This window comes from Bubalus kerabau, chromosome 13, assembly GCF_029407905.1.
Source record: "Bubalus kerabau isolate K-KA32 ecotype Philippines breed swamp buffalo chromosome 13, PCC_UOA_SB_1v2, whole genome shotgun sequence".
Lineage (NCBI taxonomy): Eukaryota > Metazoa > Chordata > Mammalia > Artiodactyla > Bovidae > Bubalus > Bubalus kerabau.
In genome coordinates, this window is record NC_073636.1 from 761,210 (window position 1) to 885,007 (window position 123,798).

The 123,798-nt window shown below is 42.4% G+C and overlaps 2 long non-coding RNA genes across 5 annotated transcripts; one reads left to right on the forward strand and one right to left on the reverse strand.

Annotated features, from left to right (window-relative positions):
- The first annotated feature begins 58,666 nt into the window (after positions 1 to 58,666).
- Positions 58,667 to 100,451, forward strand: LOC129625258 (uncharacterized). 4 transcript variants are annotated; one of them, XR_008701295.1, is made up of 4 exons: positions 58,667 to 58,906; positions 84,450 to 84,561; positions 85,815 to 85,877; positions 100,318 to 100,451. It is a non-coding gene; the product is annotated as an uncharacterized LOC129625258 (long non-coding RNA). The 4 variants fall into 4 exon arrangements; XR_008701297.1 differs by having other exon boundaries at positions 100,321 to 100,398; XR_008701294.1 differs by lacking the exon at positions 100,318 to 100,451 and adding an exon at positions 96,082 to 96,258.
- Positions 76,414 to 91,038, reverse strand: LOC129625259 (uncharacterized). The gene is made up of 3 exons (XR_008701298.1): positions 86,817 to 91,038; positions 85,580 to 85,823; positions 76,414 to 77,279 (listed from the first exon to the last, which is right to left on the reverse strand). It is a non-coding gene; the product is annotated as an uncharacterized LOC129625259 (long non-coding RNA).
- Positions 100,452 to 123,798: the final 23,347 nt, after the last annotated feature.

Genomic DNA, 123,798 nt, shown 5'->3' on the forward strand with positions numbered 1-123,798 from the left:
ATAGATGTTTTTGTGGTTCAGTCACCAAATCATGTCTGACTCTTGTGATCCCATGGACTACAGCTAACCAGGCCTTTCTGTCCATGGGATTTCCCAGGCAAGAGTATAGGAGTGCATTGCCATTTTCTTCTCCATGGGATCTTCCCGACACAGGGATCAAGCCATATCTCCTGCATTGGCGGGTGGATTCTTTACTACTGAGCCACCTGGGAAGAACCCTTTGATTAGACAGAGGTCTACTCAGTTAAAGGTATCCTTGGATACCCTGTATAATGTGCTAGATGCCACATCCAGTGGACCTAATGCTGTTTATGTTAATGCAAAGTATTTTTGTGCTTTTATTAGAACCTGCAGAGTCCCAAGTTGTTCTATTTGAATATCTATTATGATAATCTTTTAACTGATGGCAAGAGAACATCTTGTTCTTACAAAACTATACTCTCATGACAATTGGCCAACACACAAAAGAAAATATCCAATCCTAATAAAGTCAACCTATCTCACTCTCTCTGGATCTGTAAGGAATGAAGTTGGTAATCTAGACCTGCTTGGTACAATAGGCAAAATAACTGGTTCTCAACCAGGCATTGCTTTTCTGCCTTCTGTACAATTGGTAGGTATCTTTCAGAAATAATCTCTCACTACTATGCTGCACACTGCCTCAGCTTTGCAGTTATTGTTTATCATTTCTTATCCTACCAGGAAGGGATTATTCAAGTTCCCAGTTTTAATGATGCTAACTATTTTAGTGAGACTAATCACTACACAGTGAAAGTGAAGTCGCTCATTCCTGTCCACCTCTTTGTGACCCCATGGACTGTAGCCTACCAGACTCCTCTGTCCTTGGGATTTTCCAGGCAATAATACTGGAGTGGATTGCCATTTCCTTCTCCAGGGGATCTTTCCGAGCCAGGGATTGAACCAGGGTCTCCTGCATTGTAGACAGACGCTTTACCATCTGAGCCATCATTCACTAAATGCAAACCATTTCTAAAAATGAAAGTTCACTTTCATAAGACATCCAATCTGCTGTACTATGACTATAGATGAAATATACATCATAATCACTTAATTTTTTTTTCTGATTTACACAAAGATCTAATATAGGACTTCAGGGGCCATATTAAAGAGATGAATTTCTTTTCAAACAATACTGTCTTTGATGTTAAATCAATTACAATTAACTTGTTAAATAATTCTGAATACTAGAGTATAAAGAAATTAATTAAAAAATAATTCACATGCAATTTACACTACTTTTGTCATAGTTCTTTCATTAGTGAAACTTCCTCATTCCTACTTTATCTATGGTAGAATCACCGAGAGTAATTCGGTATCAGATGACGTACCTGGGTTGCTATTTTCAGAAGTTTTAGATCTCTTTTCTTTATATTCAGAAATCAGTCGGCAAAAGCTATGTATTAAAAATGTGATAAATAATATTTTAACACTGATACGAAAAACAGTTACCAAATTCTTAGATCATTTCAGACAATGTCAGAGATAATATCAAAACTTCAATTGTCATATACATTTCAAGTTTCTAAGTTCTATAAACTTATATTTAGCATGTAGTAAAGGAGAAAGTAAAGGTTTATTTTCACCCTGCTTATTTAACTTATACTCAGAGTGAATCATGAGAAACACTGGGCAGGATGAAGCACAAGCTGGAATCAAGATTGCCAGGAGAAATATCAATAACCTCAGATATGCAGATGACACCACTCTTATGTCAGAAAGTGAAGAACTAAAAAGCCTCTTGATGAAAGTGAAAGAAGAGAGTGAAAAAGTTGGCTTAAAGCTCAACATTCAGAAAACAAAGATCATGGCATCTGGTCCCATCACTTCATAGCAAATAGATGGGGAAACAGTGACTGACTTTGTTTTTTTGCAAAACAAAACAAAACTTTTGTTTTGCAGTGACTCCAAAATCACTGCAGATGATGACTGCAGCCAAGAAATTAAAAGACGCTTACTCCATGGAAAGCAAGTTAGACCAACTTAGCATATTCAAAAGCAGAGATATTACTTTCTCAACATAGGTCCATCTAATCAAGGTTATGGTTTTTCCAGTAGTCATGTATGGATGTGAGAGTTGGACTATACAGAAAGCTGAGCACAGGAGAATTGATGCTTCTGAACTGCAGTCTTGGAAAAGATTCTTAAGAGTCCCTTGGACTGCAAGGAGATCCAACCAGTCCATCCTAAAGGAAATGAGTCCTGGGTGTTCATTGGAAGGACTGATGTTGAAGCTGAAACTCCAATATTTTGGCCACCTGATGCAAAGAGAAGACTAATTTGAAAAGACCCTGATGCTGGAAAAGATTGAAGGCAGGAGGAGAATGGGACAACAGAGGATGAGATGGTTGGATGGCATCACCGACTCAATGGACATGATTTTGGGTAAACTCTGGGAGTTGGTGATGGACAGGGAGACTTGGTGTGCTGCAGTTCATGGGGTCCCAAAGAGTCAAACACGACTGAGCAACTGAACTGAACTGAAAGGAGAAAGAAAAGGAAAATGAAGTAGTCATGATCTCAGGGCAGTACAGCTCCAATAATTAACTAGATTTAGCTTGGCATACGAAAAATCTCTCGAGCTTGCAAATCCTACCTCTATAACCAACTGCTCTTTGTTCCTGGAGGAGTTGTTTCTCTTCAGTTCCTCTACACAACTGGGATATTACTACCTTATTTCAAAAGAGGATTAATAGGATGTAATGAGATAATATACCCCCAAAATGCTTGCAGAAACAAAGAGTGGAATAATTTCATCTTCAACTTTATTGCTGTAACTACTTTGGAATTCCAAGTAAATCCCAATGTGTGCTTTTTCATGCATCTAATATTCAAGTGTTGTATGAAACTGTTATTAATTCTGGTGATTAGCTGTTCTTTGTGGTTTGTTATTTAGGGAATCTCAGCTTTTAGATAATGTGTACCTAAATTTATTTATAACATATGAATTCACTGCATTGGAGAACATAATGAACCCCCATTATTGCAGCTAATTACACCAAGAGCAGAAAACTAATCACAATCAAGACCTGGCCTGGACCACTACTCTTCCTTCTCTACCTACTCAAACTCTGAACCAGCAGATCTTTCTGACAATGATGTTTAATCTCCATGTTCCTCTCCAATTCACTTGGAAGACATATCCCTACTCTTACAGTAGGTACTTGAAAGTTCTAGACAGGGCTTACCTCTCTGAATTTCAACTATCTTACTTGAGATTTAGGGATTTCTGCTGAATTGGTTCCTTAAGGGGCAGATTCTGAAAACATTTAAGTTGGAGGCAGACAGAAATCCGTTGGAAGATTTTCATTATTACAGAAACGGATCCCATGAGGGGCCAAGCATAATTAGGGAATCTCAGGCAAGCTGGCACCCACTACTCTGGGAAGGATGACAGGGAACCTGTGACCTAAGAAAAGGTGCCCCCACAGGACAGAAAGCCACCTTGAGGTTCAAGTCTAGATACAAAGGAGAAAGGGAAGTTTGCTCAATCCCTGCAGGAGCACTTGACCCTCTCTGACAGCCTAAAATGGTCCCCACTGACATCTGCTAGAAGAAAAGATAAATAAGAGCCTCAAGGGCACCTTATCGTGAAGATCTAGGCTTCCACGTGGGCTCTACATAAGGTCTCTGAGTGAGGGGGGAAGCTAGGCAGCCCAGCTGCCTGAACTGGGTGCTGAAGCTTTGTTTGCAGCAGTGACTGAGTGACAAGCATACATATGAGAAGAAAGGAGCTCTCACTCTGAAGTCGAGGTGTGCATCACCTTAAAGGCTGGGGAACCTGGACCCAGAGGGGCGGCCTGGGAGCAAAGGTTAATCATGAGCCCACTGCAGGATGAGGTTTTTTGTTTTTGCTTTTGTTTTTTTCCTTTTAAAATGATTTTATTAAAGGTCTTTATAGAGCCACATCCAGACTCCAGATCCAGCTGCCAAGCAGACCCTGTCAAGACCAGCTGTAGCAGCAGTGCTGCAGCAGTAGAATCAATGCAAGGAACAGAATGATAAGAAGGAACTATTTTCTCCCCTCCAAATGACTTGTGGAAGAGGACTGTTTTGTTGATCTTAGGGAATCCTCCAGGTTCTTAGAAAATTCAAGCAGAAGTGTATAGAGAGGCAAGCCCTCAAGGGAAAACAGGATTTGCTGCTGAAATAAATATTTCAAGACCCAAAGAACTAGTTAGAAACATCACAACTGTGATACTGTTCATATGCAATATCAAGGGGTCACACTTGGAATTAAATAGCTAATGTCAAGCTTTCTAAGGATCAAGGTCTACATGTCCTGAGATAAAGCACCCCAAGCCCACAGCCAAGAGTCACTAATTGGCCTTTGCTTGGCTTTCAGCTCTTGAGGGGGAACATCTCACCACCATTCTCCTAACTGCCTGCACCAAACTGGAACTCTCACTGGTCACATAGAAAGTTAACAGTTAAAATTATTTTTGGCTGCAGTTTAGTGAGAACTGGCATTTTCATGTGAATAGTTACATATTAAAACCACTAATAACAGCATATTCTTCTGCAGTCCACCCAAAAACATCTTGAGAAAAGATGTCAGCACGTTGTTGAAGAAGAAGTCTGAAGACATTTGTTGATTCATACTTGACAGCAAGCATGAGGGCTGTTCTAAAACAACAGAGAGATGACTTCAGCCTCAGGAAGTTGAGTTGACTTACTTAAACAGTTAATTTGATATGCTTTACCAAGTGAATGCCTTGCCCTTTCATGAAGAACTGACCATTTACAGGCTCAAGTGTTCATCTTTGCAAATTACCTCCAATGCTAAAATGAAGGGACAGAAAAGAAGCCTCCTGTCACACTGGGATGCCATGTAGCAGCACTTACTATTTCAAAAGTCCCTGATGGGGACTTCCCTGGTGGACCAGTGGATAAGACTCCAGGCTCCCAATGCAGGGGGCCTAGGTTCCATCCCTGGTCAGGGAACTTGATCCCATATGCTTCAACTAAGAGTTCCCACAACTAGGACCCCACACAGCCAAATAAATAAATGTTTTTAAAAAATAATAATAAAGTCCTTGATGGAAAAGAAATGATGCTGAGGTCACTTATCTGAGGCAGATGACTATTTAAGGGTTAAATTCCCTATTTCCTCCTTAGTCTGATATATTTGGCTTCAAAGTCAGCTAGAGGTTGGGTTAAGGAAAGGCTACTTGCAGGAGTAAATCAAAAATATTAATAATAATGGGAATAAAAATAGTCATGGTGCCAGTTAATGATGTGGACAAGCATGTGCTAGGCGCTAAAAATGAAATACTATATATAAAACCTTTCTTACACACAGGCACCTTTGAAAGATGCATTACTATTTGCCTTTTGTATCAGGAAACTTATTTGCTGATGATAATCCTAATCAGTAGGAAACCTAGGAATTGAACCTAGCCTGAATCTAAAGCCCATCATTTTCTTCTGTATCATTCACCTCTGACTTGTCTTGGTTAAAGGAACTGTTTATCCAATCAAAGCTATCTTTCTTGCTTCTACCTGCATTAAAAATGAAAATATCAAAATGTACTAAAATGAGAAAGCATAAAAACTGATGAGCCAACAGGATCAGATGACCGTGAGTAATAATCACATTTTTGTGGCTGTTGTTCTTTAGCTGCTATGTTTTATCTGACTCTTTTGTAACCTAGTAACATCAGCATTCTTCAAACAAAGTAATTTAAAACAAAGAGTTATCCAAAAGACACAATCAAGTCTTTTAGTTTTACTATGCATCTTATAAAAATATATACATACAAAGTAGAGGTTAAAGAATTCTTTTAAAAGAATTAAGAAACTCGATACTGTCATGAGGTAAACTCAAAAGCAGAATCCATATTTCACAAAGCTAATAAAACTAATTTGAAATACCTCAGCTATTACAAGATCAACCAACCAAACAAAAAGAGGCTGCATATGACATCGGTCAATATTATAAAGGAATATGAATCCTGGAGAAGGCAATGGCACCCCACTCTATTTCTCTTGCCTGGAAAATCCCATGGATGGTGAAGCCTGGTAGGCTGCAGTTCATGGGGTCGCTAAGAGTCGGACTCGACTGAGCAACTTCACTTTCACTTTCATGCATTGGAGAAGGATATGGCAACCTGCTCCAATGTTCTTGCCTGGAGAATCCCAGGGACAGCAGAGCCTGGTGGGCTGCCGTCTCTGGGGTCGCACAGAGTCGGACATGACTGAAGTGACTTAGCAGCAGCAGCAGCATACATTCCTGCTATATATTGTTCATGATTCCCAGTCAGAATAATTGATTTTCTACCTAAGTAGATCACAAATGAATCCTCTTATTCGTTAAAACTTGATATTACCATCCTAGAACAGCACTAAGGGTTTTAAAAAGAAAAACAACGGTACCTTTTCATCTTATCAACCGCATGTATATTTGCTTCTTTCTTAACTAAAAACTCCACCATTTGCCCTCTCCTTTCATGTATTGCAAGTAACAGTGGTGTCAGGTCATCCTGTAAAACAGGGAAAACCATTTCTAATGTACAGAGTTAACCTATTACTAAACTGAAATTAAAATCGTGCAATAGATTCTCTGAACTTAAAAATAAAAGTCAGAATGTAAATGAAAGAGAGCCCCCTCCTCATTGCCCTGTGCATCTTCTTTCTCTTTAATATGCTCCTCCTCTGGGCCTTCCCTGGTGGTCCAGTGGCTAAGTGTCAAGTTCCCAATGCAGGGGGTGAGGGTATCATTTAGCTACTGTATCAACTGCATATTTTAGGGACAATGCTGAGGCAGAAATATATAATACTATCTGTAGCATGCATAACCTATCCAAGGATGACCATGAGTAAACTCAAAAGTTTTACAGACATTCCAGTGGGAATATTATTCTCTACATGAACATGCAAAGAGAGAAACTTTTTTTTTTCTTTTTCAAAAACTCAACTGTGGGAACCCTGTTTTACTGCTTTCTCAGAAATGTCTCCTGGAATTTAATCTTACTCATTCTCTCTCCCTTGCTTGCTCTTTCTACCACACTTCCTTAAGTTAGACGTTCTGGCTGAGAGGTCAGCATTAGCTAGATGCTAAATGCATGGAGAATGAGCACCCTCCCCACCCTTTCTTCAAAGACTCTTCTTGATGACTCTTATGTGATTACCTCCAGACCATCAGAAGGAATCTTCCAAAATCCTAGAGTTCTGGTGTCTGTCTTGCTTTACTGCTTTTAGTTAAAGATTGCAACATAAAATTACCAATAAATACATGCTCAACATTTTCTTGGGGATTTGCTCTGCCACCAGCTATTCCTCCACTGTCTATTATAATCTTGTGTGTTTGTGAGAATTATTCAGTGCGAAACTGCCACAACCAACTTAAAAATTCTAATTTAAAAATTCAGTCCCATTCTTAAGAGATTTTTTAATTATGAAATCAATTATAGATTAATTAGACTGTTTTTAAAAACCTTCAAATATTTATCAAAATAAACTATAAACCAACAATTGGAAACTCAAATGCTTATGGATGGAAAGCTGGTGACCTGAGTAAGTGAAAAAGCCAGGTGAGACCAGTAACTCCGAAAACACATGTCCCACACAGAAGGGGTGGCCTCTGCACGCAGACCAAACAGTAGGATGGGCTCAAGGGGATCCAGATTTGGTCCCTCGAGAAGCCTGAATTTCTGCATGAGCCTCCTAAATTTGAAATGTTGACTCAATGTATGGAGGTAAACTAAGCATATCCAAGGACCATGTTTGGGTTATGGCCCACTTTTGGTTTTATGTTTGCTGTTTCAAAACAGGTGGGTATAAAGCAAATATTTGTATGTGAAACCTTTCCTTTTCACAAAAAACCTGGGTCCTAATATGTAATAAATATGGCTATTAAGACTCATAATTCAATTAAACATAAATTATTTTAAAAAGACTCATAATGCACAGTCAAGAATGTTTCCACTGCCTGTTGAAACTACAATCTATCTCTAGAATTCTTCTAGATTGTTAATAAAATGGATCATGAGTTTCCAAGCCTGCTGAAAATAAATGCTTAAAACAATTCCCCTCTGTACTGTTACTAACTTCATGGGTTTTAAAGCTCTCATCTGTTTATGCCAGGGATCAGCAATTCTAACAGACATACTGCAAGAGTCTGTCCTGAAGCTGACACCAAAAAAGGCTCATGAGTTACTACTACTGCAGTCAGGAAAACCCTATTGGTAACAAACATCTGTTGACCTAATGACATGGATGATAAGTGAAGGTGCAAAATCCTTAAAGGGTCAGACTCTGCAGACAAAGTGACTTCGCCATGAGCAAATCGCTAAAGACTCTCGGAGTGTCACTGAATGATGAGTGGTTGGAAGGAAAAGGAGTTATCGTTCAAGCCCATAGATATTGCCAAAGACACTCCTTTAATGTCTCAAGCACTGGGGCAGAGGAAAAGTCAGGCTAATATTTTTGGAAAGAAGAGAGCTGATGGAAGTAGCTAGCATTGTTCAAACTCCAATGCCTCAGGAGACCACTTTCTTTTGAGAAGGGTGCATTTAGAAATTACATGTATTCACTCCATAGTTATTCATCAGGATTAGATCAGAATCTCAAGGGAATAGTTCTAAATACACACGTCCAAGTGTTCCTCGATTTACTCAGTCAGAATCTACAGTGAACAGCCTAGGCTTATACATTTTTAAAATAAGTTTTCCCAAATAATTGTGGTTCACCAGCAGAATACAGCTGAGAATTAGTGCAGCAACCACTCCAGTCTCATCTCTTACTCACATGGCCAATTCCTTCTCTTACATGAAGGTTTGAATAAAAAAGAAAAGTAAGAAGCAAGAGTCATCAAAACTGCAATTTTTTACAATTTTCTTGGGTAAACAGTGGTAGAACAGGGACTAGTAAACCCAAAAGGCAACCTGATCTCATTATTTATAAACCCCTTACTTCCTTCCCATCAAGACATTCTAGATGGGAGAGCAGAATCTAGATTCTTATCTACGTGGACGGTTCTGCCAGAATAGGATAATATCAGGTAGTTATTTGTTCTTCTCTCTTAATTCCCACTTAATCACCACCTGTTCACTGTCAGTCTGTTTTGATCAGTCTTCTTAAAACTGGCACCTAGGCAAGTTTACAATTCACTCACACTCTTTTTCAAAATAACAACTATTATCCCTGAAAATGGAAAAGCATATAAGAAATATATAAACTGAAGGGAATAAAAATCACAAACCAAAATCTCAGGACTTCTGTGGTGGCCCTGTGGCTGGGTCTCAGTGCTCCCAGGAAAGAGGGCCTGGGTTCGACCCCTGGTCAGGAAATTAGATCCTACATGCTGAAACGAAGCCCAGCTCAGCCAAATAAATAAATATTAAAATAAATAAATCCTCTTCTGGGCATTTCCCAACTGCCAAAATTCCAGCTTGACTTGCACTTTTCACTTGCTTGCTCCTTTTCCTTTCCTTTTATCCTCTTAAGACTTGGGCAATGAGAGAAAAACTGTATTTATATAACCATTTTTCATAAAATGGGAATTTGTGAACAGCAGCAAGATTTCTAATATGTTGTAAAATGCTTTTGTTATGTTTTAAGACAAAGTCTACTGAGGCAAATTTTGCTTTACTGTGTTATTTTAGACTGATTACAAAAAAAAAAAAAAAACCCTTAAGTGGGGGAAAACATTTGGAAAATGTTTTACCTTTAACAAGTGCAGTGTTATCATGAATACCAGCCATAAACGCATAAAGGAATGCTTTACTCTCTAATGCTTGAGAAATATCATGAATTAAAATGAAATCTTAGACAATTTTGTTCCTTCAAAATACTTTCACTCAGGGTAGGCTGGAGCTTCCAAAGAAGGAAAGCAGCCCACCTGTGAGAGTCGAGGGAGTTCCTCGCAGGGCTGCAGCTGCAGGACGTCACATGTGTCCTGGAGAAAGCAGGAGGGGTGGCTTCGCCATCACCAGCTCGACACACACAGCTGCAACCCCACCAAGCAGCTCCCCAAGGCTGAGCACGGGAGACCCCGAGGTGTACATCGTGAACCAAGCGGTCACCAGCACAAGTGAACGCCCTTCCTGGGAGTCAAACATGACCTGACCCTCTTGGCCAGATCTCAGAACCTGGGTCCTGGAGGGCTCAGGGCTCCAGGCATGCTGCCTTCCAGGCCCACTTGCACTCACCCGGCTCCCCCTCATGGGCACTGGGTCTTCTTCCTCCTCCCACCCACCCCCAGGGTCACCCATTCTTTGAGCCCCTGGAAGCAGCCACTTCTCACATCACTTTACTCCCCCCAGGTCTTCATCATTTGTGGGCTCTGAGTCTACCACCCACTCCTGGGCATGTTCTGATGGGAAATCTTCCTTCTGGGGTAGACGGCTGGCTGGGAGACACAGCTTTGCCCTCTCTGTGGGCTCCAACATTTTTCTTCCTGCAGTGGCTTTGGAGTTGTTTCCATGGTAACAGGGCTTGATGGACACTATTCAGTTTACCTATTTACATAGTTAGAAATAAAACACTTCTACTCTTGCCTGGAAAATCCCATGGACAGAGGAGCCTGGTAGGCTGCAGTCCATGGGGTCCCAAAGAGTCGGACACGACTGAGCGACTTTACTTTCACTTTCCACTTTCATGCATTGGAGAAGGAAATGGCAACCCACTCCAGTGTTCTTGCCTGGAGAATCCCAGGGACGAGGGAGCCTGGTGGGCTGCCATCTATGGGGTCGCACAGAGTAAGACAGGACTGAAGTGACTTAGCAGCAGCAGCAGTTTAAAAAAATGCTTTGCAAATATTTTGAAAATAAAGTTAGTTGAGATATACCTTGTTCCTGGCTTCTATATTGGTGTCGCAGGAAAGCAACTTTGCTGCAAGTGATATATTCTGGCAAAAAACAGCGTAGTGGAGAGCGGTGTTCCCATAGACGTCCATGACATTTGGGTCAGCACCATGCTGCACACTCCTCTTCTTAACATTCTATGGCCTGTCAGTGATGTGCCAAGAAACAGAGTGTAAATTCTAGGAATTCCAAGTAAACAGTCCACAAGCTTCCCCGGTTTGCTATATCTAAATGAGATGAATTCACTTTTAGTCTTAGTAGTTAAATCACAACCACCTCATGTGGACATGGTTCACTGCCCCATACCTTCATCAGCACTGTCCTGTTTCCATTGTCACAGAGGTTAAGTAGGCATTTTCTCTCCAGGAGCAGAGTGACCACCGCTGAATGGCCATTGGCACAGGCCAAGTGGAGGACAGTCCAAAGAAAGCAAGAGGAGTTTTCAGGAAACTAGTGTTACTGTTTCAAAACAAATAATTACTTCTGTGATTGAAAACATTCAATAGCATGCTATTCCTATCCCTCTAACACAAATATTTTGTTTCCTTCTGGAGAAAGAACATTATATATTAGCATTAGCTCTTTTTAACACAGTAATGAAAGAACAATTTACTTGAATAGAATGCCATGACCTTGAGACTCAGCTCAACTTGGCTTTGAATTTGACTTTCACTCTGTCACTTAGCTGTCGCTCAGCCTCTCTGTGCCTAAATTTTCTAATCAGCAAAATGGAGAGAGAGAAGTAGTTCTCTCACAGGACAGCACTGCGATGCTGAAATGAGATCCATGCAAAGAGTTTAGAACTGTTCCTGGCACAGGTAACAGCTCAGTAACTGTTAGGTAATATAATCATACTTATTGCTGCTGCTGCTGCTGCTGCTGCTAAGTCTCGTCAGTCGTGTCTGACTCTGTGCGACCCCCTAGATGGCAGCCCTGTCCCTGGGATTCTCCAGGCAAGAGTACTGGAGTGGGGTGCCATTGCCTTCTCCTATTTAACAAGGACAACATCTCAGTGAAGTCAAAGGATATCATACCTCCTTTGCAGATACATTTTGAGGATTAGAGACAACACTGTGCTTCAATGATTCTAATACCTTCATTTTCTGACATTTTAACGTCTCTGACATTGGAATGAAATTTATAATTCACAATGCCTGTACAACTATAATTGGTAGCATTTTTGTTTGCTCATTTCTCATTTTTCCCGTTGATCTAATTACCATAAGGTCTTTTTTGCCTAAGGTTGCTTCTTTTTAATTAAAATATCAGATCAGATCAGATCAGTCACTCAGTCATGTCCGACTCTTTGTGACCCCATGAATCGCAGCACGCCAGGCCTCCCTGTCCAACACCAACTCCCGGAGTTCACTCAGACTCACGTCCATCAACTCAGTGATGCCATCCAGCCATCTCATCCTCTGTCATCCCCTTTTCCTCCTGCCCCCAATCCCTCCCAGCATCAGAGTCTTTTCCAATGAGTCAACTCTTCGCATGAGGTGGCCAAAGTACTGGAGTCTCAGCTTTAGCATCATTCCCTCCAAAGAAATCCCAGGGCTGATCTCCTTCAGAATGGACTGGTTGGATCTCCTTGCAGTCCAAGGAACTCTCAAGAGTCTTCTCCAACACCACAGTTCAAAAGCATCAGTTCTTCGGTGCTCAGCCTTCTTCACAGTCCAACTCTCACATCCATACATGACCACAGGAAAAACCATAGCCTTAACTATACAGACCTTTGTTGGCAAACTAATGTCTCTGCTTTTGAATATGCTATCTAGGTTGGTCATAACTTTCCTTCCAAGGAGTAAGCGTCTTTTCATTTCATGGCTGCAGTCACCATCTGCAGTGATTTTTGAGCCCAGAAAAATAAAGTCTGACACTGTTTCCACTGTTTCCCCATCTATTTCCCATGAAGTGATGGGACCAGATGCCATGATCTTCGTTTTCTGAATGTTGAGCTTTAAGCCAACTTTTTCACTCTCTACTTTCACTTTCATCAAGAGGCTTTTTAGTTCCTCTTCACTTTCTGCCATAAGGGTGATGTCATCTTCATATCTGAGGTTATTGGTATTTCTCCCGGCAATCTTGATTTCAGCTTGTGCTTCTTCCAGTCCAGCGTTTCTCATGATGTACTCTGCATATAAGTTAAATAAGCAGGGTGACAATATACAGCCTTGACGTACTCCTTTTCCTATTTGGAACCAGTCTGTTGTTCCATGTCCAGTTCTAACTGTTGCTTCCTGACCTGCATACAAATTTCTCAAGAGGCAGATCAGGTGGTCTTGAATTCCCATCTCTTTCAGAATTTTCCACAGTTTATTGTGATCCACACAGTCAAAGGCTTTGGCATAGTCAATTAAGCAAAAATAGATGTTTTTCATATTATTGTATATTACAGGTACACAACATAGTGATTCACAATTTTTATAGGTCATATTCCATTAAAAGTTATTATATGATATTTGCTATATCCCCATGTTGTACAATACATCCCAGTTGCTGGCAGGATTTTAGTTCCCCCACCAGGTATCGAACCCTGGGCCCACAGCAGTGAGTCTTAACCACTGGATGACCAAGGAACTCCCTAGACTCCCTTGACTTCTGAAAATTGTCAAAAATATCAATCCTCAAAAAAAATTCTAAAAAAAAATTGAAAGTGACAAATCACTTTTTTTTTCTGTGCCACATTCCTATTAGTGCCAAAAAGACAAGCCCTGTCTGCTAATTCGACTTGCCTATAGACAGCTTGATCTACAGAGAGTTTTAAATTTTTTGTGTTCTTAAAATGTTAAATCAACATCCAGATTTCTTTTCTCTTTTCTTTCTTTTGGGGTGTGTGTGTGTGTGTGTGTGTGTGTGTTTGTGTCAAAATCCAGGAAACTACAGAATTCTTACTTTTGAAATCATTCTTAGAAAGGTCTTTGGGGTGGGAGGGAGGCTCACAAGGAAGGGGATATATGTATACTTACAACTGATTTATGATGTTATACAACAGAAAACTACACAACATGGTAAAGCAATTATTCTCCAATTTAAAAAAAATTAAGGTTAAGAAATAGTAGAAATAGAAAAAACAGAAGGTTTTGTCAGCAGATAAAAAATGTATAAATAGGAATCTGATTTTTTTCTGGTACTTTTCTCACTGTGTATATTTGAAATGTTTGATCCATACTCTATCTGAAAGTTTTTGGTGAGATAAAAATCGAGTTACTTTTCTCTTTTACCAGGTTATTTCTCCACCCTACACACAGTTTATCATTTCTAACAGAAAAGGTCATCATTTTCAAGTTCTAAAGTTTTACATACATGTGGGTGTTTGGGCATTCTGTTCCATTCATTTATCTATCTTTTCAGTTGTTAGTAAATGAACACTTTGTGGGCACTTATAGCACATTTTGATATCTAGAAGGGCAAATCTTCCTCTACTATACAAAACTTTTAACTTCATCACAACAATTAAAGACAGCATATGTAACCCAAAATCTTTAAAGCCATGAAATGTTGATTTGGTTTAAATATAGAAAGACCATACATCCTAAGAAAATGTCTTCCTATTCAAGGACACAGCCAGCTTCCTACTTCAAAGCTGTCTTCTAAGGTCTTTCAGCAAAGAATACATATATATAAGTGTACACTGATATAAAATGGATATTGAGTTGTATCTGAAGAATTTTTAATCCAGAAGTTGATTTGGCATGGGAATTATTTTGCTCACTATGCACTTTTCTGTAATATATAACCTTACGGTATAAAAAATATATACATTAAAAATAAGATATTGACAACATCAGAAATCTGTCCACTGCCATGATCCACAATAGGCTATCCATGAAGAAGTGTTTTCATAAATCAAATGAGAAAAAATGTGAGAGCCAGAAGGTTCAGATGATTTCTTGAAGGCTATATAATTTGAGAGCTTTTACTCATGAGTACATCATGCTAACCCATGCAAATAAAAAGTAGGAGGAAGAAAGGAAAAACAGATGCTAATCATGTTTCATTACATTTCTGTGATTACCAACATTCAGTTAAATGACTTCAAAACTATCAGTAAAGCTCTATAAGGGGAATTATAAGTGGGTCCAAAACCAGCTAAGGCTTTTTGCTGCCTATAAAGTCTGTGGGGTGCTGGATCCCAGGAAGGTATCCAGGAGCCTTGGAGGGATGTCTGCCAGGCCCTTCCACCCCGCTTACCTGTTCATCTTGTCCCTGTCGTTCAGGCCATCTTTTCCAAATAACAGAACATGCTGCACTTTGGCTACGTTGCCCACAATGGCAGCTTTCTGGATCTTTCTGAGGTCTTTGTCTCAGGTGCGGTACCTGGGCTGGAAGTTGATTCCATGATTGCTGTCTCTCACTGGGTTGATGGAGGAGCCAAAGGGCGACACATCCTTCTTACTCCCAAAGCCAAAAATCTTCTTCATCGCAGAGCCTATGGACTCCAAATACACCTCACCTCTCCCTTGGCTCTTCACAGTCCCCTAAACCCAACACAAGCACTACAGGTAAGCCAGAGTCATCCCACCACAACCTCCCAGCTGGGAAGCTCAACGGTTTGGAATCTTTGATCCCAGAATGATCATTGCTAAGCAACACCTCTAAACACATTTCTCATGCACACAGAGGCCTGGTGTGCCAGCCCAGTGCTCATATGCAAGAACTGTAAGTTCATTTCCTGAAAGAAACAAACAATATTAATAAACCCTTACCTAAACTCAGAAGGAAAGAGAGGAAACTGAAATACAAAAATGAAAGTGACATTATAACTATATAACTGTCAAAATAACTATAGTATCCAAAGCAATCTACAGATTCAGTGTAATTTCTATCAAACTACCAATGGCATTTTTCACACAACTAGAACAAAAAATCTTACAGTGTGTATGGAAACAAAAGACCCCAAATAGACAAAGCAATTTTGAGGAAGAAAAGCAAGAGCCGACAGAATCAGGTACCCTGACTGCAGACTACTCTGCAAGTTTCAGTAATCAAAACACAGTACTAGCACAAAAAATGAAATATATTGAATGATCAACAGAACAAGACAGAAAGTCCAGAGAGAAACCTATGTACCTGTGGTCAATTATTCTAGGATAAAGGAGGCAAGACTATACAAAGGAGAAAAGACAGCCCCTTCAATAAGTGGTGCTGAGAAAACTCAACAGCTACATGTATAAGAAGGAAATTAGAACACTCCCTAACATCATACACAAAAATAAACTCAAAATGGATTAAGCACCTAAATATAAGACAGGTCCTGTAAGACTCAGAGAAGAATATAGGCATAACACACTCTGACATAAATTACAGCAGGATTTTTTTTCATCCACCTCTTAGAGTAATGAAAATAAAAACAGAAATAAGCAAATGGGATATAATTAAATGTAAAAGCTTTTGCACAGTGCAGGAAATCATAAACAAGACAGACGACAACCCACAGAATGGGAGACAATATTTGCAAATGATGTAATTGACAAGGGATTAATCTCCAACATATTCAAAGAGCTCAATATAAAAAAACAAACAACCTGATCAAAAAATGAGTATAAGATCTAAATACACATTTCTGTAAGGAACACCTACAGACAACCAAAAAGCACATGAGGGATTCTCAGAAAGGATGCTCTGCACCACTATTTATTATAGAAATTCAGAAATACTATAATAAGGTATCATTTCACACCAATCAGAATCAGATCAGATCAGTCGCTCACTCGTGTCCGACTCTTTGCGACCCCATGAATCGCAATACGCCAGGCCTCCCTGTCCATCACCAACTCCCAGAGTTCACTCAAACTCATGTCCATCGAGTCGGTGATGCCATCCAGCCATCTCATCCTCTGTCGTCCCCTTCTCCTCCTGCCCTCAATCTTTCCCAGCATCAGAGTCTTTTCCAATGAGTCAATTCTTCACATGAGGTGGCCAAAGTACTGGAGTTTGCAAACATAACTGCTTGAATACGGGTGTTCTAGCCTTAACCACTACCAGACACTTGAGACGTTGATGAACTCCATGCTTTTTGAGAATGGTGTCAGGGTGCAGATGGACAGTTCCACAGCAATGGCAGTAGTAGAGAAAGGATACAGCCAGAAATAAATAGAACTACATAGACCTTTTGAGATTTTTTTTTAAACTATGGAACATGATGAATAAATGAGGAAGAAGAATATTTTTCACTATGACTGCTCATGCTTTTACATTTTTCATTAGCTATGTATAAGAAAAAAATATTTAACATAGCATCTGTTATCCAAACAATGAAAAGAGATGCCATTTATTGTTTACAGTGTATTTCAGAAATCAATATCTAAATTTAATTCATACATTTTGGCAACATAACTTCTCTTAGTTCTCTAGTTATACTCCTGTCCAACTCCTGCCGCATCTGAAATAAGTCAAATATTATTTATCTTTAAGTTAAGCAAGAGATATTATCATAGGAATGTTGTACAGATTACTAAATGTGACATTTAAATAACACTTTTATGATTTGGGAGAATGGCATTGAACTACGTATAATATCATATATGGAACGAGTCGCCAGTCCAGGTTCGATGCACGATACTGGATGCTTGGGGCTGGTGCACTGGGACGACCCAGAGGGATGGTATGGGGAGGGAGGAGGGAGGAGGGCTCAGGATGGGGAACACATGTATACCTGTGGTGGATTCATTTTGATATTTGGCAAAACCAATACAATATTGTAAAGTTTAAAAATAAAATTAAAAATAAATAAATAAATAATACTTTTAGAGACTAGACCTAACTTGAAGATTACTTAAGTAGAAAAATAATCACATAAATAAAAGAAAATGCATTCCTACTTATTCTGCTTATAAATACAGAGAACATATATATGGAACGTTAATCTGATAAAAAGTACAATAAATACCAGTCTATCAAGTACACATAATTTCAAAGAATTAGAGAATGACCCATGATCCTAGGAATGATCCACAAGATTACTATCTTCTCCCCTTAACAGCTCCTGCCCTAAATACATACTTCTGAGACCTTTATCTTGATTTCTAGGTGAGGATCCTGTTCAAATGCAGGAAATAGTTTGAGATGAATGTTATTAAGGGAACACATCTGCAATTTTCTTTGAACTTTTCCATTTAACAAAAACACAGAAAGGTGAGAAAGTTATACACAATAGAACAATGAACCAGCAAGTTTTTATTCTAAAGGTGTTTAGTGAGAAGGATTAACACAGAACTGTTAGTTTCTGAACTATGTCCCATAGAAGGGAAAGGTCCCACAGGGGTCACTGCAGGGTTAAGGAACTGAGAAGTCACAAGTGCAGGACCTCTGGCCATTCCTTTGGCTAAAAGGCTTTATACTTGTCTCTGTTTTATATAATATGGTTCCACACAAAAGGTTTTTTTTTTTTTTTTTAAATAAAGGTTGTTTTCTTTGAAAAAAAAAAAAAACTTTTTTTAAGGTATGAGAGTCATGATTTAGGCACAGTTTGTAATTCTACAAAAGAAGTAAGAAAGGCAATGACTTTCTTACTGAGTCCAGAGTCCTATGCCAGCTACTTCCTCAGATTAAGAAAAAACACATAGATTTTTAACTATAATGCAGAGAAAATGAATATGTAAAACCTTCTTACATAGTTCAATAATGCTTGTGGCATGACATGACATAGTAGCTTTCTAACTAAATCATGTTTTAAAGGCAAGAACAAGAATAAATTATTGTCAAACTTCTCTAGGTAGCAGTCAGTTGATATAGTTAATTTATGAAACATAATTTTTTTAAAAAAAAACACACGACAGGGAACTTGAAGGAGAAAAGTTTCAAGGTGAGGACTTATACTCCTACACTCCTTATGAGAGGTGAGGAGATTTACCTAACTGGTGAGTTTGGGAGAAGGGCTTGCTTGGTTCCTTTACTTTGAAAAGATGTATGTGCCCACAGCACCGTGAACTTGGGTGTGCAGTAGGCAGCCTGTGTCTGGGACGGGGGTCAAGCATTTGCTTCCTCCTTTTAGGCCTGTGTGGGGAAGTGTCTAACTTGGGATGAAGTGTTCGGAGGCCCACTGTGACTGCACAACTAAAGCACATCCTCCAGTTTCACAGCTCTCAAGTACTAAGACCCAATGTAGATGCAGTGCTGTGAAAGAAACCTTAATTTTTCTCCTACGATGGCAAGAAATCAAATGAGAAAACAGGTTGAGACTGCATTTAACAAGGGCTACTTTTCCGTGTATCACAAACATCAGGAAAACACCATTAAAACTATAAACCTGTGTGCACTGACTGAAATAGATATTTTAATCACAATGATTCAACAGTGAAAACTGGTTGCAATTTAAAGGCTCCCCATCATTGCTATCTTAGATACAATTTATCCAGGTGATGTCAAGATAGAGATAAAGTGAGCTTCATTTATAATGTTTAAATGTTTGAATTAACTACAAATCTAGAAATACTCTAGAAATGCTCAGCAAGAGTTTTTTTTTTTAATTTTAAATTAAAATACTATAGGTAAAAAAGCAATTAAAGAAAATGACAAAAATGTCATTTTTGTAAGAAATGACATTAATGTAAGAAAATGACAAAAAATGTTAAGCTAAAACTAGAAATTAATGTTTTGCTTTAGTATTGTAAGTTTATTTAATTCATAAAAAGGATTTATCTAGGATTCCTTTAAACAAAAAGCATCCATATGTGGTTAGTGTTTAGATGCCAGTGATTCACTTATGCTTAGAGACAGAAAAACTTCGTTGGGTACAGCAGCTTGGAAATAATTATGAACCATTGCCAACTGAAATCAATTATAAAGGAAGTGAAACATCTGAAAGAATACTTTTGGATACTAGGCAATAAGATATCATTTCTAAAGTAGAATTTAAACACAGCTTTTCAAGAAATTTAATAATTTAGTAAGTATCTCTTAAAATCAAGAACTCTGGGACAAAAAAAACCATAACATTTCTGTCTCCTTTATTAGCACAGCTAATTATGACTTTTACTTAGTGTGCATTAAGTCAAATAAACAACTCAGAAGTTCACGAAATTAAAAACAAGGATCATTCATATCAGAAATCTGAAACCCAGTGGAAAAAAGATAATAGAACTAACCTTGGTCAAGTAAGTCTCCATGCTGTTATTCAAAGGGCGTGGAATTGAGGTAGAAAACCCTACCTTTGCTCTTGGAGTAAGATTTCCATTGAGCACTAAAGGATTACTGAAATTTCCAACACAAGGGGGCTCCAGGACTGGCCTCGTGCTAAGAGTGCCAAATAAAGATTTGTTCTGCTCTTTCTGCACCTCAAGTTTGCTGCTGATAACTGCCAGCCTCTCATGAGTCCTGAGGAAGATGGAAAACACCAACTTAATGATCTGCATTTTTAAAGTTGCCATATAGTAAATGGAATCCCCAATAAACTGTTTGAACACTGAAAACACAGAGCAGACCTCCTGCAAACAATGATAGCTGTAACCTTGTTCTAAAGAAGTACACATGTGTCTAGGGCTCCTCAAGTCACAGTTGGGAGAGGAGAGAAAGGGCATCAGAGAGAGAGGGAGGTGGCCTCACAGTACACCTGCTGCCCTCCAGGACACACCTGCCTCCAGGAAACAGTTCAGGGATGAAGAAACACCTCATCCCACAAAGCCACTTTCAAGCATTTGCTTTCACCACCCTTGTATACACATTTCACTCATGACCTCGGAGAAATTAAGCTTTTGCCTCTGAAGAATCATCTCGAGTCACAACCTAGAGGGGAGGACAAGAAAGTGAATGGGTGATTGAAAAGAGCTAAAACAGCCCCAGGAACAATTACAAGTATCCCCTGCTTTTCCAAAGTTCACTTTATGTTACTTTACTTCTAGGAAAGGCCTACATCAGCATCTTTTTTGATAATAAAAAAAAAAAACTTTTTTTTTGAAGAGACTTTTTGATTTCATATAAAAAGGTTCAGAGTATGTTTTACAGTGAGAGGCATCATGCTCCCCAAGCAGGGAGACTGGCCCCACTGAGCTCCTTCCCTGGAAGCCACACCCCACATCTCAGTGTCAAGTCACCATAACCCTGAACCCTGTCTGGGAGCACCTGTGCTTCACTTGTGCATATTTATTTTAGGCTTTAACTAGGAGAATGTGACCTCGGGTACCTGCTTCTTTGCTGTATGCTGTTTTGGCTTATGAAAGGCTTCCTAGGAGTGCTCTGCTTTCAGACAGTGGGAAAACCTGGACTAGGCACTGGGGGTGCCATCTGCCCTTTTCATTGTCCACACCCCTGCTCAGTCAGGTCATACTGACTATTATGACAGTATGACAGTATGTCATACTGACATACTATTTCTAGCCACTCTGTGAATTATCCTGCCTTTCACTCCAGTGTTAATTGCCCCCAATTTCACAAGCATGCCTTTATGCTGTGTGCTGCTGCTGCTAAGTCACTCCAGTCGTTTCCGACTCTGTGTGGAAAGGACACAGTGTTAATAGTTTGTCTTTGGGCGCCCTCTAGCACTGACCATCTAGTTAGCTTTCCATTTCTACTAATCTCATGAACTGCACTCTATAAAAATTAGGCTTTAGAGACAAACTAACGAACTAAATTTACTTTCTGCGATTCTGTGTTTTGACTTGTCTAGTTTACCTTCCAATGACTTTCTAACTTCTACTTCTACTAGGTAGAGTTGCTTATATTTTTCCAACTCTGCTTTATGAGAATCTTCTTGCAAAGTTCTCACCTTGGAGAGTTCAGATTCCAAGTCTTTAATTCTGAGTTCCATCTGACTTCTTATGGAAGCATTATTCTTCTCTTGTAACTGCTCTAAGTTATCCTGAGAGCTGCTTGTATCTAAGGCCAATTTAAAAAGATAACATTTTAAAAATAATCATTAACCTGAAAATGATATTTGCTTCCTTTAGTTTTGAGTCAGTGATTCAGAAAGCAATTTTAAAGGTTAAAAAAAAAAAGAGCAGAAGTTTAGAACAATTATCATCAATGTGAAGTGAATTAAATGTGAATCATAAAATTAAAGTGGAATTATTGTTATAGTGGTGCTTATGTAATCTGATAATTCAAAGAACAAGAGGATCAACTTAAAATTTTAAATAAATTAACAAGACAACTTAAAAATAATTCAAGAGGATGGTACCTGTTCTAAACCACAATATTTTCTTTTCCTCCTAGTAGTCTTGTTTTATACCAATTGGTCTTATAAATGAAAGAATTCTCTAGTGAGAATCATTCTGATAGGTCAATTTGGTGATAACTGTGATGGAAACAAATATTTAAAGGGAGAAACAAGTGTCCCCTTCCTTCCAGAAAACTACCAAACCAATTGCTTTAAGGGAAGTAGAGGAAACATATAAGCTGTATAGATCCAAAACATAATTTACAATGAGGTGAATTCAAGCACATGACAGATGAACATATTAACCTGCAAAAATAGGTTGACTCAGTTTAATTTCTCTACGAGATCCTGTTTTGCCCTTTCTTCAGTCTCCTGATTATACTGCTCTACTTGACTGTGTTCTATTATATACATTTCATATATATATATATATATATATATATAAAATATACATTTCTATATAACTTCTGAGGTTCACTACTTCTTGCTCCAAATTCTTTTTATTCTTCTCTAATTTTTCACATTTCTTTTACATTCCTTTCATAGATAATAACTCCTCTTGAAGAACTTGATTTTTTGCATCCAGGTGCAGACATTTTGAAGATGCAGTTTCCAGCTCTGCTGTAAGATCCTCAATCTGAAGAATAAAACAATACTGTTTGGTAATGAGGCAAGTAGACTGAGCACAGCCTAACTCAAACCCAGATCAAATAGATACGATGGTATCTGTATTGTAGAATGTAGGACCAGGGATTACTCAGAGAATCAAGAAAGAAGTTCAAACCACCAAGAGTCACAAAATATATTCTTCACTGTCATCATCTTTGTCACACAACATTTGCACTTGATTTTACACTCTTTTCTATTTTTTCTCCATAAAATGACTACAAGTCACCTCTTAGTAGAATGTCTCTTACTCCTTCCCCCATCTTAATGCCCCATGTTTTAAAGAAGTTTGAGGGATACTGTATTGAGTTATCTAGGACTGAGTAGATAATAAACGCTTCTCAAAAGAAGATTTTGAAAATAAGACTCTCATTAATAAATCTTGTAAATATGGATTCTAATCCCATAAGTCTTTTTCTGAACTAAATAGTTTTTGCTAATTTGAACTGCATTCCAAAGAAAAATAATTCAAAAGGTTAAAGAAATCCCATCTCTTAATAGCTTAGTGAGATGATCCATACATTTTTCTGAACAACAACAACAAAAATGCCTCATTTTTGTAACCATTTGTTACTCTTCATAGAACAGAACATATCAAACAAAACAACAAACAAAATTTGCGGGAATTTCAGTGACACTGAGTTGCAAAGAACTTTCCTTTAGACAGAATGATTACTCAGTAAGTCAAGGTGAGTGGAGGTGGTGGTATAGAAACTGTCTACAAATTCTTTGACACTTTTTTCTGCAATTCCCTCCCCTTAAATATGTGTTGGCCTCAGTAACTGATTTCTACTGGACAGAGTCTGGGGAAACTGACTTTTGCTCTGTGGGAAAGACCACCCTTAGCATCAGTCACTATGCTGTTAAGAAGCCAAGACCACATACTGAGCATCTTGTCAGTACCCTCACTGACCGCTCCCAACTAATGCCCCATCCAAAAGCCAGCTCCAACTGCCAGACATGTGCATGAGCTAATTTTCAGATGACTCTGGGCCCCACCTTCATGACATCCCAGCTGATGCCAACTGGAAAAGAAACGTGCTGGCCTCACTCACTAAGCCTTGCCCCAACACAACTTTTTGAACAAAGTAAATGCTGTTTTGAGCCACTAGGCTTTGACATGCTTTATTATACAATTTGCTGGCAATAAATACCTGGCACAGATACTGATATTAAAAATGCCATTAAAAAAGAACTAAAAGATGTGAGAATGTCTTTCAACCTGGAGGTAGGTGAGATCTGAATGGATGCATAGAAAGAAATGAAAACCCAAAGGGCTTCATGACATTGTAAACTAAATCCTGATGGCCCTTAAAGAGGCTGCTGGTGACAGCTTCTAGGCAAGAGAAGAAAATGACACTGAAACACAGGAGAAAGGAGACTCTTCCTACGAACCAGTTGAAAGTAACATCAATGAGAGGGATAAGCTATCAAAAAAAAGGGGGGGGTAGAACTATTAAATATAAAGGAACCAGACTCAATTATACTTGGGTTCAATATCTGTTATCTCCTTTACAGCATCTCCACATGTCCAGCGATCACATGATGCTAAAAGAGAAAAACAGCTTCTGGGCTAAGATCAAATCTAGGGTGCTGCCAGGAAAACACGGTCTAAAGGTGAAGCCTGTAGACTGTAAAACCCTTCATTAGGACCATGGGAAGACTTAAGGTGGTGCCTCAAATTCCTTTAAAGATCTTAAGGGCATAAGAATTTTAAAGGCATCATCCTACAAAGCTTCACAAGAAGCCCAAGGTGCAGAGCTTCTCTCAAAAAAGATTTGTGAGGGTAGCCTCTCCAATGACATGAACCCCAATCCAATTCACAGGACACTAAAAGCTTTAAAGAGAACCTTGGCAACAAAAAAACAATGCTTGACCTAACAGAGACCAAGACATACAAATGAGACTAGGCCTTTGGGATTTTCTTAGAAGATCAATGAAGAGGAAGCTGGCTTAAGAAACATGACTCAGCTACAGACAGAGGTCATTTCTTATGAAAAGGACAGCACACAGAGCTCAGAGGGTACAGCAAAGGAGACGCAGTCCTATGGGCAGGACTAAGTCCTCATCACAGAGCTGGCAGCACCAAACTGGACCTCAGAGCTGCTATGGACTACAGTGCCTCCCGTTTCCCGTTTCTGAACAGGAGAGTCTAGTCATTCAGCAGAATGGTGGGAGTGTGGGTAGAATATAACTTGTCCCTTTGGTTCTCAAGGCTTAGTACTGAGAGGGTTGTGCTCACAGGGTCACATTCTAGAAATCACACCTAGAAACCTCATCCCCATGTGTCATCTGTAGCTGATGAAGATGGCAAGACCTGACACTGTTAACAACTGAGACTTGTGAGGGAACGGGTAGGGAAAAGGGTACTTTTCATTGGAAGGAATATAAAAAATTGTGGCCAGTGAGTAACTGTTCTAGTTTTTAAATATACCCATTAGTTTTAAAAAAACTTTATTCTGTAAGAGAGGTAGAATATAGGCCAAGTATAAGTGACTTGCTCCTATTGAACAGAAGATGATGAAAGTGATGCTGTGTGAACTGCAAAGTGAGGTTAGACAAGGCAGCAGAGCTTCTGCCTGGCTCTCAACCTGGGAACCAGGCTCCATGTTGTGAGTAAGCCCAGGCTGCAAAGAGAGCCTAGGTGTTCAGGGTAGGTGTTTCACTTGTCTGCCTTCACCAAAGTCCAGCCAACCACAGACACCAACTATCAGACATGGGAATGAACACACCTTCACCCGATTCCAGCCCCCAGCCCTCGAGCTGCCCCACCTGAAGCCGAGGGGATGAGAAGCCAGCCATCCTGGCCACCTTTTCCTAAGTGTAGGTTTTGAATGAAACCAATGTTGTTTATTGAAGCCACTAAACTTAAAGCTGATTAGGAAAAAAACAGAAAAATGGATTTTTGAAAAAGAGAAAATAAAGAAACATAACTTAAATGCAGGTAGAAACTGGTCCCCTATAAACTGGAATATAATAAAGGGTGAGATTTTTAATGACAATGTTGATGAGAAGAAGCATATAACTAGAAGGAAGACTTAAGGACTATTCAGGAAGAAGTTTTTTCAGGGTTCCCTTCAATTACAATTTCTTACACATAGGCAGTTGTGACTCCTTAGAATTTCTGCTCAAGTTTGAAAACAATGAAGACTAGTAAGCAATGAGGCATATGATTTGAACTATAAGAAATAACTAGAAATAGTTTAATTACCAAAATCAGACTTTTGACCTCATCTCAATTTACTAAAATTCTAAAAGAGATGGGTAGCTTTGAGTAGTTACTAATCTAGAACTCAATTTTCATTGTTCTCTCCTCAGAGAGAGAAATAAAACACCACAAGATGCCACTTCATACTTGCTAGGATGGCTATACTCACAGAGACAGGTAATGACTAGTGTTGACAGGAATGTATAGAAATGGGAACGTTTCACATACTTTGGATAAAAATATAAAATGATGCAGCCATGCTGGAAAACAGTATGGCAGGTCCTCAAAAGGTTAAAAAGAGTTGCTGTTTAATACAGCAATTCTATTCATAACTGTTTTCCCAAAAGAAATGAAAAAACACATTCACACCAAAACTTAGATATAAATGTTCACAGTAACATTACTGACATTAGCCAAAAAGTAGAAACAACCCCAAAGGTCCATCAGATGATGAATGGATAAATACAATGTGGTACGTCCATACAATAGAATATTATTGAGCAATAAAATCAAGGAAATACTGATACATGTTAGAGGTACCTTGAAGATATTACACTAAATGAAAGAAGGCAGTCACAAAGGATCCCATATTGCGTGATTCCACTGACAAGAAATGTCCAGAAAAGGGACATCTACGCAGTCAGTGAGTGGAGTCATGGTTCCCTCAGGCTGGGAAGATCAGGAAGGGAAAACTGGCACCCTTCTTTGGAGGGTGATTAAAATGTTCTAACGCGGTAATGTCTGTATAACTCTTTAAACACAATAAAGTTACTGAACTGTACAGTTTAAATGAATGAACTGCATGGTATGCTCATTAGATTTCAACAAACCTGTCACCAAAAACAACGGATGCTTTGGGGTCATTAATGCTGTACTGCTTAGCTTCAGATCACCAGCCAGGGTTCAAGACAGAGAGAGTCAAGAGTGTGCCCTTTTAATCTCAAAATGATATAGGGAAAAGTTGTCTTTTTTACTGGTGTCCAACCTAAAAAATTAATAGACAAATCTGTGTTTCACTGCTCAAAGCATGGAATGATTTATATTTCCCCAAATTAAGTGATTTGGGGGTTCTAAAACTGATTAAAAATTACCTTATGTTTTAGCATATTAATTTGAATACCCATTTCAGTTTGACTGTTTTTTAAATCTCCATGGAAACTAAGCTCTCCATTTTCATATTCATTTAACTTCCTTGTCGTCATTTTTAAGACTTTCTTAAATCTGTAGAAATGTATAGAATGAGTAAGTTCTTTAAGAGCAGATATTTAATAATTAAACAGATATATGTTCTATCAGATAAAACAAACAAATCTATAAATTATAATCCTTTCTCATTGTTCAAATTTAATATTCCTTGAAAGCATAACAACTAAATTCTAATCTTAGATAAATAGTATGAAGAAAAATTTTATCACATTTAAATATACTGTGTGTGATATATGTAATATATGAGTTCTTATAAATAAGTTAACTTCATTTTTAGTATGCTAGTGTGAAATATTAATTTATTATTAAATATTAATTATAAACCAGAGATCAGGGTACCTGGCCTTGCTATACCTTAGTGTCCATGTCTTGCTGAATGGGGATAGCAGCAGACTGGACCTCACCTGGGGATGAGATGACAGACTCGGAAAGCACGTGCCTGGCGCACAGAGTCTCCTGCACACTGCTACCCACCATCATTAAATTGGCTTCCTGCAAATCGAACATCTATGGCTCTGATTCAGTCATTTCTTATAAGAAAACACTAAGCGGAAATTCCATGGTGGTCCAGAGGTTAAGACTTGGCACTTTCACTGCTGGGACACTGGTCTGATCCCTGGCTGGAGAACTAAGATCCCATAAGCTGTGCAGCATGGCCAAAAGCATAAGTAAAGAAAATTTTAAATATAATAAATAATACTATGTCTATTATAAACAAGCATGAGATGATCAGAAGGCAAACAAGTGGGAGAAAGGCAAACTGTTATAACTGTCCCAACGAATGACCAATTTCCAACACAACCATCAGCACATTTTAAGTGGTGGGTGAGTTTCATTACTTCTATTAAAACGTCAATTATTCACCAGTACACAACCACACAGTGTTCATTCATGTTAACGATAAGGACTCTTTAATACTTCACAGAGAAACAAAGGCATGCTAAATTACTAAACAGTTTACCTTTCGACGCTGCTTCCTTAAATTACTAGGCTGATAGATGCATGCAAAGAAATGAAGAGAAACTAGATTTATTGCGACTTTGAAGCTAAAAATTCAAGAATCAGTATAGGCAAATACAGTAAAGCAAATATGATGGCAAGCATATAAGCGAGATGAAGATTTAGAGAACATGTGACTGGAAACAGAATATTTTTTTTGACCACAGAAGTTAAATAAGCTATTCAAGATTTACTAGAGAAACACTATAAATTATTACTCAGGAAGATACAATTCTATTACAACATCATGATTTATTAAAGCACAGAATTCTGTACAACAAAGGGCCTTAGCAGTTGTCTATTCTTAGCCAAACTTCTCTATAAGTTAGTTTCTCTTAATAAAAAACATGTTATACTTTAAATTAGTAATTTAACTGATGAGGAAGTTACCATAATACCTATTTTAACATTGAACAAATCTAACCACCTATTGGACATTAATGTAAAATCCTGACATAGAATTTGATTTAAAACTTCTCAAAATAAATTCATTAAAGAGGTTCCCTGTGAAAATATGTAAGAATGAAAGCTAGCTTAATAGCAGGTGTAGTCTTTACATTTTATAAACCATAGAAGATACTTTTTAAGAGTCTAATAGAGACATTAACTGTGCAAAAGCTGATGAGATTTACAGTCTTAAATACAAGCACCAACACAGAAAGGATGTTGCGTCAGTTCAGTTCAGTTCAGTCGCTCAGTCATGTCCGACTCTTCACCACCCCAGGAATCGCAGCACGCCAGGCCTCCTTGTCCATCACGAACTCCCAGAGTTCACCCAAACTCATGTCCATCGAGTCGGTGATGCCACCCAGCCATCTCATCCTCTGTTGTCCCCTTCTTCTCCTGCCCCCAATCCCTCCCAGCATCAGAGTCTTTTCCAATGAGTCAGCTCTTCGCATTAGGTGGCCAAAGTATTGGAGTTTCAGCTTTAGTATCAGTCCTTCCAATGAACACCCAGGACTGATCTCCTTTAGAATGGACTGGTTGGATCTCCTTGCAGTCCAAGGGGCTCTCAAGAGTCTTCTCCAACACCACAGTTCAAATGCATCAATTCTTCGGCGCTCAGCTTTCTTCATAGTCCAACTTTCACATCCATACATGACCACAGGAAAAACCATAGCCTTGACTAGACGAACCTTTGTTGGCAAAATAATGTCTCTGCTTTTGAATATGCTGTCTAGGTTGGTCATAACTTTCCTTCCAAGGAGTAAGCATCTTTTAATTTCATGGCTGCAATTACCATCTGCAGTGACTTTGGAGCCCCCCAAAATAAAGTCTGACACTGTTTCCACTGTTTTCCATCTATTTCCCATGAAGGGATGGGACCAGATGCCATGATCTTCGTTTTCTGAATGTTGAGCTTTAAGCCAACTTTTTCACTCTCCACTTTCACTTTCATCAAGAGGCTTTTTAGTTCTTCACTTTCTGCCTTAAGGGTAGTGTCATCTGCATATCTAAAACTCCATTAATTCTACACTTAAGATGGTCATTTCTTTATGTAAGGATAATCTCATTTATGAATTACACATGATTTGTAGTTTAGGATCCATCTACATTATGCTTGTAACTGCATGCTGCTGCTGCTGCTGCTGCTGCTAAGTCGCTTCAGTCGTGTCTGACTCTGTGCGACCCCATGGACTGCAGTCTACCAGGCTCCTCCGTCCATGGGATTTTCCAGGCAAGAGTACTGCAGTGGGTTGCCATTGCCTTCTCCTGTAACTGCATAGTGATACACCAATTCAAACTTACTGCTATGGGGGAAAAACACCATTTAATGAGACATGAAGACAAAGCACAACCCGACTAAAGGGACACATGCTGTGGACCACAGCACGGCTATGACCAGAGCAAGTGGGGGGACAGGGGAGGGGAGATGGATGGGTAAACTACAGCCTTGGGGGTGGGGGTTCTGGATTGACGACGACTAAGCAGACAACAGGATGAGACAGGAAATCAAAACCAATGATGAAAGCAGACACACCGTCAGAGAACTCCAACAGCAAGGAAAACATACACAGAACTGTTCTTTTACAAATACTTGGAAAGAAATTAAGCATGAAACCACAAAGAAATCATCAAAGAATTTGAAATATCAACTAATTAGCCAATGATGCAAATTATAAAAACAGTGTGTCAAAAGACCACAAAATGGACTAGTTACCACTTCACATGCCTCTAAAAGATTCACGGTTAATTTACCGTTAATTTAATTATAAGCTGACTAACAATGCAGCTAACATGAAATGGGTGGTAACAGAAAAAAAGTGATAATACAAGTGCAGTTATAAAGCAGAGTATTGTATACATGATTTCATGGGGTAAATAGTAATGCACTCACAAAACCCAAGCTAAACATGGAAGAAAGCTGGAACATGTGCTTTAGAGCCGCACACTCTGTCACCAAAAGCCCTAGGTCATCATCCCGTTTTTAGACTCAGAAAAGTGAGGCAGCCCGACGTCTGCCCTGGGGCCCTGGGGCACCGGGCTTTTAACCTGGTTTCACATGCAGAGCTGGCCTGAGTGCGCAGCCAGGTCCATTAGCAAGCAGACCAGTTTAGATTCTTGGTTTTGTTCCCACCGCATACCCTGCAGCCAGGCATCCCCAATGGAAAATGTGCTGCATGGCTTTCACGCTCCATGAGAGCTGCCTATGGTTACTTTCATGAAGCTGTCTGCTCCCTGAGAACAGAAACTTCCCTGCAGCTGCTGTGCCCAGCACAGGCCAGGCCCAACGTTACAGAGGCAGGCTCTGGCTGAGTTCATGATGACATGCTAAGCCGGTGGTCCAAATATCAAGACTAATTTGTCACTGTGACATTGTGGAATGATTAAAGACTAGGCAGTTTAAAAAATTTTAGATCTCTGAGCGTAGCAAATGTACCTGATTTTCTTCTGGGTAAAAAGAGAAAAAACAAAAACAAACAAACAAAAAAGAAAATCAGTGTGCTGAGGGAGGGATATGGCAGGGAGGAGGCAGACACATACGAGTCATGATGCCCAGCCGGTCTCCCTCCTGCGCCAGGCTGTGCCTCCTTCGGGGCTTGGAGCACCCACTGCTGGGTGGGCAGGAGCGGCATGCAAGGAGGCGGGATGCCGGTTGAGGGAGCTCACTGATTTAAAACGACGGAGGTTGCCTAGGCTCCGCCTGCCCTCCATGCTCTCAGTCTTCTCGGCCTGCTGCTCTGTGTTCTCCTTCTCTTCTTTGATCAACCTAAAATAGAATAAAACCTGTAACCTGCCCCTGTTAGCAGAGGAACATGTCTGGACAAGAAATTTGGGCTGGAATTCTGTGTCACAATTAGCAAATTCCAGAAACAGTTGCTCAAGTAACATCTCAGCAAAAAGTTTGACTTTTCCTCTTTTGAATATTCTCAAACTTAGAATAACTTAGCATTGAGTCTTACAAACTGGCCCCTGATCATTCACCCTTGATTTTACTTCTTTACTTTAACATTCTGAAGGGGCCCTGGTGGCGACTCTCTTCCTGTGAGGACATACCTGAAATTGACAACCTTTACCTTCCCTGCTCTCAGGGCAGAGATGCACGTCAGTGCCTCAAGTCTTTTCCACTGGGAATCGGGAATTCTGTACAATCAAAACAGCAATTCATGAACAAGTTGGAGTTTATAAACACGAGTCTCCAGACCAGATGAAGTGCTGAGTTGATCTTGTTTTTTTTTTTTTTGTTTGTTTTTGTTTTTGTTTTTGTTTTTGTTTTTTTTTTAAGGTTGTATATGTACAAACGCATCACTCGATGAAGTTCTCCACCAGCTTTGTGTGAGTTTCTGGATTCATGTCAATGTGCTGCATTAACCTAGAATTCACGGTTTCTGCTCTTCTCCTCTAATGTGTCGTGGATGATTTTATATAGCAGTTTAAATACACGATTATGCAAATAAAATGATTTTCAAATTAAAATACAAGATTCTTACAGGAAGTAAACCCTCCAGTTTCACTTCTACTTATACATCTTGAAAGTTTTTCACTGTTGATAACAGGTTTATGGACAGAATTTACCATTTACATCAAGTCAACTTGTTGCATAAGGAAAAATCACTTTTACCTGACAACATGCTGTAAAAATAAAAATATTAATATATAACTGTTCCATATTTCCTGTGGGGACAGGGAAAGACAATCTTTCTGAGCTCATCTGTGCTCAAACATGGCCCACAAAGCCATCTGTCTCAGCGTCAAATGGGCAGGTGGCACCACCTGCATTTGCTGGTTGTCCTGTTCACCCCCTGCCTTTCCCCCAGGCCCCCCGCACTCGGCCGACAGGAACAGGCATCTTGGCCTGGGCCGACGTGATGAGAACAGTCTGAGCAGCAGCTCTGCCAGGTCCTGTGCAGGGTCACTGGCCTGCGGCCACTCTGAACATGGACTTGGGACACGGGCATAGCTGTGTGGGTGTGGCACCAGGCAGGCCTTGGGGCCCCCAGCCACCCGGCTACACCCAGACCCAAGGCCCCCTGCTCACCACGAGGCGGGCCTTTGGATTCTATCCATTTTGTAAATTGTTATAACTGCCAAGAGGGTGTCTAAAGAAAACATCTTAAATATACTGATGGGATGAGAAAAACTCAAACACATGTCCTTGGACCACTGTCTTACAACAAGCCAATCTTCACATTGTATTAAGTTAAAAAGGAAAATGCAGATCTGAGTGGGAATTTGCCAAGTCCAAAACCCCAACTTTTCTGTTCCAGGTGGCTTTTCACCAGAACATGGGAGGCTCCGAGGGAGGGTGCATGGGCCGCAGGGGACACCGCCTCAGCACCTCACCCACCTAGGGGCTCAGAGCTGGGGAGGACACCCCACAACACCCCCTCACAGAGTGCTGACACCACACCATGGACAGAACGCCCTGGCTGACTGAGCTCTATAATCAAGGGCAATCTCAAAACTGAAAATTCTTGAAGCAGACCTGAAGTCAGGTTTCTTACTATGGAACACTCAGACTTCCTAAGAGAAGACAGCTCCTCAGAGAAACCGAGTTTCCCGGGAGCTGAGTTCAGGCACACCCACCTAATCTCTTCGTTGATGGCATCCAGCTGCTCCTGCAGCATCACAGTCGGAGTCTTGGCATGGGCCTGCCTGCTGGGTGACAGCTGAGTGGCCGAGCTGAAAAGGGTGATCCTGTCGCCCTCGCCGTCAGACATGCCTTCGTCACTCTCGAACGCCTGGGCCACACTGGCCAGCACACTGGCTTGCTGCACCTGCTCCCAGTCCTGCTCCTTCAGGGTCTGCACCTGGGCATGAGAGGACCACGTCTCGTCAGCGACATTCAGGGCAGGAACTGAACACAATTTTACATGGAAGCCCTGACTGTGGATAAATGGGCCATGCTCATGAGACACTGCCATCTCTTAAGCGAGCAGTACTGAAGAAACGGGCAGGAGGAGAATCCAGTTCCTAGATGGTCTGGTGACACTCAGGTCTTAGCGTGGACAGAAGGCAATCCTGTGAGGTTATTCACAAGGGTAGGCTGATGGAGTCAGAGACAAAAACTGAAAATTAAAAAAAAAATACATTCATGCCTCCATCAGCCAGGCTGGAGGAAAATAAGAAAAAAGAATCCTTCAGCTCGGCAGCTGCTGGGTCTCCCTCAGTGGTCATCACTGGTCCTAGTTCACTGGGGAGTGCCGTCCTTGCAGGCCCCCAGCCCTCCGTTTCCAGGCTGGTCTGAATGCCCACACACAGGAGCGAGAAGGGACAGCCAGGGGATGGGAGGGCCAGCCCCCAGCGGCTCTCCTCAGGGCACAGGCCCTCGGGCTGTTCTGGGGGACAGCCCCTCGCACCGCAAGGGTGGCTTTGTCATCAGAGACACACAGGAGGGTGCCCACGGGGCCCCGCTTCACCCTCCTGCTCTCACACCTCACACTCTTCTCTCTGCAAACCTCCCCCTGCCACACTGTCACCCAGGTCCTGCCTGCTTTTCCAAGACATGATCTGAAAGCAACTGAGGGGCAGCCTCGAGGTGCTGGCTTACCAGCTCCCTGTCCCCGGTGGCCAGTGCCCTCGCCCCCTGTCTTCATCACGACCCCGCCCCAGGGCTGGGCCACCTCCTTCACTGGCTCCAAAACCACCTGCCATCATTCCTGCTCTGTTCCAGCAAACCAGCTGCCTATGGGTTCACCCCCATCAGCCCCGTCAGCAGGTCCTCTCCCTTCTCTTGCCTTCCAATCACACAACAGGAAACAGCGGATTCCTCCTCCAGGGCTCCCTGCAGCGCCCACTGTGGGTCTCTGAAAGCTCCCTGGGAGCAGCCTCTACTGTCCCCATCCCCGCCCGGTCTCCAGCTCTCTGCCAGCAGGCAGTGTGCCCCGCCCCACAGGGCAGCTCCCCGGGGGCTCGAGGAACCCATGTTACCAAGCCCCCTCGCTTCCTTGCCCTCCACCATGCCCCCCCAGCATGTCTCTCCCTGGGCTTCAGGCCCCGCCCTCCCTGGGGTTATTCCTCATTCCCTTGCGCCCCTTCTCAGCTTTGGAATGCAGGGTGCCCCACAGCTCTACCCTTGCACCCCATCTCTCTCCACTGGCACCCGCCTAGTGACTTTACCATTCTCGTGCCTTTAAACGCCATCTGTATGCCCACGACCCCAAGTTCACCCTGAGCTGAGTGAGTCCTCTCCTGGATGCAGGCCAGAACACTCAGCTGCTCTCCTGACACGTCCCCTGTATACCTCATGGGCTCGTCCACCTCAGCAGGGCTGAGGTCTGGCTCTTAGCTCCCCACCCCGGCAACCCTCCTCACCTCAAAAAACAGGATCTGGCCTCGAGCTGCTTAGGCCTGAGCCTGGGGTCCTCCCTGATATGGCCCGCTCTCTCCCTTGTCCCCACTGGCTGACACGACCCTTTTTCTATCTCCAAGTAGCTACTTCTCTTCCTGCCTCCGGGTCTCTGGTTCAAGGTCACCCTCCTAGTGTCACCTCCCTGGCCACCCTGTTCACACATGATCGTCCCCTCGTCCTCGGACAACTTGGGCACTCTGGTCTCCTTTCCCTGCTCATTACTGTCTGACAGGTTGTGCGGGTTTAAAACGGGGTCCACAAATTCTTCCATCCTCCTCCCTTCAAGAGGCAGAAGGGGCAACTCCTGCTCAGCCTCTGAGCGAGGCAGGACTTCGCAGCTCACTCTCGCAAACAGAAGTGAAGGTGTGCGGCTTTGAGACTGGGTGCAAAAGGCCCTGGCCTACACCCCACACTCGCGCTCTCAGAAGGTGTTCCAAGGAAAGCCAGGCCATGAAGAGGTCCACACAGCAGGGACCTGGGCCTGTCCCCAGAAGCCAGGTGAGTCTGGAAGCCTGCCATCCAGCCCTGTGGGGCCTTCCTGTGTCTGTGCCTTCAGGAGGCCCTGAACCAGGCCCGCCTGCTACAATGCACAGGAACTGTGGACTGTGAGCTGATCACTGGGAAGTCATTAAGCTTGGCAGTGATCCATTATGTAGCAGTGGATAAAGAATGCACACGGTTTTTAATTCACTGCTGGAGTCCTACTTCTGACGATGTCTGGCCCAAACTAACTGCTCACTGAATACAGAAGCTCAAAACACAGGCATGTATGAAAAAATACATGCCATGAATGAGGTGAAAATATAAAGGCACTTAAACGTCCAATGAGAATTCTTCTTACTATAAGCTGATGGATATGTGTATCCATTTACTCATAGGACGATTTCAAAACTGTGCTAATTAGTACCATGCTGGGCCTCACAGTAGGCCACAAGTTATAAAAATTGGTTATTTTAAGGGAAAAAAAAAAGCATGCCTTAAAAGTAAACTCTTAGCCAGAAAAAGGAAAATGGGAAGACGTAAGCGATCTATCAATGCTTTGTTAGAAACCCACCTCAGGACCACAGTGTGAGGGGGCAGGTGCCTCACAAGGTGCCCACCAGGGACGGGAAGGGGGCGGCGGGGGTCCTTGCCTTGGACGGCTTGTCGTGCAGCGCTGCCAGCCGGCCTTTCTGGGGGTGCCGCAGCACTGCCCCATTGCAGGAGGAGTCTGCCGGCCACTCCGCCACAGGGAACCTGAGGTCCGGGGCACTGCCCAAGTGGGGTTGGTTGAAACACACGGGAAAGAAGAGCGCTTTTAGAAGAAAAGAGAGCTCACTCTGTCAGTCAAGCCGGAGCCTGTCAATCTGGAAGATCGGCAATTTCACAGCAAAAGGGCCCCCGGGAGGGCACTGCCCTCCTGGCTCCAATAGCAACAGGCAGCCCACTGCTCCGCAAACACTCAGGGCTCATCCCCACCAGCTGGAAAACTCCCATATGTGGAGAAGGCACTGCTGACACGAGGGTGTGGAGCTGACTAGGACAGGATCGGCTGTCTGGGGTTGGGGAGTCCAGGGTCCCCCTGGAGCCCACCCTCAGGTCCAAGGGTGGAGACTGCACCTGCTCTGCTTTCTCCTTGGCATCCCACCTCCCCTCCGGCCCATGCCTGCTCAGACCTCCCTTTCCCAAGTAAAGTCTGTGGATCACAATCACCTGTCTGCCTGGAACACTATCTGCACCACTTTCCGTGCGGGTTGTCAACCCACAGCAGAAAGGCCTCAGACCCACAGCTCGGAGCTGAGCCGCATTGGTGTCTCCCATTAAAGCAGAGGTAGCGTGTCACCAGACCCTGGGCTGAACAAGGCCCAGCACAGATGCTCAGGCCCTGAGTACTAAGGTCTGGGCCTCCCAGTGCCAGGAACTCTGTCAGCAGGGGCCTGCTGAGAGGCAGGGCAGCCCTGCCTTGACTATGAGCGGCCTGCACTACAGGACCGCCCGGGCTCTGCTCAGTCTTCTCTCTGAGAAGAGGGTGGCGCCTTCATGTGCAGGAGTCCATAAACTCGGGAGACAGAGCCCTCCCAGGACACCCCATACGTCTGCAGAGTGGCCAGGGCCAACCACCAGTTCAGCCTGCTTGGAGATGGAGGTCTGTAATCTCCCCGAGCCACGCCTGTATCCCACCCGACTCCCCTCCCTCCTGCCGGAACCGATCCTTTCTCTGCTCCACTTCTACCCAAGGGCCTGGGGCCAGAGCACACTTGGGAACTAGGTCGGGGTACGACACAGTCCCGCCATGGACTGCAGACCCTTGCAGGTCCTCTGAGGGCCACAGAGGCCTCCTGGTTGGGTCGCCCCCCAACCATCACCTCCTAGTCCCCTCGCAGGGTGTAGCCTCCATCTCTCTCCCCCTCCTCACCTGAAGCTCTTTCCTCTGTGAGGTCTCAGAGACAAGGTGACCAATTCCTCTGGGAGATCCCACCAAATACACCTTGTCTGCCCTGCCTGTGAGCCAGGTTTTAAGTCCCCACTCCCTCCCTCCTGAGCCAGCATAGTGCCCCCACCCAGCCCACACTGCCCGCAAACCCCACTCTGAGGCCCCACCTGTGCTGCTAAGTCACTGCCATGACCCCTCAAGAGCTGCCTCCTGGAGACACCCCTCCCTCGCACCAGCTGCTGCAGCCCACTGTCTTCAGAGCACAGAGGCCCCTCCCGCCCTGTGGCTGCTTCCTCTTCTCATCCCTCACTCTCACTGACACACAGGGGACTGGTAACCAGGCCCCAGGCTTCTCCATATGAACCCCACAACCGAGCCAGGCCTCAGGTCTGGGCACCAGGGCCCTCCTCGTTACCAAAAACCCCCAAGAGCAGGAGGCTGTGTCCACCTCCTCTTCCTCCACTGTCTAAGCAGTCCTCCTCACACTCACCTTGTCCACCCCGGGAGTAGGGGTTCCCCACCTCTGACAGCTCCAGCCCCTCACCGTGGAGGAGCTCTGCCAGCAAGTTTGGCCATGTCCCCTATCCGTTCTGCAGGGCACGTGCTCTCCTTGAACTCCACCCATCATGGTTTCAGACACAGGGCCAGTTTCTGGCTCTGCCTTTGTCTCAAATGATACCCCCTTACTGTAGAAGAAGGCTGGGTGGGGGCCCTGGACTGCGGGGATGTCCTAAGCACACAAACGCAGAAATATGCGTATGGGCTCCAAACTGTCTCCTAACTCAGGATTCAAGCAATAGTCAATTTCCTACAGATGAATGAATGTCACCAGTTAAGCACTTAATACCCTTTGCTCAAGTTTATCTCTCACTTGTGACAATTTTCCGTAAAGAAGCCAAAGAAACATTTAAATGCTTAATAAGAATTACTTCCCCTATAACGAGTAAGAAAAAATCAGGATGCTCAGTAATCTGCTCGCCTCATTCACAAGCCAGGTGATTCCTCCCACCACAGTCAATGGCAAGTCATGTCTCAGTCTCCATTCACGTAAAAAAGACTACAGGTCATTAACCTTCTGCGAGTCCTCAGAAACATCAGTGTCACAGTCTGTCAGGCCCCTCAAATGAATACACCCAAATATCAACTGGTCGGCCCCCCACTTCCAAACCTCTGCCTGTTTTTGAGTGTTGTCAATACTGTGACTACCACTCCGCGGTACCAAGCTGGACCCTAAGGAACAATGCTTGTCTCTTCCCTTTCACTGGCCACGAAGCTACAGGCTCCTTGAGGTGCGATCATGAGTGACACCCAGTCATACTGTCCACACACAAGACAGGCCCTTGTCACACTCGACAGCGCTGAGGGGAACTACCTGGGGGAGCAGTCTACCCGTGGTGGAAGGGAGCCCCTCGCAGTCTCGTCTGGTACAGTTTGGCTCTCAGGGTTTCCAGGTTTAGAATCAGCTGGTCCTACAAAACAACAAATGACACAGCCTGCACCCCTTACTTTCCGGATGTAAAATGACTTGCACCAAAATGTGCATAACAGGTTACGTTAGTAGGTGTCAACTCCGAATATTTTAATTCTGAGAAAATATTCTCTAAGAGTCCCATAGCAAATATAAACACTCAGAACAATATTAACCCTTATAAACCATAATGAAGAGGAAGTTCCATCTCAGGTGTAGAAAAGGTTTCTCTGGAAGAAACATGGCAAGCCATTACCAATGATGAAGTCTGTAGAGAGAAGCCGGACTTGCGGCAGGGGTTCGGGTCAGGGGGACATGACTCACACTATTGCCCTCGCTCCTCTCATTGCTTTAAACTGTCTCCATGGAGCTCACCTGCATTCCTGGGCATTCCTCACATTCATTCCTCTACAGCCCACTTCACTTCCTCACGGGGTAAAACAAGTCAAATGGGCCAAGTTTCCGAGTCACTCAACTCAACCTGGCACCTCTGTGCTGTCAGCCATGGCAGTCACTCACCTCGTGCAGCCCCTGAGCACATGAGACAGGCTGGTGCAAAGCTTGATGTGGAAATCACACAGAAGATTTCAAGACTCGCAGTGAAAGAAGGACGTCAAGTAGCCCATTAGTTTTTAGGAAATTTTAGATTGTGTATGTGGCTAGTATTATCTTTCTGATGCACAGCACAGTCCACGTGAAAGGTTCACACTTTGTCTCAGCTTTCAGGTGAACCCAGAAAGGACTACTAAGAATTCTGAACCACACACAACAGCCACACATTCTAAATCCACCTATAATGCAAACACACTCAGTGTTCAAAACCAGAAATGCTATACATGTTACAGCAGTGGATTAGCCATAAGGAAAATGTAACTCGACTTCTGCTAAGCATCTGCTCAAACTCATGTCCATTGAGTTGGTGATGTTATCCAACCATCTCATCCTCTGTCATCCACTCTCTTCCTGCCTTCAATCTTTCCCAGCATCAGGGTCTTTTCCAATATGAAAATTCATATTAAAAAACTGGAAATAATTACCTTAAGGAATTTTTAAATGTAATAACAAAGGTGGCAAGTCTGTGTTTTATAAAATGAGCATCAATTTCAATGTTTAGAAAGCTGTTTTAGGACCTACTGTATAAAAAAAATGCAGAGAAGACAAAAGAATGATCTATTTGAGATTGGCTCTGTGTTAAGAAATTGCTGAGACTAATTGACAGTTATGGGTATTTATTATACTACTCCATCCACATTTGTCCATGTTTGAAATTTTCCATCATAATACATTTAAAAACAGTTTATATTTTGTTAAATATTTTCTGTTAAAACAGTCTTCTCCAGCAACACAATTTGAAAGCATCAATTCTTCAGTGCTCAGCCTTCTTTATGGTCCAACTCTCACACCCACACGTGACTACCGGAAAAGCCATAGCTTTGACTATATGGACTTATGTCGGCAAAGTGATGTCTCTACTTTTCAATATGCTATCTGTGTTTGTCATAGCTTTCCAAGGAGCAAGCATTTTTTAATCTCATGGCTGCAGTCACCATCTGCAGTGATTTTTGAGCCCAAGGAAACAAAATCTGTCACAGCTTCCACAATAAGGCATCGGCATTCAAATATTTTTAAAGCAAAACAAAAGTTTACTTTGAATTAGCTTAGTCATAAACAGCATCCCGATCTCAACAGCCTCTGAGCATCATGCACCCCTGATTGGGAGACATTGAGCTCTCTGCCTAAGTGGGGAGGGGGCCTCACTGCGGGTCTCATGATGGGAGTCAGAACCAATGCCCCCTGGAAGCCTGCCTGTGAGGCTCTGCAGTCCAGGCCCAAGAACACAGGCATGGTGGCGACAGTACTGACACATGAGGCTGGACCAGGGATCCGTACTCCATTTCCTGGATGGTCTGTATCGCCCTGTGGCCAACCTTTCCGGGAAACCTCTCTCAGGAGTCGGTGATGCGAGCCTCCACCATCATCCTTTCCTGACGCGCCTTCTGTCGCAGCACAACTACGGTTCTCCTTCTGCCTAGGAGCAGCCATCCTACACACACACCATGTCTGGGCCAGCAGTTTGGCATGTGGGACTCCAGGGCCACGTCCGAGGCAAGCAGGCTCCACACCTGGGTGTCATGCCTTCAGTTTCATGGGCCCAGGGCTGGCACCCTCAGATTTGTCTGAGGGGCAGTCATGAGGTCCACCTGTATCCCAAGCAGCTCCCCAGACTGGCTGGTCAGAGCAACAAGCAGCCTCTTTGAACGTGAGGACGCCCTGGCCCCTGCCCACCGCCTATGGGTGACCACCTCTGGCCCTGTTCCCAAGGAGGTGGGTGCCCGGATCAGCAGATGGGGCCACACATGCACACACTCGACAGCAGAGACGGGAGCCGCGGAGAAAGGCAGCACTGGCCCCCATCCAAGCTGCGTCTCCCACCCAGACGTGGCCTCCCCGTCAGCACACACACCTGCTGCAGCTCCTTGTTCTTCTCCTCCAGTTGGGCCTCCATCTTGCACAGCCTCCCCTCGATGCTTCCATGTCTCTCTCCCGCCTGTCAACCAAGAACAACATCAGCTCCTCTCGCAGTGACCCTGTCCTGACGGCATGCGGGCTGTGACCGCAGGGGCGGCAAGCAGGACATGCTTTGTGCGGACCATGAGCCCAGGGGCCCCTGCGCAGCTTCGTGTGTGCCAGGTGGCTCACAGAGGGTGCTGGTGACCAGCTTGTGAGAGGAGACGCGCTCCCCCCCGCCCCGGGCCTGCACCCGCGGCCGCTGCGCCCCCTCCTCGGACTGCTGTGGTGAGCCAGTGCAAGCAGCAGGCATCGGCAAGTGTGAGACATGCAAGGCACATGTTCTACCTTCCTAAGCTGGGAGGTAAGTTCGAACCATTTAGCCTCCTTAATGGCAGAGCTTCCGGAAGACAAAAGGTAGGACTACAAGGCCAACCGGTGACGGACAGCAGAGATGCCAGGGGAGAGGAGAAACCAAGCCTGGAGAGGAAGATCAGAGGCAGAAGGGCGTCCCCTGGTGGCTATTAGTGACCCTGCTCTGGGAGGGTCTGCGAGCACCTGACACTGCTGGCCGCCGGCGACCAGAGGTCCCTCAGCCACTCACTGACCTCCGGGCAATGCTCCTGACAGCTGTGCCAGCACAAGCCCGACCTGACTCTGCATGCCCAGCCAGTGCCCACAGGCAGCACAGGGCAACACCTTTCCCGCCAGAAGGACAGGATGGCTGGCTGGCTGGCAGTGGGGACGATGCCCCCAGCAGTGCCACATCCCCACGATGCGGCCTCTCACCCGCAGGCTCCGGGACAGTGAGCTGGGAGTGGGGCCCCGGGTCTGCACGTGCCCCACTGTGACTTCTTCAACAAGTGTACAGATAATGACTTAAAACTATGTTCACTACAGAGCTATTTTGGCCATCTCTTAAACGAGAATGGGATTTTTCTAGGTCTCTATCCTGCTAGGCTTTGAGTGGCTGACTGAACTCTGAGCAGCAGTGACTCGGAGCTGAAGCATCCTGGGGACACACAGAACACAGGACAAAACTGGAGGGAAATTAATGGAGGGATGATGCAGAAGTGGGGGCTGCCTGACACTCAAGGAGCACTCCCATCTCAGATAGGCAGCATGACCCCTGTGTCTGCGCTCCTGTGTGGACTAAGCAGCACGGGCAGGGGCGTGGTGGGACAGCAGGGGAACAGGCCTTCCCTGCGCTCACCCCCCCACCCCCCGCTGGGGACCCAGAGCAGCACCTTGGAGAGCGCAGCCACCCTCTGCGCCAGCTCGGCCTCCACCTCGGGCAGTGGAGTGGAATTCCGCAAAATGGTTAAACCAAGTCCCAAATAATTCAAACCTGCAAGTTATAGTCACCCCCATTTTTTAAAAAATGTATTTCCTTCCAGTACAGCTGATTTACCATTAGGTACATCCACCCTTTTGAACGCAATATTTTCGGGTCATAAGAACGTTACACTGGGACTTGATTTCCAACATGGGAGTCACATGAAAAGGTCTTTAACTTCCTTCCTCAGTTATTCACTACAATAAAAGTCAGACACAGTTCAGTAAAGGCCATTACCTGTCGATGCACAGAATCCTTATTTGCAATTTCATTTTCAAGTTTATCATTGAGGTCATCCTTAGTTTCAAATCAAACATAAAGTTAACGTCCTCAAAATTAAAGTCCTAGACATGGCAGTTTTCTCAGACGTGAGCAAAAACACGCCTACCTCAAAGGTCACATTTGCCACGCTTGGCACCCATCTGTCTTAACTTTCTGTCCAGCCACTCGGTTTACCAAGCTTCTTTTCTACAAAATAAACCCAAACAGCAAACAAAAAGTATACTAAACTACCCTGTTATTGCAAGAATTCCAGGAGGGAAGGTATCTGGCAGGAAGTCAGGACCTCTGTTTGCTACACCATACAGGCGGGCTTGATCCAGAACAGGGAGGGACCTTCAACAGATCCAACTGGGAGCTCTGATGCTTGTTTCTTCGGAATAAAGTTGGAAAAATCTCATGCAATTTCCTCAGAATTAAAGAATATTAACGAGTGGAAACAGAAGTCAAAGTGTAACACAACTGGGCACAGCCTTCTCAAGCCTAGTTCTTCTAAAGCAGTTACACCACATGTATGAAATGCTCAAACCAGGACTAGAACTTGCTGCTGGTGCAACTCCTGTCTGCCTGCTCAAAATCCATTTCAGGTCCCTCCCTGGTCACTAAGTAACCAATGTGGGCAAAGTCCTAACATTAAAAGTGAAAGGTCTTAAAAACGCTTTTTCCAGAATTCTATATGTATTAAACTCTGCCACCTAATCTCCTGTTGCCAAAGAGTAGCGTGAATAGGTTATACAACCATGTGTAAATATTTCTATTTTGAGTTCTCACACAGAATCACTCACACCAAGCTACTAAACAAGTACACCTGCTGTACCACATGTTGGAGGAGTTCTCTCTGAGATGGTCTCATGGCGGTGGGGGGGTGGGGGTGGGGAGAGGGTGGACGCTGTCTGTCTGTGCACAGAGGTGAGGCAAGGCTCATAGGAGGAGGCCCGAACCCCCAGCACTCTTCTGTTTTCACAGTGACCGCTAGGGAGTTTCTCATAAATCGTGACACCCGCAGACACGACTGCCAGAAACATTATGATTCCACATGGTTACACAGCTTGGGCCTGAGGATTTGAGAGTGAGCAAATGCCACTCAACTTGTCTGATGGCCGGTATCACTGTCACACATCCCTTCAAGGAGCAGAACCTCAGAAAACTAGAGAAGATGACCAGGAAAGCTGCCTCAGCAGAGCCCATACAGCATGCTCCCATCTCTCCAAGAGAACAGGCTCCACAGACATCACCAGACTCACCTGAGTGAATCAGAAGGAAACTTCAGCATCATCAGGAACACATTCGACAAGCAGGTGGCGGGGGGTGGGGGGTGGGGGATGAACCAGGAGACTGGGGTTGACATCTATACAGTACTGATACTACGCATAAAGTCAATGAGTAAGGACCTAGTGTACAGCACAGAGAAGTCTACTCAGTGCTCTGTGGTGAAGTAAATGGGCAGGAAATCTAAAAGAGAGGGAGATAACATAGACAGATAGATAGATGACTGATTCACTTTGCTGCACAGCAGAAATTGAAACAGCAGTGTAAAGCAACTATACACCAATAAATGAATGAATGGATGAATGATTTTTTTTTTAAAAAAAGGAGCACACTGGGTCCCCTAGAACTTGTAGAAATGAGGAGTCCACACCCAGGGTGCAGCACAGCACCAGGGCTGCCCTCATGTTGGTCCACTGCCAATGGACCGCCTGGACCAGGCCTCTTCTACCCCAAAGACCTCGACACAGAGGCGGGGAGGCAGCCAGTCACGGTCTTGCCAGAGCTCTGCTCTTGCTCACTCAGCCATCGCAAAGCTGAGACCACTGGGAGAAAAATGGACCCACATTCCACCTCAGAACAACAGACACGGCCACCGTCACTCACTTCACAGATGTCCCGCTGCAGTTTCGTGTTCACTTCCTCGGACTTGAGGAGGTCCTTCCTGGCTGTGTCCAGGTCCGCCTCCAGCTCTGTCATGTGGGCAGAGAGGGCTGCCAGGCGCTCCTTCATCTGGCTCTGCTCCCGCGACTGCCTGTCTATGACTTCCTGGAGCTTGATCACCTTAGCTAGGTCTTCCTCGTGGCTTAGAGAGCTGTCGGAGGGTCTCTAAGGGGGAAAGGAAGCCTTAGACAGCCTTGTTTTGGGAGGGAGGGAACACAGCACTTACGGGAAATCGGTGAGGTCAAAACTGCCTTCTGGGCTCTGGGAGCTCACACAACCCTCACGGACACTCAGACCTACATGGTGCATTGGTGAGAGGTCTCAACAGCCCCACACAGACTGGATGGTAAGACGAGAACCAGACAGAGAGCGAGATTGAGACTTGCCTTTCCATTAGCGCTTGGCATGTTTTCTGGCTCATGATTTACATCAAGCACCCTGTCCGTCAGTATCTTTTCCTGGTTATTCTGCTCTTTAAGAATCATCTGCTAAAACCAAAAAATTGAATCAGAGTAAAAAAAATAAGTAAAGACAGCAAAACTCCACCTGGAAAAATTCAACTCTAAACTGAAAACGCAACATAAAAAGAAAATACATGGCGATGCTATCCATCCCAAATACAACCAGGTGATTAGAGTCAGAATTTGTCTTCTACTGGACAAAGGGGTACTTAAGAGATCCTGCAGCTCTGAGCCACAAGTCTACTTTATTAGTCATTAAAATAACCCAGGTGGGCGGGTCCTCAATCAAATAGATAAATAACATCTGATGCCCACCACTACAGCCTTCAATCTTTTTTAAAATGAAAGGATACAAATGACAAACTCTTAACTGAAATTACACGATGACTTATCAAACTTACCTCTTTATGTGTGGCACCTAATTCTTCTTCTAACAAACTATACATTTCGAGTGCTACTCGTAATCGTGCTCTCAACTCAAATAAAAGGGGCCGAGTCACTGTGTGTTGATGTGTGTATACATGTTAGTACACTTCTTAGTGTATACTCACCCTAATACATGGATACTGTAACAGAATACCTTTAATGTCTCTCATTGATCTTAATGTCAAGAAAATCTGCTTGTTAACAGCTTTAAATTCTAAGTTTGAGAGGACAAAATTTTATCCTAAATTAATTCTATTACCTAGTTTTTAACTGCAAGTTGATATATAAGAGTGGACTTCCCCAGTGTCCCAGTAGTTAAGACTCCACACTTCTGCAGGGCTCATGGGTTTTAATCCCTGATCGGGGAACTAAGATCCCACACAAAGTGTAGCGTGGACAAAAATTTAAGTTAAGAGGACTCCCCCCTCAAATGTACTAAAATTACATTAGCTCTCATAAATTTGAAGCAAGGTATGAGAACCCCGAACTGATCCACCCTGGTCTGCTCAAGGGGAACATGTGAAAAATGACTTGAAAATCAGACAAAGTTTAAAGACAGCAACACGGAGGCCAGTGGTGACCCCCGTGGGGTAAATGTCAACACATGAGAATCCCCCTACTGACCCTGGTGTTGTTTCTTTCCACTTTCAGCTCAGCGATTTCTTCTTCTCTTTTAAGAAGCTGCTCCCTGCATATTTTTAGTTCTTCAGTAGGAGTCGGAAACTCTTAGAAAAATTAAATGAGAAACTAAATGCAAACATAAATCAAAAAGAGAGCAAGATTGTGAATAATGACCCTGTCAAGTCTCTCTAGGCTCCACACAAAGGATCTCCATGCCCCTCCAGTGAAGAGGGGGTCCACTGACCCCAAGACCACACAGACCACCACAACTGAGACTGGCCTTCAGCCTCCACCTTGACCTGGCAGGCATGCGGCAAGGGAGAACCCGGAATCCAAGCCTACCTTCTCAAGACCCAGGAACGTCTGAGAAGCTTTCCAAAACATAAGCCTAACAACAAAGTGGATAAAGAGATTCTTAAACGACACACAGACCAGTAACCTAGAGCCACTGTGGAGAGTGAAGAAAAAAGGGAAGGTCTACAAGGCCACCAAGCTTTGGAGTGTTCCTCTGGGAAAAAGGCTGATGGCACCCCAAGGCCATCTGTTAGCCTGACTCCACTGAAGTCACCCAGTCATTCAATCAACTGGTTAAAATGTTAAATTTATGTTATATGTATTTTACCACAATTTGTGGGCATGCGGGGCCATCCACGTGGTGAACTTCCTCAAACTGAACCACACGGAGTCTTTCGTTCTTCTATTTTTCTTTGCAGAAATAAAAAAATCCTGGGCTACATATCCCCTACTACATACTGAGTGTTCAGCACCCAGAAAAGTGCCCAGCACTTGTAAGAGGTATGTAGTAGACATGTGAAGCTATGAGGGTGTATGTCATACACGTAAGCAGTAGGTACCCGTCATTAAAATACTGGACACACTGGTCTGTGCTTTGTAAGATGGGAGACATTAAGGGCTTAGCCTTTCTACTTCAAGGACTGACTCTCTAGCTCGATCCTAATGCCCCAGAGATTCCTCCAGCCCACATATCCTTTCTTTGGAAGAAGGGAGACGTTAAGGGGCTTAGCCTTTCTGCTTCAACGACTGACTCTATAGCTCAGTCCACATGCCCCAGTGACTCCTCCAGCCAGTGTTCCCTTCTTGTGGGCCCCCCGCCCATCCTCCATGCAGCAACTGCACAACCTCTTACAAGGTAAACCTGCTGGGGTCGATCCTGCCCACTAAGGCCAAAATGCCCTGGCCGGCAGGGCCCACAACCATGCTAACAAAATGAAACACAACCCCAACGCTTCACCAGGTGAGGGGCAATCTGACGGGCCCAGCCCTAGGCTGCTCTCACCTCAGGCCACTCTGCTTCCATGACTTGGGCCGAGGCTAAGTCCTTCCTAGTCTTGGCCTTTGCCTTGGGGTTGCAGCACTGGAATAACGCCCACAGGCAGGCCCTTCTGCGACCCATCCTCGCAGATGCAGGCAGCCCCCAACTCGGGGGCAACCACTGTTTCACGGTAGGATACCTCGGCTACCGAGCTATCACCACCGATCTCACACTGCGACCACCGCTATTCACACTATGACCACCACTCTCACACACACTGCTCTCACACACCACTCTCACACACACCGCTCTCACACTATGACCACTGCTCTCATACTATGACCACCAAATGGCACGAAGGCTCTGCCTCCAGCATGTCTCCCAGGAGCCCAGAACCAGAACCTGCTCAGCCACAAGGGGTTCCGTGGTAACAGGGGGGCTGGGCTCAGGCCCACCGTCAAGGTTGCAGAGAGGGGGGAGGGGCTGCCAAAAAGACGACAGGTGAGTGTGAGGTGCTGGAGAAGGAAGGCCATGCCTACGGCTCAGGCCCCCTGTCAAACATGACCCTGCAAGGTATTGGGTCACAGTCGAGCCGACCAGTATAAACTGCTTCAGAAACTACCACCCCTGGGAATGAGCAAGTCTTTTAAGTGGGCTTCCGCCCCCTCTATCCCCCAAACAAGCCTCTAGTGAGGCTACTGAAAGGGCACCCCTGAACTCAAGGGCATCCCCAAAACCCACCCAGCTGAAGAGGACTCACCATGCTAGCTGCCCCTCACTCTCACCCTGAGCTCGGTCCTCCCTGACTAACTCCCTCACTTGAGCTCATCAAGGGCTTGACCAACCTTGCTCCAGGCACTTAAAATAAACCCACAGTGGGTACAGGGGTTCATTTAACCCACTGCGAATTCGCCCTCTTAACTTCGACACTGGGCTGCCAGACGACTCTGCTCCATGGGGGCTGCATGGTGGAGGTTTAGGGGTGTCCCTGCCTCGAGCCGTGACAGCAAGTGCCTCCCAGACCCCGCCAGGTACTGCCCCACCCTCCACCCCTGAGTCTCCCACCCTTCTCCTGGCCCCACTCCCACCCTTGCGGCTCTCCACTCGCCAGGGCACAGGCCACACTACTGGCTCAGCCCGGACCTCTGCTGTCACTTGAGGACCTCAGTCCCCAGGGTGCTTGGGGTCCTGTATCCACCCATCTCAGCAATTATAGACTCTGGGGGAGACAGAGTATAGTTTGGGGTCCCGCCCGCAGTTCACCCTGAACACGTTCTCTTTTTTTTTTGGCTTTATCTACTGGAGTTCTCTGAGATGTCTTTTTAAAACCTCAACTGTTGCTTTCAAAAAGACTGTAAAATCACTGTGCTCAACGTTAAGAATAAAATCTTCATTTTCAACCTTAAACTGAAACTGGAGGGAAGACTAAAAGCAGTCATTTTTTTCAAACTGAAAAAGAAAACCACATGTGACCATGTCACAGCATACAGGTCACGTAATCCCTCCCTCCTCAGCCTTCTCCTCCACCCCAGCATCCTGTCATCGCATGGCCTGCCCTGGGCTGGCAGGGGCAGGGGAAGAGGGAAGACTGGCTCCTCTGTCTCCAGGCCGCATGGGCCACTTGCTCCACCTCCTTCCCAAGTTTATGTGGCACTGAAACAGCCCAGGCAAGCCGGGGATTCTGATCAGAAACACAACCGTGGGTACCAAGCAAGGACCCCTGGTTCTTGGTTTCCCTGGTATCAAATAAAGATGATCAATACAATTACTGTGACTGTTACATGTGGCTTCAGATGACAGAAGACACCCAGGGCGTCCCCACTTCCAGTGACAGACACAAGCAGCTAGTAGGTCAGCCTACCAAGAGCTAGAAAAGCTAAATACAGTTTAAAAGAGGTCCTTGCTGCTGCTGCTGCTAGGTCACTTCAGTTGTGTCCAACTCTGTGCGACCCCACAGATGGCAGCCCTCGAGGCTCTGCCATCTCTGGCAGCCACAATCCAAGATTTCAAACAAAAGGGAAGCCCAGTGAGGGAGCTGGAGACTGAGAGGGCTGCTCCTTCCTTCGGGGCATCTGAACAAAGCTGACTCTGCGAAGAAAAGGCAGGGAAAAAGTCAAGCAGAGAGGACTGGCTAACACAGGTCTGGATGGTTCCTTGGGCTGGGAAGACAAAAATTTGAGCACAAGCCTGATGAGTCAGTCCAGATGTCAGAAAACGTACCCAACACTCTGCCCAAACCAGCTGAGTGCTGAGTATCAGTCACCTCGTGGTACTCAGGAGACAGATGGTGGGCTTCAGGACATGCTGAGAAGGGGGGTGGCCTGGGAGGCAGCCCAGGCTTCCAGAGTGAGACACTGCAAAGCTCTTCCCTGGGGTCGGGGGGGCGGGGGGGAAGGTGGGTGAAGGCTGCTGAGACTGAGCTTACAAGGACCCCCCAGCCTCAAGTCCCTCAGGCCCTGAGTGAACAGACAGCTCTGTCCCCACTGGAGGTCTACGTCAGATGAAACTCTGGAGAAGATATCATCACTCAGAACCTCTAGGGTTTTCCAAACATAGTGTCCAACATGCAACCAAAAAAGCAAAAAAAGGGTGTAACAACAAACAGGACCAAGAGAAAAAGAACTGAACCAGATCCAGAGGTATCAGATGTATATCAGCATATCAGAGGTATGCTAGAGGCATCAGATGCAAACGTCAGCTGTTCAAAAATATACTTGACAAAAGGAAAAATTTCTGAGAATCAAAACCAACTCTAGAACTTTACAATAACAGTGACTGAATTTAAGAACTCAGTCTCTGGGTTTAACATCAAATTGGATGTAGCTGAAGAGGATCAGTGAACTTAAGGATGGATCGGTTAAATAGGGAAAAAAGTAAAGAATATATTGAAGGAACCCTTTATTAAACTATGTTGTTAAAAACTATAAATGGGGACCCTCATTGTGGAGAAAAGACAGAAAGGGGAATAAGAAATGCCTCCAGGGGTTGAAACTAAAGAGCCTCTTAATGAAAGTGAAAGAGGAGAGTGAAAAAGCTGGCATAAAACTCAACATTCAAAAAATGAAGATCATGGCATCTGGCCCCATCACTTCATGGCAAATAAATAGGGAAACAATGGCAACAGTGACAGACTTTATTTTCTTGGGCTCCAAAATTACTGCAGACGGTGAAATTAAAAGATGCTTGCTCCTTGGAAGGAAAGCTATGACAAACCTAGACAGCATATTAAAAAGCAGAGACATTACTTTGCCAACAAAGTTCATTTAGTCAAAGCTATGGTTTTTCCAGTAGCCATGTATGGATGTGAGAGTTGGCCCATGAAGAAGGCTGAACTCTGAAGAATCAATGTTTCTGAACTATGGAGTTGCAGAAGACTCTTGAGAGCCCCGTGGACTGCTAAGAGATCCAATCAGTCAATCCTAGAGCAAATCAGTCCTGCATATTCATTGGAAAGACTGATGCTGAAGCTCCAATACTTTGGCCACCTGATGCAAAGAACTGACTCATTGGAAAAGAACCTGATGATGGGGAAGACTGAAGACAGGAGGAGAAGGGGACGACAGAGGATGAGCTGGTTGGATGGCATCACCGACTCGATGGACATGAGCTTGAGCAAGCTCCGGGAGTTGGTGATGGACAGGGAAGCCTGGCGTCCTGCAGTTCATGGGGTCGCAATGGGTCAGACACTGAACGACTGACTGACTGACAGGGACAGTGGCAAGAGTTGGTTCAAGAATCAGACCACTGACTCAAAAATGAAAACCACACATTGGTTTCAGCTCCTCTGTGGGTGCCTAAGGCAAGAAGAAAATGTTCAAGTGCTCAGAGGAAAAAAGGTGTGGCTTTTAATGTCACAACAACACTGAGAGCTGACTTTTCAAGAACAAGGAAGTCAGAAGATAATGGACTGGCAACTGTAAAATGCTGAAAAACAAATAACCACCAACCTGGAATTCTATAACCAAGAAAAACACTCTCTGAAAGTGAAAGCAAAATAAACACCTTTAGGGCAAATGGAAATGAGACAACTCATCACCCACAGACATGAGCTAAAAAAAATATTAAGGCAGTACTTTGGGAAAAATAAAAGTAGTCTCTGATGGAAATATAAAAAACAAGTAAAGACCAACAATGAGGTAACTCTGTGGGTAAATATTAACTCTACAAAACAATGATTTAATGCCAAAAATATACCTAACAATTTAAAGTGTAACAGTGACAGGAAGAAAACTGTCGTGTCAGGGAGGCAGTAAAAGTACTAAGTTAGACCTGAATGTAAAACACACGCTGTATCTGTGAATGTACACCCAACAACCTGACAGAGGAGCACAGAACTAGAAAAACACTTCATACTTCTAAAAGAAGGCAAGAGAAAAGAACACAGAACAGGTGGGACAAACAGAAAACAAACAGCAACATGGTGTCTACCCACTGAAAAATCAACATTATAAACAGAGCAAATACTCTCATTAAAAGATAAAGTGTCAAACTGATTACAATGAAAACTATACACTATTCACAGAGGTACATGTTAAGATGGAAGATCTTTTAGACAGGTGAAAGTAAAACATACCCAGGCAAACAAGGACAGAAAACTGATGTGGCAATATCACTGTCAACTAGTGTCTAAAGAAAGAAGCATTACTAGTGATAAAAAGGAGCATCTCATACTGATACAAGTTCAGTCTAGCAAGATGAGGATTCTAAATTTGAATGTACCTAATAACATAACCTCAAAATATCAATACATAAAAACCAACAGAAATAGAAAAGGAGTAACAGCCAAGTTCATAATCCCAGTGGGAGACGTTAAAGACACATCTCTAGTGGAACTGGGCTCCTTGATACGAAGTCACCTGCAGCCATGAAGTACCTGAAATGTGGCTGGCTCTACAATGAGATGTGCTGCAAGCAAGAAACACAGACTGGGTTTTAAAGACTCAGCATGAAAAAAAGAACGTGAACTATTTCATTAGGTTTTATCATGTTGATTACACACTGAAATGATAATATTTTGGGTGTATTAAAATAAAATATATTACAGGTAATTTCACCTACTTCTGCTTTTACTCAAAGTGGCTACCAGTCTCTGAATTACATGAGTGACAAGCCTGATCTGACTGATACACACAGAACACTGCATTCCCACTGATAGATATTATTTTCAAGAGCCCAAGGAACATATAACAAAAAGTATATTGGGCCATTAGGAAAGCTCAAATTATTTCAAAGGACTGATATAATGCAGGGTATACTTACAGAATGCGATGGGCTGACAGTTTATGTGCCCTCAAATTTCACCCCACACATGGTGATGATCCTAGGAGGCAGGGACTCTGGGAGGGGTGAGGCCAGGAGGGAGTGGGCTCCTGTGCTGCGAGGACAGGGAGAAGCAGCAGGCAGTCTAGGAACCAGGAAACAGGCCTCACCAGACGTGGCACCTGCCGGTGATCTTGGGACTCCCCAGCCTCCAAGACTACAAGAAACAACTTTCTGTTGTTTATCAGCTAGTCTACGGTATTTATAACAGTAGCCCAAAACAGACTAAGACAGGGCTTTTCATGGAATTAAGTTAGAAATCAAAAAAGGGTCAATAGAAAAACCTCCCCAAATATTGGGAAGTTAAATAACATACTGCTTGAAGAATTTCATGAATAATAATTTTAAAAAACACAATGAAAATTAGAAAATACTTTTCCATAAAAGATAATGAAAATCTGGCTTATTCAAACTTGTGGAATGCAGCGAACTATGTTTAGAGGGTAACTTAAAGCCTTAAACACATATACTGGAAAAGAAGGAACGCTAAAAATCAATTAAGCCTCTCTCCCAAGAAACCAGAAAAAAAGCATAGCAAAAGAAACACAAGGCAGATGGGAAAAAAAGGAGCAGAAAACAACAAAACAGAAAGCAAATATGAAGTTTTTTTTTTTTAAAAAAAAAAAAAACAAAGCCAAAAGTTCGCTCTTTGAAAGGACTGATAAAACTGATAAACCCCTAGAGAGACTTATTAAGAAGAAGAGACAAAGCACAAATCACCAGCATCAGGGATTTTTAAAAGGGGAGACAACACATCTTGCAGATAAGAAAGATATTATGAACCACAGTTCACTTACTAGCTGCTCGCATCAATAAATTCCTAGCAGGGGGGAAATGCTTCGCTTAAATAGACCCAAGAAGACATACAAAATCAGAAAATTTAATTTGCATGAAACAAATTAAATCTGAAATTAAAAGCCCCCCCACAATGAAACCAACCGGTTTTGCCAATCAATTCTTCCAAAAATCGAGGGAACAAAACAGTAATCTCACAGGAACTCTCAGGGTAAACAAGGAACACTCTCCAACCTTGTTTTATAAGACTAGCATAACCTTGATACTAAAACCAACAAGGAAGAAGTACAAGAAAGTAAAATTACAGACTCTAAGTATAGATTAAATAATCCTAAATAAAACACTAACAAATAAAGTCCAACTGAAGGAGAATACATCAAGATCAGTTTGGGGTTGTTTTAGAATCACAAAATTTTTAAAAGTTAAATCACCACATAAAAGAAAAATCACCTGTTTCAAAATCTGGAGAAAATAAACTTAAGAAAACTTAATGTAATAATTTTAATTCATGACTAAGAAAAAACTCTTAGTAAACTAACAGAGAAGAATTTACATATTTTGATAAAAATATCTACAAGAAAGCTAATATCCTGTGTGATGGTGAAATACTGAAAGCTTTTCCTCTGATAATGGGACAGACAAGGATACTTATTCTCACTCCTTCTGTTCACCACTGTACTGGAGATCCTAGTCCGTACAATAAGGCAAGAAAAAGGAAAGGGTTATCACAGCTGTAAAGGGGGAAAAAAGTAATTATTTGCAGACATAATTGTGTATACATTAAAAAATACAATTAGAATGATTTGAAGTAAATGGATTTAACAACGGAATATAGAAAAGTCAATTCTATCTCTATTAGGAATTTATAATGGCACTGAAAATATCAAGATATCTAATTAAACATGTGCAAGGCATACAGCAAACTACAGACTTCTAAGATAAATTAAGGAAGATCTAAAAAAATGGAGAGCTATCTATATTGTGTTCATGAATTATAAGAACAACATAAAAGACACACACACACACACACACACAGTTAACCGTTTGAGGCGATGCCTATGTTGGGCAATCATTCCACGACGTCTATGGGCATCAAGTCATCACAATGTAGACTTTAAATACACACAAACTGTATCTGTCAATGACTCCTTAGAGAAGCTGGGGGTCTAAAATCAGGGCCTGGGACCTGGTAGCTGGCAGGTGTGGGAACCCGAGTTCACGTGCAGGCCGTACACTTAATCACAGGTGAGACCTGAAGCAACCCAGAAACTCTCCATTTTTCTTTATCTGTTTTTCTCTCTTCCCCTTGCCATTTGTGCTTAACAGATTCCCAGTATCGAGGGAGCAGCGTCAATGCAGCAATAATGTTTCCCCATCTAAGGTGGGAAAGTATAACACCAGCAGACTTCCCAATCGCCCCGAGATAACTGGGGTGCCCCATCACAACAGAAAGCAAAGAAACATGACATTCCCCGAGAGAGAGCTGCCCGACGGCAGTGTGAACTAGGTCCTCCAGACGTCCCAAGGGGACCCCCAAGGGCTTGGAGCCCACGTTGGGCCCCTCAGCTTGAGGCCACACTTGTCTTCCCACCATTCTGGGGGTCCTGGCAGAAGAAAGCCAGGCCACGGAAGGGGGATGGTGTGGCCGGCCCGTGGACTCAGGGCAGGACTGACTTGGGTCTGTGCTGGGCTCCACATCCAGTCACCACCCTTGGAGTGTACAAAGTTCTTGGGATCATTGTAGGTTTTTGGCAAAAAGCAATGGAGCTGAGCTGTAGGAGTTGCTTGTATATTTTTGAGATTAGTTGTTTGTCAGTTGCTTCATTTGCTATTATTTTCTCCCATTCTGAAGGCTGCCTTTTCACCTTGCTAATAGTTTCCTTTGATGTGCAGAAGCTTTTAAGTTTAATTAGGTCCCATTTGTTTATTTTTGCTTTTATTTCCAATATTCTGGGAGGTGGGTCATAGAGGATCCTGCTGTGATGTATGTCGGAGAGTGTTTTGCCTATGTTCTCCTCTAGGAGTTTTATAGTTTCTGGTCTTATGTTTAGATCTTTAATCCATTTTGAATTTATTTTTGTGTATGGTGTTAGAAAGTGTTCTAGTTTCATTCTTTTACAAGTGGTTGACCAGATTTCCCAGCACCACTTGTTAAAGAGATTGTCTTTAATCCATTGTATATTCTTGCCTCCTTTGTCAAAGATAAGGTGTCCATATGTGCATGGATTTATCTCTGGGCTTTCTATTTTGTTCCATTGATCTATATTTCTGTCTTTGTGACCCAATCAAAAAATGGGCCAAAGAACTAAATAGACATTTCTCCAAAGAAGACATACAGATGGCTAACAAACACATGAAAAGATGCTCAACATCACTCATTATCAGAGAAATGCAAATCAAAACCACTATGAGGTACCATTTCACACCAGTCAGAATGGCTGCGATCCAAAAGTCTACAAGCAATAAATGCTGGAGAGGGTGTGGAGAAAAAGGAACCCTCTTACACTGTTGGTGGGAATGCAAACTAGTACAGCCACTATGGAGAACAGTGTGGAGATTCCTTTAAAAACTGAAAATATAACTGCCTTACGATCCAGCAATCCCACTGCTGGGCATACACACTGAAGAAACCAGAAGGGAAAGAGACACGTGTACCCCAATGTTCATCGCAGCACTGTTTATAATAGCCAGGACATGGAAGCAACCTAGATGTCCATCAGCAGATGAATGGATAAGAAAGCTGTGGTACATATACACAATGCAGTACTACTCAGCCATTAAAAAGAACACATTTGAATCAGTTCTAATGAGGTGGATGAAACTGGAGCCTATTATACAGAGTGAAGTAAGCCAGAAAGAAAAACACCAATACAGTATACTAATGCATATATATGGAATTTAGAAAGATGGTAACAATAACCCTGTGTATGAGACAACAAAAGAGACACTGATATATAGAACAGTCTTATGGACTCTTTTAGAGAAGGAGAGGGTGGGAAGAGTTGGGAGAATGGCATTAAAACATGTGTAATATCATGTATGAAACGAGTTGCCAGTCCAGGTTCGATGCACGATACTGGATGTTTGGGGCTGGTGCACTGGGACAACCCAGAGGGATGGTGTGGGGAGGGAGGAAGGAGGAGGGTTCAGGATGGGGAGCATATGTATACCTGTGGCAGATTTGTTTTGATGTTTGGCAAAACTAATACAGTGTTTCAGGTTTAAAAATAATAATTAAAAAAAAAAAGCAATGGAGCTGAAGTCACTTAGGATGGCTTTTAAGGAAAAAAACCTCACTGAGGATTCCCTCAGTGCCAGCTTCGGACCCTAGTGAGATGCAGACTCCTGGTCATCCATGGCTGTGCCCACAGCCCACCAGCTCAGGGAAGGACTCGGCCTTCTCTTCTCGGTGCACCATGAATCTGCACACAGTGGGCCTTCAGAACCTCAGGAGACTCACCCCACCCCCACTATAGCCAGAACCCTCCCCAGGCATTAAAACAGCTGTGGAGTCACTTTGGCCCAAGCCCTGGTTATGGATCCCTGGAGCCCATTACAGCCTCTACAGCGTGATTAATCAGGTCCTTTATACACAGATTCCTGCCTGTCAGATCTGAGTTTTGGATTCATGGTCAGCTCTGTCCCTCCCGTGGCAGCCAGGTGGGCTGCAACGCAGACAAAGGAGCTCAGGAGCTGAGTTTCAAGGGAAGCACTGAAAGGACAGCAATGGATGCAACCTGTTGCAAACTGAAGGAGGGTCGCTGCATGTCTCAGAAACGGCCTCTGGTGTGCAGGTGTGGAGGAGCGCCCCCATGGTGCAAAAGAAAGAGAGGTACTCAGCGGCAAAGGCTCTTGGCCTCTCCGGTAGCAGCTCCAGTTGGTAGCTCGTGAACAGTGGACAGCCAATGTGGTCACATGAGTGTGACGCTTATTCCCTCACAAAGAAAGAGAAAGGGGGCAGGCTGTGGGAGTACCCAGAGGGTGTGGTGGGGTGGATGAAGGGAGGTGTCCCCCCGCTCTTCAGTGCAAATTGCTTTTGTGAGTCTCAGAGCTGCCAGAAGGCAGTTACCAAGTCAGGTCCCCACAGTATCCAGTGTGGGCTGGGTGCCTTAGCCCTTGTCACATGGACAAGTCACACCATATGTCTTCCCCGAGTTCTAACAGCAGGATCTGGGGGTTTTGTCTAGGTACTTACTTCCTTGCTGTAGCTGTGTTACCCCCTTCTTTGAGCCCCAGTTTTGTCCTCTTAGATAAAGGACATCGATTGCTACCTTAGCAGGTTGCCAGCTTAATCCCATGAAGACTAATTAGGGTAATCCTACAATTAATAGCTGGCCTTAAGAGATGTCAATGAATAGCTGGCCTTAAGAGATATCAATGAATAGCTGGCCTGAAGAGATACTGGGCTTCCCTGATAGCTCAGCTGGTAAATAATCCTCCTGCCATGAGGAGATCCCAGTTTGATTCCTGGGTCGGGAATGCTGATCCACTATAGAAGGGACAGGCTACCCACTTCAGTATTCTTGGACTTCTCTTGTGGCTCAGCTGGTAAAGAATCTGCTGCAATGCAGGAAACCTGGGTTCAATCCCTGGACTGGGAAGATCCCCTGGAGGAAGAAAGGCTACCCACTCCAGTATTCTGGCCTGCAGAATTCCAGCGTGGTTCAAACAAGCTGACGGACAAGCAGGAAAGGACTCATGGGCAGATGGCTTACCTCCAGTCTCAGGTGGAGCTCCGGGACCACAGTAGGAACTGGCGCTCTCAACCCCTGGGCTCAGCAGCACCCTCCTTCTCAGGCCGGCGGCTCTGCCCTGACGGGCTTAGGAAGACCACCAACTGCTACAGGCTGACCTCAAGCCCCACCCACTGCTGTAGCCTGATCTCACATGGCCCCAACACATCCCGCAGAACCAGCCCTCCTCTTCCCTTGATTCCAGCGTGAGGCCCGGCCCTGTGCCCCGATTGGTCACCATCCCAGTCCTGAGCCACTCACAGTGGCCAGAGAGGATGGAACACACCGATTCGCCAGGTCCAGGTCATGTGACCATAGCTCCAGGATACATGCGAGCTACTCACCCTATGTCAGGGGTGGAGGTAGTGTGATGCCCCCAGAGCAGGGCTGAAAGTCCAGTCCATGTGTCCGTGTGCTCAGTGTCCTGGGACGTGCCTGCACATCCTCTCTATACACCGCTTTGTCCTCTGCAGAGAAAATATTCATGACACACCTCTTGCCTTCCCAAGCGCTGTTTCACACACCCACATTCAAGGAAGCAAGACCTCCTGTTTGAAGGTAGGTTTGGGGATCCTCTCTTAACCTCTGGGCTTGTTTCTTGTATTGCTACTGCTGCTACTCCTAAGTCACTTCAGTCATGTCCGACTCTGCGACGCCATAGATGGGAACCAGGCTCCCCCGTCCCTGGGATTCTCCAAGCAAGAATACTGGAGTGGGTTGCCATTTCCTTCTCTAATGCATGAATGTGAAACGTGAAAGTGAAGTCGCTCAATCGTGTCTGACTCTTCACGACCCCATGGACTGCAGCCTACCAGGCTCCTCCATCCATGGGATTTTCCAGGCAAGAGTACTGGAGTGGGGTGCCATTGCCTTCTCCAGTTTCTTGTATTATGTTAACATAATTTATTCAGTCTAAAAACCCCCATGAGCACCAGCATATGCTGCTTTGCCTATTCAGGATTCTTAGCTGTTCTGACGGAGAAGGAAATGGCAACCGACTCCAGTGTTCTTGCCTAGAGAATCCCTGGGATGGGGAGCCTTGTGGGCTGCCGTCTATGGGGTCGCACACAGTTGGACACGATTGAAGCGACTTAGCAGCAGCAGCTGTTCTGAAGGCATGGCCCAGGGGCCTCCCAAAGGGAATGAATTTTGTCCAAGGTAGCACCTGAGAGGCTGAATCATTTTGCTATACACCTTAAAAAAACAAATTATTGTAAATCAACAATATCCCAATTTAAAGAAAAGATATTCCCTCATCAAAAATTGTTCAAAATTTTGTCAAGTTTTACCTTCAATTGTTGGTTTTTAATATGTGTCTAATTGGTTTGGTGGTGTTTTGTGAGGTAGGGATCCAACTTACCTTCCCACATGGATACCAAATTGTCTCAATGGGATAATTCCTTTGTCCTTTCTCCTGGAAATGTCCTTTCTGCATTTACACATTAAGAAGCTTTTTTAAAAATGCCAAGTATCAAGAACTTCAGATCTTTGGAAATCTGTACAGCACCCCAGAGGCATGTTTCCATTTCTGTGTCTTCTCTTCACATTTCACCATTTCCAGTTTCTAGTATACACAAGTACCCTCAGAGGGTTCTCTGTATTGAACCATGTATGTTTCTGTGAGGACAGAGGATGTGAGCAGGGAGAAGGGACTGAGTGACCATGGTGACCATGTGACCATGCTCAGCAACCCCAATATTAAGTCTGGCTGAGATTTCCTAAGGCAAGGTCTGTGTTTCTTCCTCTTGGTGTCTGGATACACAAAACGATGTTAGTGGATTGGGACTTGGGTCCCTGGGTCCACCAGTGTAGAGATATACCCACAGCCTGCTTTTCCATTATATTTTCCTCCTGTGGGCTCTGCTGAGCTGGTGTGGAGATATTTCTGCTAAAGGCTTGAGAGGTAGTCAGTCATCCCCTGCCTCGTCTGTATTTGTCATTTTTTTTTTTTAATATAGCTAATTTTCAATGTTGTTAGTCCTTGTGTCATTCTGACTCTTAGGCACCTGTGGTTTAACAGACCTCCAAGTCCCGAGAGCTCTTTGCCTGGTGGAGACATGGAGAACTCAGGGAGCAGCACCACATCACACTGGAGCCTGGACCAGAGAGAAGGTTCTTGCCAGGAAGGCTCCATCCCTGCTGTGGGGGGTTCGGGGTTCACATCTGATTGTGCATCCCCTGGGCCCTCAGTGCAGGCCCCACTCTGAGATCTGGAAAGGAGGTGGCTTCCCTCCCTGACACAGAACTAGTATTTTTTTTTTTTTGTCCTTGTCCTTTCCAGTCCCGTTTGGTTCCCAGGCCCTACACCCACAGGATCAGGAGAGCCCAGTTCTAGAGGAGTTTCATACAAGGAGAGGCTCCCCGAGACACTCCAACCCCCAGGCCTAAATAAGCATTTCCTTGGAGTTTCACAGCCCTGGGAGGAGATACTGGGTTTGTGTCCATTTTACAGTTGAATCTGCTGAGCCTCATATCATTGTGTGATTTGCCCTGGGTCACTCTGCAGGTCAGTGGGTAAGTTGGGATTTGAACCCAGACTCTATGTCTTGGAGCCTGTGATTGTACAGCTATTTCTGTTCCTCGGTGAAATTTATTTCAGTTTTTTTTTTTTTTTTTTTTTTTTATGAGTTTGTATATGGGACTGTTCTGTTCTCTCTCTGATAGTTCATATCCTGCTATATTGCTGAGTTTATTAGTTTTAATACTTGTTACTTGGTGGAGTTTTTAGGGTTTCATATAAATCCTGTCATAATCGAATAGTGGCAGTGTAACTTCATCTGATCCAACGGGGATGCCTTTTATTTCCTTTTCTTGCCTAGTTATTCTGGGTAGGACACTTCCACTACTATGTTGAACAAGATTGGTGAGAGTGGGCATCCTTGTACTATTCCTGATCTTTTAGGAAAATCTGTCACCTCTTTACCACTGAGTTGGATGTTAGCTGTGGGCTCGTCTTATATACCCTTTTAGGATGTTCCATGTTTAACCACTGTATTGAGAGATTGTACCAAAATTGATGATACGCTTCGTCGAAAGCTTTTTCTGCAATTATTGAGAAGATCACATGATTTCGTTCTTAATTTTGCTCATATTGTGAATCACAGTGATTGATGTGCAGATAATAAATCATGCTTGCAGGCACAGAATAAATTCCATTTGATCATAGTGTATGATTCTATTTAATGTATCTTCAGTTTAGTTTGCTAATATTCTTTTGAGGATTTTTACATCCGTGTACACCAGGGTCAGGGTTCTCTGGTGGTTCATATGGTAAAGAATCTAGCTGCAATGTGGGAGACCTGGGTTTGACCCCTGAGTCAGGAAGATCCCCTCGAGAAAGGAATGCCTACCCACTCCAATATTCTTGCCTGGAAATTTCTGTGGACAGAGGACTGGGTGGGCTACCGTCCATGGGTCACAAATAACTGGACATGACTAGTGACTCACACTTACAAGAGTGCTTCTTGACATTCTTAGTATCTACATTTAAGATTTTATCTCAGTCAAAAATTACAGTCAAAGGCAAAAATGTCAAAAGTCCAAGAGTCCTTAGAAGTAAATTACAATAAGGCATAACAGATGAAAGCAAGAAGGACTTCACATAATTTATTTTTCATAAGAATTTTAGATCTTCAGAGGAATTCTCATTAAACTGAATTAAAATGCAAGCTTTAGTTTAAAATGGAATCCTTTTTTGGTATGTTTCTATGTTGAGACTGAAATTTTATTATTTATGTATGAGATATTAAGCAATACTGTGTAGCTATTAAAATCATATTTTCAAAACCTTTAATGACTTTTATAAGCACTTATAGTGGAAAATAGCTAGGAATAGAAGATGATCCCATATAGCTTTAGATGACAGTACAGATATGTTGAATGATAGTTTTCAGATTGTATTTATTTATTTTTAATTGAAGGATATCTGATTTACAGTGTTTGGTTGGTTTTCCTCATACAACAATGTGAATAGGCCATAAGTATATTATCCAGTCTTTGCTGAGCCTGCCTCCCACTTCCCACCATCCCACCCTCTAGGTCATCACAGAGCACCATGCTGGGCTCCCTATGTTATACAGCAACTTCCCACTAGCTAGCTATTTTACATATGGTAGTGGTGATGTTTCAATGCTACTGTCGCAATTCGTCCCACCCTCTCCTTCTCAAGCTGAGTTCACAAGTCCTTCCTCTACATCTGTGTATCTATTTCTGCCCTTCAAATATTCACCAGTACCATTTTACAAGATTCCATGTGTATGGATTAATATATTTGTTTTTCTTTTCTGACTTACTTCACTCTGTATCACAGTTTCTAGGTTCATCCACCTCAGTTAAACTGACTCTTATTGTTCCTTTTCATGGCTGAGTAATATTACATTGTGTATATGTTCCATGACTTCTTTATCCAGTGTTCTCTTGATAGGCATTAGGTTGCTTCCATGCCCTGGCTATTTTAAATAGTGCTGCAGTGGACATTGGGGTACATATGTCTTTTTAGAGGTATGGTTTTCTCAGAGTATATGGCCACTAGGGGATTGTTGCATTATATGGTAGTTTTATTCATACTTTTTAAAGAAACATACATTCCTTCTCCATAGTGGCTGTATCCATTTACATGTCTACCAACAGGGCAAGAGGGTTCCCTTTCTTCCATGTCCTGTCCAGCATTTATTATTTGTAGAATTATTGATGATGGCCATTCTGACTGGTGTGAGGTGATACCTCATGTAGTTTTGATTAACATTTCCTTAATAATGAGCCATGTGGAGCATCTTTGCATGTGTTTGGTGGCCTTCTTAATGTCTTCTTTGGAGAAATTTGTTCATGTCTTCTGCTTACTTTTCAGTCGGTTGCTTTTAATCTGATATTAGAGTCAATGATCTACTTGTGTACTTTGTAGATGATCCTTTGTCAATTGCTTCATTTACAATTATTTTCTCCTATTGTGAGGGTTGTCTTTTCATCTTGTTTATAGTTTTCTTTGCTGCTTAAATACTTTGAAGTTTCTCTAGATGCCATTTTTTTACTTTTTTTTAATTTCAGTCATTCTTGGAGGTGGATCAAAGAGGATCTTGCTGTGATAAATGTCAAAGAGTGTTCTGCCTATGTTTTCCTCTAAGAATTTTATAGTTTCTGGCCTTACTGTTGGTCTTTAATCCATTGCAAATTATTTTTGTGTATAGTGTGAAGAAGTGTTCTAATTTCATTCTTATACATGTAGTTGTCCAGTTTCCCAGCACCACTTACTGAAGAGGCTCTCTTTTCTGTCCTTTCTCTATTGCACATTCTTGCCTCCCTTGTCAAAGAAAAGGTGCCTATAGGAGTGTGGGTTTATCTCTCAGCTTTGTGTCTTGTTCCATTCTCTATGTTTCTGTTTTTGTGCCTGTACCATAGTGTCTTGGTAGTATAGTCTGAAGCCAGAAAGGTTGATTCCTCCAGTTCCACATTTCTTTCCAAGATTGCTTTGGCCCTTCTGGGTCTTCCCCCCAACCCCCACCCTGTATAAATTGTAAAATTATTAGTCCTAGTTCTTTAAAAATGTCATTGGTTGTTTGATAGGGGTGAATTGAATCTGCAGATTCCTTTGGATAGTATAGTCATTTTCACAACATTGATTTCTTTCAATTCAATAACACGGCATATCTTTCTGTTTGTTTCATCTTTGCTATTTTCCATCATACAACCTGTCTTTCTGCATACACGTGTTTTGTCAGTTTAGATAGGTTTATCCCTAGCTATTGGAGAACAAAATGGCAACGCACTCCAGTACTCTTGCCTGTAAAGTCCCATAGATGGAGGAGCCTGGTAGGCTACAGTCCATAGGATCCCAAAGAGTCAGACACAACTGAGCGACTTCACTTTCATGTTTCACTTTCATGTATTGGAGAAGGAAATGGCAACCCACTCCAGTGTTCTTGCCTGGAGAATCCCAGGGACGGGGGAGCCTGGTGGGCTCCCATCTATGGGGTCGCACAGAGTTGGACACAACTGATGTGACTTAGCAGCAGCAGCATTCCTAGCTATGGTATTCTTCTTGTTGCAGTGGGGAATGGCACTGTTTCCTTAGTTTCTCTTTCTGATTTTTCTTGTGCTATAACTATGCAAAGAATTTCTGTGTATTAATTTTGTATCCTGTGCTTTACTAAATTCACTGATTAGCTCTAGTAATTTTCTGGTTCTATCTTTAGGGTCTTCTCTGAATAAAAACAGGTCATCTGCAATCAATGAGAGATGGACTTCTTCTTTTCTAATATGCATTTTTTTTCATTTTCTTCTCTGATTGCTGTGTCTATGACTTACAAAACTATATTGAATAATAGGAATGAGAGTGGGCACCATGGTCTTGATCCTGATCTTAGAGGAAATGCTTAAATTTTGACACCATTGAGGATAATGTTTGCTGAGAGATTTTCCTATATGACCTTTATTATGCTGAGGTAGGTTTTTCCATGCCCATTTATGGGGCATTTTTAAAATCATAAACTGGTGTTTAATTTTTTCAAAACCTTTCTCTGCATCGATCGAGATTATCATATGGTTTTTATGTTTCAATTGTTAATATAGTGTATCACATTAATTGATTTGCACATAGTGAAGAATCTTTGCATCCCTGGGATAAACCCCACTTGAACTTGATGTATGATCCTTTTCATGTGTTTTTGTTTTGTTTTGTTTTTGCTAGCGTTTTCCTCAGGATTTTTGCGTTGATGTTCATCAGTAATGTTAGCCTGTAATTTTCTTTTCTGCATGGCATTTCTGCTTCATTTTGGTTTATGGTGATGGTGGCCTCACAGAATGAGTTGTGAATACTCCTCCATCCACATTTTTCTGGAACAGTTTGACCAGCATAGGTATTATCACATCTCTACCATTTGAGAGCATTCACCTGTGAAGTCCTGGGCATTTGTTTGTTGGAGACTTTCGATCACAGTTAGTAGTGCTTGTGATTGATCTGTTCATAGAGCTTGTGACTGGTGTTGGTGCTTGACTTATTCACATTTTCTATTCCTGGTTCAGTCTTAGAAGATTGTACTTTTCTAATAACCCATCTATTTGTTCCAGGTTATCCATTTTATTGTCATGCAGTTATTTCTAGTTGTCTCTTATGATCCTTTCTGTGTTGTCTGTTGTAATGTCTCCTTTTTCATTTCAAGTTGATGTAACTCTTCTCCCTGTTTTTCTTGATGAATCTGGCTAATGATTTGTCAATTTTGTTTATGTTCTCCAAAACATATCTTTTTGTTTTATTGATCTTTGCTAGTGTTTCCTTCATTTCCATTTATTTCTGCTCTAATCTTTATGATTTCTTTACTTCTGCTAACTTTGTAGGTTTTGTGGCCATTTTCTTCTTTTTCTAGGTTTTCTAGGTGTTAGATTAGGTTGTTTACTTGATATTTTTTTCAGTTCTTGAGGTAGGCTTCATGTACTGCTAGAAACTTCCCTCTTAACATTGCTTTTATTGCATCACATAGGTTTTCGGTTGTCATTTATTCATTGTCTTTTGTTTTTAGGTATTTTTAAATTTCCTCTTTATTTCTTCAGTAACCTGTTTGAGTTCTCCATGGGTTTGTGTTTTTTTACAAATTTTCCTATAAATGATCTCTAATCATGTATGAGTGTGATCAGAAAATATTCTTGCTATGATTTCAGTTTCTTAAATTTGGCAAGGCTTGATTTGTGACCCAAGATGTGATCCATTCCAGAGACTGTTTCATGTGCACTTGAAAAAAAAAATGTATTCTGCTGTTTGGTGACAGAATATTCTAAAGATATCAATAAGGCCCCTCTGGTCTAATGTGTGATTTAAGGCATATGTTTCTATATTAATTTTCTTTGTGGATGATCTGTCCATTGGTATAAGTGGGGTGTTAAAGTCCCCTAGTATTATTTTCTTACTATCGATTTCCCATTTCATAGTTGTTTGTATTTGTCTTATGTATTTAGGTACTCCTGTGTTGGATGCGTGTGTATTATTATTGCAATATCTTCCTCCTGGATTGACCTCTTATCATTATGTAGTGTCCTTCCTTGTCTCTTGTAGTAGTCTTTATTTAAAAGTCTATTTTATCTGATATGAGAATTGCTACTCCAGCTTTCTTTTGATTTCCATTTGCATGGAATACCTTTTTCCAGGCCCTCAGTTTTAGTCTGTGTGTGTCCCTAGGTCTGAGGTGGATGTATTATCAACAACATTTATATGGGGCTTGTTTTTGTTTCCATTCAGCCAGTCTGTGTTTCAGTTGGACCATTTAATCTATTTCTACTTAAGGTAATTATTGATATGCATGATACTATTATTATTTACTTTATTATTATTTTTTTTAATGTCTATTCACTCCCTTCTATTTCCTGCCTAGAGAACATCCTTTAATTTTTGTTGTAAAGCTACTTTGGTGGTGCTGAATTTCTTAACTTTTGCTTATTTGTGATGAAAGTGAAAGAGGAGAGTGAAAAAGTTGGCTTAAAGTTCAACATTCAGAAAACTAAGATCATGGCATCTGGTCCCATCACTTCATGGGAAATAGATGGGGAAACAGTAGAAACAGTGTCAGACTTTATTTTGGGGGGCTCCAAAATCACTGCAGATGGTGATAGCAGCCATGAAATTAAAAGATGCTTACTCCTTGGAAGGAAAGTAATGACCAACCTAGAGAGCATATTCAAAAGCAGAGACATTACTTTGCCAACAGAGGTCCACCTAGTCGAGGCTATGGTTTTTCCAGTGGTCATGTATGGATGTGAGAGTTGGACTGTGAAGAAAGCTGAGTGCTGAAGAATTGATGCTTTTGAACTGTGGTGTTGGAGAAGACTCTTGAGAGTCCCATGGACTGCAAGGAGATCCAACCAGTCCATTCTGAAGGAGATCAGTCCTGGCTGTTCTTTGGAAGGAATGATGCTAAAGCTGAAACTCCAGTACTTTGGCCACCTCATGCAGAGAGTTGACTCATTGGAAAAGACTCTGATGCTGGGAGGGATTGGGAGCAAGAGGAAAAGGGGACGACAGAGGATGAGATGGCTGGAAGGCATCACCAACTCGATGGACTGGGTTTGAGTGAACTCCGGGACATGGTGATGGACAGGGAGGCCTGGCGTGCTGCGATTCATGGGGTCGCAAAGAGTCGGACACGACTGAGCGACTGAACTGAAAAGTATTGAGTTCTTTGAATTTGAGTGAGATCATAGCTGGTTGGAGTAATCCTGCTGGTAAGTTTTTCCCTTTCATAACTTTAAGTATATCATGCCACACCCTTCTGGCCTGCAGCATTTCTTCGGAAAGATCAGCTATTAAACTTATGGGGATTCCCTTGTTATTTGTTGCTTTTCCCTTTCTGCTTTTAATATTTTTCTCTTTTTGTTAAGTTTTTCTTAGTTTGATTAATGTATGTCTTGGCATGTTTCTCCTTTGGTTTACCCTGTGTTGAACTCTCTGTGCTTCTTGGACCTGGGTGTGTTTCCTGCAACAATATAGGGAAATTTTCAGCCATTGTTTCTTCAAGTGAGATTTTATCTTTCTCTCTCTCTTCTCCTTGAATTCCTATAATGTGAATGTTAGTATGCTTGATATTATCCACCAAATGCCTTAAACTGTCCTCAACTTTTTGACTTATTTTTTTCTTTTTGGTGCTCAGATTGGGTGATTTCCACTACTCTGTATTTCTTTTTCTTTTTTTTTTTAATATAAGTGTATTTATTTTAATTGGAGGCTAATGACTTTACAGTATTGTAGTGGTTATGCCATACATTGACATGAATCTGCCATGGGTGCACATGTGCCCCTCCCTCTGGGTCAGCCCAGTGCACCAGCACTGCTCTGTGTGTCAGCTTACTGATCTGTCCTCTGAATCATCCAATTTGTTGACTCATCTGCTATATTTTTCATGTCAGTTATTGTTTCTTCCATTATAATCAGTTCTTTGTTATACTTATTGCCTCTTTGTGGAGTTCTCACTCAGTTCTTTCATGCTTCCCCTGATAGAAATAATTATCTTTTATTCATTGATTTAATGGGTCCACTGGGTCTTGCTGTGACATTGGCTTTCTCTAGTTGCATAGAGTGGGGGCTGCACTCAGTTTTGGTGCGTGGGCTTCCCATCGTTCTGTCTTCTCTTGTTGTGGAGCACAGGCTCTAGGGTGAGTGAGTTCAACAGCTGTGACATGCAGCTTTACTTGCCCCACAGCCTGGGATCTTAGTTCCCAGACCATGGGTTGAACCCTTGTTGTGTACATTGTCAGGAAAATCTTAACAAATGAACCAGCAGGGAAGACCCAGTAAATATCTTTATGCCCCTTACTTTGCAGTCATTTGATGTAGATTCTTTATCTCCATCTTGTTTAGTTATTTTTCTGAGTTTATGTCTTAGCTGTTCATTTAGCATAGATTCTTTGTCTCTTTATTTTGCCTTTTTGTTTCTATGCATTAATATTAGGTAGATGAACTATGTCTCCACGTTGAATAAGTGGATTTTTGTAGAGTGTCTCCTGTGTGGCCCAAAGGAACAGTTTTCCCAGGTCACTAGGGACAGGAAATCCAGGGTGTCTCCTGTGTAGGCTGAGTGTCATGTCCTGCTAGATGTACCCGCGTTGCTTTGGGCATGCTGGTGGGTCTGGCTGGCCCCCAGTGCAGCTGAATGTGAGCCCCGCCCCAACAGTTGCAGATGTACTTCTGGCTGGAGCTGACCTGGAGTGGGAATCACCTTGAATGGATGCAAGTCACAGCTGAGTCCACCCACTGTGAGTGGTAGGAAAGGAGGCTACTGTGGGGGAATCCAGGCCCTTGGGGGCGAAGCCATTTTGGAGGAGCATTGTGGGCATGGCTGGGTTGGATATGTCTGTTTCACAGGGAACACAGAGACATAGCAGGGCAAGCAGTGCTAGCAAGGTAAATGGGGAATGTCAGAAAAGTCTCCTGGTAGCACTGGGCCAAGCTGGGTACAGGGAGGATTTTTTTAAATATTATCAATCAGTGATTTCATCCCTGGAGAAAGTTTCAAGAAATTCTTGCCCCTTTGGCACGTGTCCTAAAATTAGTATATCATTCTCCTTACCATGTGACCTGTGCTGAATGTTGATTCAGCGTCATTACTGACAACATTCAGTGTCAGTAAGTTTGGCAGTAAACTATTAAGCATGGGGTCTTGGCTTACCACAGCCCCCAGCTCTCTCTCAGACGTAGCTCTGCTGGTTTCAATTCAAGATATTATGGGGGCTCATCTTCCTCATTCAGATCACCAGGGCTCAGGTGCTCAGCATGTCCTCTCAGGGAAGATATCAAGTTGGTAATGTCCCCTCCTAATTCTGGGTCGCCCATCAGGAGTATGGGTCCTGACTAGACTAGACTCTCTCCCTTCCAGTGCATCTCCATGTGTTTTTTTCTTTACATCCTTAGTTGTGGAAGAGCTACTCTGCTAATTTTCAGGTTGGCATCTGGGTTTTCCGTGTGAGGAAGCTCTCAGAATAGAATAGAGTAAGTGTCTCAAAAATACCGTTCAATTCCTTGTGTAAGTCAGTGGTTCTCAAAGTGTCATTACTGGACCAGCCGTGTTAATACCACCTGGGAAGTGGTTAAAAATGGAGATTCTCAAGGTCTACCCTGACCTACTGTATGAGACACTTTAAATCATTCCTCCAAGCCTTACACATGCTCAACACTAAATCAACCTGAAACACATCTTCCCCAAGGTTCTGGGACCACCATGCCCTTTAGCTTTAACCAGGTACTACTGTTTTGCAATTCTGAGAAATTTTAGGAATTTGGGGGGCATGTTTCACAATTCTCACTTGAAGACACTAAGGAATATCTAATAAGTTGGACATGATACTTCTCTCTTGTCACCCATTGTGAGAGTTCTTAGTATATAAAGTAAAACTAAAGGACAATTTGGTAAATTCCAACCTGTCCTACAGCAGGTTGGAAAGGTGCAGATGCTGCATTAAGATCAAGGTCTTGCACAAGGTTCATGGGAGTATAGGATATATGGGTATTTTGTAAACTTCATGGAAAAGAAACAAGGGTGGAGCAGAGTAGTCACTGGGCTTCAGTGACCCCCTACTGCTTAGCTGTGCACCTTTCCTACAGGTGTGATCACCACTGGACCCTGGGAAGAGCGCTTCACACCTTGAACTGTGAGGCTCCCCAGCAAGCTGGCCTGTGACCTCCTGGGCACCATCACCTTCTACTGCTTCCTGAACTGGCCATGTTTTCTCCCTCTGCCTTCATCTCCTCTGCCTTTATCTTGTCCTCTTTTGTGGGGTTGCCAGTACCTTGTGGTCTGTGCTGGGCCAGGGAAGACACATCTTTGCACTTCCGAACTCTACTGGCCACCTGATAACACGTCATTCTCCTGTGATCGTTAACTCTGGCCCTGATGGGAGAGAGCTGTGTTCACTCACCACTGATGTATTCTCTTTTAGCTAAAGAAGGAATCCGTTCTAATCATGCTTTTAGGTTGCTGGATTTACCAAACAGAAATACAGGAATCCCAGTTAAATTTGAATTTTAGGGAAACAATGAAAACTTTTTTTTTTCTTTTTTTTTCTTTTTTTTTCTTTGTAGAAGTCCATCTCCTGCAATACTTGGGATGTACTTATACTAAAAAGTTATTCACTAAAAACCAAATTTAACTAGGTGTCTTGTGTTTTACCCGACAGGCTTACTCCCAAGGTAAAGGGGTTCCCATTTTAGCTTCCCATCCTAGGAGTGGCACTTTGTCTTGGAAAGGAATGTATTTAGTCATCAAAATAAGGTCAGACTTATCTGCACGCCAGCCATGACTTGTGACATATTGATCATATGTTGAAGTGATAATATTTTTTGTTTATTGGATTAGAATATATTTTGAAAATTAATTTCATCTGCTTCTTTATGTTTTTAAATGTGGTTACTAGAAAATTTAAGGTATTATATGGAGCTTGAATTTGTAGTCCACAGTACATTTCACTGGACAGCTTTGGCCTAGAGCAAAAGCCATGTTGGGGGACCTAACGACCATCAGGCTGGGAGTGGGGCACCCCTCTCCCCAGAAAGAATTAGACTCTCCCCTTTGGAGTCGTTTATGGCTGAACTGGTCAGGGGCATATAGATTCCTTGAGTATAGTTTGTCTTTACAAAGTTTTTATTGTTTGAGTTTTTCAATTCTGACCAAATCTTGGTGGTTTTTGATTGATGACAGACCAAACAGGCCTTGAGTGCATTTCCTGTTAAGTATATTTGTAGCAGGGTGCTTCCCAGGTGACTCTGGTAGTATAAAACCCATCTGCCAATTTAGGACACACAGAAGACTAGGGATAAAAGTTTGATCCCTAGGTCAGGAAGATCGCCTGGAAGAGGGCAAGACAACCCACTCCAGTATTCTGGCGTGGAGAATCCCAAGGAGAGAATCCTGGTGGGCTACAGTCCATGGGGACGCACTGAGTCAGACATGACTGAAGCGACTGAGCACACACGTGTATTTGCAGTTGAATTAAGACAGCAGATTGAGACACGTGGGAGGAAGCAAGATGGGTGTGGAAAGGGGGTGATTTGGCAAAGGGTCTGCTTTCTGGAAGCTGTACCGTGTTGTCCTTTTTTACTCTTCTTTTTCTTCCTTTGGTTTTATGATTGCATACTGGGGGTGGCAAGACAACACTCACTGCATTTGCTAGAAGCAGATCTCCCCATTAATTTATATTTTAGAGACTGGAAATTAATGAGGATGCATTATGCAATATGAAAGAAGCAAATGAAAATTTCTTTGGCAACGTTCAAACTCTGAATATCTCCTGAGTTGGGTTCTTGGAGGTGGAAGTCTTTTTATAACTGACAATATCTTAGGGTCATAGTTTATATGTAGGACTACAATTCTACTTGATCATTCACTGCTTTCCTCTCCCTACCCCTTATCCTTCTGAAGTTCTTGGAAAGTCAAGAAACCATAGTGAGAGCAAAGCAAATAAAAATTCAAGAGCTTTCAGAGGCCAAGGGCTTGGTCTCTGTTCAAATAACCTGACCTTTACTCATTTCCATTTACAGTCTCTCTTCTGGGGAGGCTTGGATGGTAAAAAGAATCTGCCTGCAATGCAGGAGACGTGGATTTGATCCCTGGGTTGGGAAGATCCCCCACTCCAGTATTCTTGCCTGGAGAATCCCCATGGATAGAGGAGCCTGGAGGGCTACAGTTCATGAGGTCGCAAAGAGTCGGACATGACTGAGCAACTAAGCATAGCACATGCCAAGCACAGCAACTCAGAGAATCTGCTCTTGCTGCAGATTTTCTGTTCACTTCCACTTTTCCCTCCAGGTCTCACTACCTGCTGATCATGTTGCCAGAGTGTCCCTCAGAGGTGTCTTGTCACCCGTTTGAGGACATAACCTCCAAGATGTCAGGCCAGTGGGAAGTTTATGCCACACACCTTAGCAGCTGGCAGTCTGGCGCCTCTGGTGATAACTTCATTAAGCTCAGCCCTCCTCCACCCTAGGTCTTCTCATTGGCATTATTGTTAATTTGAGGACTTCTATAGGACACATGTGACACATGACTCTTCAGTAAGAGGAGCTGATAGCCTTGGCTGGCAGAATGAGGCATGGGGCTGTGTGCTAGGTTCCATTTTCTGAGGAGAACACTTCAATTTCATGAAGCCTTGGGCTCTCAGACCCAAACGAGAGAAACCAAGGGTGTAGAAAGTTGACAGGCACTGCCTGGAAATCTGTGTGAGAAGGTGTTACTGCTGGCTGTGTCCTGTGTCTCATGCTGAGTGCAGAAAAACTGATGCTTTTGAACTGTGGTGTTGGAGAAGACTCTTGAGAGCCCCTTGGACTGCAAGGAGATCCAACCAGTCCATTCTAAAGGAAATCAGTCCTGGGTGTTCATTGGAAGGACTGATGTTGAAGCTGAAACTCCAATATTTTGGCCACCTGATGCGAAGAGCTGACTCATTTGAAAAGACCCTGATGTTGGGAAAGATTGAAGGCTGGAGGAAAAGGGGATGACAGAGAGTGAGATGGTTAGATGGCATCACCAACTCAATGGACATGATTTTGGGTAAACTCCAGGAGTTGGTGATTGACAGGGAGGCCTGGCATGCTGCAATTCATGGGGTCGCAGAGCTGGATACGACTGAGCGACTGAACTGACTGACTGACCGACCACCACCATCATCATGCACAGTCACTGGCCCTTGTTCAAGCCCAACAGGTCCAACTCCCCTTATCCCCTGGCAGCCTTATTCCTACTTTGTGTTTGCAGTGGACTTATCTGGACATCTCACAGTGGAATCATAGATTATTTGTCCATTTCCGTTTAGCTTGTTTCACTTGGCATATGACTTCAAACTTTACTCACTTTGCAGCATGTTAGAATTTCCTTAGTTGTTAAAAATAAATAGCACATAGGCTCGCCATTATGTACAATTAGGGAATTACAAATTAAAATCGTGATATATCACACCACAGCTCTTAGGACTGCTAAACTCCAAATATAAGATAATACTAATTGCTGGAGGGTGAGGAACAACAGCAATTCCTCATTGCTAGCAGAATGCATTTACAGCCCCCATGAGAGATAGTCTGGCAGTTTTCCCCAAAGCTCAACAGGTCTCACCTTGGGATCCAGCAATCATGCTTTCAGTATTTAGGCAGTTGCTCTGAAATTCTACATCCAAATGCAAACGAGGATGCAGTTTTGCACAGTGGTTCTATTCACAATGGCTACAAACTTGAAGAAATCAGGATATCGTTCAGTAGATGAATATGCAAGCAAATTGGTGTACACAGATATCAAGGAGACCAGAACACACTACCCCAAATTATGTCTGATGAGTTATTTTAGTTTAATTAATTTATAATAATAATAAAACAACTGAGTAGAGGTTGCCCCCAATTTTTTTTTTAAAGATATATTCATTTCTTTATGGCCATGCTGTGTCTTCGTTGCTTTGAGAGGGCTTTCTCTAGTTGTGGAGAGCTGGTTCTGCTCTTGTTGCAGAGCATGGGCTCTAGTTGTGCAGGCTTCAGTAGTTGTGGTGCCTGCATGTAGTAGTTGTGGCTCCCAGCTCTAGAGCGCTGGCTCAGTAGTTGTGGTACATGAGCTCAGCTGCTCTGAGGCATGTGGGACACTCCTGGATCAGGGATAGAACCTGTGTCAACCGCATTAGCAGGTAGATTTTTAGCAGCTAGCTCACCAGAGAAGACTGAGGTTGCCCTTCTGTGAGGTACATTTACATTTATTAGGGAAATCTCCATTTGTAAGGGTGTCCCTCTTTGGACCTAGGAGAAGGATAATTATATCTCAAGGAAGAAACATTTATCAGTGAAGAAGTCAGGACTTAAATCTGCAAACAATCATCTGTTTATTTACTGTGCTTTGCATGATAACCTGCCATAAATGGCCTCTGCCTTCCCCTCAGGGTCTTTCTTCTGTTTGGGGCTGAAGAGCTATTTATGGTGAAGTCTTTGGTCATTTCAGGGAGTGACTCAGTTTTCCTTGGTATCTCCTCTCAATGCAAAAGGTATACATGTTCATTAAACTTCTTTCTCCTGATAATTTGTGTTTAATGATGGAGAAGGAGGGCTCAACCAAGAACCTGAAAGGGGAGAGGGAAATGTATTTTCCTCCTATATACATGCAAAGGAATAACACTCAACAGTGGAAAGGAATGAAACATCAATCCTTCAAAGACAGGGATAAATCTTAGATGCATATGGCTAAGTGAAAGAATCCAGTTGAAAAGGCTGCACCCGGTATGACCCCACTGTGACATTCTTGGAAAGGTAAAGCTACATAGATGATAAGCAGATCATGGAGTGGGGAATTGGAAGTGATCATCTAGGATCGATACCTGTCAATATGCATTTGTCTAAGCCTGTCACTTTATATAGCACAAAGGGTCAATCAGAATCTGTTCCAATGTACTTATGCATTGTACAAGTAAGTCATAGGATGGAATACCAAAACAACAGAATCTCAACATCACTCACTATTCTATCACTATTCAGTTCAGTTCAGTCGCTCAGTCATGTCCGACTCTTTGCAACCCCATGAATTGTTGGTGGGAATGTAAACTGATATTGCCATTATGGAGGGGAGTATGCAGGTTCCTTAAAAACCTGAAAATAGAACTACCATACCAGCCAGGAATCCCACTGGGTTTGCTGCTGCTGCTAAGTCGCTTCAGTCGTATCTGACTCTGTGCGACCCCATGGACAGCAGCCTACCAGGCTCCCCCGTCCCTGGGATTCTCCAGGCAAGAACACTGGAGTGGGCTGCCATTTCCTTCTCCAGTGCATGAAAGTGAAAAGTGAAAGTGAAGTCGCTCAGTCGTGTCTGAGTCTTAGCGACCCCACGGACTGTAGCCCACCAGGCTCTTCCATCCATGGGATTTTCCAGGCAAAAGTACTGGAGTGGGGTGCCATTGCCTTCTCCGCTGGGTTTGCTGAGACTACCATAATTCAAAGAAACATATGCACACTTATGTTCATTGCAGCCCTATTTACAATAGCTAGGACATGAAATCTGGAGAGGGAAATGACAACCCACTCCAGTACTCTTGCCTGGAAAGTCCCATGGATGGAGGAGCCTGGTAGATTACAGTCCATGAGGTCAGGAAGAGTCAGACAGGACTCAGCGACTTCACTTTCACTTTTCACTTTTCACTTTCATGCATTGGAGAAGGAAATGGGAACCCACTCCAGTATTCTTGCCTGGAGAATCCCAGGGACAGAGGAGCCTGGTGGACTGCCATCTGTGGGGTTGCACAGAATGGGACATGACTGGAGCGACTTATAAGCAGCAGCAGCACATGGAATCAACCTAAATGTCCATCAACAGAGAAATGGGTAAGGAAAAGTGCTACATATATATAGTGTAATATTATGTAGCCATTAAAGAAATGAAAGTGGGTCCTCTGAAGAGATGTGGATGGATAGTCAGTTATAAAGTGAAATGAGACAGAAAAACAAAAACAAATATTGTATATTCATATAATATACAAATATTGTATATTAATATTCATTGTATATTGTGTGTGTATATATATATATATCTGATATATATATATATATATATATATATATATATATATATATATATATATCAGATCAGATCAGATCAGTCTCTCAGTCGTGTCTGACTCTTTGTGACCCCATGAATCACAGCACGCCAGGCCTCCGTGTCCATCACCAACTCCCGAAGTTCACTGAGACTCAAGTCCATCGAGTCAGTGATGTCATCCAGCCTTCTCATCCTCTGTCGTCCCCTTCTCCTCTTGCCCCCAATCCCTCCCAGCATCAGAGTCTTTTCCAATGAGTCAACTCTTAGCATGAGGTGGCCAAAGTACTGGAGTTTCAGCTTTAGCATCATTCCTTCCAAAGAAATCCCAGGGCTGAGCTCCTTCACAATGGACTGGTTGGATCTCCTTGCAGTCCAAGGGACTCTCAAGAGTCTTCTCCAACACCACAGTTCAAAAGCATCAATTCTTCGGCGCTCAGCCTTCTTCACAGTCCAACTCTCACATCCATACATGACCACTGGAAAAACCATAGCCTTAACTAGACGAACCTTTGTTGGCAAAGTAAAGTCTCTGCTTTTCAATATGCTATCTAGGTTGGTCATAACTTTCCTTCCAAGGAGTAAGCGTCTTTTAATTTCATGGCTGCAGTCACCATCTGCAGTGATTTTGGAGCCCAGAAAAATAAAGTCTGACACTGTTTCCACTGTTTCCCCATCTATTTCCCATGAAGTGATGGGACCGGATGCCATGATCTTCGTTTTCTGAATGTTGAGCTTTAAGCCAACTTTTTCACTCTCCTCTTTCACTTTCATCAAGAGGCTTTTTAGTTCCTCTTCACTTTCTGCCATAAGGGTGGTGTCATCTGCATATCTGAGGTTATTGATATTTCTCCCGGCAATCTTGATTCCAGCTTGTGCTTCTTCCAGTCCAGCGTTTCTCATCATGTACTCTGCATATAAGTTAAATAAACAGGGTGACAATATACTGCCTTGACAAACTCCTTTTCCTATTTGGAACCAGTCTGTTGTTCCATGTCCTGTTCTAACTGTTGCTTCCTGACCTGCATACAAATTTCTCAAGAGGCAGATCAGGTGGTCTGGTATTCCCATCTCTTTCAGAATTTTCCACAGTTTATAGTGATCCACACAGTCAAAGGCTTTGGCATAGTCAATAAAGCAGAAATAGATGCTTTTCTGGAACTCTCTTGCTTTTTCCATGATCCAGCGAATCTATACGTCTATCTATCTATCTATCTATCTATCTATAGGCTTCAATGGTAGCTCAGCTGGTAAAGAATCCTCCTGTAATGCAGGAGGCCCCAGTTCAATTCCTGGGTTGGCAATATCCCCTAAGAAAGGATAAGCTACCCATTCCACTATTGTTGGGCTTCCCTTGTGGCTCAGATGGTAAAGAATCTGCCTGCAATGTGGAAACCTGAGTTTGATCCCTGGTTTGGGAAGACACCCTGGAAAAGGGCATGGCAACCCACTCTAGTATACTTGTGTGGAGAATCAATCCCCTTTGCAGAGGAGCCTTGCAGGCTACAGAATGAATAGGATTGAGCAGCTAAGCACAGCATATATGGAAAATGGTGCTGATGCCTTTATCTCCAGAGCTCACATAGAGGCACAGACACAGAGACCGACCTTGACTATGCAACAGGGGAGGGAGGAGGGGCAAACTGAGAGACCAGCAGGGACATGCATGCCCTGCTAGGATGTATGTTTGCTGTTATTGCTTTTGTTTGTTTTTAAATTTCCTTATTTCTAATAATCCTTAGGTCTTTAACCAAACAGCTAGTGGAGAGCAGCTTTCTAATACATGGAGCTCAGCTTGGTGCTCTCCATTGACTTAAAGAAGAGGAATGAGGGGGTGGGTGGGAAGCTCAAAGGGAGTGGATATATGTGTACATATAAATGATTCACTTCATTGTACAGCAGAGAATAATGTAACATTGTAAAATGACTATAACACAAAAAAAGAGAGAGAAAACAAATAGGTGGTCCTGGTGCTATGACTCTGTGCTCCCAAAGCTAGGAGCCCAGATTTGATTCGTAGTCAGGGAACTGTATCCCACAAACCACAACTAAGACCCAAAGTAGCCAAATTAAAAAAAAAAAATTAAAAACTAGGAATGCCACAGACAGCATAAAAAATAAAATAGTATCCATATATTTCTGATAAATGTTATAAAAAATGGGGACATTTCCTTTTCAGGAAAAGACCTCAGAGTTATTTAAAATAAATTAAGGAACTTTAAAAAAAAAAAAAAAAAGCAACAACAGAAAACCTATTATGCCAAACAAAAGTCAGACACAAATGCAAACACATGATCCAGTTTTTATGAAATCCTAGACAGTAGATCTAATCTCTCGAAACCAGCAAATCATTGGCTGCCTGGTGTTGATCAAAGTGGTTGGGAAAAGGACAAGAGAGGATTTGTGGTGATGGGAACATTCTGTATCTTGCCTGTGGTGGCTGTACATGGGTGTATTTACTGTCAGAAATCATAAAACTATACCCTTAAGTTTTATTGCATGTAGATTATACTAAGGTCATGAAACGATACTTAACATGATTTGTCACTAGAGAAATGCAAGTCAAAACCACAATGAGAAACTATCTCACATCTAAGATAGCTTCAATGTAAATATCAGAAACAACAGAATACAACAAGAGTGCACAGGATTAACAAGTGGTGGGAGAACGTGGAGACACTGGAACCCTGTATCTTGTTGGGGAGAATGGAAGATGATGTGGCCACTGTGGAAAACAGTCCACACATTGCTCAAAAAGTTAAAATTGACATATGAGCTGGTAAAACTACTCCTAGGTCTAAACCCAAAAGAATTGTCAGTAGGGACTCTAACAGATACTTTTACACGAATATTCATACCAGCACCGTTCACAACAGACAAAAGGGAGATGCAACCCAAACATGGGTTCATCCATGGGCAATGGATAAGCAAAATGCGTTACATACACAGTTACCCCTCAAACAACACAGATTTGAACTGCACAGGTCCACTTACACCTGTATTGTTTTCAATAAATACATACTATGACATGTCCCATGGTTTTTGAATCCACAGAAGTTAAACCGAGCTTATAGAGGGCTGACTGTAAAGTGTACACAGATTTTTGACTACATGGAGGAATTTAATACTTTTTTGCTTTCAGAGAACTAATTTTGTAAAGGGAATGTGCTTAGAGATATAACTTGATACTTTCATCTCCACTTGCCTACCTCCCATCTTCATTCTGAAGTCTGAGAGCTACCTCGGTATCAGCAGGGCCCACAGCCATGACTTTCCACCTCTACTCTGTTCCTGCAGGTGCCGCTCCCTCCCCACCCCCACCCCCCCGCCGCCCCTCCTCCATAGTAGTCACTGCTTATTGTTTCTCAGGCCCAAACAACGATTCCATTCTTGGCTCCTTCCTTCCACCAGCTCCAGACATCAATTGAAGAAAATAAAGTTGATTCTGTCTTTGAGATATATCTAGTTCTACCCATACATGAGTACTTGATTACACTACTAGTACCAGTGACTTCCCTGATAGCTCAGATGGTAAAGGATCTGCGTGCCATGTAGGAGACCCCAGTATGATTCCTGGCTTGGGAAGATCCGCTAGAGAAGGGATAGGCTACCCACTCCAGTATTCTGGCCTAGAGAATTCCATGGAGTGTACAGTCCAGGTGGCTGAAAAGAGGCAGACACGACTAAGTGACTTTCATTCGTTCACTCACTAACTCAGTACCAGTGAGCAGGCAAGTAGATTTTAAGTAAATGCTGCTTAATTAACTGCCCATCTAGATGGAATAAAATCAATCCAACAAAAGTCAGTGAATAGTGAACCTAAGTGGAAAGGAAAGAAAAACCGGTAGAGGACACAGGGGAATATCTTCATGACCTCAGGTAGCCAAAAGTCCAAGGGCAGGAATTTGTGTCTGCTGTGTTCATGCCGCATCTCCAGTGTAGATGCCCAGTGTTTCCAGAGGGAACATAAAGGAAACTTCAACACCATCTGGAGGAAACTACACACATGCAAGCACTTGGGTCATTGTGAAGACACGCAGTGTTCTTAATGATCAGGTTGAATGTCATATAAATGCCTCATTAGTCTAATGCAGTCCTAATTAACACCCATTCAGACTGATTTTCAGGATACACTGATTCTAAGTTTCACATGAAAAATGAGCAAGAACACCTAGGAAAGCATGAGAGAAAAAAGCCAGGTCTAATGATGAGGTGTGATAAGGCCTACCAGGAGATAAGACAGATTTTAAAACCAGGATTATTATTTTTTTAAAGAATCCAGGCCACTACTGTTACAAGTTTCATTATTGGCTCAGATACCAATACATAAAACCCTATTCCGAAGATTTTTGGCTTGTTAGGTGCCTCCAGATTCAGAGATCTCCACTCTTATTTTATTTCTGGTTTCTCACTCAGATCATTTATTAAGAGTGAAAGTTGGGTAATCCCATTCACACTTATGCAACACAAAAAGCTGTATACACGCTCAGAGTGTTAATACTCTCTGTAGGCAGGTGAGAAGTGCCCAAGTGGCAGGAGAAAATAAAACTGCGATTGGTGGACTTTTTTTATTCCTTTTTTCTAATTCTGTGTTGTCATGACAATACCTGGTTCTGCCTGAACTTGATCTCAAATCTTGGGATTACCAATGCGTTTTTCTCATGGAAATGTCTTCCTTAAATTATGTTAATGTGTCAAAAGACTACGTATTTGCTTTGAAATCTACCTTTCTTTAAGATTCTTGTCAATTGTTTTATGGCCAGGCATGACTCACCTTGTGCCATGCTATCTCAAAATGCATGTTGTGGGTGAGGTGCCTGGTGCAACTCTCTCAGCTTTGAGGTGTTTCTTTTCTCTAATTAGCAACTTGCTAATACATATATAACTCCTTAATAGAAACTAGCAAAGGGGCACTCTTTCTGTCCCCTTCTGATGTCTATATCAGAAGCTTTCTCTCTTTTATACTTTAATAAAATTTTATTACATAAAAAGCTCTGAGCGATCAAGCCTCATCACTGGCCCCAGATCAAATTCCTTTCCTCCAGAGGCCAAGAATCCTGGCATCTGTCACAGCTCATCGCAGCAACATTTCAATACTGAAGAGATTCTCCAAGAACTAAGAGTCTTTTAATAGTACAAAGCCATAGATTACAAAATGAAAATACATAGGACACCCCCCCTAATTTGTGCAGCTTCATAGGTGCCACTATGTGGGTCAGGAAGATGCCCTGGAGGAGGGCATGGCAATCCACTCCACTGTTCTTTCCTGGAGAATACCATGGACAGAGGAGCCTGGCAGGCTACAGCACATAGGGTCGCACAGAGTGGGACACGAATGAAGTGACTTTGCACTCACACACCTTAATTTGTCAAGAAATAGCTGGAGTAACAGGCAGATTTGGCCTTGGAGTACAGAATGAAGCAGGGCAAAGACTAATAGAGTTTTGCCAGGAGAACACACTGGTCATAGCAAACACCCTCTTCCAACAACACAAGAGAAGACTCTACACATGGACATCACCAGATGGTCAACACTGCAGTCAGATAGATTATACTCTTTGCAGCCAAAGATGGAGAAGCTCTATACAGTCATCAAAAACAAGACCGGGAGCTGACTGTGGCTCAGATCATGAACTCTTTATTGCTAAATTCAGACTTAAAGAAAGTAGGGAAAACCACTAGACCATTCAGGTATGACCTAAATCAAATCCCTTATGATTATGTAGTGGAAGTGAGAAATAGATTCAAGGGAATAAATCTGATAGAGTGCCTGAAGAACTATGGACAGAAGTTGGTGACATTGTATAGGAAGCAGTAATCAAGACCATCCCCCCAAAAAAAGAAATGCAAAAAGGCAAAATGGTTTTCTGAGGAGGCCACACAAATAGCTATGAAAAGAGAAGTGAAAGGCAAGGGAGAAAAGGAAAGATACACCCATTTAATGCAGAGTTCCAAAGAATAGCAAGGAGAGATAAGAAAGCCTTCTTCAGTGATCAATCCAAAGAAACAGAAAAGCAATAGAATGGGAAAGACTAGAGATCTCTCCAAGAAAATTAGAGACACCAAGGGAAATTTTCCTGCAAAGATAGAGCAATAAAGGACAGAAATGGTATGGACCTAACAAAAGCAGAAGATATTAAGAAGAAGTGGCAAGAATACACAGAAGAACTATACAAAAAAGATGTTCATGACCAAGATAATCACGATGGTGTGATCACTCACCTAGAGCCAGACATCCTGGAATGCGAAGTCAAGTGGGCCTTAGGAAGCATCACTATGAACAAAGCTAGTGGAGGTGATGGAATTCCACTTGAGCTATTTCAAATCCTGAAAGATAATGCTATGAAGTGCTGCACTCAATATGCCAGCAAATTTGGAAAACTCAGCAGTGGCCACAGGCCTGGAAAAGGTCAGTTTTCATTCCAATCTCAAAGAAAGGCAATGCCAAAGAATGCTCAAACTACTGCACAATTACATTCATCTCACATGGTAGAAAAGTAATGCTCAAAATTCTCCAAGGCAGGTTTCAGTAGTATGTGAACTATGAACTTCCAGATGTTCAAGCTGGATTTTAAAAAGGCAGAGGAATCAGAGATCAAATTTCCAACATATGTTGGATAATTGAAAAAGCAAGAGACTTCCAGAAAAGCATATACTTCTGCTTAATTGACTACACCAGATCCTTTGACTGTGTGTATCACAAAATATCTGTGGAAAATTCATCAAGAGATGGGAATACCAGACCACCTGACCTGCCTCCTAAAAAATCTGTATGCAGGTCAAGAAGCAACAGTTAGAACTGGACATGGAACAACAGACTGGTTCAAAATCGGGAAAGGAGTAAGTCTGGGCTGTATATTATCATCCTCCTTATTTAACTTATATCCAGAGTACATCATGAGAAATGCTGGACTGGATGAAACAAAAGCTAGAATCAAGATTATCAGGAGAAATATCAATAAACTCAGATATACAGATGACACCACTCTTATGGCAGAAAGTGACGAGGACCTTGATGAAGAGCCTCTTGATGAAGGTGAAAGAGAGTGAAAAAGGTGGCTTGAAAGTGAACATTAAAAAAAACTAAGATCATTATTTTTCCATCAAAGGTCCACCTACTTAAAGAAATGGATTTTCCAGTAGTCATGTATGGATGTGAGAGTTGGACCATAAAGAAGGCTGAGCACCAAAGAATTGATGCTTTTGAACTGAGGTGTTGTAAAAGACTCTTGAAAGTCCCCTGGACTGCATGGAGATCAAACCAATCAATCCTAAAGGAAATCAGTCCTGAATATTCATTGGAAGGACTGATGCTGAAGCTGAAGCTTCAATACTTTGGCCACCTGATGCGAAGAACAGACTTATTGGAAAAGATCCTGATACTGGGAAAGATCAAAGGCAGGAGAAGAAGGTGCGACAGAGGACGAGATGGTTGGATGGCATCACTGACTCGATGGCCATGAGTTTGACAAACTTCTGGCATATAGTGAAGGACAGGGAAGCCTGGCGTGCTGCAGTCCATTGGGTCACAAAGGGTGAGACATGACTGAGCGACTGAACAACAGCAATCATTACAAAGAATTCAAGTGATGTTTAAAGTAAAGAAAGATATGTGAAGGCCTATCTCCACTGGCTTTTTCTCCAAAAGGAATTTTCTCACCTTTTGCTTTATAAATTGAATTCATTTTACCCCCTTAGTCCAGACTCAGGCTTCTGTTTATATACTGGAAAATTCCTCTACCAACATTTGTGTAAGCTGATACCCTTTAAAGTCTGCTTGTTTCTGAGTGTAAATCGGCTTACTCCCCAAGCCCCCGTGATGGGTAATGTCTGGTGACAGTAAGGTCCACCAGGTGCTCTGCCAAAGAGAAATGTTGAGAATGACCTTTGACAAGTGAAGTCCCTGCCTCCCTCTGCACCTGCCTGTCTGCTCTGGTGATGCTCAAGAGCCCACCAGAGGTGGCCGTGGGAGGGGACCACCTCGGGAACCAGGACACAGGCCACTCACATCGCAGCTCCCCGGTGCTTTGAAGATTGTACTTGCTCTTAAAGTTTATGAGTTTTTGTTTTTCATGTTTTAGGCAAGGCAGAGAGAAAAACTGAATGAAGAACACCATGGATAAGCTTCTGTCCGAATCAGATGAGAGGCTTCAGCTTCATCTGAAGGAAAGAATGGCTGCTCTGGAGGATAAGGTGAGCCAGCCCCACGGCCCCTTTAGAAAGAGGTGCATCTGGCCTGTCCTGGCCCGGCCCAGTCTGTGTGTGTGGGAAATCTCCAGGACAGGAGTTGGAAAACTGTTCCCATAGAGGGCCCCAGAGTGAATGTCTTTACTGGTTATGAATAATTGAGTAGCAGCATTTCATGCTAGTCAATAAGCATGACAGCATCCACAGGCAGTGTGTAAGGGAAAAGACATAGATGTGTGCCTGCAACCCTTACAGAAAGCACCAGTGAGCCGGATCCACCGATGTCCCCGATGTTACCAGCCACTGTGCTAGAACTTTCTTCTACGTCCACCCTCACCCCTTCGTTTCTTTCTTAGAAGTTTATTTCTGGGGCTTTGCTGGCAGTCCAGTGGCTGAGAGTCTGCCCTGCAAGGTCAGGGATGCAGGTTCGATCCCTGGTTGGGGAGCTAAGATCCCACATGACACATGGCAACCACGACAAAGGAACCCTGTGTGATGCAGCTAAGGCCTGACAGTCAAATCAAGAAGTTTAGTTCAGGATCTTTTATATAATGTGATACAAAAGATTGAAGCAAGTAAAAGCAAGCATTCTCATACTCCAACTCCAGCCTTCTCTCTTTTCATTTGCTTTGGAAAATGTCTGAGAACCTCTATCAGAGCAGCTCAGTGGGCAACACTCTGGTTCAGGTTTGGTGAAAACCTGTCCCAGCTGCACCAGTGCCCTAAAGACGAGGCCCAGCACGTTCCCCGAGGTCGGTGCTTGGGCAACGCTTGTCTGAGAGAGACCAGTGGTCACTACAAGTTCTGCGGCACGTTTTTTCCCCCACAAAACCCAAGATGAAACACACACCTCACTGGAGACCACACAGGCTGGTCCTCTCACTACACCCTGACCTGTGGGCTGGCCCTGAGGTGGGGATAGTTTTGTCTCAGGTTTGAATTTGGCATGTGAAACCTGCTCCAATTTCCTGAGTGACCACTGAACTGCAAAAGCTGAAAGCAAGTATAAAGCAGTTTCACTTACCCCAGGGACCTGGCCTCCTTGTATCTAGAATATCAGTCGGGCAAGGAGGAGATTGTCTGTGTACAAGTTAGTGTTAAAAGTTGTCAACCAGTCTCGTGCTGGCACTTCACTCTGGGCGCGAGGTCCACCACTCATCCTGAGGTGCTTTATGCTTTCAGACAGAAGTATAGCCATCCCGCAGTCCAAGCAGCATCTGTAAGAACTGACACTAAAGTACTGTATGTATCTTTTTCAGAATTCTCTCCTATGGGAAGTTGAAAATGAGAAAAAACAATTAGAAGAAATGAAAAACAACAAGGTACTTAAACCTCTAAATCGTTTAGAAATTTGTTAAGAGCGGAATTGAGCTGGGTTCATTGTTACAGTTACTACAGATGCTTAGCAGAAGTTGAGTTACATTTTCTTTATGGCTAGTCGACTGCTATATCGTGTATACCATTTCTGGTTTTGAACACTGAATGTGTTTGCATTATAGGTGGATTTATAATGTGTGGCCATTGTGTGTAGTTCAGAATTCTGAGTAGTCCTTTCTGGGTTCACCCGAAAGCTGAGACAAAGCATGACCCTTTCACGTGGACTGTGCTGCGCATCAGAAAGATAATACGAGCCACATGCAAAATCTAAAATTTCCTAAAAATGAACAGGCTACTTTACGTTCTTTTTTCACCATGAGACTTAAAATCTTCTGTGTGATTTCCACATCGAGCTTTGCACCGGCCTGTCTCATGTGCTCAGGGGCTGCACGAGGCGAGTGACTGCCATGGCTGACAGCACAGAGCTGCCAGGTTGAGTCAAGTGACTCGGAAACTTGGCCAGTTTGACTTGTTTTACCCCATGAGGAAGTGAAGTGGGCTGTAGAGGAATGAATGTGAGGAATGCCCAGGAATGCAGGTAAGCTCCATGGAGACAGTTTAAAGCAGTAAGAGGAGCAAGGGCAATAGAGTGAGTCGTGTCCCCCTGACCCGAACCCCCGCCTCAAGTCCAGCTTCTTTCTACAGACTTCATCGTTGGTAATGGCTTGCCATGTTTCCTCCAGTGCCGGGGTCCAGCCCCGGCTGATCCAGGGTATTCGAAGGAGAGATGGCTAGGCGACCTATTCAAATGTTAATTAGAGATAATAAAGAGTAATAGAATGAGGATAGCTCAGTAGGAAGATTCAGTGGAGAAAAGAGGCTGAGTAGCTTGGTTTACGCGGGAGACCAATAAAACTTCAAGACAAGAAGTTTGCACCACGTACGTAGGCCGCAGGCGTCCTTCCGTTCTCCCAAAGGAGAGGAGACACTGAGGCCTCCCCGGTCGGATCTTAGAAGCCCAGGCATAATTAGCAAGCATGGTGGGTTCCGCACTCCAGATGGAGACTCAGCTAGAATTTGGGAGACAGAGTGACATGGGGAGACCAAGTTTCAGTGAACAAGGCCCGCACTTTATTTTCCAAAGTAGTTTTTATACCTTAAGTTATGCATAGAGGATAATGGGGGAAGGGGTAGAGCCATGCAGCAAGCCAGGCTTTCTTCCTGCAAACTTATCATATGCAAAAATTCAGGTGATTGACATCATCTTCTGGCCCGGAGGCCTGTTAACATTTTAAGAAACTTATTTTTCTCTAAAGGTGATTATTCCAAAGTCAGGCACCAGCCTCCCAAAAAGCATTGGACAAAGCTGCATTTTACATTTCTATACACCCATTATATCAATCAATACACTGCCAAGGACACAGTAGGTAAGGAGTATGGAGACTTAGCAGCAAACATTGGCCCAACAAGTGAAAAACCCTTCACCAATACAATTTCTAATCAATCTTTTAACTACTCAAAGGAATCTGTGTTTAGGCAGTTTAGAACATCTCCTGCCTCTCACAGTTGGGAGGCTCTGAACAATCACATGTGGCCGGAAAAACCCATTCAGGCAGGCTAGAGGATTTCCAAAGGAGTTTGTAGGTTGAAACACTGTCACATCCAAGAATTATTAACTGCAGCTGTAAGCTAACTCTTTTTTCAGAGAGAGGTAGTGGGAGACAGCCCCCTGTAAAGTCAGAGGTGTAGGTGAAAGCACAAAGCAGAAAGTAGGCAGACTCTGGTTTGGGGGGGTAGATGCTCGAGAATTTCCAGGGGGACTCCTGAGGCTCGATCCCGCCTTTGCGTATGCCGAGCCTCCTTCCTCATGACCTTTGTCATGGGCGGAGTTCCTCACGCTGGCTCCCAGCAGTGATAGAATTCCAGTTGAGCTATTCCAGATCCTGAAAGATGATGCTGTGGAAAGTGCTGCACTCAATATGCAATATGCACTCAATATGCAATATGCCGGCTCCTGGCATCTCCCCCTTTTTTATTTCTTAAAACAGCCAGATGCAGCTCAGTCGCGAGCTTCTGAATGTTCTGCCAAAGAATCCTGACAATACAAGGAAGAATGATTATGAGAAGATTAGACAGAATGTTTTTTCCAGAAATAAAAATTAGAGAAGGTGTGAAAAAAGTCATTAGCTGTGGTAAAATCCAGTCAAGAGTGTTTCAGGGTCTGTATTTGATTATGAAGTTTCCCTAAGTCCAGGCCAATGTCAGAGCTGTTCCAAACACCTGAGATATGATTTTTGACTTTTTCCCATTCATAATCTGTCTCGTTTACCTTTAAAGATGTCACGCATATCCACTGGTAATCAGCGTGGCAAGACAGAGCCATTTTCACTTTTAAAGCCTGTAAATCAGTCCCAATATGCATTATTGCCTCTTCTAAGGCGTCTACTCTCATCTCTAATTTCCTATCTATAGCTTCCTGTGTTGCTAGAGTTGGTGAAACATTTTTAGACATGGTATCAACATATTGGGCAGTATGCACTTGTTGAGTCAATGATATTGCTGCCACAGTAACAGAAGTAATTGCAGTTATTAAAGCTGATATTCCTAAAATAAGCCCACAAATCGTCGCAATCGCATTAAATCCTGAAGTTGTTGTAATACAGCAAGACTATAGTTATATCAATAAGTGGTTACATTATAAGATAAGGTGGACGTTGTAACACTACAAAGGAGCAAACATTATATTGAGGGTTTAAACAAGATGAGAGCATACATTGTTCACAGGTCACTACATTGGGTCCACCAGTTTAAAGTCACATGTACATTAAGTTTTCCAGAATCGTTGGTAAAGAGAAAAACATAAGGAGAGGGTAGACAAGCCAAAACAGAATAAGTAGAATTATTTTCTGGTTGGAGTTCGCGCTGCAGCAGCCTCGTCAGTCTCGCCGGGACCTCGATGTTTATCTTGCCTCCCCTTCTGGTCGGCTCCTCTTTTGTGATCGAAGCAATGGGGGAACTGGATGTCTGGGGGTCTGCAACATGGTGAATCAGCCTGTCTAAATTGGAGAATCTGCATCCTGTGGAAAAATATAAGCACATCCTCGACCGATAGTTAATAATGGGTCAGGACCCTTCCATTGTCCTGAGAGGGCCTTCCATTTGACTAATGGTTTTGCATTTAATTGCTCCAGGCACCAATGACGAAGCATTGCAATAGTTCTGGCTGAAATCAGTATTTAAAATATTTATTACAAAAAGAGCATGTTGCAAGATTTGATGGGGAGAACTATACTTAAACTCCCCTTCTTTTAGTTTTTGAATTTGGATTTTTAATGTTTGATGCGCTCTTTCAACAATGGCTTGTCCCTGTGGGTAATAAGGGATGCCTGTATTATGTTTAATTTGAAACTTTATACAAAATTTCTGAAAAGACTTAGAAGTGTAAGCAGGAGCATTGTCAGTTTTCAAAACTTTTGGCAGGCCCAAATATGAAAAACAAGTAAAGAGATGTTGTATTACATCTTTACCTGCCTCTCCGGTACGAGCAGTTGTAATAATAATGTGAGAAAAGGTATTTACAGTTACATGAACAAAAGACAGTTTTCCAAATGAAGAGACATGAGTTACATCCGTCTGCCAGAGTACGTTAGGTTTGAGACCATGAGGATTAACTCCCATAGGTAGATTATTATAAACAGTGGGGCAGTGTAAGCAAGAACGCACAATCTCTTGAGCAGTCTCTCTGGGAATTGCTTTGGAATTGCTATCTCTCTTTGGAATTGCTATCTTAAGGCAGTAGCATATTGATGATGAAGTGAGTGAGAGGCTCTGGCCTCCTCAATCACAGTAGCCACTGTATTTCTGGTTAACAAGTCAGCCAAATCATTAAAGGCATTTAAAGGGCCAGGCAATCCGGAATGAGCCCGAATGTGTCCAATGAAAAATATTTTATTCCTTTTCCAAATTTGTTGCTGTAATTTAGTTAACAAATGAAATATGGTGGTTTTATTTTCAGGCAAAACCGCAGTTTCAATGTGTGGAATCAGCCTGACCACATACTGAGAATCAGAGTAAAGATTAAATTCCTCATCTGCAAACATAGCAAAAGCCTCTATGACTGCTGTTATTTCAGCTCTTTGAGCTGAAGTTTTTTGTGTTTTTAAAACTTTTTGGTGATTTTTAGTAACTATGGAGGCTTTACCATTTGTTGTCCATCAGTAAAGGCTATCTGAGCATTTGGAATAGGAGACTGTTTACATCTGACAGGAAAAATAACTGGATGTCTGGATATAAAATTCAGCAAAACATGTGAAGGTAAACGATGTAAAAATTTTGACCAAAATAGTTTCCTATAGCAATCTGCCAATTTTCAAACATTAGAAGAGCATCAAGTTGTTCCTTATTATATGGAATTACAATTTCTGATGACTCTTTACCAAATAATTCAATGTTCCGCTTTTTTTCTTTAATATCAAAGTAGCTATCAATCCTGGATAAGAAGCCGCTACTTTTTTAGTTTGAGCGGGAAGATGGACCCACTCTAGGGGGCCGTTTTGCCATAAAACCAATTTTTTGTCTGGCTTCCCCAATTACACCTATGGGGGTTTTATGGCAAAGGAATTGTCAAGCAGTTGTCAATTTAATTTTTTAATTTTTAAAATTTACATTTTAACAACATAAATTTAGAGATATGTTAATTTAGGTCTAATGTTTAGTTTAGGTCTCTGTATAAATTTAAATAATAAATGTATAACCTCCTTATCTCATTTTAGTATACAGATATACCTAAATGCAAAATGTATTTATATATGTATTTATATATGGCAACAAGTATAAACTTATTGACATATATATAAATCAATATACTTGAATTAATCTTTATAATTAATATGTTAATTAATATATATTACAGCAATACAACATGCACACAGCTAATACCAACCAACACAAACCAATGTACTGCAATAGTACATGTCACACATATATAATATAATTATACAGTATATAGAACATATATCATCACAGCACATCAATCCATACCAATTAATATCAGCCACTCACACATTATATTACTGCACTATATATTTAATTATACAGTATATATATAATATGCATATATAGTATACATATTTATATACAAATTAATCAAGTATAGATCTATAAATAGAATTAGGTATACCTTTATTATATTTTATTTATACCCATACCTAACTAGGCAAACTGTAATTATGTAAATATATTTATATTATGTATTTATAACAACATATAAAGTATTGTTAATTGTACCACCTGTTGATGACTAAGAAATTGAGAAAACCCTTCTCTGAGTATCTCCTATTTGAGACAGCACATCCCTCCCCCATAGGGTAAAGGGCAGCATAGGAACTACATAGGGTTGGAAAGTTCCACAGGTATCCTCAAACTTCCAATCTAACATTTTTGAACTTCTAACTACTGTGGGGGCTTGAGGGCAAATGAAACAAAATTTGACTCCTGAAATCTATCAGGGCAACTTGCCAATCATCACTATTTTGTAAAAGACTTGCAGTTGATCCTTATTAAGTGAAATTATTATATTTGCTACTTCTTTTCTAAAAAGTTCTACACTTCTTTTTTCCTCCTTTTATAATTAATTGTGCCACCAAGCTGGGATAAGATAAAACTATTTTTCTTGGGGTCACTGGTCACAAGCACCCTGTAGGTGTATGTTCTGTGGCAAGAATAATTTAATCTCATCTTTTGGCAATATTAATCCTAATTAACTGATCATTTAAAGTCTCATCTACTTTAACAAGTCTTAGTCAACTTTCTGTTGTCTTAGTCAACTTTCGCTTAGAACTGGAATTAGGATCGCTTTTTAAGCAATCAAACAAAGGCTTTAAATCTGCAGTAGTCAGTTTTAAATGTGGGCGTATCTAGTTAATGCCCCCTAATAATTTTTGGAAATCATTTAAAGTTAGTAAACAATCTTCAAATGGGCATTATCAATTTTCAAAACTTTTGGCACCTAAATATGAGAAGCAAGTAAAGAGGTGTTGCACAACATCTTTATAAGCTTCTCCAATTATCGTTTTGTAAACTAAATCTGGTCTATATCTTTTTATATGACAAGTAACCATCTAATCTTTGCTTGAATACTTCCAGCAACGGGGAACTCACTACTCTTCAAGGTTTTAAACTCTCCCTCACCTTTTTCTCTACAGCATTCCCACCCCGCATACCACTTTCTCTAATCCCACCAACTCATTTTCAGTAGTATGTGTTGGCCAGGAGCTGGGTCAGTCTTTCCCAGCAATGTTAAGAGACGACTGTTCCTGTGTCTAATAGCCCTGAGATTTTACTTTTTTGAATTAAAAGATCTTTTAAAGGCCTTGGAGCTGTAATTTCCTGCACCCAAAAGGCTAGATCACTAGATCTAAACGCTCTGTGGCTCTTAGCTTGAGAAGTCAAATTTTTTCCTGTCTGATAAGGTAAAAGCAAAAACTGTGTTATTCTTTGACCTTTATTAATTTGCAGTTTTGGTAGGCGGCGAGATCAAAACTTTAATTTCTCCAATATAATCAGAATCTACCACACCATACACCACCGAAATTTCTTGACAAGAAAGCGAGCTACGCCCTAGCACAAGTCCTACAATGCCCTCAGGCAGGGGGCCAGCCACTCCCATTGGAATCGGAGCATGTCAGGGGTTAATATTGTTGCTAAATCCCCTTAGCCTGGGTGAGACCCCCCTGAGGGGGTTTTCTCCAAGGAGCACGCTCTGCATATTGTGCAGTCTGTTTTAAAAGCTCCACTGTTCAAAAACTTTTTATCTTCCTCAGGCTTAGGCAACACTTTGAGAGGCTTTGGGGGCAAAGCGGGGAACTCTTGGGCCCTGGAAGGCACAAACGGAGGTGGCGGCGATGGCCTTAAATCAGAAAGTGGTGGATAAGTTTTTTGTTTTTTAAAGGTTTGCGCAGAGCGGGAGGGAGCTTGCCAGGGCACCTGGTCACAGCGTCTCTTACTGTCTCTCTCTCTCTTCCTCTCTTCCTGCCTTTCTCACTTTTCTCTCACCCTTCCTTTTTCGCTACCCTTCTCTTTCCTTCGTTTCTTTCCCTTTACCCTCTTCTCTTCCCTAATCTTTTTTGTTTTTTTCTCCCTATCTTTTTCTCTGCATCTCCTTTTTTAACTTCCTTTCTCTATCTTGATGCATTCCCTGATTCCTTCCTTCTCCATTCCTCTCTCCTTTTCACTCTTTAGTTCTTTTTCTATCTTTAGATCTTTCTCTATTTTCTTTCCTTTTTTTTTTCTTTTTATTTTTCTCATTTTTTTTTTGTTTTTATTTTTGCTTGGGTGAGGCCCCCCCTGAAGGGTTTTTATGCAATGAGCGGGTTCTGTATATTGTGTATTCTTTAAAAGCTCCTTTGTTTAAAAGAAAAAAAAATTTTTTAAATCTTTTTCAGCCTTAGGCAATGCTTTGGGAGGCACTGGATGTAAACTGGGGAATTCTTAGGCCCTGGGAGGTGCAAGCGGAGGTGGGGTAGTCGCCTTAAATCAGAAATTGTTGGATAAATTTTTAAAGGTTTGTGTAGAGGGGGAGGGGGCTTGCCAGGGCGCCCGGCCGCAGCGTCCTGTAAGCCCTCTCCTTCCTCGGGAGGTAGAGCACAGTCTCCCTCCTTTCCTTTGTCAATGGCAGAAAATATGATCTGCGCAGAAGGTGGAGACCCACTACCATCCACCGCTATTGCCTCTCCCATAGGCTATCCCACAGCCTCATAACGAGGGTCCAGAACATTTTTAATCATATTTATAGGATAAGTTTTTAGTTGTTTTTTACCTTCACCCAAGTATCTAAATTAACAGTAGCCTCTTTAACAGTTTCAAGATTACTTGTATAAAGAGTTGCCATTTTTAGTTTCAGTGTTACCCATGTCAGAAAATTAAGTATAATAGAAGATAAAGCTTTTAGCTTTTAAAAGATCAGGCTTTTCTTTGGCCTTTTAACTTCAGAAACCGTTTTCTCTCTCTAAGTCTTCAACACTTTCAACACTTCCCACTCCTCCGCCCTGTCTATCCTACAGGGGGGTCCACGGCACCCTTGAGTGGGGTCCTAGCCATCCCGAACATTGGAAGAACAATAGGGCTGATGACCCAGATTGTTCCGGGGGAGAAACAGTAGGCTGATGACCCAAACTGTTCCAAGGGAGGAGCAGTAGGGCTGATGACCCAAACTGCTCCGTGGGGGAACAAGAGGGCTGATGACCCAGTTGTTCTGAGAAGGGGGGGCAATAGGGCTGATGACCCTAATTGCAGGGAGCTTACCTTGGAATAGCCTGTCTCGGGCGCCACCTGCCGGGGACCAGCCCCAGCTGATCCAGGGTATTCAAAGGAGAGACGGCATAGGCGAGGGTCAGGAAACAACTGCTTAATTACACGTTAATTAAGGACACAAAGAGTAATAGAATGAGGATAGCTCAGTAGGAAGATTCAGTGGAGAAAAGAGGCTGAGTAGCTTGGTTTACGCGGGAGACCAATAAAACTTCAAGACAAGAAGTTTGCACCACGTACGTAGGCCGCAGGCGTCCTTCCGTTCTCCCAAAGGAGAGGAGACACTGAGGCCTCCCCGGTCGGATCTTAGAAGCCCAGGCATAATTAGCAAGCATGGTGGGTTCCGCACTCCAGATGGAGACTCAGCTAGAATTTGGGAGAGAGAGTGACATGGGGAGACCAAGTTTCAGTGAACAAGGCCCGCACTTTATTTTCCAAAGTAGTTTTTATACCTTAAGTTATGCATAGAGGATAATGGGGGAAGGGGTAGAGCCATGCAGCAAGCCAGGCTTTCTTCCTGCAAACTTATCATATGCAAAAATTCAGGTGATTGACATCATCTTCTGGCCCGGAGGCCTGTTAACATTTTAAGAAACTTATTTTTCTCTAAAGGTGATTATTCCAAAGTCAGGCACCAGCCTCCCAAAAAGCATTGGACAAAGCTGCATTTTACATTTCTATACACCCATTATATCAATCAATACACTGCCAAGGACACAGTAGGTAAGGAGTATGGAGACTTAGCAGCAAACATTGGCCCAACAAGTGAAAAACCCTTCACCAATACAATTTCTAATCAATCTTTTAACTACTCAAAGGAATCTGTGTTTAGGCAGTTTAGAACATCTCCTGCCTCTCACAGTTGGGAGGCTCTGAACAATCACATGTGGCCGGAAAAACCCATTCAGGCAGGCTAGAGGATTTCCAAAGGAGTTTGTAGGTTGAAACACTGTCACATCCAAGAATTATTAACTGCAGCTGTAAGCTAACTCTTTTTTCAGAGAGAGGTAGTGGGAGACAGCCCCCTGTAAAGTCAGAGGTGTAGGTGAAAGCACAAAGCAGAAAGTAGGCAGACTCTGGTTTGGGGGGGTAGATGCTCGAGAATTTCCAGGGGGACTCCTGAGGCTCGATCCCGCCTTTGCGTATGCCGAGCCTCCTTCCTCATGACCTTTGTCATGGGCGGAGTTCCTCACGCTGGCTCCCAGCAGTGATAGAATTCCAGTTGAGCTATTCCAGATCCTGAAAGATGATGCTGTGGAAAGTGCTGCACTCAATATGCAATATGCATTCAATATGCAATATGCCGGCTCCCGGCACTCCAGAAGCTTTTCTACACCTGAGATGGAACTTCCTATTCATTATGCTTTATAAGGGTTAATATTGTTCTGAGTGTTTATATTTGTTATGGGACTCTTAGAGAACATTTTCTCAGAATTAAAATGTTCGGAGTTGATAACTACTCCTGTAACCTGTTATGCACATTTTGGTGCAAGTCATTTTACACCCAAAAAGCAAGCAGTGCAGGCTGTGTCACTTGCTGTTTTGTAGGACCAGCTGATTCTAAACCTGGCAACGCTGAGAGCCGAACTGTACCAGACGAGGTTACTGGTCTCGTCTTGGTACCAGGGAGAGTGGTGGTCACAGTATTGAGAAAACTCAAAACCACAGGCGGAGGTTTGGAAATGGGGGCCGACCAGTTGATATTTGGTGTGTTAATTTGAGGGCCCTGACAGACTGTGACACCGATGTTTCTGAAGAGTCGCAGAAGGTTAATGGTCTTTTTTACATGAATGGAGACTGAGACATGACTTGCCTTTGGCTGCGGTGGGAGGAATCACCTGGCTTGTAAATGAGACGAGCAGATTACTGAGCATCCTGACTTTTTCTTACTCATTGTTATAGGGTCTGCTGCTGCTGCTAAGTCGCTTCAGTCGTGTCCAACTCTGTGCGACCCCATAGATGGCAGCCTACCAGGTTTCCCTGTCCCTGGGATTCTCCAGGCAAAAACACTGCAGTGGGTTGCCATTTCCTTCTCCAATGCATGAAAGTGAAAAGTGAAGTAACTTAGTCGTGTCTGACTCTAGCGACCTCATGGACTGCAGCCTAGCAAGCTCCTCCGCCCATGGGATTTTCTAGGCAAAAGTACTGGAGTGGGGTGCCATTGTCTTCTCTGGTTATAGGGGCAGTAATTCTTATTAAGAATTTAAATGTTTCTTTGGCTTCTTCATGGAAAATGCTCACAAGTAAGAAATAAACTTTAGCAAAGGTTATTAAAGTGCTTAACTGGTGACATTCATTCATTTGTAGGAAATCGACTGCTGCTTGAATCCTGACTTAGTAGACACTTTGGAGCCCATACGCATATTTCTGCATTTGTGCGCTTAGGTGATCCTCGTGGTCCAGGGCCCCTCCCCAGCCTTCTTCTAGAGAAAAGGGATATCACTAGAGACAAAGGCAGAGCCAGAAACTGGCCCTGTGTTTGAAACCACAGTGGGTGGAGTTCAGGAGAGCACATGCCCTGCAGAACGGATAGGGGACATGGCCAGACTTTCTGGCAGAGCTCCTCCAGGGTGACTGGCTGGTGCTTTCAGAGGTGGGGAACCCCTGCTCCTGGGGTGGACACGGTGAGTGTGAGGAGGACTGCATAGACAGTGGAGGAAGAGGAGGTGGACACAGCCTCCTGTTCTTGGGGTTTTGGGGTAATGAGGAGGGCCCTGGTGCCAGGACCCAAGGCCTGGCATGGTTGGGGGGTTCAGATGGAGAAGCCTGGGGCCTGGTCACCAGTCCCCTGTGTGTCAGTGAGAGTGAGAGACGAGAAGAGGAAGCAGCTGCGGGGCGGGAGGGGCCTCTGTGCTCTGAAGACAGTGGGCCACAGTGGCTGGTGCGAGGGAGGGGTGTCTCCAAGAGGCAGCTCTCGAGGGGTCATGGCAGTGACTTAGCAGCACAGGTGGGGCCTCAGAGTGGGGCTTGTGGGCAGTGTGGACTGGGTGGGGGGCACTATGCTGGCTCAGAAGGGAGGGAGTGGGTCCTGAAAATCTGCCTCACAGGCAGGGCAGGCTCAGTGTATTTAGCAGGACCTCCCAGATAAATTGGTCTTGTCTCTGAGACCTTCTCCTCGAGGAAAGAGCTTCGGGTGAGGAGGAGGAGAGAGATGGAGGCTGCACTCCATGAGGGGACTGGGAAGTGATGGTTGCAGGGGGTGCGGTGACCAACCCGGAGGCCTCTGTGGCCCTCAGAAGACCCGCGAGGGTCTGCAGTCCACAGCGGGACTGTGTTGTACCCCTACCCCATTCCCAAGTGTGCTCTGGCCCCAGGCCCTTGGGTAGAAGTGGAGCAGAGAAAGGAGCGGTTCTGTCAGGAGGGAGGGGAGACGGGAGGGATACAGGCATGGCTTGGGGAGATTCCAGACCTCCATCTCCTGTGCAGCACAGTTTTCCTTGCAAAACCGTGGAGCAGAGCAAAGTGTGACCCCGAGCTGGCTGAGCTGGTGGTTGGCCCTGGCCACTCTGCAGATGTATGGGGTGTCCTGCCCTCAGAGGAGGGCTCTGTCTCCCGGGTTTAGGGACTCCTACACGTGAAGGTGCCACCCTCTTCCCAGAGACAAGACTGAGCAGAGCTTGGGTGGTCCTGCAGTGCAGGCGGCTAACAGTCAAGGCGGACACGCCTGAGTAACTGAACTGACTGAAAGATCAGTAGGAACACAAATTAGCAAAAAAAACCTCACTAAACCTGATAAATATTTGCCAATTCTGTGGCTTCCTTCCAGCTCATAAGCACAATTTTATAAAACTGCTATCTGTATGTATTAACCATTTCTATTTCTTCCCTTGTCACTTACTTTGAATGGACTATATGTTTCTACATGATTCTCAGTTATCTCTAAGGACATTAAGTGTCTGTCTCAGTGGTGTCTGAATAACAGTTTGTAGATAGAATGGAGTTCTCATCAGACAACAATTAAATGAGATAAGCAAAGGCAAATTACTGAGTTTTTAATAAAGTTAAATTTATTCAATTTACTTTACTGAATTTACTCAGTTCTTGTGACCCCATGAATCATAGCACACCAGGCCTCCCTGTCCATCACCAACTTCCGGAGTTTACCCAGACCCATGTCCATCGAGTTGGTGATGCCATCCAGCCATCTCATCCTCTGTGGTCCCCTTCTCCTCCTACTCCCAATCCCTCCCAACATCAGGGTCTTTTCCAATGAGTCAACTCTTCGCATGAGGTGGCCAAAGTACTGGAGTTTCAGCTTCAGCATCAGTCCTTCCCATGAACACCCAGGACTGGTTTCCTTTAGGATGGACTGGTTGGATCTCCTTGCAGTCCAAGGGACTCTCAAGAGTCTTCTCCAACACCACAGTTCAAAAGCGTCAAATCTTTGGCGCTCAGCTTTCTTCACAGTCCAACTCTCACATCCATACATGACCACAGGAAAAACCATGGTCTTGACTAGACGAACCTTTGTTGGCAAAGTAAGGTCTCTGCTTTTGAATATGCTATCTAAGTTGGTCATAACTTTCCTTCCAAGGAGTAAGCGTCTTTTAATTTCATGGCTGCAGTCACCATCTGCAGTGATTTTGGAGCCCAGAAAAATAAAGTCTGACACTGTTTCCACTGTTTCCCCATCTATTTCCCATGAAGTGATGGGACCGGATGCCATGATCTTCGTTTTCTGAATGTTGAGACTTAAGCCAACTTTTTCACTCTCCTCTTTCACTTTCATCAAGAAGCTTTTTAGTTCCTCTTCACTTTCTTCCATTAGGGTGGTGTCATCTGCATATCTGAGATTATTGGTATTTCTCCTGGCAATCTTGATTCCAGCTTGTGTTTCTTCCAGTCCAACGTTTCTCATGATGTACTCTGCATATAAGTTAAATAAGCAGGGTGACAATATACAGCCTTGACGTACTCCTTTTCCCCTATTTGGAACCAGTCTGTTGTTCCATGTCCAGTTCTAACTGTTGCTTCCTGACCTGCATACAGGTTTCTCAAGAAGCAGGTCAGGTGGTCTGGTATTCCCATCTCTTTCAGAATTTTCCAGTTTATTGTGATCCACACAGTCAAAGGCTTTGGCATAGTCAATAAAGCAGAAATAGATGTTTTTCTGGAACTCTCTTGCTTTTTCTATGACCCAGGGAATGTTGGCAATTTGATCTCTGGTTCCTCTGCCTTGTCTAAAACCAGCTTGAACATCTGGAAGTTCACAGTTCATGTATTGCTGAAGCCTGACTTGGAGAATTTTGAGCATTACTTTACTAGCGTGTGAGATGAGTGCAACTGTGCAGTAGTTTGAGCATTATTTTATTATTCTTACAGTTTATTTGTCCTTTACTTTGAGATTATGTCCTTTCCCTTTTCTTGTGTTAAAACGTATTTTTACAGAATTATAGTAATGGTAAATGGCAGTTTTTTATATTCCTCATGTGACAAAATACTGAAACATACCTATTTTGCCCCCACAATTACCAGTTATTTTATATCTTACTAGTCCAGTAAATCCGAAAGTCAATTAGCTAAATATACTCCTTCATGAGATGAACCTATTTGCAGGGCAGGAATAGAGATGCAGATGTAGAGTAAGGATGTGTGGACATGGAGTGGGAGGGAGGAGGGGATGGAATGAACTGGGAGATTGGGATTGACATATGTACAGCTACCATGTGTAAAACAGACAATTAGTGTGAAGCTGTTGTATCGCACAGGAAGCTCAGCTGCATGCTCTGCTATGACCTAGCGGGGTGGAATGGAGGGCGGCAGGAAGAAAGTTCAAGAGGGAGGGGGTATATATACACACATATGGCTGATTCACTTTGTTGTATAGCAGAAACAAAACACTGTAAAGCAATTATATCTCAATTTTAAAAATGAGTTAAGCATGAGCCTGCACAGACACACTTAAAAAACTTTTGTGGAAAGACTCCTGTGCTAGCAGGCTTCCAATACGTCTTCAGTGATCCCTGCCTCCTGGTATACACACCCTTGTGGGCCCCTCCCACACGGTACCAGGGATTGTCTGTATGACCAAGAGAACACAGGAAAAATGATGGCGTGTCACTCCTGAGATTAAGTCATACAAGGCTGTTCAGCTGTCACATGGTTGCTCTTTCATTCTTCCATCCCTCCGTCTGCAAGAAGCCAGCTGCCATGTCACGAGTAACACGACAGAGATGTCCTTGTGATGGGAACTGAGGCTTCCTGCCCACAGCCAGGTGAGTGACACTGGGAGCAGACCTCTCAGCCCGTCAAGCCTTTGGATGAGTGCAGCCTGATGGAAGACCCTGAGCCAGAACTGCCCAGCTAGGCAGCTGCTGAATTCCTGACCTACAGACACTAAGATATAATAAACAGCTGTGTATTAAATGACGAAGTGTGAGGTAATGTGTTACGGAACAATAAATAACTCGTGCAACTCCTTTTTCGGCTGCAAGACGAACATATCTCTGGCCCCAGCGCAATGCCACAACTGCTTAACATGTATTCATGTGGATGTTGGGAGAGAGAAAGGATTAGCCAGGTCTATAATGTCTATTATCCTGGCTTCAGTTTGCATACATTGACTTCTTCCTTCTCTGTTGCTTTTTCTACTTCTCTCATGTTGACCAGAGTACTCAGTAAACTGAAAAATCCAGCTCTAGCAAAGCAATCAGTTTTATAAGTCTGCAGGCTTTAGTTAAAGGAACTGTCTTTTGTAAATATAGTATTTTATAATATTCTAGAAATGTGGTTAATTTCTATTGACAGAATCCCTCATCGTGGCTGTCAGATCCTAACTAAGCCCATCCTTATCTCAACAGAGGAGCATGTCTTATATTCACAGAGAAAACAAAAGCAACAGACAGAATCTCTTTTATGAGACTGATGGGCTGCCCACTGCACTAAGAAGGCAGGTCAGACAGATCTCTTCTAAATTCCCTCTTCCAACTTTTAAACCTATCTATAAATATTGGTGGGTAGCATCACCAATTCAATGGACATGAACTTGGGCAAACTCCAGGAGATGGTGAGGGACAGGGAGGCCTGGAGTGCTGCAGTCCTTGGTGTCACAAAGAGTCAGACATGACTTGGAGACTGAACAACAACAACATAAACATTGGGTGCAAAATTATTATTTTAGCAGTTGATGCCAGGGCTCCTCTTAGGGACAGAAAATGCCTTATTGAGGAAAGTACTTGATATGAACATTATGAAATATGAAAGAAGAAAGCTAGCCTTACAATAAAACTGAAACAAAGAGCTAAACAGATTTCCACTTGGAAAAAGAGAGAGAGAGAGAGAGAGACCAATAAAATGAAGACTGGGATGAAATGGGGTGGGTGAGGCGGTAAAGAGAGATGAGGCTCAAACCACAATGTGAGAGGCTCAAGCTTAGGGAGAGAGCTCCAGGGATCGGGGAACTGAAAGTATGTTTAAAATAGAAATATCTATTATTGGACTTTACATTGTTGTGTTGCTAAGGATATAAAATCCCCTAAGCCCTCAGTAATACCTGACACATGCACAAATGCTTGTGTGAGTGATTTGGGGGAAATTCCAAGAAAAAAAGTTCCAGGGTAGGTCTGAGTTCTTCAACTGGGTCAACATGGAACCAAGGAATAGGAACATGGGAACTGAAGTACAAGCAAGATGAAGAATTTGGGACTTTGCTGGTGGTCCTATCCTTGGTTAAGACTCCCTGCTCCCAAAGCAGGGGACTCCAGGTTCCATCCCTGGTCAGGGAACTAGAGTCCACATGCCACAATGAAGATCAAAGAGAAATAAATAAAATTTAGTGGAAGCAGAAATGCAAAAGCCAAACAAACCATAAGATCACCTCCCAGGAATTAACAGAGATCTTGGAGCAGGCACTGAAGTGCCCAGTGGATACAGAATGGAGACAAGACAATTTTACTTAAATCTCAAAAGAGAATACTACTTCAGCTGACATCTGGGTACATACCTGGCTTTAGACAAAGAGAAGTCCTAAAATAGGCACTCTGGTTTTTTGTTTTGTTTTGTTTTAATAAGATCTAATATCTTTCCTTTAGACCTGGTTCCATCAACTATTCTCTCTTTGCTACATAAAGTCAGTATCGTCCTCACCACAGGGATTTTCCTCTACTGCTTGTATACAGACTCAGGCCTAAAGCACCATCATCTTGTAACACAGGCTTTGAAGTCAGAAAGGTTGAGATTTTTTTATCCTTATTCTATTATTGGTGGTATGCATCCATGCTAAGTCCCTTCAGTCTTGTCCGACTCTTTGCGACCCTGTGGACTGTAGCCCACCAGATTCATCTGTCTATGGGATTCTCCAGGCAAGAATATTGGAGTGGATTGCCACGGGCTCCTCCAGGGGATCTTCCCAACCCAGGAATCAAACCTGCATCACAGGTTCTTTACCACTAGTGCCACCTGGGAAGACCCTTGGTGGTGTAACTTTGGGCATGTTACTTAACCTCTCTGCATTCTCGAAGCTATAATTTCCTCATCAGAAAAGGGGAATAAGATCGTACCTACCTCTTAGGACTATTGCCAGAGTCCAACTCCAGCAACCAGAGATTCAACCTGAAGAGATGACGGTGTCGGCCAATGAGACAGCCTCTCATTTTTCTATGGACTGCCTGTTTATTCCAAGTTTAAGATTCTCTTTTATACTTTTACAAAAACATTAGGCCAGAGGTTTGACATTTTCAGTTCCCCCTTCCCAGATTTATTATCTCCATAAATTATTGTTGCTCTTCAGAGTTCCTGCTTCCGTGATTCTCTCGGAATCAGCCTTATCATCTATTATCTACCTCCTCTAATGTGTCCTATAGTTAACTTGTGATTACATTGTAGCTCATGCTACATACCTCAGTTTACTACTTATCCTAAATCCTGTTTGCCCCTAACATCCTGAGCTTACTATATCTTAAAAAGGCTTCTAGCTATAGTGTCTCTAAAAATTCCTAACTTCTATAAGCTATAGTAAAATATGGTAACTTTACAACAGTCCTTAAATCTTTAAATTCTAACTATTTTAATTATTTCTAAGCCCTAAATTCAGTAAACTCCTTTGCCATAAACATTCTCCTCACAAATAGGCTTTAGATATCAATCCCTCCCATGGCCTCAAGCTATGGCCTATGTGCTCATCCTGGAACACTCTTTTGTAAAAGTCCTAGAACAAATGTCAATGATTAACTTTATGAATTATTTTCTGAGCAATGCTACAGAAGGCTTTTTGCCTTCTCATGCTCCTCTCAAGAACAATAAGCAACTTAATATTCCTTTTCAGCCAACTCAGCCAAGGAGAGGAAAAGACAAGTCAGAATTACAAGGCCTAACTCCTTCATCCCAGGATCCTTGCCTGCGGAATGAGGAGAGGGGGCTGGGGACCGTGCCTCCATTTTGTCAGTAATGCCTAACGCGGCTCCCGACAGACTATGGTAAGGATTATCCTGGATAATGAATAGAAATTGTTAGCCCAGCGCCTGGCAAACAGTAAAGCCTTATAATGTTAACTGCAATCATCATCTGCCAAAATTCTTTTAGTTTTGGCTGCACTGGGTCTTTGTTGCTACGCATGCGCTTTCTCTAGTGGCAGGATGAGGGTTTCTCGATGGCTGCTTCTCTTGTTGGGAGCACGGGCTTCAATAGATGCAGCACACAGGCTCAGTAGTTATGACTCCTGGGCTCTAGGCTGGAGGCTCAATAGTTGCTGCTTGCAGGTTGCCCCATCACATGTGGAATCTTCCCAGACTAGGGATCCAACCCATGTCCCCTGCATTGGCAGGTGGATTCTTAACCACTGGACCACCAGGGAAGTCCAACTAAAATCCGTAGAATAATAATTGCTACTCTGTGTCCACTTCCTCTACCACCATCCACTCTTTGAACCCAAGAAGGCTCCAATCTACTGAAATTGTTGTCACAAAGGTCACAAACTAGTGAGTTCCTTAGTCATTAATCCCGATGAATCTTTTCCTTTTGGAATCCTTTCACAGAATACATAGACACCTACATTCTTGAAATGGTCCAATTTTAGCTCTCCCACCACTCTTTTCTTTCTAGCTCTTCTTTCTCCACCGCCCTATAAGTGTTCACATGCCCACGATCCTGCCCTCAGGCATCTTCTGCTCTCATTCAACACTCAGTGAATGCAGTCAAAACTCCAGTAGCCACATCTCTGCTTCTAACCTAGACCTTTCTTCTGAGCTCTTGAGCCAAACTACTCTCTAGATACCTTGTCCCAGGGGGTTACAAAACCAAGGCTTCAAAATCAAATTCATAGAGCCTGTTAACAAAGTCATCATTTTCTCTATCTACTCCAATTCTTTCTCTTCCCTATAACAATTTCCATTATTAACATCAACTGTTATCTTTCCTGTCTCCCTTGCTTTTCCAGTGTGTCCAACTGGCTATCAGAGCTTGATACTCAGAATCCTATCAGTCCTGCTCCATCCTTCATGATGCTGTCACGTGGGCCTGGGTTCAAACATTAACCACACCGTAAGCTTACAGTGACTGTTCTGGGCCAAGTTACTTAACCTCTCTGACCTCTGGGTTTTGTGATAGTTAAGTGAGCTACCATATGCAGAAATGGCCAGCACATAATTGGAACTGACCAAAGGTCCCCTGCCTCCCCTTCCCCAGGCCTCGTCACTGTCTGGCCTAATGCAGTGTCCACCTTACTGCATTGCTTCACCCTTTCTCCTCCAACTTTCCCTGCAGTTACGTTCTCTAGAAATTAAATCTGATGCTATCATTTCTTTGCTTTAATACCATCAACATTTCTTTTTTCATATGGAACAAAGCCCAGCTGACTTCCTGGTCCCTTCTCCCCCATCCTGGTTACTCTAAAATATTGACTCTTTACCAGCTACATCATACACACGCTGGCTTACATTTCTGACATGCTGATCCCTCTGGTTTTAATTCCCTTCCCACGCCCAAGTAGTTTCATTCAAGTGGAAAGATTCTTCACTCCTCAAGAATTTTTTCAAAAAGCTATCACTTACATGACAACAAAAACTCATGCAGCAAACTCAAAAATAAACAAACTATAAAGCTTCTGCATTGCAAAAAAAAAACAAACAAAACAAAACAAAAAAACATTGAAAAAGCTACCTACAGACTAGGAGAAAATATTTTCAAACCATATATCTGATAAAGGATAAAATTAAAAAAAATATATAAAGAACTCCTACAATTCAGTGACCAAAAAAAAAAACAAAACAAACAAAAAAAAAAACACCTATATTAAAAATGGGGAAAAACCTGAATATTTTTCCAAAGACAAATCATCAACAAGTACAAGAAAGGCATCAAACATCGTTAATCATCAGGGAAATGCATATCAAAACCACAATGAGAATTCACTTCACACCTGTTAGGATGGCTACCATCAAAAAGACAAAATGTTGCCAAAGATGTGGAACAAAGGGAAACTTTGTATATCATTGTTGAGACTGTGAAGTCATACAGCCATATGGAAAACAGTATGGAGAGCCTCAAAAAAATTTAAAATATAACTACCATATTCTGGGTATACACCCAAAGGAGATAAAATTAGTACCTTGAAAAGAAATTGGTACTCTCATGTTTGCTACACTGCTACTCACAATAGCCAAAATATGGAAACAACCTAATCATCCACTGATGGATACACACAGTGGAACTATATTCAGCCTTCAAAAGAAGGACTTCCCTAGTGGTCCAGTGGCTAAGACTCTGCACTCCCAATGCAGGGGGCCTGGGTTCAATCCCTGGTCAGAGAACTGGATCCCACATACCACAACTAAAGATCCCAAGTGTCTCAACTAAGACCCAGCATGGCCAAATAAATAATTTTTTTAAAAAAAGAAAAAATCCCTGACTTCTATGACATGGATGAACCCAGAGGGCATTATGCTAAGTGAAATAAGCCAGATGCAGGAAAAAAAAAAAAAAAAAGCATGATCTCACTTATATGTGAACTCTCAGTTCAGTTCAGCTTTTTACCTAGTTTCCATTTCATGAGCAATGATCATTACAGTTGTTGTTTAGTCACTCAGTTGTGTCAGACTCTTTCCAACCCCACAGACTGTAGCATACCAGGCTTCCCTGTCCTTCATTATATCACTTTTACAGTAATAGTTAATTATCATTACAGTAATAGTTAACAACTCGAGAAAGAATGGGCTTCCCAGGTGGCACTAATGGCAAAGAACCTGCCTGCCAATGCAAGAGATGTAAGACACTCAGGTTCAATCCCTGAGTCGGGAAGATCCCCTGGAGGAGGGCATGGCAACCCACTCCAGTATTCTTTCCTAGAAAATCCCATGGACAGAGGAGCCTGGTGGGCTACAGTCACCATCAGGATTTCGGGGAATAGTGGGCTGCAAGTGGGAGCAAGCAAACTCTCTCTCCACGGCAGAAGGCACTGGTGGTTTTAGAGAATCGATTTCCAGGTATTCGAGATAAATTCATCAGTGTATTTGTCTGAGATCCTGACTGTGATGAACAAAATCTTCCATTCTCCAGGACCCCTCTTATCCATCCTAATCTTATGAGGGCATGTTTTCCTGGGCATGAAACAGAAAGAAAGATGGAAACAACCAGTGCCAGTGCAGAAGCAGCGAACAACTATAAGGATAGATTAAATGTGGTTGTGCAAGTCAGGAGGTTTCAACAGAACCAAAGGAGGCTCAGTAGAGTTACAAACAGACAGAACATGAAAAATATTCATTTACTTATTTATCATGTGCAGTTTTTGTTGTTCAGTTGCTAAGTCATGTCCAACTCTTTGCAACTACTTGAACTGCAGCACGGCAGGCTTCCCTGTCCTTCACTATCTCCCGGAGTTTGCTCAAACTCATGTTCATTGAGTCAGTGATGCCATCCAACCATCTCATCCTCAGTTGTCCCCTCTCCTGCCCTCAATCTTTCCCAGCATCAGGGTCATTCTGTGTAGCATGTGGGATCTTAGTGCCCTGACCAGGAATTGAACCTGTGCCCCCTGCATTGACGTCTGGAGCCTTAACCACTGGAGTGCCAGGGAAGTTTCCAAAAAATAATTCTTGATGATAGATCCATATAGAATTGGGACTCAGAATGAGTTAAAAGAACTAACTGAGAGTGCTGTAACAAAATGCTTTCCATCCCAAGCTACTTTTCATATGAACAAAATTCTTCTGTAATTTCATTGAGACATAAAATCAATGGTGACCCCTGATTCACTTCAGCAAAGAGTAATTACCAACCCCCAATACTGGCAGACTTTATTTTCTTGGTCTCCAAAATCACTGCAGATGGTGACTGCAGTCATGAAATTAAAAGATGCTTGCTCCTTGGAAGAAAAGCTATGACAAACCTAGGCAGTGTATTAACAAACAGAGACATCACTTCACCAACAAACGTCCATATAGTCAAAGCTATGGTTTTTTCCACTAGTCATGTACGGTAAGATTTGGACCATAAAGAAGGCTGAGTGCCAAAGAACTGATACTTTCAAATTGTGGTGCTGGAGAAGACTCTTGAGAGTCCCTTGGACTGTAAGGAGATCAAACCAGTCAATCCTAAAGGAAATTAACCTTGAATTCTAATGGAAGGACACATGCTGAAGCTCCAGTACTTTGGCCACCTGATGAGAAGAGTCAACTCGTTGGAAAAGACCCTGATGCTGGGAAGGATTGAAATCACGAGGAGAAGGGGGCAGCAGAGGATGAGATGGTTGGATGGCATCACCAACTCAATGGACAATAGTTTGAGCAAACTCCAGGAGATAGTAAAGGACAGGGAAGCCTGCCGTGCTGCAGTCCATGGGTCACAAAGCATTGAATATGACTTAGCAACTGAACAACTGTGATAAAGATCCCATCACAGTCATGTAAGGGATGTATTTCCACTAAAATGTAACTTTATATTTACTATTTGCTAATTTGAAATAGATTGTTATTTTTACCAAATGTATTACTAAAACTATAATGACAGCTCCATCAGAAGAAATTATTTCAGTGGTCATAGGATGTAAGGAGAAGGAAATGGCAACCCACTCCAGTATTCTTGCCTAAAGAATCCTGTGGACAGAGGAGCCTGGTGGGCTGCTGGTCAAAGGGTTGCACAGAGTCGGACACGCCTGAAGCGACTTAGCATGCAGGCATGCATTAGAGAAGGAAATGGCAACCCACTCCAGTGTTCTTGCCTGGAGAATCCCAGGGACAGAGGAGCCTGGTGGGCTGCCGTCTATGGGGTCGCACATAGTCGGACACGCCTGAAGCGACTTACCAGCAGCAGCAGCAGCAGCATAGGAGGTAAGGCATAGGAAACAAAAATATATTAATATCAAAGGGTTAATATTAACATTTTTACTTATTAGTAAATAAGACTACCAGTAAAGGATTTCAAGCATAAAAATGTATGTAAGAAAAGTCTCTGTGAGAAGTGGAACGGAAATTCAAGTTCAGGGGGAAAAAGGAATGATAAAAAGGTCTGATGTTAAGCAGCGCTTGTTCCTGTATTGTTCTAGAGGATGATGGTGGGTATCAAACACTATCAGACTCCTCTGAATACATTTAGAAGAATCACATAACAGTTCTGAGTATGCACGTCACACATATGTATATGCACAAATCTGGATATATACACAGTCAGCCTTCCACATGCTCAGGTTTGAATCTGTGGATTCAACTGACTGCAAACTGAAAAAACAATACACAGAAAAAAAATTTTCCAGAAAGTTCCAAAAAGCAGAAGTTAAATTTGCTGCACACTGGCAAACATTTTTTATATATTATTTACATTGAATTTAAAACTATTTGCATAGTATTTACATTGTACTAGGTATTATAAGTCAGAGAAGGCAATGGCACCCCACTCCAGTACTCTTGCCTGGAAAATCCCATGGGCGGAGGAGCCTGGCAGGCTGTAGTCCATGGGGTCGCTAAGTCGCTAAGAGTCAGACACGACTGAGCGACTACCTTTTCACTTTTCACTTTCATGCATTGGAGAAGGAAATGGCAACCCACTCCAGTGTTCTTGCCTGGAGAATCCCCCCGGGGAGCCTGGTGGGCTTCCGTCTATGGGGTCGCACAGAGTCGGACACGACTGAAGTGACTTAGCAGCAGCAACAGGTATTATAAGTAATTGAGAGATGATTTAAAGAGAAGCTGCGTATAGGTTATATACAAATATGACACCATTTTATATAAAGGATTTGAGCATCTTTGGATTTTGGTATCTGCCAGAGGGTCTGGCATCAATTTATAGAATACATGTCATATGTGATATATATATATATATATATATGATAATAAAGCATCAACATGAATATACTTTGTGGTGAGATTATGCAATTACATACAGTAGTCAAAATTTATCAAATCCTACACTTTAAATTGACAGATTTTATTGCATGTAAAAGAAAAAAACCCAAGCAAAGAGAGGAAAACTTGCCCCGTTAAAATAAAAATTAAAAAAAAAAAAAAAGGAATACAGGGATATTTCCTTAGTATGATGGATAAATATCATTTGCGTGTATACAAGCTTAACACACATAGATATACAGATGTATACAGGTATACTGAACAATTATTTTTTAAAGTCAATACTGACAATATACTTTAAAATATATCATTTACAAGCTATTTAAACCTGTAATAAATTTTTAGATATAGACTGTAAATGTGTGATCAGATCAGATCAGTCGCTCAGTCGTGTCCGATGCTTTGCAACCCCATGAATCGCAGCACACCAGGCCTCCCTGTCCATCACCAACTCCAGGAGTTCATTGAGACTCACGGCCATCAAGTCAGTGATGCCATCCAGCCATCTCATCCTCTGTCGTCCCCTTCTTCTGCCCCCAATCCCTCAGCATCAGAGCCTTTTCCAATGAGTCAACCCTTTGCATGAGGTGGCCAAAGTACTGGAGTTTCAGCTTTAGCAGCATTCCTTCCAAAGAAATCCCAGGGCTGATCTCCTTCAGAATGGACTGGCTGGATTTCCTTGCAGTCCAAGGGACTCTCAAGAGTCTTCTCCAACACCACAGTTCAAAAGCATCAATTCTTCGGTGCTCAGCCTTTTTCACAGTCCAACTCTCACATCCATACATGACCACAGGAAAAACCATAGCCTTGACTAGACGAACCTTTGTTGGCAAAGTAAGGTCTCTGCTTTTGAATATGCTATCTAGGTTGGTCATAACTTTCCTTCCAAGGAGTAAGCGTCTTTTCATTTCATGGCTGCAGTCACCATCTGCAGTGATTTTGGAGCCCAGAAAAATAAAGTCTGACACTGTTTCCACTGTTTCCCCATCTATTTCCCATGAAGTGATGGGACCGGATGCCATGATCTTCGTTTTCTGAATGTTGAGCTTTAAGCCAACTTTTTCACTCTCCACTTTCACTTCCATCAAGAGGCTTTTTAGTTCCTCTTCACTTTCTGCCATAAGGGTGGTGTCATCTGCATTTCTGAGGTTATTGATTAATAAATAGTGTAATTAATACTATTTATTAAGACAGTTTACAGTAAGATTTCAAACTATAAATAAGCATATATATAAAATAAACATACATAAATAAAAAGCTCAAGTAGAATAGTAGCTAAAATTTTTTTAACGTTTAATTACAAGGTAGTCCTCAATTTACCCTAGACTCAAATAGAACTTTCTTAAAAATAAAAGGTAAAAATCTTCTCTACAACAAGATGGCAGAGGAGTCATTGGCCGTGGAGTACATCTCTCTCCAAGGATACATCAGGAATATACCTTCAGAGACAGAAGTGCAACACCAGCTAACAGCAGATAAGAGTACCTGACCAGTGGAAAAGAATATATAGAACCACACAAAACTCGGTAGGATGAAGGAACTACGGGGAAAAACAGGAGTGTTAGAAGGACTGGACCAGCCCTCGGCAGGTGGGGGAACTGAGGCAGGGATCCAATCTCCAAATCCGGGCAATTGTCTGAGTCAGAGGAGAAACATTTAAGGCTGACAGTGAAACAGCTGATCTGTGGCAGCCTAAATGGAGTGAAAATCATACAGTCCTTGCCGAAGCCATACACACCCTGGGCAGGAACACTGGTCCCCTGGAAGGCGCAGCAGCTGGATGCTGGAGTTTAGGGATTGTGGGGCAATCCCAGGGCGAGGGCTGCAGTTGACTGCACAGAGATGGATTGAGGGGATGTGAGAGAGAAGAGACGGATTGAGGGGATATGAGGGAGGAAAGCCAGGTAGCCATGGAAGCAAGATGATACTGCTGAGTCACGGGTAGGGGATGGAGCCATCACCACAGCCTCTCTCTCCCCACAGGCCAGCATCAGCAGCTGAACAATAGAGAGGCTGGCCCATTATATGCCTGACACACTGCACTACAGAGTGGGACCACACCCAGGGTGCCACTTTAAGTGCCCGAGGCGCCAACCTACAGACTAGGATCCCAGCCAGGAGGGCCCCTCTATGTGTCTGACACACTGAACAACAGAGAAGGACCCCAGGCTAGGTAGCCCTGTAAGTGCCTCAACAGGCAAAGCTACAGATAGGCCTTTTGATCGACAGCTACAAGAGGCTCGAAAAAAGACTCTGATAGGGACATAACTCCTGCAGCAGAGGCAGTCCGTGTCCTTGCACACTTGGCACTGCCAGTGTCCCTGCAAGTCACGCACCTGCACCACCTTCACGCTCAACTCTCACTGGGGCAGAGCTGCCACAGGCAAAAAAACGTCTTGCGTTTATGCCCACAGGGTCACTTCAGTCATGTGCAGCTCTTTGCTGCCCTGTAAACGGTGGCCTGCCACGCATCTCTGTCAGGGAGGAGGGGGTTCTCCAGGCAAGAATCCTGGAGTGTACTGGCCAATACTGGTTGCCATAACCTTCTAGAGCACTGTATTTCCTGCTACCCTGGCCGCCAACTCCCCTGAGTGCTGCCAGAACCCCTGCGACCCAAGCAGCTGCACCAACTCCACACCTGGCCCTCACAGAGGCAAACCCAAGTCCTCCAGGGCAGCCCCAGGAGCAAACCCCAGTGGACAACCCACATGCAGAGGTGGAAATGAAACCACAATTGAAACCCAGGGGCAGTGTGGCTAAGGAAGAAGACTCAAAACCTTACCACCAGCTGTACAAGCTGAGGATTAAATCCACACGATCAACTAGGCAGACTCTGTGTCTATGAAATATATAAAAGGTCTGTGAGAGCTCCCACAAAAGAAAACTCACTAGTTCTGATAGCTGTGGACACTGGAGGCAAGAACACACAGGAGTAGGATCAGATTAGAATCTGAGCTGACCCCACAGCAGGTCCAGAGATCAGCACAGTGTTGGAGGGCATCCGAGGGAGGTAAAGTGGACTATGACTCCCAGCGAGGGGAAGGACGCTGACAGCAATGACTCAAGAAAAACATTTATTATTCTTATTTTTTGACTTGTTCTGTAGATTCTTTTGGATTTTTTTTTTCGTTTTTCTCCTTTTTTTCCCCCTCTGTTGTAGCTGTCCATTTTACTGGCACTATGAAATCCAATTAAGCTTTTGAGCTTTATTTTTTCTAGTCACATTTTTTAGTGTTACAAACCTCTGCCTCTACATTGGGTTTCTGGACTTCTGCGGAGTTTTCCTCTTTTTTTTCTTTTCTTTTTAATTTTTTAAACCTATTTTTATTTTTTTCTATATTTATTCGTTTCTTTTTCCTACAGTTCTTTTCCCCTTGCAGTTAATCTTTAACATACATAAATTTTCTTTATCTACCTTTATCTAACTTTGCATATCTATTCTTTCTTTTGTTTGTTTCTCTCCTTTCCTCTCAACATAGTTGCTAGTTTTAGTTTCAGTGCTTTACTGCCCAGTTGGCATCTTGCTTTAGTTTTGTTTTCCAGTTTGTGCTTTGGCTAGTTTTGTTCTGGTAGATATGATTTTTGGTTTCTTTTGTTCACTGGGTCAATCTATTGTACTTGATTTTTGTTGGACTTTTTTGATTTTGCCTATTGGTGTATATGTATATGTGCATATTCAGTCACACTTTTTAATGTTGTTATAAACCTCTGCCTCTACATTGGGCTTTTGCAGTTCTGTGGAGTTTTCCTTTTTTCTTTCTTCTTCCCTTTTTTTTTCTTTTCTCCTCTTTATAATTTTAATTTTTTTAAACCTATTGTATTTTTGGTATATTTATCCTTTTCTTTGCCTTTCCTACTGTTTTTTTTTCTCCTTGCAGTTAATCTTTAATGTATATAAATCTTCATCTATCTCTATTTAAATTTGCATATCCATTCTTTCTTTTCTTTCCTTACTTTCCTCTCAACATATTTGTTAGTTTTGTTTTCATTGCTCTATTCCCCACTTGGCACATTGCTTTAGTTTCGTTTTCTAGTTTGTGCTTTAGTTTTGTTCTTAACTGGTAAATACAAATTTTGATTTCTTTTGTTTGCTGGATTAATCTACTGTACTTTATTTTTGTTGGACTGTTTTGACTTTGCTCATGGGTGTATATGTATGTGTGTATGTTCCATTATTTTAACTATTATTTGCCTGATTTTGTAACTGCCATTTGTCTGGGGTTCATCTTTGGTTTCTCATTTTTGGACATTTATTTTAATCTCACTTAATGCCATAACAAACCACTTGTGGAATCTTTGTTTCTGACCAAAGATCAAGCCCTGAACCTTTGGAGTGGGAGCACTGACTCCAAGACCCTAGACTGCTGCTAAATCACTTCAGTTGTGTCCGACTCTGTGCGACCCCATAGATGGCAGCCCACCAGGCTCCCCCGTCCCTGGGATTCTCTAGGCAAGAACACTGGATTGGGTTGCCATTTCCTTCTCCAGAGAACTAACCGTAGGGAGTATCAAATACTGAGAACTCATACAATGGAAACCACTTGAACACAAGACCTAGCATCACCCAACCATCAGTAGCATCCTGTGCAGGATGCCTCAGCTAAACAACAAACAAAACAAAAATACAAACTCAATCATCAGCAGAGAGGATTACCACCTCACTCAGCCTTACCTATCAGAGGAAAAACAAACAAACAAAAACTCAGCACAAATCTCACTCTACACAAAGCTTACACAAACCACTGGACCAGGCTTAGGAGGGCAGAAACCAAAAGAAAGAATTCAACCTTCTTCAAGGAAAGAATTCAACTTTGCTTGAAGCCTGGGAAAAGTAAACTTGAAACACAACAAGTTAAGAAAATATTATGAAAATGCAGAGAAATACTACCCAAATGAAGGAGCAAACCAGAAACACAGAATTCCAAATAAATGAAGAGGAAATAGACAAACTACCTGAAAAACAATTCAGAACAAGGATAGTAAAGATGATCAGAAACCTTGAAAACAAAATGGAGAAAATGCAAGAATCAATTAACAAAGACCTAGAAGAATTAAAAGAATGAAAAGAACTGAGGATAGTCCCAGAGACCTCTGGGAAAATAGCAAATGCACCAACATTCAAATTATAGGGGCCCCAGAAGAATAAGAGAAAAAGAAAGGGTATGAGAAAAATTTTGAGAGATTATAGTTGAAAACTTCCCCAATGTGGAAAAGGAAATAGTCAATCAAGTCCAAGAGGCTCAAAGAGTCCCATATAGGACAAACGCAAGGAGAAACACGCCAAGACACACACTAATCAAAGTAACAAAGACTAAACACAAGGAAAGAATATTAAAAGCAACAAGGGAGAAGCAACAAGTAACATGCAAGGGTAATCCCATACACTTAACAACTATCTTTCAGCAGAAACTCTGCAGGCCAGAAGGGAATGGCAGGATATATTTAAAGTACTGAAAGGGAAAAATCTACAACCAAGATTACTGCACCTGGCAAGGATCTCATTCAAAATTGATGGAGAAATAAAAAGCTTTTCAGACAAGCAAAAGTTAAGAGAATTCAGTACCACCAAATCAGCTTTACAACAAATGTTAAAGGGACTTATACAGTCAAGAAATATAACAGAAGAAAAAAGATCTAAAAAGTCAACCCCAAACAATTAAGAAAATGAAAACAGGAACATATATATCAATAATTACTTTAAATGTAAATGGATTAAATGCTCCAACCAAAAGACACAGACTGGCTGAATGGATCCAAAAGCAAGACCCATATATATGCTGTCTACAAGAAACCCACTTTGGACCTAAAGACACATATAGACTGAAAGTGAGAGGATGGAAAAATATATTGCATGCAAATGGGAAGTAAACGAAAGCTGGAGTAGCAATCCTCATATTACACAAAGTAGACCTTAAAATAAAGAAAATTACAAGAGATAAGGAAGGACACTACATAATAATCAAGGGATCAGTCCAAGAGGAAGACATAACAATTATAAATATCTATGTACCCAACATAGGAGCACCTCAATACATAAGACAAACACTAACAGACATAAAAGGAGAAATTGACAGTAACACAATAATAGTAAGAGACTTTAACACCCCACTCACAACAATGGACAGATCATTAAAATAGAAAATTAATAAGGAAACACAAGTCTTAAGTGACACATTAGATGAGATGGATCTCACTGATATCTTCAGGACATTCCATCCAAATGCAGAAGAATACACCTTCTTCCCAAGGGCACATGGAACATTCTCCAGGCTAAACCACATCTTAGGTCACAAATCAAACCTCGGTAAATTTAAGAAAATTGAAATCGTATCAAGCATCTTCTCTGACCACAACGCTATGAGACTAGATATCAATTACAAGAAAAAAACTGTAAAAAACACAAACACATGGAGATTAAACAACATGTTTCTAAATCACCAACAGGTTACTGAAGAAGTTAAAAAGGAAATAAAATAAACTCCTAGAAACAAATGACAATGAAAACACGACAACTCAAAACCTACGGGATGCAGCAAAAGCAGCTCTAAGAGGGAAGTTTATGACAATACAATCTTACCTCAAGAAACAAGAAAAACATAGAATAGACAACCTACTTTACATCTAAAACAACTGAAGAAAAAAGAAAAACCCCAAAATTAGTAGAAGGAAAGAAATCACAAAGATCCAAGCAGAAATAAATGAAAAAGAAATGAAAGTGAAAGTGAAGTCGCTCAGTCATGTCCGACTCTTTGTGACCCCATGGACTGTAGTCTACCAGTCTCCTCAGTCCATGGAATTTTCCAGGCAAGAGTACTGGAGTGGGTTGCCATTTCCTTCTCCAGGGGATCTTCCCAACCCAGGGACTGAACCCAGGTCTCCCACATTTCAGGCAGACGCTTTACCATCTGAGCCACCAGGGAAGCCTGAAAGAAACAATAGTAAAGATTAATAAAACTAAAAGCTGGTTCTTTGAGAAGATAAACAAAACTGACAAACCTTTAGCCAGATTCATCCAGAAGGAGAGAGAGAAGAATCAAATCAACAAAATTAGAAATGAAAAGGTTACAACAGGCAATGCAGAAACACAAAGGATTATGAGACTATTACAAACAACTGTATGGTAATAAAATGGATAACCTGGAAAAAATTGACAGATTCTTAGAAAACTTCTATCTTCCAAGACTGAACCAGGAAGAAATAGAATTTATGAACAACCCAATTGCAAGTGCTGAAATTGAAGCTGTGATCAAAAATCTCCCAAAAAACAAAAGCCCAGGACCAAATGGCTTCAAAGAATAATTCTATCAAACATTTAGAGAACATCTAATGCCTATACTTCTAAAACTCATTCAAAAATTGCAGAGGAAGGAACACTTCCAAACTCATTCTACATCAACCTGATACCAAAACCAGACAAAGACAACACAAAAAAAGAAAACTCCAGGCCAATATCACTGATGATCATAGATGCAAAAATCCTCAACAAAATTTTAGCTAACAGAATTCAGCAACACATCAAAAAGCTCATACACCATGATCAAGTTGGGTTTACACCAGGAATGCTAGGATTCTTCAATATATGCAAATCGATCAATGTGATACACCATATTAACAAATTTTAAAAAAGATCGTATCATCTCAATGGATGCAGAAAAAGCCTTTTACAAAATTTAGCACCCATTTATGATTAAAACTCTTCAAAAAATGGGCACAGAAGGAACCTTCCTCAACATAGTAAAGGGCATATATGATAAGTTTACAGCAAACATTATTCTCAATGGTGAAAAACTGAAAGCATTCCCCCTAAGATCAGGAACAAGATAAGGGTGTCCACTTTCACCACTATTATCCAACATAGTTCTGGAAGTCCTAGCTACAGTAATCAGAGAAGAAAAAGAAATAAAAGGAATTCAGATAAGAAAAGAAAAAGTAAAGCTCTCACTGTTTGCAGATGGCATGATACTGTACATAGAAAACCCTAAAGACAGTATCAGAAAATGATTGGAACTAATCAGTGAATTTAGCAATGTTGAAGGATACAAGATCAATACACAAAAACCACTTGCATTTCTATATACTAACAATGAAAAATCATAAAGAGAAATTAAGGAATCAATCCCATTCACCATTGCAACAACAAAAAAATTAAATATCTAGGAATAAACTTACCTAAGGAAGCAAAAGAACTGTACACAGTAAAGTATAAGATACTGATGAAAGAAATCAAAGATGACACAAACAGATGGAGAGATATTCCATGTTTCTGGGTAGGAAGAATCAATATTGTGAAAATGACTATACTACCAAACGCAATCTACAGATTCAACGTGATCCCTATCAAATTACCAATGGCATTTTTCACAGAACTAGAACAAAAATTTCAAAATTCATATGGAAACACAAAAGATCCCGAATAGCCAAAGCAGTCTTGAGAAATAATGGAGTTGGAGGAATCAACCTTCCTGACTTCAGATTATACTACAAAGCTACAGTCATCAAGATAGTACAGTACTGGCACAAAAACAGAAATATAGACTGATGGAACAAGATTGAAAGCCCATAAATAAACCCATGCACCTATGGGTACCTTATTTTTGACAAAGGAGGCAAGAATTTACAATGGGGCAAAGACAGGATCTTCAATAAATGGTGCTGGGGAAACTGGACAGCTCCATGTAAAAGAATGAAATTAGAACAATTCCTAACACCTACACAAAGATAAACTCAAAATGGATTAAAGACCTAAATGTAAGATGAGAAACTATAAAACTCTCAGAGAAAAACATAGGCAAAACACTCGATGACATCAATCAAAGCAAGATACTCTATGACCCACCTCCTAGAGTAATGGAAATAAAAACAAAAGTAAACAAGTGGGACCTGATTAAACTTGAAAGCTTTTGCACAGCAAAGGAAACAATAAGCAAGGTGAAAAGACAGCCCTCAGAATGGGAGAAAATAAGAGCAAATGAAACAACTGACAAAGGATTAATTTCCAAAATAGACAAGCAGCTCATACAACTCAATGCCAGAAAAACAAACAACCCAACCAAAAAGTAGGAAAAAGACCTAAACAGACATTTCTCCAAAGAAGACATACCAATGGCTAACAAACACATGAAAAGATGCTCAACACTGCTCATTATTAGAGAAATGCAAATCAAAACTACAATGAGATATCACCTCACAGCAGTCAGAATGGCCATCATCAAAAAATCTACAAACAATAAATGCTGGAGAGGGTGAGGAGGAAAGGGAACGCTCTTGCACTGTTGATGGGAATGTAAATTGATACAGCCACTATGGAAGATGATATGGAGATTCCTTAAAAAAAACTAGGAATAAAACCACCATATGACCCAGCAATCCCAGTCCTAGGCATATACCCTGAGGAAACCAAAGTTGAAAAAGACCCATGTATCCCATTGTTCACTGCAGCATTATTTACAATAGCTAGAACATGGAAGCAACCTAGATGTCCATTGATAGATGAATGGATAAAGAAATTGTGGTACATATACACAATGGAATATTACTCAGCCATCAAAAGGAAGGCATCTGAGTCAGTTTTGATGCGGTGGATGAACCTAGAACCTATTTATACAGAGTGAAGTGAGTCAGAAAGAGAAAGGTAAATATTATATTCTAATGCATATATATGGAATCTAGAAAAATAGTACTGAAGAATTTATTTATAGGGCAACAATAGAGAAACAGACATAGAGAAGAAACTTATGACACGGGGAGAGGGTAGGAGAGGATGAGGCTTTCTTCACTGCTTCAAATGTTATTATGCCTGTGTTAGAGCCCAAGAAATCTGCATTTTGACAATTTTCCAGACTTGAGAAAGCATCACACACACAGTACAGAAAAAACGAACGTGCTGCTGACATTCTCACATGATCAGAAGTACTGTTCTCATGAACTTTCTGCATTTTCAGTTTTCTTGGCAGCATCAGTTTCTAAGCCTTCAGACTCCAATAAACTAGATACTAAGTAGTTACATGGATCAAATAGTTTCCAAGAAACTGTCAATGATATTAAGTTTGCCAAATACATGTATAACCTTACACTAAAGCTGTTTAATACAAAACATTCTCTTCACAAGGCTTGGATTATAAAGCCAAATGACAAAAACACTGCACAGAGGCATTTATTAGAACTCTGCAGTAAGCCAGGGCTTTAAGAGAAAAACACCTAAAAAACACTCTATCCTTGAGTCCAAAAGAAGGCGCAAACTTGTAAACACAATACAAGATACAGCAGCTTGATGTATGAAGCAATCAAAATTATGAAAGACTTCATGTCAGTCCCTCAACACAGGATTTTTGAATCAGTATTTGACAGTACTGGCAGTATGACAATCAGTATTCTAACAAAAAATGCTAGCAAAGGCACAGAGATTCGAACACAGTGTGTTTAGTATTGCTGGGGCACTAAGAGTGCATGAACTGTAAGCACAAGAGGTAAGCACTTTCAGAAGTATGTGTGTGCATGAGTGTGTATAAACACTGATATAAACATATCAATGGATATATCTGTACATCCAACTGCCAATTCACCATATACATACTCCTTACTTTTTAATCCTTCTGAAACCAAACTCTTGATTTCTATTCCTTAGTTTCTCCATTTTCACAAATGATAATCCCATTCTTCTAGTTGCTCAGGCCGAAACCCTTGGGATCCTCCTTGAAACTGCTTCTGTCATATCCACCTCACAACCTACCAACACTTCTTGTCATTTGACTTCGCAACGTATCTAGAATCTGACCCCTTTCCACGTCCTCCACAGCGTCCACCCCAGTTTGAGCTATTAGTACCTCATCCTTGGATTTCTGGAATGGCTTCCAGTTCATCTCCATTTGTAAACAAGAACCAGAGTGATCCTTTAAAGACATGCCACCCATGTGCTCATGATCATGTCTCTTCTGCTCAAAATCTTCTAACTCACTCAGAATCAAATCCAAATTCCATAAAAGGAGCTCTAAAGACACCCCCAACCCCAGTGCTTTCTGATTGTATTTCCTTCCCCCTTCTCCCTTACTCACATGGCTCTAGCCCCTGTGGTGTCCCTGTTGTTCTGTGAATATAACCAGCATGCTTCCACTTCAGAGCCTCTGCACTTGTTGCTCTGCTTCTTCTGCCTGGACTGATCTTCCTTAGATATCTGTATCATTTGTTCTCTCATTCCATTCACGTCCCTGTTACAGTGTCTCCTTATTAAAAAGGACTTCCCTAATGTCTCCATACTATATCACTATCACCTAACTATTCTTTCTTATTGACATTCATTGCCATATGACATCTATTTATTTATCTCCTACCACCTAACTCTATTCTTTCTTATTGGCATTCACTGCTATCTGATATTATCTATTTATTTATATTCTACCATTACAACCATCATTAGAACTGTAGCTCCATAAGAACAGACCACATTTTGTTCACTACTCATCTTCCACTATCTGGAACAGTGTCTAGCACATGCTGCTGCTGCTGCTGCTGCTGCTGCTAAGTCACTTCAGTCGTGTCCAACTCTGTGTGACCCCATGGACGGCAGCCCACCAGGGTTACCCCCATCCCTGGGATTCTCCAGGCAAGAACACTGGAGTTGGTTGCCATTTCCTTCTCCAATGCATGAAAGTGAAAAGTGAAAGTGAAATCTCTCAGTTGTGTCCGACTCTTAGTGACCCCATGCACTGCAGCCTACCAAGCTCCTCCATGCATGGGATTTTCCAGGCAAGAGTACTGGAGTGGGTTGCTATTGCCTTCTCTGGTCGAGCACATGGAAGACATCCAATTAATATTTGTTGAATGGGATGACTGTTGACTAAATATTTGCTGAATTGATGACTTTTGACTAAATATATTCATATAGCCTTTACCCAACTTAATGGCTTCCCTGGTGGCTCAACTGGTAAAGAACCTGCCTGCTAATGCAGGAGACGCAAGAGACGTGGGTTTGATCCTGGGGTCGGAAAGATCCCCTAGAGAAGGAAATGGCAACCCACTCCAATATTCTTGCCTGGAAAACTCCATGCATGGACAGAGGAGCCTGGTGGGCTATATATATATTCCATGGGGTCTCAAAGAGTTGTACATGACTAAGTGCTCACCCCACATACAAGTTAATTAGAAAGATGACTAGAAGGAGTATGGAAGACATTTGAGCTGTACAAAATTGAGAGCAGATATATCTGATGAGCCATAACTAAAACCAGATAATGCAGTGAGAATGAGACAGCTATGAAATGAGCTAAATAAAAGCAACAGAATCTACCACTGACTGGATGTGGGAGCTTAGGTCAATGGAGGAGGAATATGCCTTCTAGGGACTAAAAAAAAATGAGCAAGGAGTAAAATCAATTTTAGACATGTTGAAGTTGAGGTACTTGAGACAAATTCAGGTTAGGATATCCAATAGCTGCTTGTTCGGCAGATTTGGAACTTACCAGAAAGATGCCAAGGCTATAGATTTGGATTTAGGAGTCATCAGCATGTGAGTAACAGTTAAAATCAGTGAGATGAAATTATCCAGAGGAACCATGTAGAATCAAAAAGAACAGAAACAGATTGCTAAGAAGCACCAGGAAGAAGAAGAAGGTACAAGAAAGGAAATTGAGAAGGACTGGACTGAAATGTAGCAGACCACAAGACTTTGCACAAAATGCTGAAGTGATTTTCACTTCACTGAGGTTGAGGGGAGTAATGGTCTAGTATGAAATAAAGGTGAAATGAAATATAGGTTTGAAGTGAGTGACATAGATTTGGCATAAGTGCTGAGGAGAATGAATAGAAACTTTCCTGTTAACCACAATGGAAATTGACTAAAGACAAAGACCAATTAGAGCGGCTATGGTTTAAAATGTCTATCAACAGGAGAATGGATAAGTAAAATACAGTAATCTATACAATGGAAGACAAGAAAAAGGAAAGAACTATTAATGAACACAAAAACATTAATGAGTCTTGAAAATAGAGCAAAGACGAGCAATCTTAACTCAGGCAACATAAGAGTTATACAATGTATGACTTCATTTGTATGAAGTTCTAGAATACACAAAGTAATTATCTAGGAAGGATGCTAAACAATAGTTGCTTCCAGAGGACGGTATATACATGGGCTGACTAGCAAGGAACATGAGAGCATGAGGTAATGGTAATGATCCAGTTCTACACCCTTCTAAGGATTTGGCTTTCTAAGCTGCAGGTTTTTATCAAAACTCAGGTGCTATCTTTAGATTTGTGCATTTCCTTGTAAAGTTTTAAACAGAAAAAAAAAAAACAACTATAGACAAATGTTTGGTGAAGGACCTGATAAAATATTTGTGAGGACAATAACTGTTGTCTCTAATTTATTTTGAAATACACTCAAAGAATAATGTACATTAGTGGATCAGTAGAGGGATGGACAGATGTGATAAAGCAAATATAATAAAACAATGATAGAATCTGGACTGTAGTAAAAAAAAAAAAAAAAGGTGTTGCTATGGTTTAAATAATTAAATATGCAGCATAATTAATTTGTAAGAAATTAGATGAATTGGTCCAGCTAGAGATCTGAACAAGCACAGTAGACGGAATAAGTTGAAATTGTTAGCAAAAGTACGATTTTATGTGACAGACAACAAAGCTTAACCTAAGTAAGAAAAGAAATGAGATCAGGAAGGGAGCTATTAGGAAAGGTGAGAGCAAACCCCACAACCTTGGGGTATCCATAAAACTGAAGAACAGGTGCAGTATGAACAAGGATATGAGAGATGTGGAAGAATGAAAGGTTATTATGAAAGATCAGTTTGTCAGAATTTAAGTAAGAATTCAGAGTTAGGCAATTCCAGGCAAAATAGTGAGGACATAAAACAGATTTGATACTATCAAACCAGAGATCATAATGACATTTCTGTAACTGTACATAATCTACTAAAATAAAAAGACCATTAAACAATAGGAGTTAGACACAAAACATAAAATAGGATTCCTGCCGAGGTAATTCATAACTGTTGTTATAAATACCAATAAATTTAGATTTCTAAAAGAGGAACTATAAATATTATAAGGTTTTGGGGAGACAGTGGATGGATGGTTTGATGGGTCTAGACAAGAGAGTATGTCAAATAGGTGGAAAATAGAGTAGACAAATAAAAGAAAGTAAACTGTCACTGAACTGACTACAAGTAACTAATACGTGTTTTAAGTTTCTCCACCTATCAAATGACAGTAACAATGTAGGCTTTTTACCTATCTCCAAGGGCTATTGATGGTTGACTCATTGGAAAAAGACTCTGATGTTGGGAGAGGGTGGGGGCAGGAGAAGAAGGGGATGACAGAGGATGAGATGGCTGGATGG